The 138521-nt window shown below is 38.3% G+C and overlaps 36 protein-coding genes across 36 annotated transcripts; 17 read left to right on the forward strand and 19 right to left on the reverse strand.

Moving 5' to 3' along the window:
• Positions 1 to 8341: 8341 nt before the first annotated feature.
• GCK72_007626 (uncharacterized protein) lies at positions 8342 to 10654 on the reverse strand (the record flags this gene model as incomplete). Its single annotated transcript, XM_003107221.2, has 4 exons — positions 8342 to 8476; positions 9029 to 9230; positions 9275 to 9423; positions 10181 to 10654. 4 exons carry the CDS (start codon positions 10652 to 10654, stop codon positions 8342 to 8344), a joined length of 960 nt encoding a protein of 319 aa, XP_003107269.2.
• Positions 10655 to 11434: 780 nt separating this feature from the next.
• GCK72_007627 (uncharacterized protein) lies at positions 11435 to 12525 on the reverse strand (the record flags this gene model as incomplete). Its single annotated transcript, XM_003107127.2, has 3 exons — positions 11435 to 11629; positions 11677 to 12418; positions 12473 to 12525. The coding sequence occupies 3 exons, from the start codon at positions 12523 to 12525 to the stop codon at positions 11435 to 11437; spliced, it is 990 nt and encodes a 329-aa protein (XP_003107175.2).
• Positions 12526 to 14423: 1898 nt separating this feature from the next.
• GCK72_007628 (uncharacterized protein) lies at positions 14424 to 15050 on the reverse strand (the record flags this gene model as incomplete). Its single annotated transcript, XM_053726337.1, has 5 exons — positions 14424 to 14469; positions 14617 to 14717; positions 14765 to 14849; positions 14900 to 14972; positions 15017 to 15050. 5 exons carry the CDS (start codon positions 15048 to 15050, stop codon positions 14424 to 14426), a joined length of 339 nt encoding a protein of 112 aa, XP_053590531.1.
• Positions 15051 to 17387: 2337 nt separating this feature from the next.
• GCK72_007629 (uncharacterized protein) lies at positions 17388 to 19146 on the reverse strand (the record flags this gene model as incomplete). The annotated part of the gene is made up of 6 exons (XM_053726338.1): positions 17388 to 17594; positions 17645 to 17790; positions 17922 to 18004; positions 18509 to 18711; positions 18788 to 18945; positions 19011 to 19146. 6 exons carry the CDS (start codon positions 19144 to 19146, stop codon positions 17388 to 17390), a joined length of 933 nt encoding a protein of 310 aa, XP_053590532.1.
• Positions 19147 to 19969: 823 nt separating this feature from the next.
• Positions 19970 to 20528, forward strand: GCK72_007630 (uncharacterized protein; the record flags this gene model as incomplete). The annotated part of the gene is made up of 3 exons (XM_003107285.2): positions 19970 to 20033; positions 20097 to 20254; positions 20304 to 20528. The coding sequence occupies 3 exons, from the start codon at positions 19970 to 19972 to the stop codon at positions 20526 to 20528; spliced, it is 447 nt and encodes a 148-aa protein (XP_003107333.2).
• A 729-nt stretch (positions 20529 to 21257) lies between these two features.
• Positions 21258 to 21861, forward strand: GCK72_007631 (uncharacterized protein; the record flags this gene model as incomplete). The annotated part of the gene is made up of 3 exons (XM_003107268.2): positions 21258 to 21387; positions 21434 to 21585; positions 21637 to 21861. The coding sequence occupies 3 exons, from the start codon at positions 21258 to 21260 to the stop codon at positions 21859 to 21861; spliced, it is 507 nt and encodes a 168-aa protein (XP_003107316.2).
• A 1155-nt stretch (positions 21862 to 23016) lies between these two features.
• GCK72_007632 (uncharacterized protein) lies at positions 23017 to 24333 on the reverse strand (the record flags this gene model as incomplete). The annotated part of the gene is made up of 4 exons (XM_053726339.1): positions 23017 to 23137; positions 23336 to 23642; positions 23752 to 24227; positions 24278 to 24333. The coding sequence occupies 4 exons, from the start codon at positions 24331 to 24333 to the stop codon at positions 23017 to 23019; spliced, it is 960 nt and encodes a 319-aa protein (XP_053590533.1).
• Positions 24334 to 26244: 1911 nt separating this feature from the next.
• GCK72_007633 (uncharacterized protein) lies at positions 26245 to 26880 on the forward strand (the record flags this gene model as incomplete). The annotated part of the gene is made up of 1 exon (XM_053726340.1): positions 26245 to 26880. The coding sequence occupies one exon, from the start codon at positions 26245 to 26247 to the stop codon at positions 26878 to 26880; it is 636 nt and encodes a 211-aa protein (XP_053590534.1).
• Positions 26881 to 30139: 3259 nt separating this feature from the next.
• On the forward strand, positions 30140 to 34235 carry GCK72_007634 (uncharacterized protein; the record flags this gene model as incomplete). Its single annotated transcript, XM_053726341.1, has 8 exons — positions 30140 to 30271; positions 30576 to 30723; positions 30772 to 31001; positions 31643 to 31778; positions 31825 to 31892; positions 32035 to 32124; positions 32554 to 33058; positions 33979 to 34235. The coding sequence occupies 8 exons, from the start codon at positions 30140 to 30142 to the stop codon at positions 34233 to 34235; spliced, it is 1566 nt and encodes a 521-aa protein (XP_053590535.1).
• A 1121-nt stretch (positions 34236 to 35356) lies between these two features.
• GCK72_007635 (uncharacterized protein) lies at positions 35357 to 38697 on the forward strand (the record flags this gene model as incomplete). The annotated part of the gene is made up of 8 exons (XM_003107211.2): positions 35357 to 35420; positions 35474 to 35630; positions 35683 to 36214; positions 36262 to 36443; positions 37589 to 37674; positions 37725 to 37884; positions 37936 to 38467; positions 38515 to 38697. 8 exons carry the CDS (start codon positions 35357 to 35359, stop codon positions 38695 to 38697), a joined length of 1896 nt encoding a protein of 631 aa, XP_003107259.2.
• Positions 38698 to 40261: 1564 nt separating this feature from the next.
• On the forward strand, positions 40262 to 41881 carry GCK72_007636 (uncharacterized protein; the record flags this gene model as incomplete). Its single annotated transcript, XM_053726342.1, has 3 exons — positions 40262 to 40269; positions 40592 to 41018; positions 41699 to 41881. The coding sequence occupies 3 exons, from the start codon at positions 40262 to 40264 to the stop codon at positions 41879 to 41881; spliced, it is 618 nt and encodes a 205-aa protein (XP_053590536.1).
• A 1128-nt stretch (positions 41882 to 43009) lies between these two features.
• GCK72_007637 (uncharacterized protein) lies at positions 43010 to 44096 on the forward strand (the record flags this gene model as incomplete). The annotated part of the gene is made up of 4 exons (XM_053726343.1): positions 43010 to 43073; positions 43124 to 43283; positions 43335 to 43866; positions 43914 to 44096. The coding sequence occupies 4 exons, from the start codon at positions 43010 to 43012 to the stop codon at positions 44094 to 44096; spliced, it is 939 nt and encodes a 312-aa protein (XP_053590537.1).
• A 1564-nt stretch (positions 44097 to 45660) lies between these two features.
• GCK72_007638 (uncharacterized protein) lies at positions 45661 to 47280 on the forward strand (the record flags this gene model as incomplete). Its single annotated transcript, XM_053726344.1, has 3 exons — positions 45661 to 45668; positions 45991 to 46417; positions 47098 to 47280. The coding sequence occupies 3 exons, from the start codon at positions 45661 to 45663 to the stop codon at positions 47278 to 47280; spliced, it is 618 nt and encodes a 205-aa protein (XP_053590538.1).
• A 407-nt stretch (positions 47281 to 47687) lies between these two features.
• Positions 47688 to 52782, reverse strand: GCK72_007639 (uncharacterized protein; the record flags this gene model as incomplete). Its single annotated transcript, XM_003107276.2, has 8 exons — positions 47688 to 47860; positions 48457 to 48565; positions 49379 to 49645; positions 50186 to 50298; positions 52057 to 52143; positions 52208 to 52316; positions 52365 to 52631; positions 52681 to 52782. The coding sequence occupies 8 exons, from the start codon at positions 52780 to 52782 to the stop codon at positions 47688 to 47690; spliced, it is 1227 nt and encodes a 408-aa protein (XP_003107324.2).
• A 1037-nt stretch (positions 52783 to 53819) lies between these two features.
• On the forward strand, positions 53820 to 54276 carry GCK72_007640 (uncharacterized protein; the record flags this gene model as incomplete). Its single annotated transcript, XM_003107187.2, has 3 exons — positions 53820 to 53994; positions 54048 to 54136; positions 54184 to 54276. 3 exons carry the CDS (start codon positions 53820 to 53822, stop codon positions 54274 to 54276), a joined length of 357 nt encoding a protein of 118 aa, XP_003107235.2.
• Positions 54277 to 54593: 317 nt separating this feature from the next.
• On the reverse strand, positions 54594 to 55470 carry GCK72_007641 (uncharacterized protein; the record flags this gene model as incomplete). The annotated part of the gene is made up of 3 exons (XM_053726345.1): positions 54594 to 54768; positions 55190 to 55263; positions 55423 to 55470. 3 exons carry the CDS (start codon positions 55468 to 55470, stop codon positions 54594 to 54596), a joined length of 297 nt encoding a protein of 98 aa, XP_053590539.1.
• Positions 55471 to 57365: 1895 nt separating this feature from the next.
• GCK72_007642 (uncharacterized protein) lies at positions 57366 to 58231 on the reverse strand (the record flags this gene model as incomplete). The annotated part of the gene is made up of 5 exons (XM_003107263.2): positions 57366 to 57529; positions 57574 to 57667; positions 57761 to 57926; positions 57972 to 58045; positions 58184 to 58231. 5 exons carry the CDS (start codon positions 58229 to 58231, stop codon positions 57366 to 57368), a joined length of 546 nt encoding a protein of 181 aa, XP_003107311.2.
• Positions 58232 to 58865: 634 nt separating this feature from the next.
• On the reverse strand, positions 58866 to 59625 carry GCK72_007643 (uncharacterized protein; the record flags this gene model as incomplete). Its single annotated transcript, XM_003107296.2, has 2 exons — positions 58866 to 59514; positions 59561 to 59625. The coding sequence occupies 2 exons, from the start codon at positions 59623 to 59625 to the stop codon at positions 58866 to 58868; spliced, it is 714 nt and encodes a 237-aa protein (XP_003107344.2).
• Positions 59626 to 60219: 594 nt separating this feature from the next.
• On the reverse strand, positions 60220 to 66557 carry GCK72_007644 (uncharacterized protein; the record flags this gene model as incomplete). Its single annotated transcript, XM_003107189.2, has 10 exons — positions 60220 to 60308; positions 60536 to 61130; positions 61819 to 61949; positions 62001 to 62338; positions 63313 to 63863; positions 64178 to 64243; positions 64291 to 64444; positions 64498 to 64683; positions 64881 to 65116; positions 65799 to 66557. The coding sequence occupies 10 exons, from the start codon at positions 66555 to 66557 to the stop codon at positions 60220 to 60222; spliced, it is 3105 nt and encodes a 1034-aa protein (XP_003107237.2).
• Positions 66558 to 72370: 5813 nt separating this feature from the next.
• On the reverse strand, positions 72371 to 75267 carry GCK72_007645 (uncharacterized protein; the record flags this gene model as incomplete). The annotated part of the gene is made up of 6 exons (XM_053726346.1): positions 72371 to 72725; positions 73259 to 73375; positions 73435 to 73594; positions 73640 to 73723; positions 74788 to 75098; positions 75149 to 75267. 6 exons carry the CDS (start codon positions 75265 to 75267, stop codon positions 72371 to 72373), a joined length of 1146 nt encoding a protein of 381 aa, XP_053590540.1.
• Positions 75268 to 77748: 2481 nt separating this feature from the next.
• On the reverse strand, positions 77749 to 82570 carry GCK72_007646 (uncharacterized protein; the record flags this gene model as incomplete). The annotated part of the gene is made up of 10 exons (XM_053726347.1): positions 77749 to 78389; positions 79234 to 79768; positions 80397 to 80486; positions 80532 to 80602; positions 80647 to 80791; positions 80838 to 80915; positions 80959 to 81020; positions 82069 to 82204; positions 82273 to 82440; positions 82487 to 82570. 10 exons carry the CDS (start codon positions 82568 to 82570, stop codon positions 77749 to 77751), a joined length of 2010 nt encoding a protein of 669 aa, XP_053590541.1.
• Positions 82571 to 83338: 768 nt separating this feature from the next.
• On the reverse strand, positions 83339 to 84841 carry GCK72_007647 (uncharacterized protein; the record flags this gene model as incomplete). The annotated part of the gene is made up of 4 exons (XM_003107088.2): positions 83339 to 83470; positions 84209 to 84335; positions 84387 to 84736; positions 84785 to 84841. The coding sequence occupies 4 exons, from the start codon at positions 84839 to 84841 to the stop codon at positions 83339 to 83341; spliced, it is 666 nt and encodes a 221-aa protein (XP_003107136.2).
• A 3850-nt stretch (positions 84842 to 88691) lies between these two features.
• Positions 88692 to 89423, forward strand: GCK72_007648 (uncharacterized protein; the record flags this gene model as incomplete). Its single annotated transcript, XM_003107112.2, has 2 exons — positions 88692 to 89031; positions 89080 to 89423. 2 exons carry the CDS (start codon positions 88692 to 88694, stop codon positions 89421 to 89423), a joined length of 684 nt encoding a protein of 227 aa, XP_003107160.1.
• A 2833-nt stretch (positions 89424 to 92256) lies between these two features.
• Positions 92257 to 92757, forward strand: GCK72_007649 (uncharacterized protein; the record flags this gene model as incomplete). The annotated part of the gene is made up of 1 exon (XM_003107103.2): positions 92257 to 92757. The coding sequence occupies one exon, from the start codon at positions 92257 to 92259 to the stop codon at positions 92755 to 92757; it is 501 nt and encodes a 166-aa protein (XP_003107151.2).
• An 852-nt stretch (positions 92758 to 93609) lies between these two features.
• Positions 93610 to 94487, forward strand: GCK72_007650 (uncharacterized protein; the record flags this gene model as incomplete). Its single annotated transcript, XM_003107278.2, has 5 exons — positions 93610 to 93657; positions 93807 to 93880; positions 93928 to 94093; positions 94186 to 94279; positions 94324 to 94487. 5 exons carry the CDS (start codon positions 93610 to 93612, stop codon positions 94485 to 94487), a joined length of 546 nt encoding a protein of 181 aa, XP_003107326.2.
• A 2132-nt stretch (positions 94488 to 96619) lies between these two features.
• On the reverse strand, positions 96620 to 96841 carry GCK72_007651 (uncharacterized protein; the record flags this gene model as incomplete). Its single annotated transcript, XM_053726348.1, has 1 exon — positions 96620 to 96841. The coding sequence occupies one exon, from the start codon at positions 96839 to 96841 to the stop codon at positions 96620 to 96622; it is 222 nt and encodes a 73-aa protein (XP_053590542.1).
• A 55-nt stretch (positions 96842 to 96896) lies between these two features.
• Positions 96897 to 98529, reverse strand: GCK72_007652 (uncharacterized protein; the record flags this gene model as incomplete). Its single annotated transcript, XM_053726349.1, has 5 exons — positions 96897 to 97028; positions 97076 to 97164; positions 98112 to 98267; positions 98433 to 98467; positions 98513 to 98529. 5 exons carry the CDS (start codon positions 98527 to 98529, stop codon positions 96897 to 96899), a joined length of 429 nt encoding a protein of 142 aa, XP_053590543.1.
• A 1216-nt stretch (positions 98530 to 99745) lies between these two features.
• GCK72_007653 (uncharacterized protein) lies at positions 99746 to 101089 on the forward strand (the record flags this gene model as incomplete). The annotated part of the gene is made up of 4 exons (XM_003107209.2): positions 99746 to 99766; positions 99846 to 100127; positions 100771 to 100885; positions 100932 to 101089. 4 exons carry the CDS (start codon positions 99746 to 99748, stop codon positions 101087 to 101089), a joined length of 576 nt encoding a protein of 191 aa, XP_003107257.2.
• An 831-nt stretch (positions 101090 to 101920) lies between these two features.
• Positions 101921 to 103227, reverse strand: GCK72_007654 (uncharacterized protein; the record flags this gene model as incomplete). Its single annotated transcript, XM_053726350.1, has 5 exons — positions 101921 to 102052; positions 102100 to 102179; positions 102474 to 102621; positions 102681 to 103068; positions 103115 to 103227. 5 exons carry the CDS (start codon positions 103225 to 103227, stop codon positions 101921 to 101923), a joined length of 861 nt encoding a protein of 286 aa, XP_053590544.1.
• A 914-nt stretch (positions 103228 to 104141) lies between these two features.
• GCK72_007655 (uncharacterized protein) lies at positions 104142 to 105501 on the forward strand (the record flags this gene model as incomplete). Its single annotated transcript, XM_053726351.1, has 3 exons — positions 104142 to 104216; positions 104449 to 105320; positions 105366 to 105501. The coding sequence occupies 3 exons, from the start codon at positions 104142 to 104144 to the stop codon at positions 105499 to 105501; spliced, it is 1083 nt and encodes a 360-aa protein (XP_053590545.1).
• Positions 105502 to 112040: 6539 nt separating this feature from the next.
• GCK72_007656 (uncharacterized protein) lies at positions 112041 to 113168 on the reverse strand (the record flags this gene model as incomplete). The annotated part of the gene is made up of 5 exons (XM_053726352.1): positions 112041 to 112172; positions 112223 to 112374; positions 112418 to 112565; positions 112624 to 113011; positions 113059 to 113168. 5 exons carry the CDS (start codon positions 113166 to 113168, stop codon positions 112041 to 112043), a joined length of 930 nt encoding a protein of 309 aa, XP_053590546.1.
• A 378-nt stretch (positions 113169 to 113546) lies between these two features.
• GCK72_007657 (uncharacterized protein) lies at positions 113547 to 114393 on the forward strand (the record flags this gene model as incomplete). Its single annotated transcript, XM_053726353.1, has 3 exons — positions 113547 to 113584; positions 114000 to 114212; positions 114258 to 114393. 3 exons carry the CDS (start codon positions 113547 to 113549, stop codon positions 114391 to 114393), a joined length of 387 nt encoding a protein of 128 aa, XP_053590547.1.
• A 1242-nt stretch (positions 114394 to 115635) lies between these two features.
• Positions 115636 to 117693, reverse strand: GCK72_007658 (uncharacterized protein; the record flags this gene model as incomplete). Its single annotated transcript, XM_053726354.1, has 5 exons — positions 115636 to 115683; positions 115743 to 115883; positions 115927 to 116052; positions 116854 to 117213; positions 117259 to 117693. The coding sequence occupies 5 exons, from the start codon at positions 117691 to 117693 to the stop codon at positions 115636 to 115638; spliced, it is 1110 nt and encodes a 369-aa protein (XP_053590548.1).
• A 14189-nt stretch (positions 117694 to 131882) lies between these two features.
• Positions 131883 to 132467, forward strand: GCK72_007659 (uncharacterized protein; the record flags this gene model as incomplete). Its single annotated transcript, XM_053726355.1, has 2 exons — positions 131883 to 132286; positions 132332 to 132467. The coding sequence occupies 2 exons, from the start codon at positions 131883 to 131885 to the stop codon at positions 132465 to 132467; spliced, it is 540 nt and encodes a 179-aa protein (XP_053590549.1).
• A 3554-nt stretch (positions 132468 to 136021) lies between these two features.
• Positions 136022 to 137149, reverse strand: GCK72_007660 (uncharacterized protein; the record flags this gene model as incomplete). Its single annotated transcript, XM_053726356.1, has 5 exons — positions 136022 to 136153; positions 136204 to 136355; positions 136399 to 136546; positions 136605 to 136992; positions 137040 to 137149. The coding sequence occupies 5 exons, from the start codon at positions 137147 to 137149 to the stop codon at positions 136022 to 136024; spliced, it is 930 nt and encodes a 309-aa protein (XP_053590550.1).
• Positions 137150 to 137527: 378 nt separating this feature from the next.
• Positions 137528 to 138374, forward strand: GCK72_007661 (uncharacterized protein; the record flags this gene model as incomplete). The annotated part of the gene is made up of 3 exons (XM_053726357.1): positions 137528 to 137565; positions 137981 to 138193; positions 138239 to 138374. The coding sequence occupies 3 exons, from the start codon at positions 137528 to 137530 to the stop codon at positions 138372 to 138374; spliced, it is 387 nt and encodes a 128-aa protein (XP_053590551.1).
• Between the last annotated feature and the right edge of the window lie 147 nt (positions 138375 to 138521).

Raw genomic sequence — 138521 nt, forward strand, 5'->3', positions numbered from 1 at the left:
TATTTAAAATACAGATAAGTATCTTGAGACACAACAAAAAAATTGATAAAAGAGATAAGTTTCTTGAAATGTATGTTCACACTGTTTGAATAAGGCTCGGTCTTAGGAAAAAAGTAGATCACGAATCTTTGAGCAGCCAAAAAAAAACAGCAAGAGATGAAACACTTTGATTTGTTCATGAATAATGATCAAACTCAGAAAAAAAGATATTATGACTTCCCAGTCAAAGTCTGTGTTTAGTACTACACGTATTATGACTTCAATGATAACACAAACTATACAAATTGCTAAAGCGATGTAGAATATCAATAAGGAGTGAAAGATATAGTTGAGCAGTGGGTAAAGAGGTGTCTGGAAATCAAAAGGTAATGTTTGTTGATAATTTTTTGTTCAATCTCTATCTAGATACGCTACAAAAATTGCAGATTACTAACCTTCTCAACTCTTTCTTTATTCTTCCGAAACACACTTATATAAAACGGAAGTACCAAAGACTGCAGAAACAAACCGAAAATAAATATCTCAAATGAATCGTTTAAAATAGAGATATTATAAAACATAGTGAGCGTGTCGGAACTCATGTTAACAGCTTTCATGATACTGATAAAAAGACGATGATGATATTGATGATAGTACTGGGAAAAAGTTGTTTGGAAATAAAATTTTCAGGAAATTCGTCATTTTCTATTATAAGCTCTCTAGTTTTGCAAGCAGGTGAAATTCAAAATTCCAAGAACAGGTGGAAAAAAACATTTATAAAACACATAACTTCATCCAGTCATTCATTCAAAAATATTTTAGTCTAAAACTGATATTCATATAATGATCCCCTCTAATTGGACTAATCACTTCGATATATCAAATGCTGTATATTCGCTGCACTTAGTGGTTGAAAGGGTTGGATTCATGTTCCCCTTTCCTGTGTTATTAATTGTTTTTGGAATTTTCTCGATATTGTCATTTCCTATTTACTGTGTTATTCGCAATAAAAACATTGAGAAAGAGAAGGAGGTTTGTATGTGATATGAGGATGATGCATAAACGCTCATAAAAACTAAGGTTTTTTTTCGGTACCGAACCTATTTTGAAAAGTGTCTGGGTTCTAGTCGAATTGCTTTTAGCATGTTGAAATTTTTATTTAAAAAAAATATAGAATATGCCTTTATAACAATTTATGTCTAACCCATCAAATCTTCCAGTCTCCAATATATCCAATAGTGGATCATTTCTTTCTCTACTCTTGCCTGACATTTGCATATATAATTCTGCCGTTCCTATTTTGGTTTGTTGGTAACGCTACAGCCGTAGCACTCATTGTTATTGGTCTTGGTTTGCACTTTTTGATGGTCACAGTATCTCCAATTTTCAATATTCTTCTTATAATTTTAACTCTTCAAAGATTCGTATTGTATTACGTGGAAAACTCTGAAAAATATGCGAGCTTCAAAATCTTGCACTGGCGATTATTCTTTGGTGCATTGTACTTAATCTCTATTATTTTCAATTTTGGAATACGAGTGGCAAAATATCTTTTTTACAGAAGGGAACCTGTAAACGGTGAAACCACCTGGACGGATAACAAAATGATAAATTCTATAGATGACACATATATGAACATATCTTTTGCTTTAGAAGTTCTAGTTGTAATATCTGCAGTTTTATACATCCCAATGTTGCGTAGTATTCAAAAGTTGGCCCATCTTCCATCAGTTGCTCAATATGAACCACAAAAATATGTCAAATATCAAGCTCTACTGATATCGGTGATTAAAATGGTTAGTTACTCTGGCCGCTTCTTTATCATAATTTTTAAATTTTAGTGTGTGTTCCTACTTGCTTTCTATTCTGGTGAATTCCTTTCAAGAAATGCATTTCTTTTTCCTCAGAGAGAGTTGGTATGTCAAATGCGTACGAAACATTCCTCGAAATAGTTTTCCCAGATGTTTTTTTGCCTCAGCTTTTCAACTTTTTTCACGACTCCAATGATTATTCAAATGACTTATATATTTTGCAACAAGAAGAACGTCAAGATTATGTTATCTTATATATCAGTTGAGAACGTTGTTGGTAGACTGAAATTAATGTTCCGAAGGAGTAATAGTGTTCAACCTGTGGTATGACAAATAAACTACGCTAAATTTCATACTCAAGACATTTCCGGCATTCTTAAAACAGGTGAAACGCGAAAATGGCATTTCTATTTTTACACGAATTTCAGTTTCTTCCTTCAGCGCGTTGGAATCAGGTGTTGGCATTGTTTGAGACGTCAAATGAACTATTCAAGCAAATAATTTATTTGACCAAACATTATTTGAATATTTTCTCAAACAGCTAAACAATTTAAAATTATTTCAAACAGCTCTGAATAATCTTTTATCGTCAATGAGAGCAGTAAAACATTTTTTTTAACAGTAAAATAACTTCCAAACCACAGTGGAAATCAATGAAATCCCATTCTAGCTAAATTTTTTAAACACTACTGATAAGAAGACAATGATGATGGGAAAAGTTGTTCGGAAATAGAATTTCTTGACATTCGTCATTTTCTATTCTAAGTTTTCTAGTTTTGCAGACAGGTGAAATGTAAAATTTCAAGAACAGGTGATGAAAAATCATTTATAAAACATCTACTTTAATCCAGGAGTCTTCCGCCTTTCAGTCAAATTAGTCATGTCTAAAATGCTGACGTCGTGAGGATTCTGAATCCGTTTCTGATTTTTTCAAGACAAAAAAAGATCGCCTCAATCAATTTTTAGGACTGAAATCTCATAAACAACTTCTATCACAAATTCGTTCTGAAAAATTACTCGACAACTCGACACGTAACTCCATCTCGATGATTCTTTCCCTACACAGGTGAGTCGCGAACGACCCGTTACGGATGCACCGCAAGTCGCGCGCGGTCCGCATAGGAATCATATGTGGGTCAGTATGCGATCAGTAACGGATCGGTTCGCGAACGGTTTGAATGTAACGGCGAGCGCTTCCTCCCTTCAATTTTTGTTATCATTTACTACAAAACCCCCGTTTTTCCAGTCAAACCATACAAAATGCATATTTCATTTTGTTTATTCTGAAAAAGATAACATTTGATACATAAATACATAATTAATACATAAATAAATACATAAAAATCACAAAAAATGGGATAATTAGGTTCACAAAATTAAGTTCGAATCTGGGACGGAGACGGCGGATGACTTCTGATTTGACCGTTCTTGTACCCCTAAAATCGGAATATTGAGAGTACGGTACAATTTTGTAGCTCCTTTTACCGTATTGTTCCATTTGAACTCTGCACCATTTCCTTCGTTAACTGCCGAAATTCTGAAAAAATTTGATTAAAATATTATTTTGTATTGGTGATACTTACTTCCATTGTTAGTCGTTTATCCATTTTATGCAGCTGGCGGAGGCCCGAACGTCCATCTTTTCCTTCTGTCGCTATTAATCATTTGCTGAAAAGTAATAAATTTAGGATAATTCCATGGAAAGTCAAATGTATCGACGGCTTCCGATGCAATCCTCATGCGAGTAAAATTTTTTAAAGCAAGATTTTGAACGATCGCAAATGAAAAAAGCTCAAAATTAGAAAAAAAAACAAGAAAAATAAATAATTCAGCAAGAAAAAAATAGATGGAAGAGGGTGCAGTCTTTAGTCCCTCAGACCTCAGCCATCGGTAACGGATCCGTACGCGAATCCGTATTCCAACCGCGCGCGAGTCAATTGCTTTTCCACGCTAAAGTGCAGAGCCGTATTCTATCCGTTCGCGATTTTTGGAAACGGACCGTACGCGACTGACCAGTCGTGAAAATAGCCGTAACGGATCAGTTACGGACCAGAAACCTGGTCCATCCGCATACGGTTGAAGCGCACTTTACTTGTGTAGTAAACGAGCAACTGAAGGTTTCAATTTCAAATCGTCACAGGCAGGGATGTGCGGAAATAAAAATTTCGGAAATTTCGGAATTTCCGATTTCTGTTCCGCACAGCTTTAACGCTAGCTCTATTGTGTTCTCCTTGAATACATTTACCTATAATTTTTGCCAGAAAGTGGGTAGAGAGGACCACTCCTTTCTTGTTTTTTTTTGGGCTGTCACTTGATAAGTTTATCTCATTCAACAAATCATGGGAAATCGCAATTACTCCATAGATTTTTCTTATCTTTGACAAACGATATAAATTTCCATAATGGGTCTACGCTGGAGGTACCAAAGAAGAAAACAACTACGTTTTTGCTAGTGGTGAAACATAGACCATAATGAAATGTGGCAAAAAACTGAAACCACGAAACATTTGTTTTGTTGTGAAAAAGGTTGAGGGACAAATTTTTCCACCTAGGCCATTTCATGTACAAAACTTTACAGGGAGCTTCTGTAACTACCTGGAGTCCATCAGAATCAAAATTTCACTCTGAAAATACATTAGCCTCTATGCTTCTTTTAAATAATGTCGCAGACCACAGTTCACCGTGCAGTTTATTGTTTGATAAGAATATTTTGTACATGACATTTTTCTTTCCAGTTGAAAATACATTATAGGAGCAAACATCACAGGTGGAATTTGCAGAAACCTTGGAAAGCTTAATATATAGCTTCATATTATGAATTCAGTTTTTTCTGTGCCAAAAAGTTTGCCACGCCCACAGAACTACAACTTGCCTGTTTAAAAAAAATTCTAAAAATCTTCTAAAAATGCAAAGCCTGACAATGACAGATGAAGAAGAGTACTCTCTTGGGTCTTTATTTTGGATCTACCTTGGGTTTCCGCTAATAATCTTGTTCGTCATTTGCCCTGCCCTGATAATGTTTATTTTCACAATGCTATCCTTCTCATTTTATTATCTTCTATACCAAAAAAATCGATCGAAAGAAGAAGCATCCCCATTGTACCCTATACAACAACACTTTTTCCGATGGTCCAATATTTTATTTTCTTATTACACTTGGATATTATTAATTAGTCTTTTATGTTTAATTTATGAAACTTATCGCGAAAATCTCAAAATTTTGATCTTTTATTCTGTCGTCTTGGCGTATATTTTGTCTTCTGCTGTATCACCAGTCTTTAATATTCTATTGATATTTCTGGCGGTAAAAAGATTTTCTTTATTTTTTCTAGAAGATTCTGAGCGGTTTCTAAATCTGAAATCTAAATATTTATGGGTGCTCATCTATTTTCTCTACGCCTCATCGATTTTCTGTAGTTTTTATATCCGATTTCAAAAATTGTGTCTTATTATCAAAAATGGGAGTGAAGGTTATGTTCATGGTGTATCGTTTACTAATGACAAATCGTTAGATTTTATCGATAATTCGATAATGAATGTATTCTTGGTCTCGGAGGTTTTATCTGCTATTTCAGTTATAGCCTATATCCCAATGTTTATAAAAGTTCAGAAACTATCGTATCTGCCATCAGTTGCAGATTCTCAACCAGAAAAATATATCAAGTACCAAATCTTGTTTATTTTCGCTTCGAAAACTGTAAGACCACGGTTACTGTAGAACATTTATTGTAACGTGATCGTAACTCACCATTTTTCTAGTTGACAACTTTTTGATCCGCCCACTTTTGAGATATGCGCCATTAACGTTGGAAAATCGTAAGAATTAAAGAAAAACTGCCAAACTTAGTCATTTTTAACGAGAAAATATGATTTTTGCGTCAAAATGACCGGAAAATCCTATTTCTGGCGTTAAAAACTTTAAAAAACCTAATTTTCCATGGCGGAAACCACATTTTTAACTAAAACCAGTTTTGCCGAGAAGATTTTCATTTGGAGAATGCGTACCTGGGTTTGATCCCGCTCGGTCCAATTTTTGTAAATTTTTAACCTTTTCTGATTTTAGTCCATTTTATCTTGTAGATCTTAAAAAACGCTACATTATTGTAGTTGACAACTTTTTGATAGCCCCGCCCACTTTTGAGATATATGTCTTTAAACAAGCGACTTTTTTTTACTAATTCTGCAAATTTTTGAACTAAATTTGTCTTGGTAGTGGTCTTAAAAAAGCATCTGAAAGTTTTCGTTTGAAAAAATACCAATTTATTCTTTGGTTTGAACCAAATTTCCACATTTTCAGATAATTCTTCTTGTGTCTTTTGTGGGCTCTGAAACAGTGCACTATTATACCGGACTTTCCAAAAAAGAAGCGGTACCAGATTACAACTAAAAAATTCCTTCTAAAGTTTTTCCTTTTCAGATTTTTGTCGTCACCAACATTGCTACATTCCAGATGACACCTGTTATTATTCAAACAACTTATATATTTTGTAACAAGAAAAATGTGAGAGCTTTAATTTCTTACATTTCTATAAAAACCTTCTGGCTGCATTTGAAAAGGATTTTATGGAGAAAAACTCCGTCAATAAATGCTGTGGTGCCATTGGAGGCGAGCACGAGATATTGATTCCAGGGTTATTCAATATGTTCATTACATTATACTTGAAAAATTTTTTCTGGAAGTTTTAATACCAAAATGTTTTGACAGAGTTACGCCATGCTGTGTTTTTGAGACTAATTAAGTAATCTTGCGTTTTTTTGTAATTTTCTGAATATCAATTCTCCCAACTTATAATCTTTCCCCTGGTGTTAATTAAAAATCTCATCTCACTTTATCTTAATGTAACGTGTCATGCTCCTTCGTTTCAAAAAATTTTAAAAGATTAGATTTGACTTTTTGAATTTTTGAATCTTCCGAATGCAAATATTGCTTATGAATAAACACTGACTCAATTATTCATATCAATTAATTATCATACCTAATTATCATATAGATAGCAAAAGATCGTGCATATAAAGCGAAAGGAAACCAGATAGAGGGCATCATAGCAAAAATGAATTGGTTTTTCTTTCTCTTGTTTCTTATTTCTGCCATATTTCTCCAAGAAGGAGGCTGCTGCTTGAAGCTAAGAGCTCTCTCTCCTGAATGTACCTGTCCAGATTTTCAGCTTTATTGGTATTTACAGGCCAGGTATGCGTTTTGAGAGCTGAAAAAAGACTAGAAGTTAGAATTTTATAGCAATGAAACTTCTTTGGATGAATGACTGGAAGATAGATGTTTCAAGAATGTTTTTTCCACCTGCTCTCGAATATCACCTGTTTAGAATCTCACTTGTTAAAACTAGAGATCTAAACTAGAAAAATGACGAATTTCCAGAAATTTTATTTCCAAACAACTTTTTCCCAGTACTATCATCAATATCATCATCGTCTTCTTATCAAAAACGTAATTAAAATTAAAAATTATGTGGTTTTCTATCTCTTATCTATTTCCCCATTTTCCCTCCCCGCATGCACACATCCACTATATAAACGCTCCTAGTCGCGTGCACTGATAAGAGTTGAAAATGATGGCAAAATCAGTTTTAATTTCTCTTCTTCTCGCTTTATTTTCCGTACATTATGTTGCTGGACAGGCGACGTGTCCAACTGGATTCAAGTTGGTCAATTCGAAAAAATGTTTAAGAGTTTTCACGAATAAATTGAAGCGTATGGAGGTTGAGACGGATTGTAAGTATATTGGAGGAACATTGGTTTTGGTCCACCCAGTTTATTTTTCCGAAAATCTTGAGGAAAGTAGGAAAAGGGATGTTCGGGGAGGAAGACGAAAGATAGGGCCTGATGAGTTACGGTAGACAATACCGTAACTCAGAAAACGGTGGATGTCCGGATGCGTCGGACGATATGGTTGAGGTCGGTTGAGATCGACTAACTTTGAGATCCCGTCACGGTTTTCTGGCATACTGTAGAATTTTTATTGTAACGTATGTAGGTGTCTAGACCATACCTAGAGCTTTATTTTCACAGTTAGTAAATATTTGCTTGCTCCGCCCACTTTTAAGATATGCGCCTTTAAAGACGCTAGTTTCTCAGCCTTCACTTCAGAAAGCCATATTTAAAGGCGCTTATCTTAAAAGTGGGCGGAGCTATCAAAAAATAGTTAACAACAAAAATGGAGAGCTAGTTTTAATCTAAAATTTTTTGCAACATTTTTTTGACAAATGATTAATTTTTGAAACAAAATTTTTTCTGGAAAAAATTTCCATTGCAAATGGACTCGCCCAGTGGGATTTTAGTGTCGAGAGAGTGTGTTTGACTGAAAATTTAATGTCTTAGGTAGCTCAAAATGGCGTGATGTCACTAGATTCTTATCAGGCAAAATTGTTCAAGAACTTCAGCAACTTTGAATGATACGCTTTATTGTGACAACCGCTTTGATTTTTGGATATTTAAATTGAGAAATTGAGGTAAGACAGAGAAAAAATGAAAGAAATAATTCAAGAGATCATGGACAGGAACAGTGAGTATTGATTGTCGGAAGGCGTTGGATAGAATTAGGATGAGCTAGTTCCCTCTACTTCCTTTTCCTCCTTGATAGGAATAGGCTCGTAGTCGATTTCCTCGTCGAAAAACTGATCACGGTTGTTCTCGAGAAACTGTAAGAAACGATTGGCTCCGATGATGACGTGCTGAAAACAATAAATATTATTTTTACTAGGAAAGGCCATGGAGTCAGTTTGGAGATATGGGGCGTATACCATTGAAAAGCTGAGAAAACACTGATTCCAAATATATATTCAGTTTTTTTCCTCGAGGTCTGGTTTTCGAGAAAAATGAAGTCAAAGTTTGGTGAGATAGAGCATTATTACAATACTTGCAAATCGGGCCGACACCGGCCGGCGCGTAACTCGCTTCAAACTCAATATTATGAGCTGAAAAATATACCAAAATGTAGATCTCGACGAGGTCTATATCCGGCCCGTAGTGGGTCACAGACATAGAACTCGCCGAGATCTTCATTTTGGTATATTTTTCAGCGCATAATATTGAGTTTGAAGCGAGTTACGCGCCGGCCGGTGCCGGTACCGATTTGCAAGTATGATTTTTCCAAAAAATTTAGCAATTTTTTGCGATTTTTGTATGTTATAAAGTTAATAATTCTCTATTTTACCAAACTTTAATCTTGTTTTCTCGAATACCAGGCCTTGAGGTTTTCTCAGCTCCCACCACTCATTACTTACCGGTTTCATGTCTGGAACACATTTTTCTTCGATAATCGAAAACATCCGAAGGAAATGGACAATCCCGTAGTGTTTCGAGGCGTAGAACCCATTTTCGACCGGTTTCTTTCGGATCTCCTCGTATGACAGCCCGTTGTTCATTGCGTGATCCGCGTACAATTTGTAGAATTGATCTTTTTCTTCCGCACGGATCAGTTGGGAGCTGAAGAATAGTTTTTGAAATCTAATTAATTTATGTGTACATACTTATGGATCGCATTGAACAAGGCCAAGAGCCCTTGTGCCGAGTGAGCGAGGCTCAAATTGCTGAGTGAAACGCCGTTTTCGTTGTATTGGAGAATCTGGTTCTCCGTTTCTTCCATGCTATCGGCAGGAACTCCGAGGAACTCCATGTACTGAAAAAACAGATTTTTTGAGCCGGGTTACTGTAGTAGTAGGCAAAGTCGGAAAGCCCCGCTCCTCTCACTTGGTTTTAGACACAAAAGACGTCAGAAATCCTAATTTTCATGTTAAAATTGTTTCAAATCAATCAGAATTAGCTAAAAATCTCAATAGTGCACTCTAGGCTACTGTAGATGCACCATATCTTACGACAAAGTGCACAACTTCTCGAAAAACTCAGAAAACATGTTTCTAGACCTAAAAAATGTCAGAAAAATCATTTTATATGCGAAAAATCGCATAAAAACGCTAGAATATCAAAATTTTAGATCAGGTTACTGTAGATGCACCAAACCTTACGACAAAGTGTGCAATTTTTCGAAAAACTGAGAAAACATGTTTCTATACCTAAAAAATGGCAGAAAACTCATTTTTCATTGAAAAATGACTTTATTATGCTAAAATCTCAAAGTTTTAGATTACCTAATTAGGTGAGGGGACGTTTCGAAACCAGAAATTTGGAAACCGAGACATTTGGCAATTTTTTTGTTCAATTTCAAGAAATTCGCGAAAAATGTTTTATTTTTCACGTTTACTGTCAAAATGACACGGTTTCGAAACGTCTCAGTTTCCAAACGCCTAGTGCTAAACTGAGCCGCGCTGTGCGAGAAAGTGTGCGGCAAGTTGCCAAAAAAATCTTCTCAGGCTACAGTATCCTAACGAAACTCCAGCTTAGGATTCTGTAATTCAAATCCAAATATCTCCACTCACCGCCTTGACAATATCATTAACTGTCTGTCCGTTGGGCGGCAATCTAGCAATCAACTCCACCGGCTTCTCGTTTGCAACCATCTGATCAAAAATCACAATCGACAACATCTCTTTGGGCCATTCAATGGAAAAATGAGGTTTCTTCGCTTGCAATGCAGAGACGTCCGCATCCTCTTTGTTATCCTCCACAACTGGATCCGCTTTTCTCTTTCTCTTGTTTTTCTCCATGAGAGCAGGTCTCGACTCATCTGCGTTGACTCCCGGATGATTCAGCTTGAACTCTTCCATTGTGCCTTTGAACAACCGATCCGATCCAACCGGAATCTTCTCGTCACGATTTTTCGACCATCCCTCGTAGTGGACGAAGTAGTATTTGACTCCTCGGATCTCCTGGATCTTGGTGATTTTTGAGATGTAGGCGACGTTTTTATGCATGCACACGCACTTCTCACCGACGGTGAACTCGACGAACATTGTTTGGGATTTTCTGAAATGTTAATTTTTGGAGCGAAAATTAGAAATTAGCGAGAAGAGCTGTAGAGTGAGCGAGATAGAAAATGAAGAGAATCAATAGTCTCTACTTTGGGAAAAGAGAATATGTACGCAGACACCATGACGCACAAATACACATACACCTGCTCGGGGACAGTGGGCAGCTGGAGAAGAGAGGGGAACAATAGCTAAGGGGATTGACAATGTGAGAATTGACATCTGATATACGGTCATCGATAGTAAACAGAAAATGATGGCAGGTCTAGGAAGGGGATTTAACTTAAGGAAAAATGTTTGGGTCACATTTTTAAAACTTTCAAGTATTTTGTAGTTATGACATCGATTGCGCAGGGTCATATTTTGTCCATATGAATTCAATTTATTTTCCGGCAAAACCGGAAGTCTAGTTAAGCGCGTTTGCACACGACTTGGCAGGTTGCCAATTGAGTCGCCGCTCATCCAAATCGGTTGCTTATAACAATATTGAGTTATCTAAATTTTTCGAATGAAGCTCACTTTTCTTGGTTAAACCTCACACAAAAAAATCGAATTCATCTAAAACAAAAAATACGAATGTAGAGCCGACGCGAATCGGAACTGGGATAAATTAGAACTAATTCTAGCAAGCCTAAAACATTTCATTTATTGATACGCTAGAATAATATATATATATATATAATGTTATTGTTATTAATGTTATTAATGTTATTAAATGTAAGACAGAAAACTTTATTTTAAAAGTTAGTTGTCTTTAACACAACACTATGAACTGTGTTCCCAACTAAAATCCATGCATTTCAAATCAGGATGGTATGTTAAAGATAGTTTACTGGGAAAAACATGAACTGGTTTGCTGCCATCATCCGCCAATCCGATAGCTTCCATAAAACGAAATTTGTAGGGAAATTCTCCAAACCGGATTTCGGAACTAGCATTGATTTTTGAATTTTCCGTGGTCTGAAATTGTTCTGTAGGAAAATTTGTCAATTCCCGCTTTTGCAAACCTGTATGAAGCGTAATACATCTTCACAGTAGATCGTTTGCATGTGAACTTTCAGATCCGGAATATGAGTAAACATGCGGAATGGAGAGCATACGGCGAAGCGAACCACATGAAGTTTCTCCAGATTTTTACAATCTTTCAGTAAATCGAGATCCAAAACGAATTCGTTGTTATCTTCATCATAGTAAAAACTACTTTCTGTTTCTAATCGTCTGTAGACTTCCAGACTTTTTAATATTTTCAAATCCACATGACGAAGCAGCTGTATCAGTTGATCTCCTCCTTGTACCGAAATTATCAGAGACTTTACTTGAAGTAAACGATTCCTTGACTCCAAAGCATTGATCAAACTATCAAATAACATTTCGAAATTTTGCGCAACAAACCTCCCGTCGGTTTGTGGGGTAGGTTGACGGTTCTTATCTAAGTCCGTAAATGTCAGGACACGTAGCTCGTCCAGTAACGATTTTTGGTGCTTCAATGCTGGCCAAAGGGAATCATCAATATATAAATCGAATAAGTTGTTTTTGAATATTGCATACCGGGGACCCCATAGCCCCTTACATAATTCATTGTACTTTTTGTAAGAGAACTTGATATCTTCGGTTGATTGTGAGGGTGATGAAAGTAATCCAAAAATCATATCCTGTAGCACGTACATTTCGATCGATTTCAAGTTACTGTCGGGTTTTACACAGTCGATGTAGTCACGGAACGCGTGGCACACTTTTCGGAGCATTCGACTGAAAAATTCCAAGCTTACAATTAGATTATGTTTTTCAAAGCTCACAACTCACATTGACCCAAAATCAAGGTTTTTAAATATTTCCTTGGTGACTACATCAGGCATATCTAATAGGAAAGCATGTTCTTTTTTTAGTAGTCGTGAAGGAATGCAGCAAGAGAAAAAATTGTATAGAGACATTTGGGAATAACTTTGAAAATAAAAGACAACTGACCTTCAGATGACCTCTGTGATTAATATTGGAAGAATAGCACGTAACTAGGGAAGGTCACCGAGTCAGTGTGGAGTTATGGGTCGTGACCTATATTGTTGAGAAACTGAGAAAACGCTGATTTCAAATATATATTCAGTTTTTGCCCTCGAGGCCTGGTATTCTAGAAAAACGGGGTCAAAGTTTGGACCCCAGAAGTAACTTTACCGAAATGTGTAAAAAATGGGCAGCGTGGTACCACGGTGGTAGCACAGGTGGTCAAGGCACCGCCACTTTTTGGTTCAATTTCGGCCGGCCACCTAGTTTTTTTGGTGCTTTAAATTCTGTTTTTTCGGATCAAAAAGTGGTTTTTTTGAAAGTTCTGCTTAAATAGATATAAAAGAGAAATTTTAATTAAAAAAACCATGGGGACCGGCCGAAAATGAACCAAAAAGTGGTTGGGTGTTGACCACCTCTGCTACCACCTACACCACGCTGCCGATATTCTTGTCAGGGGTCTAAACTTTGAGCTCGTTTTTCTCGAATACCAGGCCTCGAGGGCAAAAATTGAGTATATATTCGGAATCAGCGTTTTCTCAGTTTTCCAATGATATATGTCACGTACCATAACTCCAAACTGATTCGGTGACCTTCCTTAGTAAGTCAATGGAGATTGAAAATGTACTCAAATTTTTTTCACCTCTTCCAATAGAAATGCATCTTTCCAGGGATAAGGAAACAATCAATTTTCTAGCTCAATTCATTTCATTTGGAATCGTAAATATCATACTTGTCAAAAATCGGGCCGGCCCGGCCCGGCGGCCCGGATTCAAAAATGGGTACCCATTTTTACCAATTTTTTTTTTGAAATTTTTCGAAAAAAAACAGTAAAAATGCTTAAATTATCATTCATATTCACATTTTGATTCAATTTTAAATGTTTATTCGAAAACTATACTTTTTTCAAAAAATTTCAAAAAATCTCCAAAAATTTCCAAAAAAAGTTCAAAAACACAAAATGTTTTGAAAAAATGTTTCAAAACGGGCCGAGCGGGCCGAGATTTTTCCTGATTTCGGCCCGGCCCGTGACAAGTATGGAAAATATGATAATAGCTTGTGAGAACTGCGCTCCACCGAAATACCTTTGATAAATGTCTCTTTTTGTCTGAGTCTCATAATTTCGCACACATTTTTTTTGGTTTTGGTAGAGCGCGGTTGTAAGAAGCGTGTCGTGCTAATAGGTTGTCTTCCCATCATCCATCGATTTATAGTAGTCGTCGCGAGCCCGGATTGATGTCCGTACATAGATTTACTAAAGTCAAGTCACATAGACGTCCTCAGGGTTGGGAAATTCCGGGCCGGGCCGGGCTGACAAAAAATTCTTCCGGCCCGGCCCGGATTCAAAAAAATTTGCATCATTTTTTCACAAATTTCTGCAAAATTTTTATTTTAAAAAAGTCAAAGTTCTCAAATTTTCTCGTACGCTAAGGCTTTTACCGATGTTCTAAAACACAGTCAAAAAATCCACTTTTTTGCAAAAAAAATCAAAAAAAAATTCAAGATCTTTTCAAAAAATTTCAACAGGAGCCGGGCCGGAATTCCCCAACCCTGGATGTCCTCGTCGGTTTAATTACCCTATAATAAGGTGTGTCTTACTCCTGACCTAAAGAATATTTAGCGTCGGTTATGTAAATTTTGTAACGTCTCCTTTCGGGGAGACACCATAAAAGTTGAAAATGATATTGGAAAATTAAAAAGAGAAAATAGAAATCTTCATTCAATTAACTTATATTAGTATCCCGCTGCACTTTGCTCATTTGCATCCAACAAAATCACAATAAACGGATTCAATATCATTTCTGAAAACATTCACTTCTATTAGCTCGCCACAGTTCCTACAACTGCGCTCCACCAAAATGCCCTTGTCTCTTTTTCTCTGAGTCTCTCAATTTCGTTTCATCGGTTTCGGTAGAGCGCGGTTGTAAGAAGCGTGCCAGATCACTAACACAATGCCAGACTCCCATTTTCCATCCTGTGTACAACTAAGAGTTGCTCCCGGCATCCAACTGTAGTATCCAATATCAACCGTATCGTTTGCAGTTTTTGCCTAAAATAAACAAATAAAAATAATTGAAATCCACGAATTCCACTCACATAAAGTTGTATAGAATCACAGATCATGTCAACCTTTTCGCATTTTGCAAGGAGATGTTTACATCCTTCCTGTGTCGTTATTACACTGAGCATAATTTTAAAAATTACCCCAATTTCGATAATTTGTGAACTCACATATGATCGGTAATAGGTTCTTGGCCATTTTCAATATTTTCTAGAATTTCTTGTGCGTTACACTGGTCACATTCTATAATAGTGCAGTGACGTTTTTTAGAAATGCTAACAACTTACGGGTTACAGGAAGAGTAGCCGTATCAGGAGTCATACTGTAGTAATAATTTAGATTTACTGGGATGTGACCTATATTTTTGAAAAGCTGAGAAAACGCTGATTCTAAATATATATTCAACCAGTCGGTTTACGTCGCCTGACGGCGACTAAACCTCCTTCCCTACACCACCCTTCTCAGTTTTACAGCGCCTGCGGCGCTTTTTAGCTGAGCAGTTCGTTCCGATAAAGCACAATTGTAAAATCTCTCCTTTTCAGACTCAAACTCTACAAACTTTCTCAATTACTTTTCTATCCTGATAGAATATGGAATTTAGAATGATCTGTTTTTGAATTTTCGAATTTGAACTTTCTTCCTATGTTTTCTTTATTTCAAAACAATCTTACAGAAGAACGTGAACTTGATAACTCTTCTCTCTTTCCTCCCCAAAAGGCGAGTGATCATACCGATATGAGCTCTTATTTTTTGACTGATCGGCAGAGATGCCGTCTCCCCTTCTCGTAATATGGCAGACTAAGACCATATGTTTTTACTAAAGTTCAAGAACTTGAAGCCTTTTCTATTCACATCTTCAAAAAATGAATTCAAAGTATTCTTCCTGAAGTTTTTGACTGATCGGCGGCGATGCCGCCTCCCTTCTCGGAATATAACAGACTAAGAGCAGTCCGTTCCGGCAGAGTACAATTGTAAAATCTCTCAATTACTTTTCTATCCTGATGCAATATGGAATATAGAATGAGCGGTTTTTGAACCTCCCTAAAAAGCGAGTAATAATTCAGATAACAATTTTTTTACTGATCGGTGGCGATGCCGCCTCCCTCCTCCCTCCTCGTATGGCGAAATAAAACTATAAGTTTTAACAAACCCATAGGGTCGTTGAAAACGTCATCGATCAGGCGTGATCTAATGCTAACCCCGAACCTTATGATACGTAACAGAGAAAAAAAGGGTTTCCCGGTTCCTCTCTCTTTTACATTTTATATTGTATGAAAATCTTCTTCTTTTGTAAATAGTTTTTATTGACTCTGAGCAGTCCGTTCCGTAACATAATCCCTATTTTTCTAATAGGAACTCACAAATGTTCTCAGTGATTTTTATCCTAAATTGACCGGAACTATTTTAAAAGACTCTTTCAAAAAGAACAGAAATTCTGTAACTTTGCTTTTTTTCGAACGGGAAGGGATAATTGAAATATCAATTTTCGATTTTGGACTGATCGGCGGCGATGTCGACTCCGTCCTCTAAATATGGCACATCATGATAATTTTTAACGAAATCTCATCCTAGCATTTACATTTTTGAAGGTAACCGTGCTACAACAAAGTTCCTTATTTACAAATCACCATCACTTCTTTAGTAGTATTCTTTTTTCGGGAGTTTTGCACTTTTTGATTATTATCATTCAAAACAGCAAATTCGAAACAATGGGAGTACAAATTTATAGAGAATTCTCAAGACACATGGAAAGTCAATTCCGTTGTTTTCAAAACAAAAAACCAAAAAAATTTCCGACCTGGAGGGAACGAACTCACCACCGTGTGCGTGGGAGTCATCTGTGTAGACCACTACACCATATACGCGCGGCTGCGGCACTCTCGAGAGTGCAGTTAAGAAACACCGAATCAGTAGTATTAGGTTGATAAGCTTTCTACCACCCTGTCGGGACACACCTTTTCTCAACGGTTTCTACTGTTGAAATCGACATCGTCTCCAGAAGACGTCAAATTTTATATTTTTGAAAAAAGAAGAGTTCGGGCATCATCTAAGCGCAATTTCCTATCTATCTATCTAGGTTTCATAGAAATCGGTCCACTACGGACGGAGTTATGATCAGCGACAAATAAACGGACAGACGGATCTGTTGAATATTATTAGTAAAGATTTTTGCCGTCGACGCCTGGTGTTCAAGAAAAATGAGGTCAAATTTCTAATATCTTCGTAACTTTCTGAAAACATTGCCCAATTTCGGAATTTTTGGACATCCAGATATTCGGATACACCGACAGGCAGATGTGCCCGAAGTTTTTGTATTTCGTGCAGCCTTAGGCTCCGAAGTGTCTAAAAGAAATGTTTTGTACAAAAACAAATCTGCCTTTTTTTCAAATCCGTCTAACTCTCTGAAAACTTTACCAATTTTTAAAATATTTATATAACTTTGAAGGTTTTACTGGGATTTTGTTAAATATAAACCACGTTTTAAGGTACTTGGAGGCAGAGTTCTCCAAGCTCAATTGTAAAAACTTCGTTTTTCTGGAATACCAGGTCTTGAAGGCAAAAATTGAATATATATTTGGAATCAGCGTTTTGCCAGCTTTCCAATGATATAGTTCATGTCCCATATCTCCAAAAAAAGGGCATCTTACAGATAATCTCTCACCATATAATCGAAGAGATCTTTGATTTCTTCCCATCTAATTCTCCATTTTCTCCTATGTACTTCATTTCGTCTTCCGTGAAATACCTAACTCCGACTGGGTACTTTGTCGCATACCAATCGTTATTTTCATAAGTTATTCCAAAATATGAAAACATATCCACAGAATTTCGCGATCCATATCCGTCCCGTGCTGAATCGATATTCTGAATGAATTATATTTAATTACCATTAATTACCGCAAAAGGAAACTCACAAGCCACTCGCCACTTTGAACAAAATCATCAGGAAAAATAATTTCAGACTCGCTGTAAGAACTTCTGATCCATGTCCAATCATGAGCACTGCATGTGATTGAGGTGACACAACCGTCATTCATGGTGTATGGGACGGTATCAATAGCTGAAAAGTTTATACTTTTATATCGAAGACGTTGCATCTATGCAGACGTGTACTACTGTCCCAAGAAATGGGTGTAACCGCCGCAAAGGGGCGGAGATTGCACTGAAAAATTATAAACTCATATTACCCACCCATTCTATCAAATTCATGGTCAAGAGGATCTACAATTTCACGAATATCCGGACTTGAGCATGGAGCTTTGCCAGGAGGTTTGCTGAAAATATAATTGTTTATCTCAGTGGGAAGGCTTTGGAGACGCGTCTTTCAAATTATCTATAAATTTGGTCATAGGTACTTCCGACCACGGGGAGTCCATTTCTGCAGTCAAAACCTGCTAAATATATCTGCGAGCCGAGTTATGAGCTCTCAAAGTTTTCAAACGGTTAAGCTTTTTCACAAATCACAATTTCACACTTTTTCACACAGTTTTTCAAATCGGCAAATAGTATTCGCAAAGATTTTCTCAATATTTTAGAGTGCGAGCACAGGCAAACCGCTGAGAAACACAAATGGAACCGCGCGGTGGCGTATATGCGGCCGATTCGGAATTCCATGTGAAAAAGCTTAAAGTTTGAGAGCTCATAACTCGGCTCGCAGAGACATGTAGCCGGTTTTTGATGGCAGAAATGGACTCCCCGAAGTCGAAAGTACCTTTGACCAAATTTATAGACCTTTTGAAAACCGCGTCTCCAAAGACTTTTTTTCAAACATTCCTCACCAACGAAATGAATGAATTTTTGCTTTCAACCCATTCAACTCCACTCCGTTTCCACTTCCTTTAAGTATCCCCTCAGTTGTGGTGTATAGAAATCCGAGTGGCGCTTTTGTCGCATACCATGTATTGTTCTCACAAATGATTCCAAAGTAATCAAAAAAATCCAGAGACGGTGCTGACTCATCTTTATCAGTTGAGGTGCGTAGCTGAAAGTGTTCATGACACGTGTCTTATAACCGCGCTCTACCGAAACCAAAGATAATACGATGTATCAAAACTCACTATTCCCATTCGGTCACAATCATCACGAAGATCACTTGGAGCATAAATTTCAGATTCATCAAAATAAAATGAGAGAGAAGTTTCATGATGACGACCACATGTCAGCTTTCTACGGCAGCCGCCCTCATCGATGATAGTTACGTTGTCTCTTTGTTCGACTATAACAAAAGTTTTATTAAACTTATTTGGGGGGGGGGGTTTAATATTGGTTCAGCTCGCATACCTGGCCTCTCAATATCAATAAGACTCTGAAAATCCGGACAGGTACATTTAAGACCAAGATCGCTGCTGCAAGAGCAGTCTCCTTCTTGGAAAAATATGGCAGAAATAAGAAGCAAAAGAAAGAAAAACCAGTTCATATTTGCTATGATGCCCTCTATATGGGTTCCCTTCGCTTTATATGCATGATATTCATATAATAATAAATTGATATGAATAATTGTGTGAATGTTTATTTACAAACAATATTTGCATCCGGGACATTTAAAAGTTCGAAAAGTCGAATGAGAGTAGAAGTAAGAGTGTGGTGTGTTTGATTTGACATAAGAAAAAACATTTACATTCAAAAAATCCTATTTCTTGATCCATAACTAGCCAATTCTTTGGAATAATCAAAAATTCTATATTTTCGGAAAAACACAAAAAAATTCTAAAATTTAGAACAAAAAGTTTTCGAGTTAAGCATTAGAAAGTGGGAGAGACACAGAGAATGGCTCTCTTCGACTTTGAGGCTTTATAACTCAAAAAGAGGCGGAGCTATCAAAAAGTTGTCAACTGCAAAAATGATTTACGTAAGCTGTTGTATATTTTTGTTGTTGACAACTTTTTGATAGCTCCGCCTTGTTTTGAGATATAAGCCTTTAAAGTGTAAAGAATGAATTTTTTTACTTGGTGATAGGCTTCAAAATAAAAAAAAGGCTGACTTTATGTGTTTCAACTTTTAGGCGCTTTTGATTGTTCTTCTGATTTCATTTCTGTTTTTTGAACTTTTGGTGTTTTTGAATGCAAATTCTTTCATTTTAACCAAAAACCATATCAATTTATTCTAATTAATTAGCATACAGATTAGGCAGATAGGTATATAAAAGGAGGAAGAGCTGATGCATTCTAACGGAAATAATGAAATATTTTCTGCTCCTTTCTATTATATTCTTTGTATTATACCAATCTGGAAATGGTTGTATGAAATTCAAGTTGGACACTACTTGTGAATGTCCGAATATCATTAGGTATCACAGGACACCAGGTGAGTATCAAATATTAATTTTTCTTCTAGATAACGATTAAAATATTAAATCGGTGTTTCCAGGTGAAACAGTCCCCATAATTAAAACAGGTCGTTGTAAGCTGGATATAACGTGTGCCACTCATACTATGACGTACTTCTATTTTTATCTCGGGAGAAATGGATCTGAAATCCCTCGTCCAGATGATATGATGATTGAAGATGGTTCAAATTACGTTGGAGTAAGTTACCACAATTTAATAACTGATTGTGAGAGTAATTCAATATTAGGCGGCACTCGGTGTTGAAAGAACTAATGAGACCATTGAAGCACCGCCAGGACCGCCAATCGATATTTTTTCGTATTTTGGAGTTTTATGTCATAATGGAGAATGGTATGTGTCAAAATATCCTACAGGAGTTGGTTATAGGAATAAAGACTCTGTTTACAACTACATTGGAACTAATGGTGAATTAGACGGAAAGAAAGCCAAGATTGAGGAGTTTGCGTGGTGAGAAGTGTTGAGCAATATGACTTGATGTCTAATATGAAATTTTATAGCAAGCCACTTGCATAATTGAATGGGAGCCTGAACATCAGCGTTTTTGATTAATTCAAATGTTAATACATGGTTGTTGATAAACATTTAATTTCAAAGACATTGTTTTGTTTTGTTTTTCGGTTGATGAATAAGCTTCTGCAATTTTTGAGCTTGCCGCTTGTCGTTTTAATTTCTCGGCACGGGAATTGTTTTCGTGTTTGGTAGACCTACTCAAGTACTTGTTATTAGAGTTTCAAAGTTTTACTTCTTGCTTTTTTCCCGCCGAGAATGCCGCTTTGATTTACACCCAACATTTTCCATTATAAGTTTTTGAAACAAAAGACTTTTATCGGACTAAAAGTGTTCATTTCGTAGAAGTGGATCTGTATCGTAGAAGTGGAACCACCCATAGGTTGTCAGGTACATTAAGGACGATACATGTAACTGTAGTTCGCAAATAGAAATCATAACATAATGCGATTTTACTAATTAGAAAATACCATCTCAACGAAAGATTATCATTTTTAGCGCTTTTGATTGTTCTTCTGATTTCATTTCTGTTTTTTTGAACTTTTGGTGTTTTTGAATGCAAATTCTTTCATTTTAACCAAAAACCATGTCAATTTATTCGAATTAATTAGCATGCAAAATAGGCAGATAGGTATATAAAAGAAGGAAGATCTAATGCATTCTAACGGAAACAATGAAATATTTTCTGCTCCTTTCTATTATTTTCTTTGTCCTATACCAATCTGGAAATGGTTGTATGAAATTCAAGTTGGATACTACCTGTGAATGTCCGGATATTCTTAAACATTATGATAAAATTAAAGGTAAGTACTGGATATCAATTTGCGTTTCTAATCAGGTATTTTTCAGAAGAAACAATCCCGGTCATTAAAAAAGGTGGATGCAAAATGAGTATTACATGTGCCACTCATACTAACACTAACTTCTTATTCCCACTCTATACAAATCGAGGCGAAATTCTTCGCCCAGATGATATGATGGAGAATTCAGCTTACGTTGGAGTAAGTATATTTATTTCAATAACTGATAGTGAGAAAAAAAAGTATTATTAGGTAGCAGATGCTGTACAATTCAGTGATGAGGCCTATGAAGCACCACCAGGACCTCCAATCGATATAATCTCGTATTTTGGAGTTTTATGTGATGGTGGGGTATGGTACGTGTCGAAATACCCAAATGGAATTGGCTATAACATGAAAAATTTAACTTTAAAGTATATTGGTACCAATGGTGAATTTGACGGAAAGAAAGCCAGGATTGCGCGATTTTCGTGGTAAGAAATAATGTGTGATATCATGTGGTTTAATTTTTAATTTTTCAGCAAACCACTTGCATAATTACGTGCTACTCTTGGAATTTTTCTCTAATTATTTAAACCAAAAGTTTACACATTATTGTTAATAAACATTTATTTACAAAGAGATTGTTTTGTTATACAGTAGCGAGCACAAGTGAGTATACCTCCATACTTTCATGTGTACCTCAGCTGAAACTAGTCCGTTTTGCATAAACTTTTTTTTCAAAGATGATAGCTGGAGTATCCAGTAAAATCGACATAAGTTTTTTGTTTGAGGTGATCATCTGATTTTTTTGATTATCGATTTTTCCTGATCTTGATTTCAAAATCCGAAAAAAAAACTTTTTGTTTTTGAACTGGGCCCTATGATTTTTTAAGTCGAAAATGTTGAGTAACGCTTATAAAAACAAAATATAATGTTAGAATGCTTCTGTGCTTCTTGATCATCGTGCTACAGCTCCAGAAGTCCAAAATGGTATACTTGGCTAAATCGTTATAACTCTTTGGAAAATGGTTCAAATTGGTTAAACATTGCGGAAAAAGATGCGTATTATGTTTATCAACAATGTGATATTTAAAAATGATAATTTTGAGAAATAATTTTTTCGAATTTTTTTCACTCGAAAAATTTTGGTTTACTGCTTTTTCCCAATTTTTCATGTTTTTGCACCACCAGGACCGACAATCGATATATTTTCGTATTTTGGAGTTTTATGTCATAATGGACAATGGTATGTGTCAAAATACCCAAAAGGAGTTGCCTATAAGACTAACGACTCTGTGTATAATTATATCGGAACTAATGGTGAATTAGATGGAAAGAAAGGCAGAATTGCGGGTTTTGGGTGGTGAGAAGTGTTGAGGAATACGACTCGAAATTTAATATTTTATTTTATAGCAAACCACTTGCATAATCGAACAAAGAATGTGTCGATAATCTTTTCTGGCAAAAAAGAGGATACATGGTTGTTAATAAAAGTTTATATTTAATAGTAATGTTTTGTTACATTTGAATCAAAATAAAAAAGAATATTGAAACTACGAAACTTCTTGTCCGAGAAAACTACACGGCCGCGTGGAAAAAGAAATGTGAGAGCGATTTTTAGAAAATATGTGAACACGGAAACTCGTCAGCCTACAATACTTTGATTGTGAAGGTATAAGTTTTGTTGATACGATCGGAAGGAGCTCTATCAAGAGTGAGCTCCAAGCACTTTCCCATCGGAATGATGATATAATCCAGAAATCCGATACTTCTGGAAAAAGTTATATATCTATACATATATGTTAACACGGCACGCTTCTTTCAACCGCGTTCCACCAAAATGCCATTGAAAACTGTCTCTTTTTCTCTGAATCTCTCAATTTCGCACACAATTTTCTTCGGTTTCAGTAGAGCGCGGTTGTAAGAAGCGTGCCGTGCTAATAGATGTGAATGAGAAGTTCTTGCTTACCTTTGAAGTGCTTCTGATCCTGCTACAATACGATTTTCAAGCAAATCACAGACCTCACGCATGATTCCTTCATTGATAATCATGTGGAGTGAGCTCCCTGCTTTACGGTCACTACTGACCCAATTTTCGACAAGTGTTACAGTATCCTCCGCGTTCAAAATTGGTTTATAGCTGTCAATTTGGATTTGATCATTATCCAAATGGAGTACGGTACCGAGCCAAGATATTTCGCTTGTCGAAGCATGAAACTTCAGTATCTTTGCGGTTTTTGTCAAGTCATGCTGGAAAACTGGATGATCCGGAGTAGCTATGAGATCTATTGATTCTAGGGATTTCGGATCCAGAATAGAAGAGATAGGTGCCAAATGAATCGGATCGTAAATCTTCAAGTGTCCGACATGTAATTTCAGGTTTACCGGTAAACGAATCACTCCATATCTCATAGAAACTACTACATAGCTTATCCACTTTGATAGATTCTTTTTTACCACCCAGAAACTTCTCCGCCACTGTTTTCAAACACTTTCGAATCAAGGTGTCCTCCAGATATTTCACATGTTTCGTGGAGAGCGTGAACTTGACGTATTTCTTGCTGCACTCCAGTTGTTCTAAGGAGAACGGCATGTCGACGCGTATTTCGCGAGGAAAATTTAAAATGAGATCTCCTGGAGAAATCGCACGGATTTCCACGTCGTACATCTCATTCAAATCCCACATTATTTCAGTATGATCTATCTTCGTGTGAGGATCTTCAAGACAATATACTGTACAAAAATAATATTTCGTCTGGTTTAATGTGATCGAGTTCTCCGAAAACTCCAGATGATTGATTCTCAATGGGAAAAGGGATTCTGTGACTTGAAGAGATGGGCAGCGACGGCGAAGATTAGTTCTGTTATTTTAGAAAACTTTATATTTTATGAAAAAAAACTAGGAACTTACCGAGATCCAATTGACATGTACTGAATTACATGTTTGAGACTTTCGTATTGGAGCATTTTGATTGACAATATTTTTGAAGGTACTGAAAGAAATTTTGATAAAGAAAATTGGCATCAGAGTTGTGTAAAAGTCGGAAATTGGAATTTCAAGACGGAAGTTGAAAGGAAATTTGAAAATGGCTAGAACACTGAACACAGAAGCAAGGCTGTCAAAAAAAACCATTGGGCAATTTTATATCTAAGTTCCCAGACGGTATTATTGAGGACCAGAGGAGGATTACTCGATGCTCAAAAATTGTCGGAATTCCGTTTTGTTTTTTTTGAAAGACATTGATTGAAAGAGGTTTTGAGTGAGTCTCGGCCACAACCCGAGACAGTAGAATGTCGGATGAATGCACCGGGTGCTAACCGCTGTGAATACGCCAGAAGGCAATTTGTGGGAAAAAAACCATGACAGTGTCACCATATGCCAGATAAGAAAGATGGATGACTACACTGTGTCGTCCGTCTGCAGAACGCTAATTGGTCTGGCAGATTCCTAGCAGTCTATTTGTTCAGACTTCTTGTAAGAGGACTCTTGGGAGAAGGGGTCCCTCACAGTACCTTCATCCACCATTATCGATTCCACAGTCGTCATTTCATACACTTCTATTCTTTTATTCTATTGCTGTCATCATCATGCTGTCTGGACTAACATTATTGAGTAAAAAAGTTGTTCTCAAATACATAAAAGCTGATAAAAGGTAAGTTTAAACTAGTAAACATTTTAGATAACACGATTCTTGAATTCTATTTTTTTGGTGCAAGGTTTAACCAAAAAGCAAGAAAAATGGAAGAACAGTGAGCAAAAACTTGACTCCCTATTGTTCGTCCATGGTATAAACACGCGATTTGGCTGAGCGGCAACTCGACCTGCTAAGTGGTGTGCAAACGCGCTTCACTAGACTTCCGGTTTCGCGGGAAAATATTTTGAATTCGTATTGACTAAATATGACCCTGCGCTATCGATGTCATACTACAAAATACTTGAAAGTTTTAAAAATGGGACCAAAGGAAAAAAAAGGGCGGAGTTTCAACTGCAACAACTTTTTCAGTGATTTAATTGTTTTATTCCAATCGTATTTGAAATTAAACTTTTTTCCTTTAGGCTTAAAGATCTTGACTTGAGGCTCAAGGCTCAAAGCTTAAGCCTTTGAAGCTTCAGGCTTAAGAAATCAGGCTTAAGAATTTAGGCTTTACAATTAGTATTTAGGCTCAAGGGTTTAAACTCTATTTTTTACAATTAGCCGTGAAATATTAGGCTTCATGTTTTTTTTCTCGCAAAAATGGAATCTCGTCTGATCTGTGCCTTACAAGGGAAGTCTTTGGAGACGTCACTTTCAAACGGCCAATAAATTTGGTCCTAGGTATTTTCGACCACGGGGCTTCCATTTCTGCAGTCAAAACCTGATAAATGTCCCTGCGAACCGAGTTATAAGCTTTCCAACTTTTCAATGATTAAGCCTGTTCACATGGAATTCCAAATCGCCCGCATGGACGCCACCCAGCAGTTTACCTGTGCTTGTACGTTGCAAAAATGAAAATAACTTGCGAATACTACTTGTTGATTTGGAATTCCATGTGAAACAGCTTCTCCATTTGAAAAGTTTGAGAGCGGCTCTCATAGCCATTTAGCAGGTTTTGATGGCAGAAATGGACTCCCCGTGGTCGAAAATACCCGGGAGCAGATTAATAGGTTGTTTGAAAGAGCCGTCTCCAAAGACTTCCCTTGTTAGCATTTTCTACTAACCCAAGGTCTCCCAAAATTGTTTTTTTGTCACCCCAAACATCTCAATTTTCTTATTTTTTCCCAGGTACTACCTCTCCTCCCAGTGTCCATTGTTCCACAGGATTGAACATTCAACCCCCTTATACCTCGCCTCGCTGGAATTTCATGATTGGGGTTTCATCGTCGACGGTTTTTCCTACATGCTGGCTAAAGTCGACTCAAACCACGTGATTATCATTTTCAATGACCGCCACTCGAGACGATTGCCACATGGTATAACTTTACAACAGGCACTCAAAAAGTTGAAGGATAATTTGATTGGTGGAAGGAAAATTAATGTGGAAAGAATGATATTTCGGTTGGAAAAAGAATGGAATCAAATAATTTTATTTCCCAATGGTTTCCAAAGTTTCCGACCTAAAACATTAGATGCTGGAAATGTGAATCTCAACCAACTGATTTCGACAATAGATGTTTCAAGTCTCCCGCTCAGAGAGCTCAAAGTTAACATTGCAAAGAGCCCACTAATCGATAATTACCACCAATTAACTGAAAAGCTCATAATTACGGATCGAGACATTACTGGTGCAAGATTTGCTCCGGTTTCCAATCTACTTAATCATCCAGAATTGAAGAATGTGGTGTTGGAGAACACTTGTTTATCGGAAGAGAACTTTTGGGGTCTTGCCCAGGACTGGATTAGAGATAATCGAGTGATTGGGAGCAGTTTGGAGACTTGTGTTGGGAAGTGGAGAACACCATTTGGCTACGTGATGTTTACTCGAATGAATTTCGGTGGGACAATTGGATATTTTAAGGAGAAGAATGGATTGTGAGTTTTTTTGTTACAGAAAAAGTTATACATATCACTATCAATTTTACATTGATTGACAAAATCTTGCTCTCTAATTTTGTAGTTGAAAGTTTTTTGATGGCTATTACTATGTAATTCAGATTCGGGGTGTTCGGTGTTTGCACACAATCGGTGCTACAGTAATCCAAAAACACAGAATGATAGATAGAGACGTAGAAAAATGGGAATACGGGTAGTTTTTGATGGGAATTCAAATTTGATATTAGTTATGCTGTAATTTGACATTACTTGCGACTTTCAACCTAAAAATATGATTTTTTTTGATTTTTCCAAAAAATTTTTGTTGGAAAACCCTAATTTTTGACAGAAAAATTTAATTTCCATATGTAATTTAGATTCCCCACCCTCTTTTACTCCTATATAGCCGGTTTTCACTCAATTTTCGAATTCTGTGCATTTTGTCGTCGGAGTGTTCGGTATTTGCACACAATGGGCGCTACAGTAACCCAAAAACGCAGAATGAGAGATAAAGACGCAGAAAAATGGGGGGTACGGGTAGTTTTTGACGGGGAAACTTGAAATTGGTAAAAAAAATGTTGGAAGTTTTAAGAAAACGTGAAATTGAGCAAAAAATTGTTGTCCAAGAGGACTACACGGCCGCGCGAAAAACTCTTCCAACAAAGCTCCCTTTGAATGGGAATTGTGGCGCTTACAGCGATTTTTAGCTCAATAATAAAGGTTTCTTAGAATCTAAAAAATATGACTTCAGTCGTTCTCTAAACAAAAAAAAATGTTTTTTTTCAGAATCCGTGAAGACATTGGTACTTGTAATTTTCTACCTCTTGACAATTCCTCTCAATTAGTCATTCATGGATACAAAAACCATAAAAAAGGCACGACTCATATTAAAATGGAAGTTGTCCCGGCGGATAGTCCAATATATCTTCTGAACCTTGAGAATCTTAGTCTTCTTCTTCGGAACCTTTTCACGTTTGATAGTGAGGACTTTTATTTCAAATGGATGTTCTTTTTGGAGAATCTTCGAATACACGAAAGGCAATTGGCGAGCTCTAATACTTTTGTGGGAAATATTTTTGTGAATGTGCTTACTATTATTACTTTAGGCGGGTTATTTTGGCTCTTTGTATATTTGTTCCTGTAATGTGTACATATTAGCTCAGTACTGTTCTAACCATTGCGCTCCACCGAAACGCCCTTTTCGCACACAATTTTTTTCGGTTTCGGTAGAGCGCGGTTGTAAGAAGAGAGAGGTGCTAATACTTGCTCAATTGTCATTAATGTGGTGTTGAACGATTGTTAATTTTTCTTATTTCTCAAAATTTGCAATTCATTTAATTTGCGAATAAATCCAATTTATTAGAAACTGTTTTACTAACACATGGTCATATTTAGTCCAAACAAATTTAAATTATTTCCCCGCGAAACCGGAAGTCTAGTGAAGCGCGTTAGCACACGTCTTGGCAGGTTGAGTCGCCCCTCAGCCAAATCGCGTATTTATAACGTGGGAGAACAATAGGGAGTTAAATTATTTCGAATAAAGATCAATTTTCTTCCATTTTTCTCGCTTTTTTGGGAAATTTTGAAATTTACAAGCTTTTTCGATGTTGAACCGATTATCTTTGTTTTTCTGAGAATATAAGAAAGCCAGAATTTGGAAATTTTTAATTTGAAACTCCAAAATCAAAGTTTTCTAATATTTCTTGGGGCCAAAGAGCTCTATAATCCTGATGGTAATTTCAGACAACGAGACTTGAATAAATTTAATACAAATCATCGATCGGCTTCTTCTACTGCTCTTATCAACATCTTTCTTTTCGATGAGCAATTTCAACCACGAAGATGTTCTTCTCCTACTGTCACAAAGCTCACGTAATTAATTATTTTGGAATATCTTTTTTTAATAACAAGATCGGCAACTTTGCCGATTCTGGAAATCCTTTTCTTCCCTGTTTAGTTCACGTGTTTTTTATATTTTTCCTTCAATTCCTTTGTTTTTCACAGAGTTGGCAAAGCTGCCAATTCCGTGCTTTTGATATTCGAATAAAGTTCACGTATTTATTTTATCAATGGTGTTATGTTTTACAAAATACAACTTTTATGTTACGCGAAACAGGAAAAACTCATAGTTGTTATTTTACTGGAATTCCCCACAAGAAATATCATCATTTGCTCTGATTGCAACTTTTTCTGTTCAAAAATATTGAATTTCACAGGGATAATCCAATATTTGCGAAAAGCAAATTTTCCTGTGAAAAGTCACAGAAATTTTAAAGTTTTCCGTATTTTGTTATGCGAAATTAAAAATTTCCAAACTCTGGCTTTCTTATATCACACATATGTGCACATTTACTTGAATTTTTATTGTACGTGACAAATCTCAATGTTTTCATTTCATCTTGTTTTTGTTGTTGCTTGTCATTTATTGTTTTACAATAATAAATCTGTCATTTTGTTTTGTAACACGTGAAATTCTCTGAACGCTCACAAAACCCTGAAAACCTCCCTTATAAAAGGATTTCTTGTAGAAGATGTCGCTGGCCTAGGATCCGCAACTCGGCCATCACACTGTCCAGCCAATTACAGTGACAAACTACACTGACAATTTTACACTGCCCAAAATTTCTATTTTCGGAATCTTTTTTTTATAATTTAAGATTGTGATATTTCAGACAATTCTAAAAAAATTTTCATCATCGGAGCAATCGCTCTGAATTTCCGTTCTCCTTGACTCAAAGAGAGCCTAGGTGGAAGATTTTTTCAGCGCGGTCGTGTAGTCCTCTCGGACAAGATTTCTGTTCAATTCCTCGTTTTTTCGTAAAAATTCCTTGTTTTGTGGGCGGGCAAAAAATTCAAATAGATGCTTCATGTCTGCAAACTTCCAGGTAGCACGTTTATTTCATAGTTGTCAAGTCCCGGGCAAATTGGCGCGAAAGTCAAAATTTCAAATTTTTTAAAATTTTTTTGAAATTTTTTGAAAAACCTTGCCGGGCCGTCCCGGACCTTCACAACTATGGTTTATTTTGTCGAACGCGACGCGACCGCAGTGCGTCCCCAGAATCTCTCACAAATGCGATACATCAATCGATAACCGGAAGGTTTCTCCCTGCGTCTCTCTATTTCTCATACTCTCTCTCTCTCTCTCTCTCTCTCTCTACAGACACCATCTGCTCGACCAAACAGCGTGAGAAGACATAATTGATTTTCCTTCCCCTAATTATTCTCACTTCTGAATTTATATATCTTTCGTGTTTGAGGATAAAATGGAATCGACTCTTTCTGAAGCCTACGACAAAGAGAACCAGATTATCGACAAGAATTATTTGAGATGTAATATTTGTGGAGATGTCGCCAATGGTGTGCACTATGGAGTACCGGCGTGCGAGGGATGCAAGGTAATTTTCAGATTTTTCAAGTTTTTTTTCGCTGAAAAACCCTATTTTTTGATAGAAAAATCTAGTTTCCATATGTCATTCAGATTCCCCACCCCTTTTTACCCCTGTCTAGCCGATTTTCACTTAATTTTCGAATTCTGTGCATTTTGTCGTCGGGGTGTTGGGTGTTTGCACACAATCGGCACTACAGTAACCCAGAAAACACAAAATGAGAGATAGAGACGCAGAAAAATGGGGACAGGGATAGTTTTTGATGGGGAATTCGAAATTAAGATTGGTTTTGTTGTACACTAACAATTTTCAGAAATTCTTCAGCCGTATGCATAACAAACAGGAATACGAATTTCTATGTAGAAAAGGAAACAACTGCTTCAAAAACGGAATTGACAGGGAATCACGCAACAGTTGTCAAAGTTGTAGATTGGCAAAGTGTCGACAGGCAGGAATGAGATGTGAGTGTTCTTAACATGCAGCAAATTTTGAAATTTCTGAAATTTCAGATAATTGGAGACACGGGGCTTCTAAAACTCATGCTAAACAGAAGGGCTCTCCCGACAACATATCTATCACTTCACCTTCTGTAACTCTTGAATCAAATGAATCAAATGAATCAACCTCGAAATGCCAGACAACTGCGGAAAGTGAACATCCACGTTGTGAAGTTTGTGGCGCCTACTGTGATGAGCGATATAGTACTAATAGAGTACCGGCGTACTGCGAAGCGTGTAAGGTCAGTTTTGTTTTGGACCATCGAAAAAAAATACACATTTTTCAAAAAATTTTACCGAAAAAACCAAAAAATTCGAAAAAAAAGGTCAAGAAAACTGCCTGAAAAATAAGTTTTTCGGAGGCGAAAATCCTGAATTTGTAAGGACAGACCCTAAAACCCGTTTTTGAGTGCAAATTTAGCAAAAAATTCAAAAAGAATACGATTTGAAGTCATCTTTTTAAATGCGAATTCCTGCAATTCCCGTTCTCCTGGCTCAAAGAGAGCTTTGGTGGAAGAGTTTTTCAATACGGCCGTGTAGTCCTCTCGGACAAAATTTTTGCTCGATTCCTCGTTTTCCCACGCTTTCCAACTTTATATCACGAAAAGTAGTTTCAAAAAATCTTGTCCAAGAGGACTACACGACCGCACGGATTTTAGAAAGTGATGAAATAATTGACACTGCTAAAATGCTGACGTCGTGAGGATTCTGAATCTGATCTGTTTTCAGATATTCTGTAGCATCAAATGTGAGCAATTTAGCGATAGCGATAGGGATAAGGATAGGGATACAGCTCCTCTGGAGTCGGGAGAACGGAAATTGAAACGATTTTTGACTTTTTTAAAAATTCGAAATTTTTTTTAAACAAATTAGTTTTTTTCAGACTGTCTATTCTTCGCATATTAAAGAAATAAAGATGTTTCAATGTGAAAAGGATGGGAAATGTGTTATCAACAAGTGGACACGTGACAAATGTCAATCTTGTAGAATGGGCAAATGTTTGGAGGCTGGAATGAACTGTAAGTTTTTGTCAAAAACCGTATATTCAAAACAATTACTTTTCAGACGGAATCCGAAAAGTTTTGAAACGAATAATCTGCTCTGAAAGTTCTTCGTCAATTGAAAATAAACAGGTATGTATCTGGAAATCGCGCTCTACCGAAATGCTCTTGTCTCTTTTTCTCTGAGTCTCTCACACACAATTTTTGTTGGTTTCGGTAGAGCGCAGTTTTAAGAACTGTGCCGAGCTAATAGGTATAAATAACTAATTTTCAGGTAGCTAAGGACATTTTCAGTGGATATAAAAATAGCCTTACATATCATCTCAAAGATTTCCAGAACGCTTCTGCGGCTGATTTTCATTTGGTAAGTTTTGAAAATAGACGGATAAATTTTCCAGCAAGAACCACTTATTCCGGTTTGTTGAAATCAAAAATTATCGATTTTCGAAACTTTTCGAAAATCAGGAATCTCAATTTCTACTGTAACTCGTTCAGTTTTAGTGAAAAAACTAAAAAGTTCCAATATTTTTGAATCAAGGCGTTAAGACGGTTCGAATGAGTATAATCATGACAAGGCTTGGAGCAAATTGGGTCCCGCCACGAAAACTACAGTAACCCAGTTTAAACGTAACCGTCTTGACGAGCTGATTCCAAAAATTAAAAAAATTCAGGTTTTCACCAAAACTGAACGAGTTATAGTAGGAAAATTGACATTTTCTACTAATTTTTAGTTTAAACTAACCGAAATAAGTGGTTTTCGATTCCAAGCTGAATAATTATCAGCTCATTCCAGACCCGCCACACCAATTACCTGATTGACCTACTCAACGCTTGGCAGGTGTATGCACCAGTTGTAGACTATGAAGCCAAGCAAACCCTTCAGTTTGTCCGTAACCTGCCTCATTTCAATCTGTTTGGCATGAACGACAAGATTATCCTATTCAAGAAAAATTGTTTCCTGATGTTTCTATTGAGACATGTTCTTAGTTTCTCAAAGAATGGACTTCAGCTCCCAATTTTGATTCCTTATGATACTTTGGCAGCAGTTTATGGGAGATTGATCACTGAAATTATCTCGTTGGCAGAAAATATCAAGAGAATGGAATTGAAAATTCAAGAAATCGCAGTTTTCACTGCTCTCGTTTTCTTCCAGCCCGACGGTTCGACTGAAATTAAAGATAAAGAAAGACTGGAGGTGGTATGCGAATACTATAAATTGCTACTTGACCAAGAAATGAGTGAACGGTCTAAAAAGCTTGAAAAATTGGTGGATTTAATGCCGACATTGCAAAAAATGAGTAAGTTTTGGACCAACAGTGGAAAATGTCCAAAAGGGTGTCGTACTTAGTAAATTTTTTATGGGTCATACAAATTAAAGGAAGAGCTCCATTTTTGTAGTTGACAACTTTTTTGTACGGACACTCCTTATAGCCATTTTAAGACGATTTGCAGAAGCCGGTCGATTTGAGAGAGAAATGACTTCGTCGATGTGTAACTTACTAGGGAGGGCTCGTACAAAAAAGTTGTCAACTACAAAAATTGAGATCTAGATTCGGCCGACATTATGCTGTAAAAATAATCAAAATTAAACCATTTTTGATACCAAAAAAAGCTCTTTGAAGTTGAAACTAAATATTCAAAAAATAAAATTTTGGTTGAATTTAACGGGAGTCCTAATAATGTCAGAAATGGTCAACATTTTAATTTTCTATATTTTTCTCATAGTCTTGATTAGGGCACCAATTCTAAATTATTCGTTTTTACCAGAAGCTCCAAAAATCGAAAATTTTGGTTAATTTTGAGAGCCCGTCACGCTACTCCTCATAGCCATATTGATAATTTTTTTATCAGTATGTACTTCAAATCTAGACCTTCATTTTTGTTGTTGATTACTTTTTGTCAGCTCCGCCCACTTTTGAGATATGCGTCATTAAAGACGCAAGCTTCTCTGCGCCTCACTAGTAGCAGGCTATCTTTAAAGGCGCATATCTCAAAAGTGGGCGGAGCTATCAAAAAGTTGTCAACTATAAAAATGAAGCTCTACTTTTGATCTGTATGATCCATTAAAAATGTACTAGGTGAGACAATCAGGGATACCGTAACACCGTCTTGGACATTTTCAACTGAAAAAGCCAATTTTTATATGTTACAGCACGGTACTGTACCTGGTTACTGTATCTGCTTTATTTTATGGCTACCAATGAATTTTGAATTTCAGACAAAGACCACAACAAAGTCGTCAATTCCTTGAGAATGTATTCTCAATTCATCAACTATCCTCCTCTTTTCTGCGAGATTTTTGATATCCAAAAACAAAAACCAGTGGAGCAGAATATTCCTGAGAACCAATCTGAACTGGAACTCGATTATGTTGAAATTGAAAATACAGAATATGAACTGATGAATGATGAGAATGAAGAAATCCGACTGGACGAGTACTTGGAAGATAATATCGAGTTACAGGATGTTTGCTAATTCCCGATCTTTTTATATTGATAATTTGAAAAAAATTATTTTTGTAAATGATTGATAAAGTTATGCATACTTCAAATTATAATCACGAGGTCTGAGGGTGATGCTCCACTAGACTTTGGAGGGAAATTCAAATTTAAAAAAAATTTTAATTTGGTATGTCGTTGTGAGCCGATTTCTGTCAGCTTTCCCGCATTTTTGGCCAGTTTTTTTATTTTAAAAGTGACTCTTTCTGATAGCTAGTGACGTCGTGATGCTCAGTCAAACTCGGTAGCTCATAACTAATAAAAGAATAGTCCCAAGGTGCAAATTTTTTATCGTGCCGTAAATCAAGTATAGCGCTTCATTTTCGTAGTTGATAACTTTTTTGTACAAACGCTCTCTAGCGAGTTACATTCTATTTAAGTTGTTCGTTTCCACAGAATTTGAATTGGCGGCGAGAGAGTAGAGAGAGTGCGAGAGAAAAATTGCTTGCGCGGAGCCTGTTTTTTTTTCCATTTTGGGTACTTTTTTGGGGAAATTTTCTTTTTTCAGTATGTTTTTAATGAAAAGATAAAATTAGAATTCAAACTCGCGCCTTTTTAAACCATGGCCGAACTACGCGGCCGAGTTTCCGACAATCGTGTAGTCCTCGTGGACGACTGTATTTATTTTTATTTTTCACATTTTTCAGAAATTATCAGCAAAAAAGGGCAATTCTGAATTAATTTTTGTAGAAAAATCAACTAGTGAAATTAGAAATTATCGATTTTATTTAAAACATGTATAAAAATTATTATTTTGCAGCAATTTGTTCAATTTTTCTTAATTTTATACTCAAAACACACTGTCCCGACCCTGATTATGGTTCAATACTTTAATTTTTCATATTTCTAAAGGCCCGGCTTCAAAAAAAGATAAAAATTAGACTTTTTGCGAAAAATTGCCAAAAAAGTTGCCAATAAATCGAAAAATCGCAAAAAAATTTTTAGGTTAATTTATATCTCAATTTCCGTCATTTTTTAATTTATTGTATTCGTCGTTGTTTTTTCCCAGTTCTCTCAAATTTCTCTAATAATTATATATTTATACCTCCAATAACAATAATTTGTGAAATTTTCAGCAATAGCTCGACTCCTACACAAATGGCCGATCCAACTAAACGACACGAATGCAATATTTGTCACAAAAAGTTCGAACGGAACGCAAGTACAATTTCAGAATAGTTTTGAGAAAATTTAATATTGACTGTTTTTTTCCAGCTCTCAAAATTCATAAAGTTGTTCACACTGGAGAAAAGCCGTTCGAATGTGACGTCTGTGGCTCAAGATTCAGTCAAAATGCAAATTTAAACACACATCTTCGAACGATTCATGCCTCTCAAACACCGAAAAGCAGTCACAACACGCCAAAAAATTTGTAAGATTCATACTTTTTATTCTGTATATTTACAACCGAATTGTTTTTTCAGGGGTCGCCAAGCCAGAAAGTCGACGAAAGCTGTTCTGGATGAGAGTCGGACTGCTTCAACACCAAAAACGAAGAAAAATCGTTCGAAAACAACGCCAAAGAGATCTCGGCAAGAAGAAGAGGATTTGGAAGCGATGGATGATGACAACGACCAGTCCGAGCAACAACGAGAAATCGATTCGGAATCGGTGATCTCTTCGAATCGAGATACTGGAAATCACGGAAATGGCGATGAAGTGATCGATCTATTTGAATCGAATGAAGATAAAACTGAAGAAAAGCCGCGTCTGATGCTCGCTGCGCAGTCCAAAAGCAGTAAAATCAATACTCCTCTGATTAAATCGACGCCTTTCCCCATCAAAATCGAGCAAAAAGTTCCAGCCGTTCAAGAAGTCGGTAATTTGATGCCTCTTATGGACCTGTCGACATCTGCATTCCCTCCATCAGCATCACAACAGCGAATTCTCGACATGGATATGGAGTCAGAAATTGGAAATGTTTCGAATATTTCACCGATCAATACACCTCAATTTGTGAGATTTTCATTGTATTTATCATCTTAGAAAATCAATTATTTCAGAGTTTCGATGAAGACATTCGTCAGATTGCCCATCAATTGTCTCGAGTTGCCACCGCCCGTCCGGAATGTCATGATGCTCTGCGAGAAGTGATGTTTGGAACGATTCTTGCATTCGGAAATGGAGGATTCAATGACAATGTTGGAGAGTTCTTCCGAATGATGGGCGAACGACACGCAAATAAGTGATTGTTACAGATTATTGTCCAGATTGTTTTCACTTCGTTCATACCATCAATCAATCTCAAGAAATTTCTCTTTATTGTTTTGTTTTTGATTCTTTTTAATAAATGTTTCAAATAAACCCGGTTATTTTACGATTCACCAGAAGTTTCCCACATTTCTCATATAAACGCGTGTCAAAAAATAAGCAAAATCTGTTGATAAAGTTCTTGGTGGCGCCTAAAAATTCGAAATTTCTGTAATGTTTTTAAAGTTTTGTTCATAGATTTTCCTTTTTTTCTTTACTTTTTCAATTGAACACAGGGTCTAGGGTTGAGTAGTGAAATCGTATGCGCTCCACTAGACATTGGCGGCAAATTCAAATTTTAATTTTTGCAATTCGCTGTTTCACTGTGGCATTTTGATACGCAGCTTAATCGACCACTTTTTGAGCCGATTTATGCCAGTTTTCCCGCATTTTTGGCCAGTTTTTCGACTGCCTCGCATATTTTCAAGATCAATTCTATTAAATAAAGTAATAAAATTTTTAAATATAAAATTTATTTTGAATTTCGCGCTAAAATTTCAGCTGATTTCAGCGGAGCGCGTTTATTTTCACTACTCATCCTGAGACCCTGTGATTGAATGCCCATTAATAAACATCAAATTTAAACTCGCGCCTTTTTGAACCGTGGCCGAAACTACGCGGCCGAGATTCCGACAATCGTGTAGTCCTCGTGGACGATTGCATTTATTTTTCACATTTTTCTGAAATAATTTGCGCGATTCCCGCTACTTAGAATAGGACAATTACCAGTTAATTGTTGTTCCAGCATTGACTAATAAAGTTAGAAAATATCGATTTTTATGAAAAATGTGTAAAATTATTATTTCGCAGCAAATTTCGCAAAAAATAAGAGCTTGCCGAAGACTGTCTTTCTGTAGAAATTGATTAATTTTTCTTGATTTCATTCTCAAAACTCCCTGTCCAGGCTTCGATTTCGTTTCAATATTTTAGTTTTTCGAATCAACAACCGAAATTTTCCTTTTCTGTTGAAAAATGCTCGTATATATCCCGATTTCCGTCAATTTTTGCTCATTGATATCTCTTCTTCGTTGTTTTTTCCCAGTTTTCTCATATTTTTTGAAAAATTTGTGAAATTTTCAGCAATAGCTCAACTTCTTCCCAAATGACCAATCCATCTAAACAACTCGAGTGCGACGTTTGTCACAAAACATTCGTCCACTATTCCGGTACAATTTTAGAATAGCTTTGAGAAAATATAACATTGACATTTTTCCAGTTCTCAAACGTCATGAAGTAGTTCACACTGGAGAAAAGCCGTTCGAATGTGACGTCTGTGGCTCCAGATTCAGTCAAAATTCAAGTTTAAACACACATCTGAGGAAACATGAAAACACTTCTCACAAATCGAAAAGCACTCGCAACACGCCAACAAATTTGTATGCTTCGTATTTTTATCCTGTATATTTACAACATAATTATTTTTTTAGGCGTCGCAAGACCAGAAAGTCGGCGAAAGCTGTTAAGAATAAGAATCGGACTGCTTCAACACCAAAAACGAAGAAAAATCGTTCGAAAACAACGCCAAAGAGATCTCGGCAAGAAGAAGAGGATTTGGAAGCGATGGATGATGACAACGACCAGTCCGAGCAACAACGAGAAATCGATTCGGAATCGGTGATCTCTTCGAATCGAGATACTGGAAATCACGGAAATGGCGATGAAGTGATCGATCTATTTGAATCGAATGAAGATAAAACTGAAGAAAAGCCGCGTCTGATGCTCGCTGCGCAGTCCAAAAGCAGTAAAATCAATACTCCGCTTATAAAATCGACACCTTTTCCCATCAAAATCGAGCAAAAAGTTCCAATCGTTCAAGCAGTCGGTGATTTGATGCCTCTTATGGACCTGTCGACATCTGCATTCCCTCCATCAGCATCACAACAGCGAATTCCCGACATGGATATGGAGTCAGAAATTGGAAATGTTTCGAATAGTTCACCGATCAATACACCTCAATTTGTGAGATTTTCATTGTATTTATCATCTTAGAAAATCAATTATTTCAGAGTTTCGATGAAGACATTCGTCAGATTGCCCATCAATTGTCTCGTGTTGCCACCGCCCGTCCGGAATGTCATGATGCTCTGCGAGAAGTGATGTTCGGAACGATTCTTGCATTCGGAAATGGAGGATTCAATGACAATGTTGGAGAGTTCTTCAAGAAATTAAGCGACCGATATAATAATTGACTGTTTTAATTTTAATTTTATGTTTTCTTATTGTTAAACGAATAAAAAAGCGAATTTTAGTGTCATTATCAAATTTAAACTCGCGCGTTTTTTTCAACCATGACCGAACTACACGGCCGAGTTTCCGGCAATCGTGTAGTCCTCGTGGACGACTGTATTTATTTTTATTTTTCGCATTTTTCAGAAAAAATCAGCGAAAATTGGACAATTCTCAATTAATTTTTGTTGAAAAATCAACTAGTAAAATTAGAAATTATCGATTTTATTTAAAACATGTATGAAAATTTTTATTTTGCAGCAATTTGTTAAATTTTTCTTAATTTTATGCACAAAACACACTGTCCCGGCTCTGATTATGTTTCAATACTTTATATTTTCATATTTCTAAAGGCCCGGCTTCAAAAAAGAGCAAAAAATTCGACATTTTTGCAAAAAAATTCGACATTTTTGCGAAAAAAAATCAAAAAATCGCACAAAAATCGCAAAAAAAAAATTTTAAGGTAATTTATATCTCAATTTTCCTCATTTTTTGCTTCATTGATAGTTCTTCTTCGTTATTTCTCTCCAATTTTTCCAAAAAATTATGAATTTATACCTTCAATTTGAAAAAAAAACCAATTTTCGTAATTTTCAGCAAAAATGGCCGATCCAGAAAAACAATTCGAGTGCAATATTTGTCACAAGTCATTCCCTTCCCTCTACGGTACTATTTTAGAATAATTTTAGAATAAAAATGTTTTTTTTTTCAATTTTCAGCTCTCAACAGTCATAAAGTAATTCACACAGGAGAAAGACCATTCGTTTGTGATATCTGTGGCTCCAATTTCAGTTTCAGCTCTAATTTGAGCAGACATCGATTGATTCATTTTGAAAAAACACCGAAAACACCGAAAAGTAGTCACAACACGCCAAAGAATTTGTAAGATTCGCTGTTTTTAATCTGAAATTTTCTGCGTCTCTCGCCTCGCCGCACTCTCTCGCCTCCCCTACTCAAAATTGAAAGCGGGCGCGGAAAAAGCTAATTTCGCCCGTTCTGAAAAGTGCAAAAACCAGTTTTCTGGTTGTTCACGGTCTATGTGAAGCTTCATACCGTTTTTTTGTTGTCAAAATCATTGAAAATTTGTGAAATTTTCATAAAAGTCACCGTCAGATCCCAGGTTTCCTCTATTTTGTTTCTGAAAATTTGCTTTACAACGCGTCAAAGGGACGCTAGATTTGACAAATCTGGTTTCTGGTCCAAAAATAGTCAAAAGTCGATTCCGAATTAAAAAAAAAACGTCAAAGGCAAAATTTCGCTCCAGAGCGCGTCAAAAGTACGCCAGATCCGACAAATTGTGATTCTTGTTCAAAAGTCGCTCCAGAATCTATTTTCGTGAAAAACGCGTCAACGGCACCCCAGCCACTTGAAAATTTGTTAAAAATCGTCAATTTCAAGTAGAAATGCCACTTTTCACGAAATTTCGCTCCAGAGCGCGTCAAAGGCACGCCCTGGGATTAGTTGAAACTGGTATTTTTCAAAGTAAAAAACGTCTTTTTCTATAGTGTTTCACTGCTAAATGCATCAATGCACCAGTAAGCGATTTCAGCTGTTTTGGTTGACAAAATGCTGTTTTTAAAGATTTTTTCTAAAAAACGCGTCAACGGCACCCCAGACACTTGAAAATTTGTTGAAATTGACAAATTGTGATTCTGGACGACAAAAAACAGTGAAAAATATGAGATATGAGAACAAAAACAAACGATTTTGAAAAAAAATTCCACTGAAAATTTTTTCTTTTCCTTTCAATCGGCGCCACCTCTAGCCGATTTCGGGTGGAAAATGAGAATTACAGACGGAAAATCACATAATTTTTCCCGCCGCCCAGCAATTTCACTTGAATGTCATCCTTTTCAGGGGTCGCAGAAAATCGGCGGGAGCCGTTTCGACACCAAAACCAAGGAAAAAACGATCGAAGGCAGCGCCGTCAAAGAGATCTCAGCAGGAAGAAGAGGATTTGGAAGCGATGGATGATGACAACGACTTGGAGTATCCATCAGGAATCAATTCAGAAAAAACTGAAAATCCCGGAGACATAGATCAAGATGAAACTGAAGAAAAGCCGCTTCTGATACTTGCCCCGCCCCCAAAAAAGAGTAAAATCAATACTCCAACGATCAAAACTGAAAATCCAATCGTTCATGATTTGATGCCTTTTCTGGATCTCTCGACATTATTCCCAGTTTCATCAGCTTCACAAGAAAGAGTTTTCGATATGGAATCGTCTAATTCTCAAATCGGAAATGTCTCAAGTAGTTCATCGAATACGAATAAACCACAATTTGTGAGATTTTCACTGTATTTATCACCATGATGTCAGGGCGCGATTGACGTCTGATTTTCAGCCAATTTTGGACATTTTCCACCTAAAAAACTATTTAAAAACCACGATTTTCAGTCAAATTGACCTAATTTCAGACTATTTTGAAAAATGTCGGAAATTAGCTCAATTCGACTGAAAATCGTAATTTCTTATCGATTTTAGATGAAAAATGTCTGAAATTGAAAATCGATAAAAAACTACGATTTCCAGACCAATTACGCCTATTTATAGATAATTTGCACCCAAAAATTCGATAAAAAACCACGATTTTCAGCTACATTCAACCAATTTCATACATTTTCGCTAGCGTGCCTCAGACGCGCCCCCAGGGACTTCCCATTATCCAAAGTTTTTATGTGATTCGATTGTGCGTCAGAGGCGCGCCAGATAAATCAAAAACAGCTAAAAAGCGTCAAAGGCGTGCCAGAGCCTGTCCTAAAAATCGATAAGAAACCACTGTTTTCAGCCAATTTTGGACATTTTCCACCTAAACATCAATTAAAAACCATGATTTTCAGCCAAAATCAATCAATTTCAAAAAAATTTTACCAAAAAATCGGTGAGAAATCACGATTTTATGCCAAATTCAGCCAATTTTTAAATAATTTCCGTTTGAAAATCCTTACAATCAATAATTCCAGAGTTTCGATGAAGATATCCGTCAGATTGCCCATCAATTGTCTCGTGTTGCCACCGCCCGTCCGGAATGTCATGATGCTCTGCGAGAAGTGATGTTTGGAACGATTCTTGCATTCGGAAATGGAGGATTCAATGGAAATATTGGAGAGTTCTTCAAGAAATTAAGCGATCGATACAGTAATTGATTGATCGTTATTTTAATTTTATCTTGTTATTATTTGCACATTCTGTTCCATTCTGTTGTTACTAAAAATTTTGTCAATTTTAATTTAAAACTGAAAAAAAACGAATTTCAGTGACATTCTTCTCTCCGAAAATTGCAGTTTTGAGGCAAAAAATCATCAATTTTGTCTCAAAAATGGCAAAATGCGATGTAATTTTCTGTAATGTTTTTAAAGTTTTGTTCATAGATTTTCCTTTTTTTCTTTACTTTTTCAATTGAACACAGGGTCTAGGGTTGAGTAGTGAAATCGTATGCGCTCCACTAGACATTGGCGGCAAATTCAAATTTTAATTTTTGCAATTCGCTGTTTCACTGTGGCATTTTGATACGCAGCTTAATCGACCACTTTTTGAGCCGATTTATGCCAGTTTTCCCGCATTTTTGGCCAGTTTTTCGACTGCCTCGCATATTTTCAAGATCAATTCTATTAAATAAAGTAATAAAATTTTTAAATATAAAATTTATTTTGAATTTCGCGCTAAAATTTCAGCTGATTTCAGCGGAGCGCGTTTATTTTCACTACTCATCCTGAGACCCTGTGATTGAATGCCCATTAATAAACATCAAATTTAAACTCGCGCCTTTTTGAACCGTGGCCGAACTACGCGGCCGAGATTCCGACAATCGTGTAGTCCTCGTGGACGATTGCATTTATTTTTCACATTTTTCTGAAATAATTTGCGCGATTCCCGCTACTTAGAATAGGACAATTACCAGTTAATTGTTGTTCCAGCATTGACTAATAAAGTTAGAAAATATCGATTTTTATGAAAAATGTGTAAAATTATTATTTCGCAGCAAATTTCGCAAAAAATAAGAGCTTGCCGAAGACTGTCTTTCTGTAGAAATTGATTAATTTTTCTTGATTTCATTCTCAAAACTCCCTGTCCAGGCTTCGATTTCGTTTCAATATTTTAGTTTTTCGAATCAACAACCGAAATTTTCCTTTTCTGTTGAAAAATGCTCGTATATATCCCGATTTCCGTCAATTTTTGCTCATTGATATCTCTTCTTCGTTGTTTTTTCCCAGTTTTCTCATATTTTTTGAAAAATTTGTGAAATTTTCAGCAATAGCTCAACTTCTTCCCAAATGACCAATCCATCTAAACAACTCGAGTGCGACGTTTGTCACAAAACATTCGTCCACTATTCCGGTACAATTTTAGAATAGCTTTGAGAAAATATAACATTGACATTTTTCCAGTTCTCAAACGTCATGAAGTAGTTCACACTGGAGAAAAGCCGTTCGAATGTGACGTCTGTGGCTCCAGATTCAGTCAAAATTCAAGTTTAAACACACATCTGAGGAAACATGAAAACACTTCTCACAAATCGAAAAGCACTCGCAACACGCCAACAAATTTGTATGCTTCGTATTTTTATCCTGTATATTTACAACATAATTATTTTTTTAGGCGTCGCAAGACCAGAAAGTCGGCGAAAGCTGTTAAGAATAAGAATCGGACTGCTTCAACACCAAAAACGAAGAAAAATCGTTCGAAAACAACGCCAAAGAGATCTCGGCAAGAAGAAGAGGATTTGGAAGCGATGGATGATGACAACGACCAGTCCGAGCAACAACGAGAAATCGATTCGGAATCGGTGATCTCTTCGAATCGAGATACTGGAAATCACGGAAATGGCGATGAAGTGATCGATCTATTTGAATCGAATGAAGATAAAACTGAAGAAAAGCCGCGTCTGATGCTCGCTGCGCAGTCCAAAAGCAGTAAAATCAATACTCCGCTTATAAAATCGACACCTTTTCCCATCAAAATCGAGCAAAAAGTTCCAATCGTTCAAGCAGTCGGTGATTTGATGCCTCTTATGGACCTGTCGACATCTGCATTCCCTCCATCAGCATCACAACAGCGAATTCCCGACATGGATATGGAGTCAGAAATTGGAAATGTTTCGAATAGTTCACCGATCAATACACCTCAATTTGTGAGATTTTCATTGTATTTATCATCTTAGAAAATCAATTATTTCAGAGTTTCGATGAAGACATTCGTCAGATTGCCCATCAATTGTCTCGTGTTGCCACCGCCCGTCCGGAATGTCATGATGCTCTGCGTGAAGTGATGTTCGGAACGATTCTTGCATTCGGAAATGGAGGATTCAATGACAATGTTGGAGAGTTCTTCAAGAAATTAAGCGACCGATATAATAATTGACTGTTTTAATTTTAATTTTATGTTTTCTTATTGTTAAACGAATAAAAAAGCGAATTTTAGTGTCATTATCAAATTTAAACTCGCGCGTTTTTTTCAACCATGACCGAACTACACGGCCGAGTTTCCGGCAATCGTGTAGTCCTCGTGGACGACTGTATTTATTTTTATTTTTCGCATTTTTCAGAAAAAATCAGCGAAAATTGGACAATTCTCAATTAATTTTTGTTGAAAAATCAACTAGTAAAATTAGAAATTATCGATTTTATTTAAAACATGTATGAAAATTTTTATTTTGCAGCAATTTGTTAAATTTTTCTTAATTTTATGCACAAAACACACTGTCCCGGCTCTGATTATGTTTCAATACTTTATATTTTCATATTTCTAAAGGCCCGGCTTCAAAAAAGAGCAAAAAATTCGACATTTTTGCAAAAAAATTCGACATTTTTGCGAAAAAAAATCAAAAAATCGCACAAAAATCGCAAAAAAAAAATTTTAAGGTAATTTATATCTCAATTTTCCTCATTTTTTGCTTCATTGATAGTTCTTCTTCGTTATTTCTCTCCAATTTTTCCAAAAAATTATGAATTTATACCTTCAATTTGAAAAAAAAACCAATTTTCGTAATTTTCAGCAAAAATGGCCGATCCAGAAAAACAATTCGAGTGCAATATTTGTCACAAGTCATTCCCTTCCCTCTACGGTACTATTTTAGAATAATTTTAGAATAAAAATGTTTTTTTTTTCAATTTTCAGCTCTCAACAGTCATAAAGTAATTCACACAGGAGAAAGACCATTCGTTTGTGATATCTGTGGCTCCAATTTCAGTTTCAGCTCTAATTTGAGCAGACATCGATTGATTCATTTTGAAAAAACACCGAAAACACCGAAAAGTAGTCACAACACGCCAAAGAATTTGTAAGATTCGCTGTTTTTAATCTGAAATTTTCTGCGTCTCTCGCCTCGCCGCACTCTCTCGCCTCCCCTACTCAAAATTGAAAGCGGGCGCGGAAAAAGCTAATTTCGCCCGTTCTGAAAAGTGCAAAAACCAGTTTTCTGGTTGTTCACGGTCTATGTGAAGCTTCATACCGTTTTTTTGTTGTCAAAATCATTGAAAATTTGTGAAATTTTCATAAAAGTCACCGTCAGATCCCAGGTTTCCTCTATTTTGTTTCTGAAAATTTGCTTTAGAACGCGTCAAAGGGACGCTAGATTTGACAAATCTGGTTTCTGGTCCAAAAATAGTCAAAAGTCGATTCCGAATTAAAAAAAAAACGTCAAAGGCAAAATTTCGCTCCAGAGCGCGTCAAAAGTACGCCAGATCCGACAAATTGTGATTCTTGTTCAAAAGTCGCTCCAGAATCTATTTTCGTGAAAAACGCGTCAACGGCACCCCAGCCACTTGAAAATTTGTTAAAAATCGTCAATTTCAAGTAGAAATGCCACTTTTCACGAAATTTCGCTCCAGAGCGCGTCAAAGGCACGCCCTGGTATTAGTTGAAACTGGTATTTTTCAAAGTAAAAAACGTCTTTTTCTATAGTGTTTCACTGCTAAATGCATCAATGCACCAGTAAGCGATTTCAGCTGTTTTGGTTGACAAAATGCTGTTTTTAAAGATTTTTTCTAAAAAACGCGTCAACGGCACCCCAGACACTTGAAAATTTGTTGAAATTGACAAATTGTGATTCTGGACGACAAAAAACAGTGAAAAATATGAGATATGAGAACAAAAACAAACGATTTTGAAAAAAAATTCCACTGAAAATTTTTTCTTTTCCTTTCAATCGGCGCCACCTCTAGCCGATTTCGGGTGGAAAATGAGAATTACAGACGGAAAATCACATAATTTTTCCCGCCGCCCAGCAATTTCACTTGAATGTCATCCTTTTCAGGGGTCGCAGAAAATCGGCGGGAGCCGTTTCGACACCAAAACCAAGGAAAAAACGATCGAAGGCAGCGCCGTCAAAGAGATCTCAGCAGGAAGAAGAGGATTTGGAAGCGATGGATGATAACAACGACTTGGAGTATCCATCAGGAATCAATTCAGAAAAAACTGAAAATCCCGGAGACATAGATCAAGATGAAACTGAAGAAAAGCCGCTTCTGATACTTGCCCCGCCCCCAAAAAAGAGTAAAATCAATACTCCAACGATCAAAACTGAAAATCCAATCGTTCATGATTTGATGCCTTTTCTGGATCTCTCGACATTATTCCCAGTTTCATCAGCTTCACAAGAAAGAGTTTTCGATATGGAATCGTCTAATTCTCAAATCGGAAATGTCTCAAGTAGTTCATCGAATACGAATAAACCACAATTTGTGAGATTTTCACTGTATTTATCACCATGATGTCAGGGCGCGATTGACGTCTGATTTTCAGCCAATTTTGGACATTTTCCACCTAAAAAACTATTTAAAAACCACGATTTTCAGTCAAATTGACCTAATTTCAGACTATTTTGAAAAATGTCGGAAATTAGCTCAATTCGACTGAAAATCGTAATTTCTTATCGATTTTAGATGAAAAATGTCTGAAATTGAAAATCGATAAAAAACTACGATTTCCAGACCAATTACGCCTATTTATAGATAATTTGCACCCAAAAATTCGATAAAAAACCACGATTTTCAGCTACATTCAACCAATTTCATACATTTTCGCTAGCGTGCCTCAGACGCGCCCCCAGGGACTTCCCATTATCCAAAGTTTTTATGTGATTCGATTGTGCGTCAGAGGCGCGCCAGATAAATCAAAAACAGCTAAAAAGCGTCAAAGGCGTGCCAGAGCCTGTCCTAAAAATCGATAAGAAACCACTGTTTTCAGCCAATTTTGGACATTTTCCACCTAAACATCAATTAAAAACCATGATTTTCAGCCAAAATCAATCAATTTCAAAAAAATTTTACCAAAAAATCGGTGAGAAATCACGATTTTATGCCAAATTCAGCCAATTTTTAAATAATTTCCGTTTGAAAATCCTTACAATCAATAATTCCAGAGTTTCGATGAAGATATCCGTCAGATTGCCCATCAATTGTCTCGTGTTGCCACCGCCCGTCCGGATGCTCATGATGCTCTGCGAGAAGTGATGTTTGGAACGATTCTTGCATTCGGAAATGGAGGATTCAATGGAAATATTGGAGAGTTCTTCAAGAAATTAAGCGATCGATACAGTAATTGATTGATCGTTATTTTAATTTTATCTTGTTATTATTTGCACATTCTGTTCCATTCTGTTGTTACTAAAAATTTTGTCAATTTTAATTTAAAACTGAAAAAAAAACGAATTTCAGTGACATTCTTCTCTCCGAAAATTGCAGTTTTGAGGCAAAAAATCATCAATTTTGTCTCAAAAATGGCAAAATGCGATGAAAGTTCAGTTATTCATGCTGAACTCATCCAAAAACATCGAATTTCAGCTGTTTTCACAAATTGTATCATTTTCAGCACGAAAAATTGCGTTTTTTCAGTCAAAAATCGATGGAAACAGCTGAAATTATGAGTATTAATACAAAAATAATCGCAAATTGAACAAGAAAAAGACATAAATACATGAAAATATTAAAATAAGCATCAAATTAATAGAAATTATTGATTTTTGTCGGTCAGTGGACCTTTTCTGTACAAAAATGATATCATTCTGAATTGGAGACTTCCGATGAAAATCTTATTGTTATTATCTTCCGAAAGTGTCGCGAAGTCTCTGATAGTCTTGTCGTGAATTGAGGAGCGCCAGTGGATCTTGTTTTTAGGCAAAGCGGCTGAAAACGTAAAAATTGAGAACTCTATAAACACGGCACGGGTCTTGCAACCGCGCTCTACCGAAATCGAAGAAAATAGTGTGCGAAATTGAGAGACTCAGAGAAAAAGAGACATTTCTCAAGGGGATTTCGGTAGAGCGCAGTTGTAACAACTGCAACGCACCCATGACCTCCACAACATCAATTTTTCCGTGTTTTCAGTAAAAAAATGTTTAAAAACGCGATTTTCACTTAAAAATTGCTGGAAAATAGAGTTTTTGCTATTGAAATGTCGAAAAATGCCCTCAAAATGACGTTTTTCAAGCAAAACTAGTTTTTTTCGACTAAAAATTGCTCAAAATGCTCCGAAAATGGTTTTTCATCGACCAAAATGAAGGAAAACGCCAAAAATTGCAATTTTTGGTCTGAAACTTGTATTTTTCAGCTCAAATATAATGCAAATTCTAGTTTTTTGACTGAAAATTGCATAAAATTGACGAAAATTTTCAAAAAATAAGGCTTTTTCAGTCAAAAATCGCTGGAAAATAGTCAAAGTTATCACTGAAACAACGGGAAAATTGAGGCTCATGAAATGCCACGGAGCCAAATTTCCTCACTGAAATAGATATCGAAGGCGTGTTTATTCTTTTCAACGAATTCCGCAGCATTGATGGAATGGAACACTTTTCCCCAGTTCCTCATGTTGTACCAGATGACGACTACTGGCTGAAATTAATTCGTTTCAACTTATATGGAACGTGACCTATATCATTGAAAAGTAGAGAATACGCCGATTCCAAATATATATTCACTTTTGTCCTCGACGTCTGGTATTTGAGAAAAAAACAAGATCAAAGTTCTGTAAAGTGACAAATTATTACCTTATTGCCTTTTTCTAGCCCAAATTGCAAAAAAAATTCAAAAAAACACCACTCTGAAAAAAGTGGCTAAAAATCGCTTATTTTACATATAATTCCAGTTTTTGGATTTAAAAACGCGTCAAAGGTGCGCCAGACAACCAATTTCTCTTTAAAAACGAGTGAAAATAAGTTTAAAAATCCAAAAGTCCGAGAAAAAGTCTGCTGTCTGGCGCACCTTTGACGCGTTTTTAAAATCAAAAACTGAAAATTGATGAAAAATATCCTATTTTTTCCCACAATTTGATATGAGAATGGTGAACTTTCGAATATTTTGTGCAATTTGGGCTAGAAAAAAGGCAACAATTGCAATAGAGCTTTGACCTCGTTTTTTCTCAAATACCAGGCCTCGAGGGCAAAAACTGAGTATATATTTGGAATTGACGTTTTTCCAGCTTTCCAATGATATAGGACACGTCCCATATCTCCACACCGACTCCATGACCTTCACTATTAGCTCTGCACAGTCCTTACAACTGCGCTCCACCGAAATTCCCTTGAAAAATGTCTCTTTTTCTCTGAGTCTCTCATTTTGACACACTATTTTTTCGTTTTCGGTAGAGCGCGGTTGTAAGAAGCGTGACGTGCTAATAGTTAGAAGAGCGCCCAAGTGATGACTCACTTTTCTGGGACAAGCAAGTTTCTGAACAAGCTCATTCTCGTTTTGAATCACTTGGAGAATCGGTCGATTCGCATCGATAATCCATAGTTTATCTTCACATTTTTCTACTAATAAAGGAAATCGATAATAGTTTGCTTCTCGACTAATTTCTTTCAATTCTCTCTCCGATTCCGGAAGATCGATGAGTCCGTCAGTGTGAATATAGTTTAGAATAAATTGGAATTGGGTCGGCGATCGATCGAAGAATATTGGATATCCGTCATTCTGCTGTAAATTTCAAGTATTCCCGGGTACTTGGCGCCAAAATTCAAATTTCGATTTTTTCGAATTTTTTTTTGCAAAAATCATCAAAAATTGTCCCATTTTCGATGAAAAATTGAAATTTTTGAAGCCAGGCCTTTCCGGGCCTTGACAAGTATGAAAATTGACTGAATTTGGCTGAAAATCGTCGTTTTTATCGATTTTTCGGTGGAAAATGTTTAAAATTGGCTGAATTTGGCTGAACATCATGGATTTTAATTGATTTTGACATTTTCTACCTAAAAATCGTCAAAAAAACACGATTTTCAGCCAATTCTAAACATTTTCCACCGAAAAATCGATAAAAACTACGATTTTCAGCCAAATTCAGCAAAATTTTATTCGTCTCGGCATATTAGCTCAGCATAGCTCTTACAACAGCGCTCCACCGAAATTCCCTTTAGAAATGTCCCTTTTTCTCTGATCCTATCAATTTCGCACACTATTTTCTTCGGTTTCGGTAGAGCGCGGTTGTAAGAAGTGTGCCGAGCTTATACAAGAAACCACCTTTTGTGTCTCAGCGGCGAGTCGACTTCCCGACGCTTTCTCCATTAATGTGATCTTATCTGTACGGAAAATAGTGCCGCCGATATCGAATTCCACTTTTGGCATCTTGAAAACTGGAAATTTATTCATAGAATTATGTAAAACCAAAAATAAAGGCAAAAACCGATAACTTTTCGCAAAAGCTTCGCGTTTTTCGTCCTTTGATAAGAAGTAAACCAATTAATACTTGTTAACAAAGAGAAAACTCTACAAATTCTAGTTTTTAATCGAAAAATCGTCAAGAATCGATCCCAATTGGCGCCATACTTCTGGAAAATGAGTGCAAAAATGAAATTAATTCTTTGTCCACGAGGACTACACGGCTGTCGGGAACTCGACCCCACAGTTCGGCCAGGGTCTCAAAAGCGCGGGAATTTGAATTTTCCATCGGACCTCGCGGATTCCGAGTAAACACAGGGTCTCGGGATGAGTAGTGAAAATAAACGCGCTCCGCTGAAATCAGCTAAAATTTTAGCGCGAAATTCAAAATAATATTTTTATTTTAAAACTTTATTTCTTTATTTAATAGAATTGATCTTGAAAATATGCGAGGCAGTCGAAAAACTGGCCAAAAATGCGGAAAAACAGACATAAATCGGCTCAAAAAGTGATCGATTAAGCTGCGTATCAAAGTGCCACAGTGAAACAGCGAATTGAAAAAATTAAAATTTGAATTTACCGCCAATGTCTAGTGGAGCGCATACGATTTCACTACTCACACCTAGACCCTGTGAGTAAAACGTGAACAAAGAACGTCAGTCATGTGTTAAACTTCCATAATATTCTTCAAAGAACAGTGAAAAAAATGTACAAAAATAAAGCTACATAAAAATGATCAATTTACAGAAGAAAACCATTGATTTTCAGAAGGATGAGTATGATAGTACATGAAATTAGCGACTATAAAGAGAAATAATTTTTTTTTAATTGTTACTCGAAAACATCAATAAATGGAATACACAGTCCTTCAAAGTGATAATCCGCGACGGAGCGAGATTGCGACGATCGCTGGCGCGATTCTCGTTTTTCAGCTTAAAACCCAATTTTTCACCGATTTCTCGAAATTTCAGCGTTTTCGCTGGTTCAAAAGAAGTAACAAATGTTCTGCGGACAAAAATACATCGTTTGAGTGTAACCTTCTCTCACATTGTCGAAAAATAAAAAAGTTGAAAGACTTTAAAGAAAATCAACTGAAAAGACCATTTTTTGCCACTTTCAGAAGGAATACGAAAAAATTGAGTGATTTCATTTGTTCTCGTTTAGTAACATTTATGAAGATGACTGTTGCGAACATTTTAAGCCTAAATACGTGTTATAATATTCAGAACTGGAATTATTGAATCAATTTTTAAGTTCAACTTTTTTCCAAAAATTCTGTTTTTTGTTAATTTTTTGGTCTAGAAGTACTTGAAAGGCTTCAAAAGAGCATAACAGCAACTGGAAAGACTTAATTAGCAGGAGAAATGCACTTTTTATTGAAAATTTGAGAGTTTTTTGTTTCTCCAAAAAAAAATAAAACTGACTTTTTGGCGTTGAAAAGCTGTATATCATGGTTTGATGGGCACATATTCACTTCTACACCTTTTTTTTCGACTAATTCACTCGTTTTATTATAGAACTCGGTAATTTTGCTCGCAAGCTCAATTAATTGAATTTCGGGTTACTGTAGAATTTAAAGGGAGGCGACGCAAAACTTTAAAAAACGGGAAGCGCGCCAGCTATGTCTGTTGTGCGCATTATCACTTTGAAGGACTGTGGAATATAACAATTAAATTTTTCGGCAAGGAAACGGGTGATTCGTTTTTCGAGAAATTTAATGAAAGTTTTGTTACATCGGGCGTGGGAAATGGTGGCGAATTTCGTCAGAGTGTTGTCGTGAATGGAGAAACGGAAATAGGTCGCGTCGTGGGCCAATGGCACTGAAAATTTGAATATTTTGAGATAGAAAAAGAATTTTGACAAGAATTTCGACAAGAAACTCACTGAAATGAATATCAAAAACTGATTTATATTGATTGACGAGAGTTAGAGCATCAGTGGAGTGGAATACTTCTCCCCAGTGTTTCGAATTGAACCGAATGACGATCATTGGCTGAAATTCAGAATTTGGAGCTTGAAAATAATAAAAAATCGGTCTGACCCTTCCGAGACAGGCGATTTTCTGATTCAGCTCTTTCTCACTATTGATAACTGACAGCTTTGGTTTATTTGCCTCGATAATCGACAATTTTTCATCACATTTTTCGACTAAATAATACAATTCGTAGAACTTTGCATCGTTTTTAATTTCTTCCAACTCCTCCTCTGAATCGGGAAGATCTATATCGCTCCCATAGCGAATGAAGCTTAAAATGAGTTCGAAATGTTTTGGAGAGCGATCGGCGAACACGAGATAAGCGGCATTCATCTGAAAAAACAATATAATTTTAAATTCAGCAAAAGAATCGTAAAAATACATTTTCAGCCACACGTGCGAGTAGACTTCCTTGCGCTTTTACAGTCAATGTCATTCTCGCGGTTCTGAAGATGGTGCCGCCGATATCCAATTGCACTGTCATCGCTTGCTGAAAATTCAGTCTTAAATTTTGGCGATAATTTTCTAGTTTATTTTATGCTGAATGATTAAAAGCGCACTTTTCACAATTCTCGAACAAAAAAACACAAAAAATCAACCGGAAAAGTAACATTTTTGTTTTCAAAAATCTGAAAGAATTTAAGCATTCCTGCTCGTAAAATTAAATGCATTGTACGCAACTCTAATTGCCACGTCACAAATGCGTACTTTGCATTTTATTTGACGTCCAAAGAGTATGGTAGTTTGCCAAGTCATGCTGAAATTTTGTGCCGTTATTTCCGGGATTTTCAGCTGATTTTATCGATTTTTCAATCGAAATTTTGTTATTTTAATAAATTTTTATCAATTTGTCAGCGATTATTTACTAATTTCATGTGAAAAGTGCCAAAATAGACATGAAACCGTCAATTTTTGCTATTTTTCTTTTTTGTTTCAAAAAATACAAAAATTGTTCAATTTTCAGGTAAAAATTAAAACAACAAATGAGGAAGTCACCGCTGGAAACTGGAGATTCGCAAATAGATGACAATTCTTGGATTCTAGAATTCTGAATTAATTCTTATGCTGAAAATTCTTAGTTTCAAAAAAAAATCCCGATCTCGCCATACCGGATTATCATCAAATTCAGCCCATGTGATCAAAATTCGATGGAATGTGAAAATAATAGTGTAATGTGATTTTCCGGTTAGTTTTTATGCGTAAAAATTCAAAAATTTTCCAATTTTTCAGACAAAAAAGGTGCTGGAGTTATCGATCGATCGCCGCAATGTGATTTTAGTGATGAAAATTTGACGGCACGATCGCGAGAATTAAAATCTGAAATTTATTGAAATCGATGACTGACAAGTTCAAATTATACCAGCAGAGCAGACCTGCATCTAGCAAGTCTGAAGTGTTTTTAGGGTAGATCAAACAATAATCAATCTTTGGATCTTTGTGATCTACATACTGGCGGCAGAAGAGTAAATCATCTCTACTTTTCCCGATTTTCTTCTCATTCACTCCCCATCTTTCCCCAAAATGACTGTATTCCGAGCTGCTCACTCGTTAAAAAAAGCAGTTCACTATTCTCTTTTACTCCCAAAAACCCCTCTCCTGACCACCCGCCGACACGCTATTGCATACACAGATGGATCGTGTTTTAACCCTGGCAGGAGGAACGCAAAAGCTGGATTTGGTGTTTTTTGGTACGATGGTGAGTGGCGTGACTAGAATTTTAATAATTTAAAAATAATTATTCTTCTTCAGGTTGCGAGTACAATTGTTGTGGAAAAGTGACTGGAATACAAGATAATAACCGCGCGGAGCTTTGTGCAGCTTGTAGAGCTATTAGAATGGTAAAATTTTCAATTCATTTCGATAATTAAATGATTATATTTTACAGGCGTACAACCTCAAGGAAACCGAGATCACAATCAAAACTGATTCGCCATTTGTGATATATGCACTGGAAACGCCGAAAGATGGCCGGGGGTAAGTTTCTTTATCCATTTTTTCTCATTATCGATAAATGAGGAGGCACACAAGTTGGCTCAAAGTGGAGCAAATCTTTGTGGAGAGGAAGAACTTGAAATTTCGACGCCCGACTCATCATTGATCAATCAGAACGTCACGGGATCATCAAAATCGATCAATAATAACAGAGAAATTTAGATACCTTGTTGTGTTTTAGTGTATTTTTCACCTGTTCCCACTCTCTATTTGTACGTTTTCCGATTCTCAGCCGGGCATTAGATGCCTCGCTGAAATTATTGCTTTCCTCATTATTTTCTCAGAAAAATGTTATTCAAAGTTTCATTTTGAATCCAGCGATTTCTTAGTCTCGCTTTCCTGTCCACCGTAGATCACTTCATAAGGTTCCTCTCCATTGTAATCTGGTTTGACTTTGCTCATCCTCCAGAAAATATAAATAACGACTGAAGAAGCAAGAAGATGAAGTGGAATAGTCAGGTGTGGATTACATAGGTGTCTGAAATTAATTCTTTAATAAAAATGGCTTCTAGAACCAAATTCACAATAAGTCCCCAAACTCACATTTTAGAGTTCTGTGAATGAATTCAGCATTTTGTTTATAGGTAATAATCCATGGGTTGAGCACATATACCGCAGTGAATACGGTAATTGCACACTGAAATTAAACATGCAATTCAAAATAATCAAAACTGTGAAAATCCTCACACAGCCTCTAACAAGATTAATGCTATAGCTTTTTGAATCAGCTGCAGCTAATAACAGGACGTAAAAGAAAAATTGAAGAAATATAAAAGAAAAATAAATAAATATAAAAAGGGCTTCTATTTTGTCCCATTCGTATTCTCTGATCCATCCAATACCAAGCAACAATCTGAAATCAAGTGGTCATCAATTAAAATGCTAGAAATAAATCATACATCTCAAAACCAAATGTAAGATCCTGGGTTACAATTGTAGCCGCAATAAATAGAGCCAATCCTCCGAGCAATCTCTGAAAATTGAATAACTGACAGAACTATTAACACCACAGTGTTCTTTCAACAACGCTCTACTGAAGCTCAAAGAAATAAGCTGGGAAATTAAGAGATTCAGAGAAAAAGAGAATGGGCATTTCGGTGGAGCGCGGTTGTAAGAACTGCCGAGCTGATACCTCATTTTCGATTCCAAATGATTTTTTGTAGTAAGCTTTATGCGACATATTGAAAACGTGGCTTTGAGAAAAAGAAATACCGAACGGGTTAGCGGAAAAATCGAAAAAGGAAAATTGACCTGTACGGAAATGGGAAGGTCACGGAGAAAAATAATTGAAAACATTTTTCGATTATTGCCGTCTATTCTAAAAATCGCTTCAATTCCTGTCCTCCTGACTCAAAATGAGCTTTGGTGGAAGAGTTTTTCCACGCGGTCGTGCAGTGTGAGTCTCCCGGGAAACATTTCCCGGGAAATGCTGTTTCGGGAAATTTCCCGGGAAATTTTTACCGAAAATTTCCCGGTAAAGTTCCGGGAAGCTCCCGAATTTCCCGGGAAATTTTCGGGAAGTTCGGGAAATCCGGGATTTTTTCGGGAAATTACTGAGAACTACTTTGGGTACCAACCTGACAAACGGGGTTCGATCTCAACTATCTTTTTCTGAAATTTTATCATCAGAATATATTTTTAAATAGGAATTGAATGAATGCAAGGCTGTGGCCGGCCGCGAGAAGAAAAAAATGAAAAAGCCGCGGCTTTTTTTCAAAGTTGCAAAACTTTGTCGTTTTTGAAAAAAGTTTTGCTGGTTTTTTGTTTTCTGGTACCAATCTGACAACCGGGGTTCGATCCCCACTCGTGCCAAAACTTTTTTGTTTTTTGTTTTTGACATTTTGGTACCAATCTGACAACCGGGGTTCGATCCCCACTCGTGCCAAAACTTTTTTGTTTTTTGTTTTTGACATTTTGGTACCAATCTGACAACCGGGGTTCGATCCCCACTCGTGCCAAAACTTTTTTGTTTTTTGTTTTTGACATTTTGGTACCAATCTGACAATCATGGTTCGACCCCACTGGTGTCAAAGCTATTTTTCGTTTCATTTTTGGTTTTTGGTAAAAATCTGAAGACCAAAGTTGCTTTTTCGGAGAACGACTGTTCTGAAAATAGACACTTTTAATCTAAAAATGTTTTTTTTTGTTCTGAAATGGTTTCAGAATGGTACCAAAAATCAAGAAATGAAATGAAAAAAGGTTTGACACCGGAGGGGTCGAACCCTGGTGATCAGATTGTTACCAAACAGTCAAAAACAAAAAACAAAAAAGTTTTGGCACGAGTGGGGATCGAACCCCGGTTGTTAGATTGGTACCAAAAAGTCAAAAACAAAAAACAAAAACGTTTTGGCACGAGTGGGGATCGAACCCCGGTTGTTAGATTGGTACCAAAAAGTCAAAAACAAAAAACAAAAAAGTTTTGGCACGAGTGGGGGTCGAACCCTGGTTGTCAGATTGGTACCAAAATGTCAAAAACAAAAAACAAAAACGTTTTGGCACGAGTGGGGATCGAACCCCGGTTGTTAGATTGGTACCAAAAAGTCAAAAACAAAAAACAAAAAAGTTTTGGCACGAGTGGGGGTCGAACCCTGGTTGTCAGATTGGTACATAAGTGAAATTTCCCGGGAATTTCCCGGGAAGTTTACTTCCCGGAACTATAAATTTCGGGAAATTTCCCGGGAAATTTTTACCGAAAATTTCCCGGTAATTTCCCGGGAAGTAACCGGGAAATTTCCCGGGAATTTCCCGGGAAGCTATCGGGAAATTTTTTACCGAAAATTTCCCGGGAAATTCTCGGGAAATTTCCCGGGAAACTTCCCGGGAAATTTCCCGAATCGTCCCGGGAGCCTCACACTGCGGTCGTGTAGTCCTCTCGGACAAGATTTCTGTTCAATTCCTCGTTTTCCAAGAATTTCAGCAAGAACCTTGTCCGAGAGGACTACACGGCAGCTCGTAAAAAAAGCTTATTTTGAGTCAGGAGAACGCGATTTTTAGGATATTCGTCAATAATAAAAGTTTCTAAGAATTGTCTGCAATCCTCATTTCAAAAATTGTTCATTTAATCAATTAAATCAATTAAAATGTCTCCATCAATTTCTTGTTAGCATCTTCCTCTTCTTGTTTAACCATTGTATTGTCGTAAAGATGTTGAATTCTAGCTGCTTTCAGAAGAATACAACAAGCAAATATTGAGTTGAGCAAGAAGATGGGGAATGAGATGGATTGAATCATTAAGGTGTCTGGAAAATGGAATTGAATTACAATTATTTTTGTGAAAACTCACATTTCATTACCATCTGAGCAAGCTCCGCCTCTTTTTTAATTGAATCAATTAACGGGTTGTAAAGATAAAACGCAGTGAATATTGTGAGTGATCCCTGAAATAGAAATCGCGCTCTACCGAAACCGATTGAGACTCAGAAAAAAAGAGACAAAGGGCATTTCGGTAGAGCGCAGTTGTAATAACTCACAATCGACCAAACTAAGTTTTTGTACTTCTGTGGTGGAACGATACTACCAGTTAACATCAGAATAGCAATCACGAATTGCAAAACGAAAAATCCCAACAAATGAAAGAAAACCAAGTAGTCACTACTCTTTTCAATCGGTGGGACACCGAAATTCAGCGCTGACGTGCTGAAATTTAAAATTTTAAAATTTCAGAGCAAACTAGATTCTTACAGCTCGACAACGAGAGAAATTGTGGGAATGATTATAATGAGCAATCCGATTGAATAGAACTTCTCAAACCATGTCTGGAAATTTGAGTGCATTGAATATTCAATAGTTCTTACAACTGCGCTCCACCGAACTACCCTTGAGAAATGTCTCTTTTTCTCTGCGTCTCTCAATTTCGCTCACAATTCGGTAGAGCGCTATTGTAAAGAACTAACCTCATTTTTGATTCCAAACGTTTTTTGATGAATCGCTTTGGATGACATTTCGAGATATTTGAATCAGGGAATGGTAGAATGCGGCACGTGGAATCGAAAAGGAGAACACGCGAATTTAAAAAAATGTTGAAAATGAGGACGGGGTTAAATTTTGTGGCATACAGTAATATTTGCATTCGTAGGGTCATAGAAAGTCCATGTGGAGCATCTGCGCTACATTCAAACAATGTATCCAAAATGATTTTCTATGTTTTGAAAATTTGTATTTTTCCTTTTTGATGAATTCGATATTTTTGTGCGAAGTTTAACTGAAAATACGAGAAAAGTGAGCTTCAATCGAAAAAATCAACTCCCTATCGACCGTCCACGTTATAAGCACGCGATTTGGCTGAGCGGCGACTCTGGTGTGCAAACGCGCTTCACTAGACTTCCAGTTTCGCGGGAAAATAATTTGAATTCATGTGGGCAAAAATGACCCTATGCTCTGGGAAAATGCTGCCCGTCTTGTTCATTTATTTATTTATTTAAAGACGATTAAAGAATCGTGAAAAAAGAAATCAAATACAAGAGAGTATAGTTCAGAATTCTTACAGTATCATGAATACATGAATACAGTATCAAAACAATGAATTTAAAATAGAGGAATTTACAATTTATAGATTAAATCTGTTTGCAGAGTTATTTAGTCAAATTGAATAGCAAATTCTCTATCTGCGATGCTGGTGTCAACGACGTGCTCGGCTTGTTGAACAGCTGGATGGTCTTGTATCTCATCATTCATATAACATTCAATCTTTTTCAGTGGATAACTGGATTCGGCGATAAGAGGAAGATAGAGATATAGATAGTCATCTCCGATGAGCTCTTTAGCACGGCACTTGAAATTGAGTTTGAGTTTTGGTGCTTTCGGCGGCTTCTCTCTTAAAAAACTGTATCTAGGAGAGAACTCATTATGGATTTTGACTTCTTGTCTCATATTGATTGCCAGCTTCTCCACACGAATCATCTTTCTTCCTCCAACTAAATAGTTCACAAGCTCTTCGAAGCCTTTCTCACTGCTTCGAATAGTCGAGAGGAGATTACTGTACTCCCTCTCTTCATGCTTGAAACACAATTTGAGTGATGTTTCTTGTGGAATATGTTTCCAAAGTGGGGCATCAGATCGTCTCAAACTAAAATACCCTCTCGGACGTTCCTCGGCGTCCTCAAGGAATGCATATCTCACTTTGTTGAGGATAATGCAGTGCTCCTCGACACTCATATTATTCAAGTGGAGTGGAATACTTTTCTCGAATCGCTGGACACTGGGACAACGGGATACTAGGTAGATTCTGAAAAAATCGATGGCTGAAATCTTGACGGGCTGGGCAAACTTACCTTTTATTGGCCTCGAGATGCTCAAGAACGGTTCTCAGACTGGGATAGGACAAATAGCAAGGCATTGTGGAGGGCGTTGGGAGGAAGAGTGAATGAATGATGAGCCTACTCGACGAAGATTATTTTTGCGCGCGCGTTTTCTGGACAGATTGTGTACGCTCTCCTCTCACGCTGCCATTTCACACGTTCACTTCTCTTATAGCGTTCTGACAGACAGGAATATTGACTCTGTACAGATGTGTGAAAACAGAGAAATGTTTATACACAAGACAATCGAAATCACAGGTCCATACGAATTCAAATTATTTTTGCCGCGAAATCAGAAGTCTAGTGAAGCGCGTTTGCACACGACTTGGCAGGTTGCCAATTGAGTCGCCGCTCAGCCAAACCGCGTGCTGATTTGTTTGCAGAATAAAATATTGAATAAATTCAAATGAATTCATTGAAAAACGATATTGTCACATACACAATACAAGAATAGGTAAATAGTTTTAGTAATTATAATGAGGATTATTAATTATGAGGATGATAATTATGAGGATTTGTTTAAAGTGTGTTAGACTTAATTGCTATAGAGGAACTTTTGATTCCAATAATTTAATAACCGGGTCGGGTTAATTAAGTAAGGTGGGGTATTAAATGAAAATAATTGGTTTGCTTTATCTGAAACAAGTATTTGCAGTTGAAAGGTTCATTGAAGTGAGATCAAAGTCGAGCACGATCGATTCTTGACTTGAAGGTGTTGATTCTGAAAATAGAGAAAAAGTTGAACGTTTTATTCGTTTGGAAATACATACCTGGAGATCATCGGAGCCACTGTATTAAACTATTCGTCTTGCTTCTTAGCTTCCTCTAGCTTTCTCTTCTCTCTTATCTCTAACTGAAAAAACTGTTTTGCAGCCTTCAAATAAGCTCGATTCCTTGTTGCCACCATAATTTTCTGCCTTTTTTCCGCTTTTTCTCGACATTTTTCACCTTCTTTTCTCGCCTGTGAAGCTAGACGCTTTTCAATAGCATTTTTTCTTTTTCTTTCCAAGTCTTCTTCCTTCCATTCTTTCTCCTTCTGCTCTAGCTCCAACTTGCTCTCCGGTGTATTGGCCTTCACCAGTTCCATTCGGATATCAACTCTTTTATTAGAACGCAGTCTTGCCAGCCTTCTTTCTTCTTCGGACAGGTTGAACTCGCGAATACTTAGTTTATCGAATTTCAACATTTTCAAAGATCGATCAAGTTGAGCATCTCGCTCCATCAGATACTTCCAGTGAGCATGGAACGCTGACTTCTGCCGCTCAATCATTGCCATCTCGAAAAGGTAGTCTTTCCGACACTGTGAAAACGACTCATACTTCTTCACTTCCATGCCAACTTCTCGTTTTAATTTGCCTCTTTCCTGCTCCAGATTGAATCGTCCTGACAGCTTTTTCCCAGACAGCATTTCCATCGCCAAGTATGGAGGCTCTGGCAGACGGATGGAGCTTGTAGCTGGGAGGTTCTCTATTTTTTCGATGCGTTGGGTGTAGCATTGCTGGGCGAATTGAGCCGAACTGATTTGGATTGTAGTTTCCCTTAGCTGAAATAATAATAAAAGGGGTGTTGACTGGAAAAAAACTAAATTTCGCGATAGCCCATCCGCCGGTGGCTGACAACCCGCTCAAAGTTCGGTCTGGAGACGAAGGCGGCTCTCTACCGTTCTGTAGCCATTAAAAATGTTATACTACGGTAGTCGCAACGAGACCCACACCTCGCCACCTAAGCCGAACTTCGAGCGAGCGTTCAGTCACCGGCGAATGGGTAGTAACTATACTTGCAAACCGGGCCGACGCGTAACTCGCTTCAAACTGAGTTTTATGAGCTGAAAATATACCAAAATGTAGATCTCGATGAGGTCTATGTCCGTGACCCACTACGGGCCGGATTGCTATTCGTTAATGTGCCGCGGGCCGGGAAAAAGTGTCAAAAATCGCGAATATGGCCAAAACAGCCATTCTAGCCCGGCCCGCGACCTATTATCAAATAGCGATCCGGCCCGTAGTGGGACACAGACATAGAACTCGCTGAGATCTACATTTTGGTATATTTATCACCTCATAATATTGAGTTTGAAGAGAGTTAAAAGCCGGCCCGCGTCGGCCCGTTTTGGCCTGGTTTGCAAGTATAGTAATAACTCCATCTCGACCCGGGATCCTTAAAGAATCAAGACTCACAAGACTACTCCAAGACACACATCTTTCATTTATAACCTATAAACAAAAACTCACTTCTTCTTCAACAATCAAGGCAATAACATCTTTCAGAGTTTCAAAAGCAGCGTCAACCTCACGCTGCTTCCATATCTTGTTGTATACTTCTGGAAGGTTGTGTCTGGCATACGTACCGTTCCGAATTGCACCTAAATCAAAATAGGGAGTTGTTCATAACTGATATTTGCTTTGGCACTTACTCTTGGTATTGGCAACTGCTTTTTTTCCGTTTGGAAAGTTGCCTTCATGACAATGAATCAATTCCACATAAACGTGATTTGTCTTCTGAAGTTGCCTGTAGCGACCCAAATGTTTCATCATTCTTCTCTTCATCTTTCTCCGTTTTGTTTTTGCACTAGGATGATCAACAAAATCAATTTTTTGTCCATGGATGAGTGACAATCCATTAACATAGTAATCCGTATAGTTGATGTCAAGAAGGAATGATTCAGCGGATTGCGATCGTTTCAGTTTGGGACGACGGAGCTCGTTGGAGATGTCTTCGCTACTCAAATATCCTTCGTATTCCGATTCGATGCTGTAAAACATTATGCTTTCAATAAAAAATACATACTTGCAAACCGGCCGAACCGGCCGACACGGGCCGGCGCGTAACTCGCGTCAAACTCAATATTATTAGCTGAAAAATATACCAAAATGTAGATCTCGGCGAGTTCTATGTCCGTGACTACGGGCCGATGGCTATTCGTTAATGTGCCGCGGGCCGGGCTAGAATGGCTTTTTTTGGCCATTTTCGCGTTTTTGGCACTTTTTCCCGGCCCGCGGCCCATTAACGAATAGCCATTTAGCCCGTAGTAGGTCACGGACATAGAACTCGTCGAGATATACATTTTGGTATATTTTTCAGCTCATAATATTGAGTTTGACGCGAGTAACGAGCCGGCCCGTTTCGGCCCGGTTTGCAAGTATGAAAAAATATAAAAAGTATAAACTTTTTGGAGATAAAAAATAACTTTACAAGGGAACCTCATGGGGTCGCAAGTTTGGAATCGTTCCATATTGCTACCAGGTATTAAAGACAACTTGATGAGTCAAATCCCAAATTTTTGTTTTTGTGCTCGTCACTTGCTTTGACAAGAGAATGGCTTCCAAAGCTACGGCTGATTCAAAGACGGGTTTTTTGGGAATATGCCTAATCAAGTTCTCCTTAGTAGCAATTTGAAACGATTCCAAACTTGAGACCCCCCTGAGGTTCCCTAATAGCGGAACCGTGCCGCACTATTGCCAATGTGGAATAAGCAACTTAGGCTCCTACCATAGTTGTCCGAAATCCGGATTCCGGTTTCCGAAATTCCGGAATTCCGGGTTTTTTTGACATTCCGGTTTCGGATTCTGGATTCCGGTTTCGGATTCTGGATTCCGGTTCCTGATTCCAGTTCCGGATTCCGTAAATCAAAAAATGTCATTCCGTACAACTATGGCTCCTATAAAACATAATTGACAACAGTCGATAACATAAAGTACAAAATTAAAATAAGAAATTAAACTCACTCTGAAGCAATGTAAGCTGTCTCAAAATCATGAGTCTGGTTGGCATTGCTTACAAGTGTTTTTGGTTTTCTTCCTGGTTTTTTTCTTTTCTTTACCACCTCTTGCTGCTCCACTGGATCCTTTTCCACTGGAACAGAAACAACAGCCTTCCGTGATTTCAGCATTTGCATTCGAGTCAAGCGAGTCCTCCTCTCTCTCACTGCCTTCTTCGCTTTAGGCTTTTGGGGGTGTACTGATTTCTGCGGTGTATCAGAAATTATTCGAGTGGTGTTTGCTTCTTCAACAGACAAAAGTGGTCGAACATGAATCATTTCAGAAGAAACATCAAGCTCAAAATCGTCGAGATGAATCAAAAACTCATTGGACTTGTCTGGAGTATTGAGAATGAACACCTTTCCTGCCTTAGTCAAAACTCCGGACCCCATAGCATTTGTTTTGAAGACTTGATGACGCTCCAAATTGTAAGACCAGATGGGTCTTGCAACTTTTGTTCCTCCACAAATGATCATGAAAGCAGAAAGATAATCTTCGTTTGTTGTTCCTCGTCCATACTGAAAAATGTAAAGTTTCAATAAGAATTTAAATTAGTTTCCCGTAAAACCCGGAAGTCTAGTGAAGCGCGTTTGCACACCACTTGGTATGTTGCCAATTGAGTCGCCGCTCAGCTAAATCGCGTGCTTATAACGTGAACAAACGATAGGGAGTTACATTTTTCGAATGTATTTCATTAAAAAGGGTTTCATTAAATTCAAAGTACAATACAAATTTTCACACACAAAAAAATGTTGGGATAAACTTTTTGAAATTTTACTGAAGCACAGATGTTCCCTGTGAAACGATTTACACTTAATCAAAAATAACTCACATCATAAAACTCCTGCTTGCCAACACTAGTCATGTAATACTTTTGATCCATTTCTCGTTCGGCCATCTGAAAACAATCGAACATGAGCAAAAAAATCATACAACAGTTCTTACCGAGCACATAATCTCTCCTAAAGTAATCGGTTTCAGAAAAGATGGATTCTGAGAAAGCGAATCGAACACTGGCCGATTTGCCCGAATAATCTCAGCCAGGTTTAGATTATAGGCTGTTACTCTGTCGAACGCCATTTTCAATCGAGTTTCCCAGCTGGAAAATTCATAAATACATTAATCATTTAAATTTTTGAGTAATTAGCTTACCTTTTATATTTGACGAACAATGGGAAGTGCTGGTGACTGAACATGTCAACCAAGTATCTCTTGGCCTTCCCATTCGTCCAAACAATAAAAAATCCATGTAAATGTTTACCAATTTTGTGGAAATTCCATAACTCGGTCGAAGTGATTGTTCCAGATTTGAAGCCTTTCGGTGGGGTGATCTTCCGACTGAAAACAAAACAATGAATAATTAAAGAATCAGAGAAAGGGGCGTGCCCGGCGTGCCCCTCGGTATTTTCACTTTTCTGCATTTGAATATAAATTTTGAAATTTTGAGCTGCGTATCTTTCAGGTGACTATAAAACAATACTGTATACTATCTACGGTCTTCTAGCAGCTATATGAATATAAAATCACAAACTTACAACGTAAGATTCAAATACTCCATTTGAGCTTCTTTGAAACGTTCCGCCAGATAGTACTTCTTGCTTTTTCGAGTAGTAGCAGAATTAGGAAAGTAGCCACATCTCAGTGTTGGCGGCGTGAAACAATAAGGAATATCCGACGAACGAGTGATTCGGAACGAGATTGACGATTTGACAAGGAAGAACTCTCTTGCGAAGTATGAGGAGTCGAGAATGATGTCGTTCGTTGTTCTTCTCTGAAAATAAAGAAATATTATTATCTGTATAATGAAAAAAAGTTTCGACAGGGATTTTCAAAACGCAAGTGCGGCAGGGAATCGAGGGCGGAGCTTAAACTGCAAGCGGCGCGGATGAAATTTCAGCTGATTTTCAGCTTGTTTTGATAAATTTAGAACGAGTTCAACTTTAAAATTCATGTTTCTGACGTTTTTTGGAACTAGAAACATGTTTTCTCGGAATTTTGAATAATTGTGCATTTTGTCGTGACAACTGAGCAAACATGTTTCAAGACGTCAAAAAACGTCAGAAAACCAGATTTTCACGTTGAAATCGTTTCAAATCTATCAAAATATGCTGAAAATCTCAAAATTCCATTCTAGGGCTACTGTAGATGCACCATATCCCACGACAAAATGCACAAATATTCAAACTTTTGAGAAAACATGTTTCTAGTCCCAAAAAACGTCCGAAACCTGAATTTTAAAGTTGAACTCGTTTTAAATTTATCAAAACAAGCTGAAAATTGACAGTAAGTTCATCTGCGCCGCTTGCAGTTTAAGCGCCCAAAACTCGTTGCTTTTTTCCGCTTTCCGCCAGAGAAACGAATTTAAACAAATATAATCATTTTAGGAGCTTTTTTCAACAAAAGAAAGCCAGAATCGTCTTTTAAAAATTTCATTTAAAAAATGTAAAACTTACTCTCATCAGACGAGCTATCAGTTCTTTATAAATTTTGTGAATCGGCGACGGTTGATTGTCCAAGAAAGTTCCATGATTCCGAAACAACAATTTATCATCGGAAATCTTGAAAACACGGCCCATCGGTTCCTTGAAGAACCCCTTCGGACGCTTATTCGTTCGGTATTTCTTCGGACAGAACCACCAAGAACCTTGAAATTTTATTCGTTTCTGCTTGCTAGAATGTTTCTTCATTGTCCGTCCGAAGTGTAACATCTTCACTGTCTGGTCATACTCAACAGCTGTAGCTAACATGTGATCGTAGAATCTGGTTGACTTCTGCATGTACTTCCTGGATTCTTCTAGATAACTGTCAATAGTTTCCGCCAGTGATTTCTCCGACACGTCTTCGATTTTGGTGTTCTCGCCTTCCAAATGAAACTGTCTGATTTTATGACTTGCGATTTGACGAGTCACGCGTGACCGTTTCGAGTGAAACTCCTTAAGTTCCGCGGTACTCAATCCTTTCATTCGATAAATCACTGGTCGTGGGAGATCTTGAACTTCTTCAACAAATCGCTTCATTCTCTGACGGCGATGGGTGAACTCCATCGTTTTCTTTGGGGGAAGCTTTCGACGAGTCTGTTTCCGGAAAACAGTCTTTTCTGCTTTTTCAGTTGTTTGTGGGACTCTCTTGATTGATGAAAGTGTCATTTCTATTATATCGACGTCTTCATTATCAACTCGAACATTTTTCGTTGGTTTTTTATTGCTTTCCATTGCTTACTGCAAAAAATGATGGAAATGGATGATAGATGATAACAAAATAAGAAAAAGGGCTTCAAAGGCTTTAGTGGAAGAGTATTTCCGCTTGGTCGTGTAGTCCTCTCGGACAACACTTTAGCTTTTCATTAAATGTTCGTAGGTTTTTTTCTATTTTTTCGATGTAAATGTTGGAAAAATAGAAATAGTCCGAGAGGACTACACAGCCGAGCAGAAAAACTCTTCCACCTTGGCTCTTTTTGAGTCAGGAGAACGGGAATTGAAGCGATATTTAGCATATGCGTTGAAAGAACTTGAAAAATGTCAGAACATCTTTGCTAATAATAAAAATAGCTTTGAAAAAAGACAAATTTAAGAGACAATGTCTCGCTCAAGCCACCAGGCCATGTTACACATAAACCAAAGGGTTCCGTTTCAGCTGATCTTTTGATATGTTACTACCCCAGGAATTCTAAGATTTTTATACCATACCAGATTAGGCTCCGCCCCCTTTGAACTACCTAAACGATCGATTAAAGTTGAAAAATGAAAATTTTTCTTTCGAAAGATAGTATCAAAATCTCTTCAGAAATGAATTGCCAGCCTCATTTTGTGCATTTTACAAGATAACTACCTTTTTCTAGCTCGCCTGCATCACATAGAAAAAATCACTTTTTTGAAAAAATTGACAATTTTTTCATGTTTTTTGGATTTTTCGGCTGGTCGAAGTACTGTGGTCCGAAGTAAATTTATGATGGTAAGATACGTATTTGTGTTGACTATCTGAAAATATAAAGACTTTCCCCAGATTCCACTGTCAAGGTGAGTTATGATCAAAAAAATGACAAAATTTGATGCATTTCGACGTACCCCCCTCCATGGTAAAAAATGGCTGGGTGACGAAAATTAAAAATATCTCTGATTTGAGTTATTCAAAATTAGAATAGTGCTTACACAACTTTTCAGACAATTCTAACTATGTTTCAGTGAGTTACAGACACCTCCTCCATTTTTTCGAATCAAAAAGTTTGAGCTCTCGTAACTTTCCTAATTCTGACTTAAAATCTTAGAAACATCTGGAAAACAGTGGAATATACTTCAAAACGCAAATAAATAGATAAATGTCAAGTTTTGTCGTTTTGTTCAACTTTCGTTTCATATCATATAAGATAGCTTCATGTGTCTACGATAGGGAGGTATTCTAGGGCATGAAATGCCAGCATTCTTTTTTGTAATCAACTTTTAACTATTCACTTGTGTTTTCAAAGTATATTTCATTGTTTTCCAAAAGTTTCTAAGATTTTAAGTCAGAATTAGGAAAGTTACAAGAGCTCAAACTTTTTGATTCGAAAAAATGGAGGAGGTGTCTGTAACTCACTGAAACATAGTTAGAATTGTCTGAAAAGTTGTGTAAGCACTATTCTAATTTTGAATAACTCAAATCAGAGATATTTTTAATTTTCGTCACCCAGCCATTTTTTACCATGGAGGGGGGTACGTCGAAATGCATCAAATTTTGTCATTTTTTTTGATCATAACTCACCTTGACAGTGGAATCTGGGGAAAGTCTTTATATTTTCAGATAGTCAACACAAATACGTATCTTACCATCATAAATTTACTTCGGACCACAGTACTTCGACCAGCCGAAAAATCCAAAAAACATGAAAAAATTGAAAATTTTTTCAAAAAAGTGATTTTTCTATATGATGCAGGCGAGCTAGAAAAAAGTAGTTATCTTGTAAAATGCACAAAATGAGGCTGGCAATTCATTTCTGAAGAGATTTTGATACTATCTTTCGAAAGAAAAATTTTCATTTTTCAACTTCAATCGATCGTTTAGGTAGTTCAAAGGGGCGGAGCCTAATCTGGTATGGTATAAAATTCTTAGAATTCCTGGGGTAGTAACATATCAAAAGATCAGCTGAAACGGAACCCTTTGGTTTATGTGTAACATGGCCTGTAGGCCTATGCTCGAGCCAGTCAGAGATTGTTTTTTTTTTGCTAATAATAAAAATAGCTTTGAAAAAAGACAAATTTAAATCAGTAAAACCCATTGGTCTATATTTTTAGAAATTTTATACTCTACGCCAGTCGATATACACGGAAAGAGACCGGCTTCTCAGTTATAGAAAAAGTTCCGAGGAATGTTGAATGAACAAGTTTTGTTCCGCGGACATCACCCTTTTTTCAAAAGTTTTCGTATCGACAGAGATGAATTGATAAGGAAGTCGAGAGGTATGCATTATTTTTATTCTCCCATCGACTCGTTCTTGATAATTCCTATTTCTAATCCTAAACAGGTGTTCTACTGTATTAAAGTTATTTTATGAAGAACTGTCTATAAAAAACGGCTTCATCTATCGAAAGTTCGCAAATTTCCTATTTCTCATTAAACTAGCACAAATGGAAAGGCATCAACAAAAATCACAGTGCTAGAATTTAATCATGAACGCATAAAAAGAACTGACAGTGAAGCACTGAATGGAAAGAAAAAAATGGAAAGAGGAAATCGCATACCAGCTCGGCGAAGTTCTTACAACTGCGCTCCACCGAAATCTAAAAAATAGGTTGCAATTTCTAGGTTCACTGATTATCCATATAATAAATCAAATTTGACATAGAGCGAAAAAATTAATGTATGTAACAGTAAAAAGGAAGTTGGAAGAAAAACAGTTGAATGCATTGAGCTACTATAAAAAAATTTAGTTCCGGCGGCAGGGAGTTGTGGGCGGAGCTCAAACTGCAAGCGGCGCGGATGAAATTCTATCTAATTTCTAGACGAGCAAACACGAATTTCAAGATAAATTCGTGTTTAAATGATTAAGAATGAGAAATATGGAAATATTCAGCAAAAAAACATAAAATACGAGTTTTATCTTGAAATTCAATGTTGCTCTTTGAAAAGGCAGCTTGAATTTCATCCTTGCAGTTCAACCTCCGCCCATAATTCCCTGCCGCACTTGCGTTTCAGCCCGCAATTTGTTTTTTTTTGATAATCTTTGGTCAAACTTTTTTTTTGCACAGTACAATTTATTTTTATTTTTTGCACTGAAAATGCGGTATTTTCAGACTTTTAGACGTCGGAATGGATGAAAAAAATCTCATCCAGCAGAATTGTAGAAAATGAAATTCTCCATCGAATGAGCCAAAAAAAGTGAATGTATTGGTGAGAGATTGCCTTTTTTGATACAGAAAAACCTATTTTTTAAAAATGAGTACATTTTCTCATTTTTCTGAAATTCGGTTTTTCCAGACTTGTCACAGGCCGGGCCGGGCCGAAATCCGGAAAAATCTCGGCCCGCTCGGCTCGTTTTGAAACATTTTGAGTTTTTGATTTTTTTTTGGAAATTTTTTGAAATTTTCTGAAAAATGTGAATATGTATGATAATTTAAGCATTTTTACTCTATTTTTTTTTGAAAAATTTCAAATAAAATTTGGTAAAAACGGGTTCCCATTTTTGAATCCGGGCCGACCGGGCCGGGCCGGGCCAAGAGTAATTTCGGCCCGGCCCGATTTTTGATAAGTTTGGGTTTTTCTGTATCAAAAACGGGCAGAGGAAATGAGAACCGAATAAAAAAATTTAGATTCGTAAGAAAATGGGAAGGAAAGAAACATGCGTTGTGCTCCGCTCCACCTCACCCCCCGGAAAAAGTCTCAGTCGACTGACTTTTCTTCTATCTCTCGCACCACTGAACCAGAGGGCAGGGGACGGGGGTCGTCACAGTTGAGATACGAAATAGAGAAGGAGGGAGAGAGCTCATTACTCACTCTGTGGCACTTTGAAAGAAGAGAAAAGAAGAAAAGGGCAACATATGTGAGGGTGGTCAAAGAAAAAAAGAAGATTTTTGCAAAAAAAGAAAAAAGATTCTTGGAATACTTCAATAGGGGAATGAACTATTTATTTAAAAAAAATTAAAGACCCCCTATTCAATAAAAAATCGAGTATGCTTTTACATAAATCGAAAACCGACAGGTCTATAATATCACTACTGTCTCTGCGTCTCTCTTCTAAATGTGTACTATTTTCTTATCAGTACGTTTTTCTTACGGAGTACGGAGAGCACATAAATGGTGGGAACATAGATAAGGGAATGGGAGAACTGAATTTTCGAGGGGGAATGTCTTTTTCATGGAAAAAATGTCACCCAGCTTTTTAAGTATGCATGACGATATCAAAATTCAATCTTGAAGACTACACATAAAAACAATAAACCATTACACGGTCTCCCACACTGCGAAAAAGAACTGCAAGAAAAGTGAAGCAGATTTTTTCATGATTCATTTATTTTTGAACCTAAAATCTAGTATTTTCAGGTTTTCAAACGTCGCAATAGAAGAAAAAAAGTCCCATCCAAAACTGTAGAAAATAAATTCTCTATTTTATGAGCCAGAAAACGTGAATTTGGTCAGAAATGGACTTTTTTGATAAGAAACCCCGATTTTCAGAAAAATTAGTTTATCTTTTTAGACAGATACAGTTTTCGAACAGAAATTGCACAGTGTGTACGTGAAAAAGCACTGAAACTGTTTCATTTTAGAAAAATAAATATTGGATGAAATGGCTGAAAATCTCTATTTTTTGAAAATCTGTTTTTCGGTATCAAAAAAGTTATCTTTCGATCAAATTTCACGTTTTTCATCTCATTCGATAGAGAATTTTATTTTCCACAATTCTGATGGATGGGACCTTTTTCATCCATTGCAACGTCTGAAAATCTAAAAATACTGGATTTTCAGTGAAAAAAATTAAAGAATTGAATTAAAAAGTAAAAAAATCGGCTTCACGTTTTTTGCAGTTTTTTCGGGGTGTGGGAGACCGTGCATCCAGAAAGTGAAAATCAATTTTTGGAAAAATTTAGCAAAGAAGTTTATTAAAATTAAAGACTATAAAAAGAATCACAATGTGTACCATCGCTGAAAGCTCACTATCATAAACCTAGTTTTGAAAATGTAATGGTGAGAACTACAATAAAAAGAAAGAAAAAGAAACGTATTGAGAGACCCACGAACACCCGATGAAGAAGGAAAAATTAGAAAAAGTGAGGAAATGAACAGTCCGTTGGGGAGGGGGGGCGGAGGGGACACCCCGGCAGTGCACATGATAAAAAGGTCACTTACAATGATAGGAGAGAGTACATAAAATGGAGAGAAGGTGAGGTTTGGTGGGACGTCGGAGTGAGACCTTTCTAATGAATTTGCATAAACACGGTCGCGAAAAAGCGTTCCGTCGCACAACGGTTAGCACGGTGCCAAGGGGATGGAAAGCAGACTTGCAAAATATCGGCCCGGCCCGGTCGGCCCGGAGTCAAAAAATGAGCACAATTTTTTCACAAAATTTTTCGAAACTTTTGAAAATTTTCATCAAAAATAGTCAAAAATCCTATGTACACTTTAGTTTTATCGATATGTAAAAACATAGTCGAAAATTCGACTTTTTTGCGAAAAAATCAAAAAAATTTCAAAAAAATTCAAATTTTCAAATTTTTGTACTGTGACCCGGGCCGACCGGGCCGGGCCGGTGAAAATTCTCAAATCGGCCCGGCCCGGCCCGTTGCAAGTATGATGGAAAGGGTCGGAAATGCTCTTGGCACGGTGTCAAAGTCCTACCGTAATCCTTAGATTCTTGTTTATCAGTAGAACGATTATAGACCCCGTGATGTTGTGCAGTAATTAACTCATAATATTGTACCTAAACTGAAATTCGGAAAAAAAACCAATAAATTTTATTGGTATATCGATCTAAAATCAGAGATCAATGTAAAAGGTGGAATAAAGTATGGTGCGTCATGAAAAGGGTAACAAGACCAACTTCTTGAAAAGAAAGAAATTATAAATTTAGGTAAGAAGACGTTGGCATCATTAGTCTCGTGTCCTCATTTTCTTTCTCGATTCTATCATCAGTGAACACATAATCTGGATCACCTAAGGCGCTTTGTGCGATTTCCGGCATATAACGATGGTAGCTGATTTGGAAGTCGTGAACCGGGGTGTTAGGGATGTCATCTTCAATTGAAGTGACCACCAAATTTTGATCCATTTGAGAAGACTGAATTTGGAAATTGGTATGAACGGGGAAGTCGTCGTCAACTGAAGCGCCCGCAAAATCATCAGAAGAATTCTTATCACGTCTTATACCTTGGACGTGTTCTGGTATTCCAGATGCCTCCCGTCGCTTACCAAATCTGGAAATAGTTTATTTGCATACTTCTAACCGGGCTGAAACGGGCCGGCTCGGAACTCGCTTCAAACTCAATATTTTGAGCTGAAAAATATACCAAAATGTAGATCTCGGCGAGTTCTATGTCTGTGACCTACTACGGGCCGGATGGCTATTCGTTAATATTTCGCGAGCCGGGAAAAAGTGCCAAAAAACGGGAAAATGGCCAAAAAAGCCATTCTAGCCCGGCCCGCGGCACATAACCGAATAGCCAACCGGCCCGTAGTAGGTCACAGACATAGAACTCGCCGAGATCAACATTTCGGTATATTTTTCAGCTAATAATTTTGAGTTTGACGCGAGTAACGCGCCGGCCCGTGTCGGCCCGTTTCGGCCCGTTTTGCAAGTATGTTTATTAGCTCCGCAAAGTTGTTACATCTGCACTCCACCAAAATGCCCTTGTCTCTTTTTCTCTGAGTCTCTTGATTTCGCTTCATCGGTTTCGGTAGAGCACGGTTGTTAGACGCGTGCCGTCCTTATAAGTTCCAGAAAACTCACATCTTTGCCAACTCGTCCTCGTTGTTTTTGACGTTGGCAGATAGAGCGGATCTCGATCGTTTCATTGCTCTTTCTAGCTGATTTTCCTTCATGTTATGCACACTTCTGATGTGATCTCTGATCCGGTTTTTATGTCTGAACAGGTATTAGTTTGCTTGTAGAAATTCTGTGCTCACCGAACATATTTTCCACAAATCGAGCATTCGAAGAACATTGCCTTGTCGTTATGAATCAATTTATGACTACACAAATTCGATTGGTGATTGAACTTCTCACCGCAAACTTCACATTCGAATTGTCCCTCATTTGAATGAAGACGTTTGTGTACGTTCAAAGCTGAAAAGACTGTGATAAAATTATTATAATTAATTAATTAATTACCCTGTGCACGAGGGAATGTTTTATGACAAACGCCACATTCGAAACGTCTCTCTCCTTTGTGAAGAAGTTTGTGTTGTTTCAATTCTGAAAAAAAAATTGGGCAAGGATTTTCAAAACAAAATCTGAAATTTCGTGAGGCTGGAACCCGAATGCGGAAGATATTTGTGGGCGGAGCTTAAACTGCAAGCGTTGAAATTCCAGTTGATTTTCAGCTTGTTTTGATAAATTTAGAACGAGTTCAACTTTAAAATTCAGGTTTCGGACGTTTTTATGCCTAGAAATGCTTTTATCTCGGAATTTTGAATAATTGTGCATTTTGTCGGGAGATATGGTGCATCTACAGTAGCCCTAAAATGGAATTTTAAGATTTTCAGCATATTTTGATAGATTTGAAACGATTTCGACGTGAAAATCTGGTTTTCTGACGTTTTTGGGGTCCAGAAACATGTTTGCTCAGTTTTTTCAAAAGTTATGCATGTTGTCGTTATGACACAGTAACTTGATATAATTTTAGAGCATTTACGGCATTTTAGCAATCGTTTTAATGTCAGAATCTACTTTTTCAAGGTTTTTTATGCCTAGAAATGTGTTCTTCTCAGAATTTGGAAGAAAAGTGCATTTTGTCGTGAGATATGGTGCATCTACAGTAGCCTAAAGTGGAATTTTGAAATTTTCAGCTTATTTTGAAAAATATAGAGCAATTTTATCTTTAAAATGCGGATTTCTGACGTTTTTTGTGCCTAGAAATGTGTTCTTCTCAGAATTTGGAAGAAAAGTGCATTTTGTCGTGAGATATGGTGCATCTACAGTAGTCAAGAGTGGAAGTTTGAGATTTTCAGCTTGATAATCAATTAATACACGAGTTCATCTTGAAATTCAATGTTGCTCGTTTAAAAGTTAGATGGAATTTCAACGCTTGCAGTTTAAGCCGGCGAAAATTTTTTGATAATCCTTGTCGGAGTTTTATTTTTTTCAGTATTTTCTAAAATCGTGTTAATTTAACTCACCGGAACGACTCACGAAATTTTTGTGGCAAACATGACATTCCCATGTTTTTTGTATTGAATGGACAACAGATGCGTGTTCTTTCAACACTGAAATAAAAAAAACACATTGAGAAGAACACAAAAAATTATTATTAAACTTACTGTAAGCCCACTTGAACTGTTTGTCGCATATTTTGCACTTGAATGTTTTTGATGACGTCACAGCGATGACGTCATTTTCTTTCTCAATACCTCCCTCAGTGGACATGTGACCGGGATCGATTTTCTCATTATTGCCAAGATCGGGATTACCAGATTGAGCAATTTCCGGCATATAAAGATGGTAGTCCATTTCGTTGATATGGAAATCGTGAATTTGGATGTCATCTTCCACCGTACTTGCAGAATCATCCATACCAGAAGAATCCTTATCACATCTCACATTTTGGACGTGTTCCAGTGTCTTACCAACTCTGAATACGATTTAAGTTTTTAAGACCAAACTTTTTTCAAGAAAACTCACATTTTGTGCTTGTTGTCTTTAACGTTGGCGGATGGAGCCATTTCCGGCATATACAGATGGTAGTCCCATTCGTTGATTTGGAAATCGTGAATTGGGATGTTAGGGATGTCATCCTCCATTTTACATTCACAAAGGCTGCAAAAAATACAGTAGCCACGGAAAAAAACGGTGGTAAGACACGTGCAGGCAAGAGAGAGGAATAGAAAAAATCGTACTTGCAAACCGGGTCAAAACGGGCCGACACGGGCCGGCCCGTAACTCGGTTCAAACTGAGTTTTATGAGCTGAAATATATAGCAAAATGTAGATCTCGACGAGTTCTATGTCCTTGACCAACTACGGGCCGGATGGCGATTCGTTAATGCGCCGCGGGCCGGGAAAAAGTGCCAAAAAACGCAAAAATGGCCAAAAAAGTCATTCTAGCCCGGCCCGCGGCATATTAACGAATAGCCATCCCGTAGTAGGTCAAGTACATAGAACTCATCGAGATCAACATTTTGATATATTTTTCAGCCCATAATATTGAGTTTAACGCAAGTTACGCGCCGGCCCGTGTCCGCCCGTTTCGGCCCGGTTTGCAAGTATGGAAAAAATCTCTACAAAAATGATTCACAAATCGAATAAAAAACACCTCGAGCAGATTTGAACAGACTAAGAGGGATGGCTATGCAGTAACATGACGAAGGAACGACAAGAAAGGGGGGGGGTGTCATTGTTTGCTCATGTCGGCGCCGCGCTCCTTCCATAAGGCAATAAATGGGAGGGAGCGGGGGGAAATAATACTTCAAAAGGTTAATCACCTCATTTTATTGCAGTCAAAGCCAGCGGCCGACGGAATGGGAATATCTCATGAGAACAAATGTGGAGTCCACACAGATTGAGACTTACTTGTGATGTTGACGGAAATTAAGAACAAGGATAGTCATAACGTCATCTTGGTTAAGCTACTCACAATTAACTATGTAGCTACGAAGAGTTGAAAAATATCTTTGTTTTAATGCAACGCTTTATTGCTGCTTTGTTCTTCTAACAAGAGTAGTTTTTTTTTCGAATGCACCAGGAGCCAAATTGTTGAGTCGTTTGAAAAAGTCTCTGGGACTAGAAAAATAGGGGGAAATGAGGGAACAAGGAGATTTTATCACTTAGGAAAGCTAAACTCCGACGAGGAATTTGAGAAAGAGAGATGGGAGACTCTCTCTCTCTCTCTCTCTCTCTCTTTACTTGAATGTCCTTGATACAAGAAGTCCCCCCCCCCCCCCCCCCCTTTCACATATGTATCTAACTTTCATCACTTGTTAGACTAGACACAGTTCATTATGAAAAATGATCTCACCGCACAAATGTTCTTACAACAGAAGTCTTTGGAGACGCGGCTTTCTAACGATCTATAAATTTGGTCATAGGTATTTTCGACTACGGGGAGTCCATTTCTGCTATCAAAACCGGCTAAATGTCTCTGCGAGCCAAGTTATGAGATCTCAAAAGGAATTCCAAATCTGCAAATAATATACGCGAAGATGTTCATATTTTTTCCAATGTGCGAGCACAGGTAAACCGCGTGGTGGCGTATATGCGGCAGAGTTGTCCGGAATCCGGATTCCGGATTCCGAAATTCCGGAATTCCGGGGTTTTTTTTTGACATTCCGGTTCCGGTTCCAGATTCCGGAAAATGAAAATTTTCATTCCGGTTCCGGATTCCGGATTCCGGTTTTTGAGTTTAATTTTTCCGGAATCCAAAAGTTGAAATTTTACTTTTTTTTGAGTTTAAAAAGCAACTATATCACTAATTTTTCGGTTTTGATCCTAAAAAGTAGTTTCAAACTTTATTTATCATTAAAATCGGTCATTTTGTTAAATACATATCATTATTCTCTCCTTTAATTTGCCTTCTACGGTTATCTCTTCCCCCTTGCCAACTTGTCTGCCTACCCTCCTTTTTATATTTATTCTCATTCCCCGTTTCCTATGTATCATGTCATCCCTATTTTCTACTCGAAACTGTCTCGTGAGGGATCGTTTCTAGTCTTTTGTATCTTTTTGGTTTCCTTTTAGTCACAATAAATTAAATTAAATTAAATTAAAAACACTCGAAAAAATGACTTGGCCTTGCAAATTTATCGAATCATTCCGAATTCCGGATTCCGAAATTCCGAAATTCCGGGTTATTTCGTCATTCCGGTTCCGGATTCCGGATTCCTGATTTCGAAAATTTGATTCCGTAAAACTCTGATATGCGGCCGATTCGGAATTCCATGCGAAAAAAGCTCAACCATTTGAAAAGTTTGAGAGCTCATAACTCGGCTGGCAGAGACATTTAGCTGGTTTTGATGACAGAAATGGACTCCCCGTTTTCAAAAGTATCTATGACCAAATTTATAGATTGTTTGAAAGCCGCGTCTCCAAAGACTTTCCTAGTAAGCATTACTTTCTATGAAAAAGAGAAAATCGTTTTTTGGGTGCAATACTTCATAGTTTCTTTTTCTTTCAATTGATGGGCACATAAAGTACCTTGAAAACAGAAACACAGTCCAATAAAGTAAAATTTCTTTATCAGGCCTTGAATAATACTAAATTGATAAAAAGTGCAGGATCACAATCTGATTATAAGATATTTTCCGGAGTTGCGCCTCTAGTCTCCATTCCTTCATCTTCGCCTAACGAAAATTCGTTGACAATTCCAGAATACCATACTCCGGGATCCAGTTCCAAATACTTCGAGTAGTCCATTTCATCGAAATGAGGTATCAAATCGTCACAAATATAGTCAAGAGTCATCTCTTCTTCAATTTGATCAATTGACTCCATATTTGTTTCCGTAACTTGTTGTTGGCTTGCCGCAGGGTTACTTAACTTGATAACTTCTGGCTGGTCACTGAAATCACTGGAGTCGTCCGGTACCTTCAATTCAGCAGCTTTCTTTATGTTCTTGGAATTGGCAGAACGATATAAATGCTGGTAGGAGATTCTAGCTTGATTCGGCTTATTTCCCCTTTTGTTCGATTTGAGCTTCACAACATTTTGTACCAGTGAATTTACAACTTTTTCAGGTTGTATAAGAGAAGCTCGTGGGGTAATAGGTGATTCGGTCACATCATGGCACACATCCCTAGGAATTTCCGAGTTTAGATTGTCGTCCTTAGCTCCTTGTTTCAAAATATCGTACACTTCACACAGAAATGGAGGTAAATTCATAAACTTGGAATTAGTTTGTAAGAAGGAAATCGTCTCATTGTGGATTTTATCTGAAATATTGATACAGCATAGGTAACTCGCTTCAAACTGAATATTATGAGCTGAAAAATATACCAAAATGTTAATCTCGGCGAGTTCTATGTCACTAACATACTAAAGGGCGGATGACGGATTGTACATGTGCCGAGGGCCGTGTAAAGTGACGAAAAAACGAAAATTAACCCAAACTACAGTGACCAAGATACACTGACAAACAGGATTGAGCGGAGTGCGGTGTAACTTGGTCACTGTAGTTTGGTCACTGTGCTTCAATCGACTATGGGCCAGAGTTGTGCGGAAGTGATTTTTTCTTATCCGGAAGTCGGAAGTCGGAATCCGGGAATGAAAAAACGCCCGGAAGTCGGAAGTGGGAGATTTTTTTTGCAATTATTCTAAATTCCAAGAGAAAATTCATAAAACTCGCTAAAATCATTGGAAAATTGGTTTTTGGCTGGCGAAAAGCCTATTTTCTGTCCTATTTGACCATTTTTTCATATATTTCTGCGAAGTGTATTTTTCATAAATTTCACAGTGTTGGAATGACGGAAGTCGGAAGTGAAACTCCTTATCCGGAAGTCGGAAGTCGGAAGTGGAAAAAATGCCCGGAAGTCGGAAGCCAGAAGTCGGAATTCCGGGCAACTCTACTAGGGGCCGGGCTAGAATGCCTTTGTTGGTCATTTTTGCGATTCTTGACTTTGTTTTCCGGCTCGCGGCACATTAACAAATCTAGTAGTAGGTCAGTGACATAGAACTCGTCGAGATCTACATTTTGATACATTTTTCAGAAAATAACATTGCGTTTTAAGGGAGCTAGCCCGTTTTGGCCCCATAATTTATAAATATATTAAAACTTACTAAGATCATAAAGTTTTAAGGTCATTGTCGCAAGATCGGAAATTATTTTTTGTGTGTTTTCTCGTTCCGCCATTAGTTGGTAGAGCAATGTTCTGTAATAGTCACGAACTCCCTTCAGTGTGGAGTCACCAATGAATATTTGCCAGTCTTGAGAACCTCTTGTAATCGGACGAAGGAAAATGAATGCGGTGAATAGTGAGAGTTCCTGATGGTTCAACTGCATCGATTTAAAATCTGAGGAAACCAAAATAATTTCATTCATTAGATCCCCATAGACCGTTTTCATTGTCCTGAATGGAATGTGTCGTTTCGATGGAAGCATGAATCCATCCGAACTGAACTTGGTGATGTTTCTGAGTATAAACATCAAGAAACTGCTCCGTTTGAACAGAATAGCCTTATCGCTTATTTCGAAAGAGTCGATTGATGGCAAGCGGTTGACAAAGAGTCCAGTCTGATGATTCTCGAAATCTATTATTGGAGCATAGACTTGCCACGCATTGATTCGATTAATCAATGGGTCTTTGAAGCGGGTCTGAAAATCGAAATTATATTGGCATTCGAGAAACTGAAATAAAAACCATACTTGCAAACCGGGCCGGCGCGTAACTCGATTCAAACTCATTATTATGAGCTGAAAAATATACCAAAATGTAGATCTCGACGAGCTCTATGTCACTGACCTATTACTTGATTTGTGAATGTGTCGCGAGTACGGAAACGAAGTCAAGAATCGCGGCATTCTAGCCCGGCCCATAGTCGATTGAAACACAGTGACCAAGTTACACCGCACTCCGCTCAATCCCGTTTGTCAGTGTAACTTGGTTACTGTAGTTTGGGTTAATAAACCGTAGGCCTAATACAGGCCCGATGGCTATTCACTAATGTGCCGCGGGCCGGTAAAAAGAGCCAAAAAAAAGCAAAAATGGCCAAAAAAGCAATTCTAGCCCGTCCCGCGGCACATTAATGAATAGCCGTCCGGCCCGCATTAGGTCACGGACATCGAGCTCGTCGAGATCTACATTTTGGTATATGTTTCAGCTCATAATATTGAGTTTGAAGCGAGTTACGCGCCGGCCCGGTTTGCAAGTATGATAAAAACAGGGATTTTTCAATTTTTTTGCTGCGGACCTTACTCTTCATGCCCCTTATAAAAAACCTACCAAATCAAAGTTACTTTTTGCCAAATTTTCGATATCTTCCTTCTTGTAAGTACAACTTAATTCAAAACTTTGGACTATTTCGTTGATAGCCTGTAAATGGAAAGGATTACTGTAGTACAATTAAGAAACACATACCTTATCGTACTTTGGTGCTAAGTCAGCTTCGATTTTCAAATTGAATACTTTCAGGTTACCTTGTCGTTTAACTGAAAAACTAATGTTTCATTTAAACTTAAAAATGCACGCGTACCAAATGAATTTGTGTTCATTCCCACTTCTAGACACTTTCTCATTCGGCACTTTGGACATTTTGCAAACTTCAGTCGTAAATCACATTTTCCTTCCTTATTACAAGATAAATGTACATCTGTCCCATTATGTCTACGGAAGAACATCTGAAAATCCTTTGTTAGAAATTTTCAGATAAACTATTTAGTATACCCTGCAGCTACCGCACGATAACACTCCATAGCCGATTCCTACGGGAACATCTCCACAGACTTTACAAGTTTTATGAATCTGAAAAAGAAGAGAAATGAGAATATTTGTGTTTGTAACTAACCTGAGCCAAAACCAATGCATTTTTCTTACAAGTCGAATTATTCCTTATATTTTTCAGGTTATCTGAAACATGAAAATTTTAATAAAATCCTTTATAAAAGTTTTATTGCAAATTCCGTATACTTTAGACAACTCTAAGAAAAATTTACTATTGACGCATATGCTAAAAATCGCTTCAATTCAGGTTCCCCTGACTCAAAATACGCCTAGATGGAAGAGTTCTTCCACGACCTGCAAATCAACATTTTGTTGTAATCCCCCGAAAAACTTCGTTAAGTTCGGCATGTTTTATTCACTATTTCAGCCAATTTTCAGCGATTTTTACTGGTAGCTTCACGAGAAAACACGTTTCGCAAAAGTTGGTCACTGTAACTTTTGTCAGTGTAAATTACATGGCCGTCCTCTTGAGCCTAGATGGAAGAGTTTTTCAACACGGCCATGTAGTCCTCTCGGACAAGATTTTTTTGGAATTCCTCGTTTTTTAAACAATTATATCAAGAAAAATAGACCAAACTACGGACATTTGTTGAAAGAAGTAGGAAACGAGAAATTGTAAAAAAAAATTTCCGAGAGGACTACACTAGAGTTGCATGGAATTCCGACTTCCGGGCATTTTTTCCAGTCCGACTTCCGACTTCCGTTTTGAAAATTTTACTTCCGACTTCCGACTTCCGGATAAGGAGTTTTACTTCCGACTTTCGTCATTCCATAACGGTGGAATTTCGGAAAAGTAAGTTTTGCAGAAATATATGGAAAAATGGTCTAAAAGGACAGAAAATAGGCTGTTCTTCAGCCGAAAACTAATTTTACACTGGTTTTCGGCAATTTTATGATCTTTTCTCTTGGAGTTTTTGAATATTTGCGTAAAAATCCAATTCCGACTTCTGCCTTCCGACTTTCGGGCGTTTTTTTCATTTCCGGCTTCCGACTTCCGACTTCCGGATCAGGAATTTTACTTCCGACTTCCGCCTTTCGGATTAGGAATTTTACTTCCGACTTCCAACTTCCGCTTTAGAACAAATCACTTCCGCACAACTCTGATATGCGTCAATATCAAAAGTTGCTTAGAATTTCTTGAAATATCATAATTTGAAATAAAAAATTTGCTTACAGCTCATCCCCATCCGCAGACACTTCTCCATTCTGCATTTTCCGCACTTGTTACTTGTAAACTTATCGATCACACAATTGTTATTCTTACGGCATTTCAACTCCTTTTTTCGGTGTAAGTAATGACTGAAGAACGCCTGAAAAGTTATAAAACTAATATATATTTTTTTTTAAATTAAAAAAAATCAATAAAAAATCAACTCACCCTACAATTATCGCACGAAAGTACTCCGTAATTAACTCCCCTGGCATAGCCTCCACAAATTTTACAGACTGTTTGAGATTCCAGAGTTTGAGGATCCAGTAAATCGAGAAGGACAGCTCCATGAGAAATATTTTTCAAACAGTCTGGAAGTGAAGAGGTATCTGTCACCTGAAAATTGGATGCTATAATTTTTCAGGTATTTACTAATACATACCGTATTAAGGTTCTCATTTGGGCCGATATTCTCTGAATCATTGACAGAATTTGAGAACAGTGAGGGAGAAGAGTCTGAAGACATGTAGAGTAATAGCGAATTGATTTTTAATAAACAGATCTTGGGAGTCGATGACGGTAGACCTGAAGAGATAGAAGATTCCCATAGCCCTGCGCGTTGCGGTCGCGTCGCGGTTGTCTACACATGTGTATAGTGCTTTCTCACACCCATACAGGGATTCCCTACAATACATCTGTCACTCACACGAATTTTCTCCTTCTGTTCTCTTTTTCACATTTGAAAGGGGGAATTAAGGGCTTAGGTCATTACCAAAATCACAGGGTCATAGAAAGTCCATATGAAGCATCTGCGCTTCAAAAAAAATCAGCGTGAAATTAGCGCGCACTTTAAAAATGTATCCGAACAATTTTTGTGAGTTGAACATTTTTATTTTTCCTTTTTTAATGAATTCGATATTTTTTGTGCGAGTTTAACCGCAATAATCTCTAACTCCATATTGTTCGTCCACATTTATATTCAATTTTTGCCCTTGAGACCTGGTATTCGAGAAAAACCAAAGTTTGGACCTTTGGCAAGTCATTACCTCCCTGACGTGTGAAAAACGCCGGCAGCGTTGTGTAGAAGGTAGTGAGTTAGTAAACTTGTTACTTATGTCGTGTTAATTGGAATGAAAACCATTTTTTTTGAATGTAGAGTACCAGTCCAGAAGTTTTATGACTCAAAAGGTAGACGGGTATCATCTCACTGGAATTCGCTAACTTCTTATATTCAAACTTGACAGAAAACAGTGAATGAAATCTTTTTATAAAAAATAGTATACAATAACTCGGATCATTGATTTGCCGGTGTTGAAGAATGAGAATACCGTGGTGACGTCGAAGAAGATTTCGGTGGAAGTGGATTTTGTGGATCAAGTGAATGAAGAGATTGATGAACGTTATTGCTCAAACTTGGCACAGGAAACTGAAAAATAATATAAGTTTTGTTTTATAATGCCTATATATTTTTTAGGGGCGATGATACTTCAGAAATTTCTTTTTAAAAAACGTTTATCATTGACGCATATGCAAAAAATCGCTTCGATTCCCGTCTTCCTGACTCAAAGGGAGCCTAGGTAGAAGAGTTTTTCAACACGGCCGTGTAATCCTCTCGGGCAAGATTTTTTTGGAGTTTCTCGTTTTTTAAAACAATTATTTCAGCCAATTTTGAGCAATTTTTACTTGTAGCTTCACGAGAAAACACGTTTCGCAAAAGTTGGTAACTGTAACTTCTGTCAGTGTAACTTTTGTCAGTGTAACATTTGTCACTGTAACTTTTGTCACTGTAACTTTTGTCAGTGTAACTTTTGTCAGTGTAAATTACATGGCCGTCCTCTTGAGCCTAGGTCGAATAGTTTTTCAGCGCGCCCGTGTAATCCTCTCGGACAAGATTTCTGTTCAATTCCTCGTTTTCTTAGTTTTTCTCGTCATACATTGAAAAAACACGATATAAGTATTGGAAAAAGTGAGAAAACGAGGAATTGAGGAAAAATCTTGTCCGTGAGGACTACACGGCCGCGCGGGAAAACTCTGCCACCTAGGCTCCTTTTGAGTCACGAGAACGCGATTTTCAGCATATGTATATATAAAAAAAAGTTTCTGAGAATTTTCTGAAGTATTGAAATCTTAAAATCTGCAATAAAAATATGACATTGGGTCTCACCTCCAAAGAATTTGCCAATAACCATGTTGCTTGTCTCGAAAGTCCCTTCGCCATTCTGCCTGCACATTGCCATGGAGATGGCTGCTCATTGGTTCGCACCATTTCTTGAAGTAAGTGAATGTAGTTTCTGTAATAAAAAAAGATTTAAATTTGATAAAAGGGATCAGGAAGAACTCACATTGCCATCCTCAATACATCAACTCTTGCCATATTTTTGGGTTGAAATGGAATATGCTCTTTTAACTTGTCCATAGCTTTGTCTAGCTCGCGGACTCGAATCCGTTCTTTTTCGTTTCTCTCGGCTCGAGGATCTCGGGGTTTTGGGATTTCGTTTGGTGGTTTGTCGCTCAACAGTGAAGAAAGCAAATTTTCCATTGATTTTTGCTTTTTTTCAGCAACATTTTCATCTTCCGCGGGTAGTTTGCCTAGAAAAGATTCGACTAGTGCCAACGAGTCGGAATTGTTGGGACCAGCTTCATATTCCTCCACAACAGGAAGCTTACTGTAGTGCTGCTTGGCGAGGAGAATCTGAAATTTTGAAATTTTATTTTAATATTCAAAAGTTGACGACCTCACCTGTAGAACAGTGTTCAGAATATTCGTTTGATCTTCGGTTACTACAACCTCCGACATAGTGCTAATAGTAATAGGACACTGACAAGAAATAAGAAGAGAAAACAGGTGCAAGATGAGGGAGAGATAACGATCTGACCTAGATAGAGCAGGTGGACTGAATCTCATGGGAGTGTTCTCTCACGACGAGATAGTGAGTGGCTTTGAGAGGTGCAGAGATAGTCCTTTATTCCCGGTCAGGTGGTCACACTTGCAGGTGCACCTGTTATATTTTTTCAACGTTTTTTTTTGAAATAGCGGAAGGCGGAAGGCGGAAGGCGGAAGGCGGAAGGAAAAAAATGGTTATCCGAAATCGGGCGGTAGGAAGCAACTGAACCAAAATTCAAAATTACCAAGGACACCCTACTTATTAGTTTGGAAAAAAGTATACCAATTCCTCAACTTTCGGGTTTTTTTTCAATTTATATAAGAAAAAAAAGAACAAATGAGGAACTGAACAGAAATCTTGTTCAAGAGAACTACACGGGCGCGCTGAAAACCTCTTCAACCTAGGCTCAAGAGGACGGCCATGTAATTTACACTGACAAAAGTTACACTGACAAATGTTACACTGACAAAAGTTACACTGACAAAAGTTACAGTGACCAACTTTTGCGAAACGTGTTTTCTTAAGAAACTACTAGTAAAAATCGCTGAAAATTAGCTGAAATAGTGAATAAAACATGCCGAACTTAACGAAGTTTTTCGGGGGGTTACAACAAAATGTTGATTTGCAGGTCACCTAATTACCACTTGCATTATCCGTTCCCTTATCGGAAGGTACATTTTCTCCATATTAAGATATGTTTTATTATTAAACGTTTTCTGTACTGAATATAATTGCTCAGTTTACAATAAATCGAAAAAAAAAATTGAATTTGAAAAAAAAATTGATTCAAAACCATCACAATAAATGACGAGTTTAATTGAAAATAGGCAAACAGAAGAATTTGAAACAAGTTGATTTACTTGAAGAAGATAGACTTCTCAAGCAGAGCCTTGTAAGTTGATTTATCGAGAAAGTCTTCTTCTTCTTCTTCAATACTTGAACCACCCAACACAGCTCGGACATCAGCACCTGACTTGACACTATCGATGCAGTGCTTCTGGAAGAAAAAAGAAAATGAAAAAAAAACCGATTAGCAAAATAAGTACCTTGAGCTTTTCCAATCGAAATTTGATAGCGATTTTCAATTTGTTTCTCAACGAATCAGCGGATTCTCTTATGAGAAACTCTTCACAGACGCGAGTTGCATTTTTGACATCGTACATGTCAGTCAAGGCGAGCACACCTTGCACGTTGCTATTTGTCAATGCTGGTTCGTGGTACAAAACTTCCAAAAAGTGTTGAAAATCCCCTGCATCGATGTCGCTCAGTGTCATTTCAGATAGACTTGACTCTTTGAAATTTCCAAAAAAGAGAGAATTGAAGTAAGGAGATTGGGAAGCCAAGATCTGAAAAACATGTTCATCATATTCTTGTTCAGCATGTTTTTTTGTCTATTCCAGCCAATTTTCAGCGATTTTTACTAGTAGCTTCACGAGAACCGTTTAGAGTTTAACGAAAGTTGGCCACTGTAACTTTTGTCACTGTAACTTTTGTCAGTGTAAATAACATGGCGTCCTTCTGAGAATAGGTGGAAGAGTTTTTCAGCGCGACAGTGTAGTCCTCTCGGACAAGATTTTTTTTTGCGATATAAATTGAAAAAACACGAGTTGAGGATTGAGAAAAAAATTTTGTCCGAGAACTACACTGTCGCGTGGTAAAACTCTTCCAGCTAGACTAGGAGAACGTAATTTACACTGACGAAGGTTACACTGACAAAGGTTACACTGACAAAAGTTACACTGACAAAAGTTACACTGACAAAAGTTACACTGACAAAAGTTACAGTAACCAACTTTTGCGAAACGTGTTTTCTCGTAAAACTACAAGTAAAAGCCGCTGAAAATTGACTGAGATAGTAAATAAAACATGCTGAACAAGAATAAGTAAAATTACCAATTTAGAAACGAAAAATTTTTGTTCTTCTACAACCAATGCAACATCCGACAGATTCTTGTTCGACTCATCGAAATTTCGCAGTTTCTTCGCCTCGATTCCGGTAATTTCATTAATTGTTACATGAGCCTCAATAATCAAACGATCATTCCATAATATTGCTTCCAAGTGGTTCCATGAAATTAATTGAAGATATCCAGAACCCGTATAATGAGTGTGACTTCCAAAATTGAATTCGTTCACATCTGATGTCATTTCTTCACCGGTTGGTTTTATAATTTTGAATTTGACTCCACCATTTATTCTCCATTCTCCAAGTTCTTTATGTCTCAAACAATAAACGTGGACTGCGAGTAACCCATTGTTCTTGAAATATCCCATCTGCCTATAAGCCAATTGTTCATTATAGTAGGACTCACGATGAGGACATAGGTACCAATGCATCCGCGCTCTATTGACAAAAAATGGTACTTTTTTGTCCTAAAACGTAAACACTAAAGCTTATGTGCATACTATACCGGCTATATAAATTCGAATGTTTACCGTGACGCAAAAATGTACCATTCTTGTCAATAGAGCATGGCTGCGTTGGTAGCCTCATTGTGAGAACTGAAGTTATATTTTTATTTCAGCCTATGATATTTCAGAAAATGTTGAAAGACTTTCATCACTGGATTATATGGAAACAATCGCTCTTGAAACAGTGAGAAATCCAGAAACTGAACAGAGGACTACACGGCTGGGTTGACAAACTTTTTCACCTAGGCCCAGGAAAGTGGCCATGTAATTTACACTGACAAAAGTTACACTGACAAAAGTTACATTGACAAATTTTACAGTGACAAAAGTTACAGTGACCAACTTTCGCTACACTAACTCTAAACGTGTTTTCTCGTGAAGATACCAGTAAAAATCGCAGAAAATTGGCTGAAATAGTAAATAAAACATGCTGAACAAGAATATGCATTAAAAAAACGTATGCGTCAATAATAAAAGTTATTTAGAGTTGTCTGAAGTATCATAATCCGAAGTTTTAAGAAAACATGAGTTGTGAATACCACTTACCATGGAACATTGAAATGATCGACTGTTGGACTGAAAACACGTTCTTGCTCCTTCAATCCGGAGACGTTTTCGATGACGTGAGTGAGCACGAATTCCACTGACATTTTATGTCAGAAAACTAAACGATATTGAAAGTGAATAAAGAAAAAATGGAGGGACAAAAGAGGAGGACCCTAAAATGACGACCAGAGAGAAATAGGATCAATACACTTGGAAAGACAACATTCCCAGGGTCCAAGACATGGTGTTAATTGGTTTCCCGACAAATCACACAGTCACTCCCTCTTTCTTCACATTCACCCCGTTATACGATTGTCACGTCATCATTTGTTCATTGTTTAGTGCTCATTGTTTCCCTCTGTTCACATCAGGGTTGACGTTAGCAGGGGTCCCGCCTTCCGCCATTTTGGCCTTCCGTCATTTCGGCCTTCTGCCTTAAACCTTAAGCCTTAAGCCTTAAGCCTTAAGCCTTAAGCCTTAAGCCTTAAGCCTTAAGCCTTAAGCCTTAAGCCTTAAGCCTTAAGCCTTAAGCCTTAAACCTTTATCCTTAAGCCTTAAGCCTTGAGCCTTAAGCCTTGAGCTTTCAGCTTTCAGCTTTGAGTCTTGAGTCTTGAGTCTTGAGTCTTGAGTCTTGAGTCTTGAGTCTTGAGTCTTGAGTCTTGAGTCTTGAGTCTTGAGTCTTCCGTCTTCCGTCTTCCGCCTTCCGCCTTCCGCCTTCCGCTTCCCCCACTTTTTTCCTTCCGCTTTCCGCATTTCTGTCTTTCCGCAACCGGATTCCGCAGTTATATCATTACAGAACTCATCATGCCTTTCCGTCCAGTGGACCAATTAAAATGTCCAGAATTAAAAGGAGACTTCAAATGCGGCGATTGTGACAAATCCTTCTGTCACGCAGCTTCCATGCGTCGCCATCGTGCAAACTTTCATGGAGACAGTCAGAAGTGTCTCCTGTGCAACTCAGCAATAAGCAGCGACGTTCGTCGTCACATGTTCACAGAGCATAATATTGATAAGACTTATACATGTACTTGCTGTAAATGGTCGTTCCGAACTAAGAAGGAACTTATGTCTCACAACAAGTCAATGAGTAATGGAGGTGTTCCTGGAGAGGCGGTGGCTATTGCAATCAACACTAAGAAAACAGGTAAGGTGAATTGTTAAAGATCACTGAAACAGAATTAACATTGTTCAGATAAAAACACTATTTCTGATAGTGAGAAACCGGCTTCGGAAGACGACGAACTTGCCTCATTCTTAGTTGATCTAATAACCTGTCAAAAATCTGACTTGACTCAACAGCCGTCGTTCGATAGTATTCTGGCAACATTTATGAAGGAAGTTGCGGAAACAGGTAGTAGTGCTCCACAGATGCCACGAGAAGGATCAGAATCTGGAATTGAAGTTTCTCCTCCAACTACAACTGAGACATCTCCATCTACTTCGGCCATCAACTTGGCTCAGAAGACACAACGGAGCCACAAACGTCGTTCACTCAGTGACATCTGCTCAGCGTTGGTTTTGAAAAAGTGTAAATGATTTATCACTTGGTATACAGGAACTTCGGCTCTATTCCAGTTTTGATGTCCTTTAAAAACTAGAACGTCCCAAAAAACACTTAAACGTCCCTTAAAATGTTTAGACGTCCCTTGAACCCTTTCAGGTGTTGAAGGGACGTCTAAATGTTTTTGAGCATATTTGAAACCCCAAAGGACTTTTAAATGTTTTAAAAGTCGTCCTAGACTTTTTTGGGACGTTCGAGTTTTCAAAGAACATCTAAACTGGAATAGAGCCGGAATTTCCTTTCTCTACATCTTCCTCTGTTTCTTCTACTGTATCTGACTTATTTTCTGTCAATAAGAAATCAATAAATAATTGTCTCATTATACATATGGTCTCTTTAAACAAAAATGGGAAGTACTCGTAACCTTTTTGTCTTTTCGAACACATTGTCAGATTGTCAGATGAGTATGAATAGAGCAGGTGCACCGAACCCTGGGAATTTTCTCCCACGATGAGATAGTGAATGGTTTTGAGAGGTGCAGAGGGTCACCTGGTTGTGTGTGTAGGTTCTGTCACATTCACCTAATTACCACTTACACTATCCGTCCTCTTTGAAGAATATTGATTCAAAACCATCACAATGACAATGTATGATGAGTAAGGGGTCAGAAAACAATCAGATAAGATCTACAAGTGTAGCCTACATATTATTGGTATAAAAATCAATTGTTCTTGTTATTATTGAAAAATACAAGATGACCTCAGAGATAACAGCAGTATACGGTTTGCCAGAAAAAGTAGGTCAAACCAGAGTTTATGGTTAGTTGGCCTAGTTAGTTAGATGTGTATGTAGTTCATTCATTCGTCAGATTTCTCAGTTAGCCACCTTTTTTTTTGCTCTGTACCTCTATTTTTTATTAGAGAATCGCGGCTACACAGGGTCATATTGTCGTCCATATAAATTCCAATTATGCGAAACCGGAAGTCTAGGAACGCGCACGACTTGACAGGCTGCCAATTGAGTCGCCGCTCAGCCGTATTGCATGCTTATAACGCAGGCGAACGATAGGGAGTTACATATTTTCTCGCTTTTCTCGGTTAATCCTTGCACAAAAATATAGAATTCATCAAACACAAAAAAATGTTGCATAAATTTTTTGAATTCCGCGCCAATTTTACGCAAATTTTCTTGGAGCTCAGTTGCTTCATATGGACTTTCTATGACCCTGTGCTAGCCTGAACCCAGATAACATTATAGATCTTTGCCTCTCCGAATTCCGCTTTTCGCCTTCCGCCTAGAGAATATCAGCTTGAAAAATTTGTTCGACTACTCGAATTTATTAATTTCTAGAGTCTTTTTACAACAAAATACAAAATCGACCTATAAAAACAATTTTTATTCCGTTTTCCGCCTTCCGCCATTTCAAAAACCGCATTCCGCTCCACTCTGATTGTTAAGGAAGTCATTGTTATTCAGCTATCATACCCAGGTTATCCAGATAAAATAGAATACTAAATTTTCTAAATTTTTCGAAAATTTTCAAACTACAAATGCTACCGTAATCTCATTATTTTTGTGCCGGGCACCTGAAACCTAGATATTCAAAATCAGCACGTCGAGAACTTTCAGAAAAAAATAATCATGCCTATATTCGGTGCAAATTGGGTCCACAGTAACCCGAGTTTAAAGGCGCATGCCACCATTGGGACCTAAACTAATGTCATGATTATACTCATCCGGAGCGTCTTGACGAGCTGAATCCGAATATCTAAGTTTCATTGAGTTTGAAGCAAGGCAGTTTTAGTGACTTTTTGAATTTTCAAAATGTTTCGAAATTCTGCAACTTCTTTATTTTCTAATTAGTTCCAATAATTTCTGGATCGAAATCACCAGAATTTTTCAAATTTGTCCGGGAAAATAAAAGAATGCCTAGATTCCAAAAATATACAGTAGTACACAGTCTCCCAGCCTCGGAAAAAGAACTGCAATGAAATTTTTGATCTACCCTCATGAAACGAACAATTTGAGAAATTTGCAGGTCTATAACTGTATTACTTTAATTTTTAGCGTGAAGCTCAAGGTCGAAAGTGAGAAAATTACAGTTTTAGAATTATTATTACGCTAAAAATTAAAGTAGTAATGTTTTAGACCTACAATTTTCTCAAAAATTTCGTTTCATAAGGGTAGATCAAAATTTTCTTGCGGTTGTTTTTGGGAGGCTAGGAGACCGTGTAGTATACGGTTTCCCTACCTAGTCAGACTAATATTCATCTCCGTTAACCATCTATTCCTTTTTTAATTTTAATATAACTCATTCCTCTTCTTTCTTTATTCTGTAATGGGGTTATTTAGGTTATGTAAAATTGTATTTTTTGCATGTTTTTCTCTCATTTTTCTACACTTTTTCTACACTTTTTCACAGTTTTCCGTCATCAGCAGTGAACATCAAAAGAATGCCGCCTGCCTCGAGATATCCAAGTTGATTTTTGATGTTCACTGCTGAAACGATGACGGAACACTACTGTAGAAAAACGGTGAAAAAAGTGTAGAAAACGGGAAAAATTCATAGTTGTCAAGGCCCGGCTTCAAAAAATTACCCTTATTTTTTTCGAATTTTTTTCAATTTTTCATCGAAAATGTGACCATTTTTTACTATTTTTCAGAATTTCTTCTAATTCTGAATGATAGTCGAAAATTTGACTTTTTAGCGAAAAAAAATTTGAAAATTTGACTTTCGCGCCAATTCACACGGACCTTGACAACTATGGTAAAATATGTATTAAAATACAATTTTACATGACCTGAATAACCCCCATAACTCTTCGTTCTCTAACTCTATGTATTCGTTTCAGAATTTGTTCAATCATCATGAATAACCAATCGCTGCAACAACAAAATGAAAATGTCAACACCCCCTTGAGTCCGGAATTTCTGAACGGGTTCATTCGTGGAGCAGAGATGATGAGGAATTATCTGCAGACGGTGTCGTCCCTGATGCCTCCACAGCGTCAGGTGGCTCCATTAGTCCCAACGACAGGATTACCGTATTCTATGGCATCTGCAACTTCTCAAGCACCGCCCATCACCAACTTGAATTCTGCTGATCAATCGAAAATCACCCGATCAATCGATAATCGGGATGAGAAAAAATTGTTGTCAAGCCCCAAGGAAATGGACTCCAGCTCTCCTCGGACAACAAAACTGAAGTCGTGCTCTCACTGCAAAGTCACCGAATCGTGTTGCTGGAGAAAAGTTCGATCGGACGCTGGAATGATGTGTAATGCGTGTTTTATCTACGAACGGAAGTATAAGAAGAGTCGACCATTGAGCGCTATCAAGAAACATAATGCAATGACGGAGCATAATTGAAATTAATTGAAATTCACTTTATTTTATTAATAAATTTGATTTAATATTTAATAACATCCAGAAAAATGAAATATTGGGAAAAATTCAAATAATTTTCCCGCGAAGTCTAGTGAAGCGCGTTTGCACACGACTTGGCAGGCTGAGTCGCCGCTCAGCCAAATTGCGTGTTTATAATGGACCTATTCTGGGATAGCAAAAAATAGTTTTTTGCTATTCAGAAAGTAGCAAAAAAAGCAAAAAACTCCTGGTTTGGAGGTATTTTTTGCTTGACCTTTTCTAGGCCAGCCGGCGGATTTCTAGGCCATGTGTAGATTTACGGAAGAATTTTTTGTGATTTTTCAGCATCCATGTATGTACTTTATCGCTACTTTTGAACTTAATTTGTAATTTTATTCATTTATTTCATGCTTTGTAATTGTTTAATTATTTTTTCTGGACTTTGCTGAAAAAATCACAAAAATTCTCTCGTAAATCTACACAAGGCCTAGAAATCCGCCGGCTGGCCTAGAAAAGGTCAAGCAAAAAGTACCTCCAAACCAGGAGTTTTTTGCTTTTTTTTGCTAATTTCTGAATAGTAAAAAAATAAGCAAAAAACTATTCATAAAAAAATGGAAAAATAAAAATTTCAATTCACTAAAAACATTTTTAGATAAATTTTTTAAATTTCGGGCAAATTTTACTCAAATTTTTGAATCGCTTCATATGGACTTTCTATGACCATGTGAATACAAATATTACTGTATGCCACGAAATTTAACCCCGCCCTCATTTCTCAACATTTTTTTGTTCGCGTGTTCTCCTTTTCGATTCCACGTGCTGCATTCTACCATTCCCTGATTCAAATATCACGAAATGTCATCCAAAGCGATTCATCAAAAAACGTTTGGAATTAAAAATGAGGTTAGTTCTTTACAATCGCGCTCTACCGAAACCAAATAAAATTGTGTGCGAAATTGAGAGACGCAGAGAAAAAGAGACATTACTCAAGGGCATTTCGGTGGAGCGCAGTTGTAAGAACTATTGAATATTCAATACACTCAAATTTCCAGACATGGTTCGAGAAGTTCTATTCAATCGGATTGCTCATTATAATCATTCCCACAATTTCTCTCGTTGTCGAGCTGTAAGAATCTGGAAATCTAGAAATATAAATACATATAAAAATTTCAGCACGTCGGCTCTGAATTTCGGTGTCCCACCGATTGAAAAGTGTAGTGACTACTTGGTTTTCTTTCATTTGTTGGGATTTTTCGTTTTGCAATTCATGATTGCTATTCTGATGTTAACTGGTAGTATCGTTCCACCACAGAAGTACAAAAACTTAGTTTGGTCGATTGTGAGTTATTACAACTGCGCTCTACCGAAATTCCCATGTCTCTTTTTCTCTGAGTCTCAATCGGTTTCGGTAGAGCGCGATTTCTATTTCAGGGATCACTCACAATATTCACTGCGTTTTATCTTTACAACCCGTCAATTGATTCAATTAAAAAAGAGGCGGAGCTTGCTCAGCTGGTAATGAAATGTGAGTTTTCACAAAAATAATTGTAATTCAATTCCATTTTCCAGACACCTTAATGATTCAATCCATTTCATTGCCCATCTTCTTGCTCAACTCAATATTTGCCTGTTTTATTCTTCTGAAAGCAGCTAGAATTCAATATCTTCACGACAATACAATGGTTAAACAAGAAGAGGAAGATGCCAACAAGAAGTTGATGGAGACATTTTAATTAGTCTAATTAATTGATTGAATGAACAATTTAAATGAGGATTATGTTATTTCAGACAATTCTAAGAAACTTTTATTACGCTGAAAATCACTTCAATTCCCGTTCTCCTGACTCAGAAGGAGCTTTCGTGGAAGAATTTTTCCGCGCACCAGTGTAGTCCTCTCGGACAAGATTTTCGCTGAAATTCTTGTTTTATCACTTTTCCAGCATTTATATCGCGAAAAATAGAAAAAATTCACGAAAGTTTGTTGGAAACAGTGGGAAAACGAGGGATTGAGCATAAATCTTATCCGAGAGGACTACACGACCGCGTGGAAAAACTCTTCCACCAAAGCGCATTTCGAGTCAGGAGGACAGGAATTGAAGCGATTTTTAGAATATGCGTCAATAAGAAACGTTTCTTAGAAGATAAACCAATTATGCCTTTAGATCTTCGCAAAACAAATAATGAAAAATTCAACCAATCTTTTCAATATTTTTCTCCGTGACCTTCCCATTTCCCTACAGCTCAGTTTTCCGTTTTCAATTTTTCCACTAAACCGTTCGTCATTCCTTTTTCTCAGAGGGTCAAATACCCAATATGCCGCATAAAGCATACTACAAAAAATCATTTGGAATCGAAAATAAGGTGAAGAAACTGATAAAAATCGAGTTCTATCAGATATTAAATTTTCAGAAATGGATCAACAACTTGGCTAATTTTATTTTGGTTACTATTTTAGTCCAGTATCTTACATTTGGCGTTGAGATGTAGGATTTATTTCTAGCATTTTAATATTATCACAGATCTATTCTCACAACCGCGCTCTACCGAAATCGAAAAAAATTGTGTGCGAAATTGAGAGACTCAGAGAAAAAGAGACACTTTTCAAGGGCATTTCGGTGGAGCGCGGTTGTAAGGATTGTGGTGAGCTAACAGATGCCCACTTAATTCAAGGTTGTTGGTTGGTATTGGATGGGTCAAAACATATAACGGAGACAAAACAGAAGCACGTATCACAGGTCTTTACACCTCCAAAATCCTGGGGAGCTTTGTGACGTCGATCTGTCAACAAGGCGTACTATGCGTGCATTGGCGCTTTAGCGGTGTCTCTGCGTCTCTCGTTTTTACTCAGTGTTTCTCGTATTTCACCATTTGATTTTTTTGAATTTTTGCCTTTATAATGAAATTTATTGCGTTTTTTCTATTTTATTAACTTAAAATTTAAAAAAAAACTCTTCAATAGTTTTTTAAATATTTAATTTTCCAGATATTTCCCGTCAGAGATATTGCAACAAGCGGTTAGTTGGAGAATTTCGGAAAATACTTCGCCGCCGAATATTCTTTCAGGTTATTTCAACAACGAACGGCATGCAGGAAGAAACAACTACGTTTTTTGTTCACAATTGGAAAAAAGAAGAATTCATTTACTCGGATTTATCTCTTTCTCTTGATTTATCGTATTTTCTCTCGAAATCCAGTGTTTTCTCATTTCCCTTGAACGTCTATTTCGATAAATTTATCATTTTTTCCGAATATAATCATTTTTACAATTTTAGACGAAAATATGATTTTCGAATAATGAAAATGTCAAATTTACGGTATGCAGCAGGTATGTGCCCGGGTGGCGTTGAGCGCCTCGCATTTTCAGCCGAAATTTGAAAATGCGACGAGAAAGAGTGTGCGAAATGAAGAGACGCAGACACACTCTCTCGATTTTACACACTCTCTCTCGTCGCATTTTCGCCCACTTTGAATTCTTTCAGCGCCCAAAGCGCCTCCATAGGCACATCCCTGGTATGCAGTGCATACTATGCACGCCTCGCGCGCCAACGGCATTTCTGACGCACGAAACGCAGCTCCTCTCTGGCGCATTAGAGGCGTAGGGTGTATTTGTGATTTCAGACACCTACATAATCCACACCTTGGCTATTCCACTTCATTTGTTCGCTTCTTCACTCGTTATTTATATTTTCTGGAGGATGAGCAAAGTCAAACCAGATTACAATGGAGAGGAACCTTATGAAGTTATCTACGATGGACAGGACAGTGAGACTAAGAAATTGCTGGATTCAAAATGAAACTTTGAATCAATTTCCTAATGTGAAAATCTGAGAAAATAATGAGGAAAGCAATAATTTCAGCGAGACATCTAACGTCTGGCAGAGAATTGGTACAAATCGGTAAATGTATTGTTCGGTTTCGGTGATCCATTGACTTTCTGATAGAGCCATCTATACATATTAGGCATCAAAATTTGATTTTCTCCCCCAAGATTCGCTCCTATTTCAGCCAAATTTTGTGCCTGCTCATTTTCGAATTTGTTTGCTTGTCCGATGACATATCTACGAGTCACATTGATTTTTTTCTCCATCGAGTCGATGAATTCCAAGAATTCGCTACAGCGAGTGTTGAGGAATTTTCTGAAATTAAATATCAATTGATAATGAATCACAAGACAAAGTGACTCGCCGTCGCCATTCTTTCGGCATTTTGTATGAAGTTATCACAAATTTACAATCAGTTTTGATTGTAATTCCCGGTTTGTTGAGAAGGTAAGCCTGTAAAATATAAAATTGTAATTATCAAAATTAATTAAAAATTTTACCATCAAGATCGCTGTAGAAACCGCACAAAGCTCGGCGCGGTGGCTGTCTTGTTTTCCAGTCATGTTTCCACAAAAGTTGTACGCGCAACCTGAAGAAGAATAATCATTTTCGAATAATTCACACACTACGAAAAGGAACTGCAAATACGCGAAGCCTTTTTTCCCGTTTCTATTCGATTATTTCATTTTATGCATTCAAAATGCAGTATTTTCAGGCTTTCAGACGTCGTTATGGATGAAAAATAGGTCCCTTTCATTAGAATTAAAGAAAAAAATCTTTATCGAATGAGCCAGAAAGGGATTTTTGGTCGGAGATTGACTTTTTTACAAAAAAAAAAATTAATTTTCAAAAAATATGATTTTCAGCAATTTCAGCCACTAATTCTTTTGTTAACTTCAGAGCGTCCTCGATTACATTTTCTGTAATTTTTGTCCAAAAATGTTTTCCGCCAAAAAACTTATAATAACTTTTTCCGAAAATCCATTTTTCTGTATCAAAAAAGACAATTTCTGACCAAAATTACCGTTTTTCGCATACTTGCAACGGGCCGGGCCGGGTCACAGTACAAAAATTTGAAAATTTGAATTTTTTTGATTTTTTCACAAAAAAGTCGAATTTTCGACTATGTTTTTACATATCGATAAAACTCAAGTGTGCATAGGATTTTCGACTATTTTTGATGAAAATTTCAAAAAATTTCGAAAAATTTTGTGAAAAAATTGTGCTCATTTTTTGACTCCGGGCCGACAGGGCCGGGAAGGGCCGGCAACTTTCTCTACCGGCCCGGCCCGACCCGGCCGATATTTTGCAAGTATGGTTTTTCGGCTCATAAAATAGATAATTTTATTTTCTACAATTCTGACGGATGAGACTTTTTTCATCTACGGCGCCGTCTGAAAACCTGAAAATACTATATTTTCAGTGCAAAAAACAAAAGAATTGAATTACAACGTGAAAAAAGTTTTTTTCGCAGTGTGGGAGACCAGTGAGTGATAGTGAGTGATTAAAATATTTAGATCTAGTCGCGCCACTCACCAGGATACCAAAAAACACCGAATCCGGCTTTTGCGTTCCTCCTTCCTTCGTTCAAACACCATCCATCTGTGTATGCAACAGCGCGTCCGCCGGTGTAATTGAGAGATTTTTGGATTGAACGAGTATGGTGAACTGCTTGTTTTAACGAGTGAGCAGCTTGAATCAAAGTAATTTTGGAGAAAGATTAGAAGAATTCTAGAATGAGAAGAAAATCGAGGAAATGGGAGATTCGCTACTTTTCTGCCGACAGTACGTAGATCACAAAGAACCAATTTTCGAAAATGATTGATTATCGTTTGACCTACGCTACAGACTTGATACTTCGGTATGACGAGACACGCGGAGTCGGGATTTTTCTGAAACTACGAATTTTTATAATAATAATTTATTTTGAATTTTACAATCTAGGGATTGTCATCTATTTGCGAATCTCCAGTTTTCAGCGGTGACTTCTCGTTTGTTTTTTGATTTTTACCTGAAAATTGAACGATTTTTCAAAAGAAAAATAAAAACAGCAAAACATGACGGTTTTATGTATAATTTTAGCACTTTTCCCAAGAAATTAGTAATGAATTGGTTACAAATTGATAATAATTTATTACAATAACAAAAATTCGATCGAAAAACCAATAAAATCGGCTGAAAATTCTGGAAATAACGACACAAAATTTCAGCATGACGTGGCGAGCTACCGTACTCTTTGCGCGGCAAATAAAATGCAAAGTACGCATTTGTAACGTGGCAATTAGAACTGCGTACAATGTATTTAATTTTACGAGCAAGAATATTTGAATTTCTTTAGCTTTTTCAGCGAAATTGTTAGTTTTCCGGTTTATTTTTTGTGCAAAAGGTATGAAAAAATGAGCGTAAAACAGAATAAAATCATTCAGCAGAAAATAATCGACAAAATGTGATTCCACCCAAAATGTCTAACTTTTTTGTTATTTACGATCATTTTTTATATTTTTCCACAAAAACCATCCTGAAAAGTAACAATTTCGCTTCAAAAAAGCTAAAAGAAGTTTTAATTTTCCGGCTCGTCAAATTAAATGCATTGTACGCAGTTCTAATTACACGTCACAACTGCGTACTTTGCATTTTATTTGACGCGCAAAGAGTACGGTAGCTCTCCACGTCATGCTGAAATTTTGTCCCGTTTTTCATGTTTTTAACCTAATTTTTAGCTGATTTTATTGATTTTTCAAACGGAATTCTATATTAATACATTGTTTATCGATTTGTCACTAATTCGTTACTTATTTCGTGTGAAAAGTGTCAAAATAGACTTAAAATTAAATTTCTTCGAGTTTTGCTCTTTTCCACTATCGCCAAGCTTTAATTCCGCTTAAAATTTCTGATTTTCTTGTTGTTTAAACTGAAAATGTGTAGTTTTAATGAAAATTCGCTTAAGTTTCCAGGTAAACATCAAAACAAACGAAAAAATCACTTCTAACAACCGGAAGAGCAAAAATGTACGAACGTTTTGAGGAATCGAAATAGGCGTTGAGGTATTATTGGACATATTATATTTTCATATAATAAATGACTATTCTCCCAGGACGTTGAATGTTGGCGGCACTATTTTTCACACCACAAAGTTCACGCTGACAAAATTCGGTGGAACACTGCAAAAGATGGTAGAATATGAAATTAGGGTTAGTTTTTTGTAAAATGCCGACTACTTGAGCAATCGATGTGTCTTAAATCTCAATAAAAGTATTTTTCGTTTTTCAGACAGTATCTGATGAAAACGGAGACCATTTCATCGATCGATCGCCGAAAAATTTTGAATCGATTCTGAATTTTCTGCGTGATGGGGACATTGATCTTCCAGATTCTGTGAAGGAAGTGAAGGAAATTCGAACAGAAGCACGTTACTATGAATTGACAAATCTTTTAGAGTTGTGTGATGAGTTCATCGATGAAAAGTTGGCGCCTGGAACAAGAGATCAAAGAAATCTCAAATTCATCAAAAACGATGATGAGTATTTGCAGATTGTTACGGAACCAGTGAAGGTGAGCATCTGTGATGTGCGGAAAGGAAATAGGAAATTCCTAAATTTCCGACTTTTTTCGGATCTGTTTTCCGTCGGAAAATTCCCGAGAAAGTTTTCCGGGAAAACTTTTTTCCATACTTGCAAACCGGGCCGAAACGAGCCGACACGGCCGGCGAGTAACTCGCATCAAACTCAATATTATGAGCTCAAAAATATACCAAAATGTAGATCTCAGCGAGTTCTACGTCCGTGACCTACCACGGGCCGGGCTAGAATAGTTTTTCTGGCCATTTTCGCGTTTTTGGCACTTTTTCCCGGCCCGCGGCACATTAATGAATAGCCATCCGGCCGTTAGTAGGTCACGGACATAGAACTCGCTGAGATCTACATTTTGATATATTTTTGAGCTCATAATATTGCGTTTGATTTGGAAGAATGCTTTTTTCCGAAATTCCATACATTTTCATGATGATAAAATAAATAATTTGTGCGGAATGGAAAGAAATTGCTGCAAAACCAACGTGAACGGTTCCAAATTCAGTTTTTATAGCATATTGATTTTGACTTTAAAAAAATTGAAAAAAACCGAGTTTCCGAAATCTTTATTTCCGCACATCCATGGTGAGCATCATTTGAAAAATCCGTTACCATGATATTTTCAGCCCGTCTTTGTCTTCCACTATGCACCAGTCGAACATAGAAAGTTTACGTATCCGTACAACTTGAATATTCAAGACTTCCTCGAGAAATATAAAAATCAATTCGACATTTATTTCAGTAAGTCGGTTTTCAGCCACCTTTGTCATTAAAAACTGATTTTTAGGAGCTCAAAGGGTCGAAAACAACAAGAAAGTATTCTGGAAATGGTCCATTCATCACTACAATAAATATCTCGAAGGGCAGGACGGATACAAGTATGGAGTGAAGGAGGAAATCGATGAGGACATTGAGAAAATCTTAAACAATGCGCCGTTCCCATAATTTCGTCTGATCAAGTTCATTTTCAATCAAACAATTCTGATACTTTGTTATTTTTTACTGTGCATTTCACCTTTTCTTCTCTTTTTGTTCATTCAATTTCTCTGTAACATCTTCTATCAAATTTCATTGATTCTCAGTCAGAAGCTAGATGTTCTACTAAAATTATTGCTCACTTCTCATTTGTTATTTGCAAAATTGATTTTGATTTAAAAAAAACTAAATTTACAACTTTATCAGGGGCTATCAGTAGTATAAGTTTTCGTTCATTTTTCGTAAGGAAAATACAAACGAAAAACCTATCCATCTGGAAACGAGACCCCACAAATCGGGGAGAAACGTGGTGCGGGAAACACGAATCGGGGAGAAACAAATCGGGGAAATACCATTCGGGGAAATACAATTCGGGGAGAAAGGGGGGGAGTCACGAAAAAACTGTGCGGCAGTTGCAAATAAATTTGCTCATGGTAATTTTTCCTCTTAAAACTACTGTAAAAATTTGTTTTGCAACTGCCGCACAGTTTTTTCGTGACTCCGCCTCTTTCTCCCCGAATTGTATTTCCCCGAATGGTATTTCCCCGATTTGTTTCTCCCGGATTCGTGTTTCCCGCACCACGTTTCTCCCCGATTTGTGGGGTCTCCTGGAAACTCGGATTTGAATTAGGAAACCCAGTGGGATATCGATTTTTGGATCTATTCGGTTTGGGTGGGATTTACAAGTTTATTTGTTTAACATTATCATAAGATTAACATTAGGCTACAGATTTTGAATTATTATGATAGCAAATAATCATATCAAAATGGATTTTTTTAAACTTGAGAACAATAAACAAGCTATTCTGGCAATGAAAACATTTTTTCGAAAAGACTGTTTGTAATTGACGAATCGAATTCCGGCTCACTACCGGATGCTCCCAAAACGGCACGGATGTCAGCTTTAGATTTGAGGCTCTCAATGCAATGCTTCTGAAATGTTCTTATAGTATAATTCATGCAGAAAATAGGATGAATACCTTGAGATCCTCCAACTGAAACTTCATTGAGATTGCTAGTTTGTTTCTCAACGAATCTTTAGATTTTCCAATAAGGAATTCTTCACAGAGTCGTGTAGCATTTTTCGCGTCATATTATGAATTCATTTTTATCTGTGCATGGGAAGACTGCGCCGCACTCGCGCGGCGGCCACGCCCATTTCTTGCGGCAGTGTTCAAAAATGGAACGCAGCGTTAAAATGGGAGTGGGCGTGGCCGCCGCGCGAGTGCGGCGCGGTCCTCCCATGCACAGATAAAAATGAATTCATAATACATATCAGCCAACACAAGGACTCCTTTGACGTTACTATCTGAAAAGAAACCAATGTTGAGTGTGACTTCGATAATAAACATACTTGTCAAAGTTGGTTCCAAATAGAGAAGTTCCAGAAAATATTGGAAGTCTTCTGCGTTGACACCGTCTAATTTTATTTCTGATTTCTTTGATTCTTCGAATTCTCCAAAAAACATAGACTTGAAGTAAGACGATTGAGCAGCGAGGAACTGAAAATTAGAATTCGAAATTTGAAAATAGAACAGTTAGCTTTTTTCAAAACACTCACCGCTTTTAAAACGTAAAACTTTACGTCTTCGACAATCAGAATTACATCAGAAAGAATCTTCGTCGTCTCATCGAAATGTCGAATCTTCGAGATCTCTATCCCAGTGATTTGTTCGATCACAACATGTACCTGTACAATCAAACGATCGTTGATTGCATATTCTTTTTCCATCGTCTCCCACTGCACGAATTGGTTAAATCCCCAATTAGAAAATTGACTTGAAGAATCATAATTGCAATTACTCGCGATTTTCTTCAAACTTCTTCCAGTTGCTGATATCAGTTCAACAGTAACTACAGTGTTTATCGCCCACTCTCCAAAATCTTTTGGTTTTTCACAGAAAACATATAAACTGAAAAAGCCGCCGGCTCGAACACAACCTATTCTCCTGTAAACACATTTCAATTCGTTAAAAAATATGCCAAACAACTTACCAAGGAACATTGAAATGGTCGACGACGGGGCTATAAAAACGTTCGTTCTCTTTCAATGTGGAGATGTTCTCAAAAACATGAGTAAGAAGAAACTCTTTGACAGCAGTAGACATTCTATTACCTAAAATTTAAATCAATGAGGGATGCTAGAATACGATATGGTGAACTTAAAACGAGCAAAATTAGATGGTGATAATAAGGAAATAACGCTGAATTGGTAATAGAACTGCTCAGAGAGGCAGATAAATAGATAACAATGATGGACGAGGTTGGCTGAATGGCACGCCACCAGTAATGGCATACACAACAAGTGAGAATGGAATGAATGAGGGACTACAGAGATTTGACCAGCGAATTGTGTAGGACAGATGGACCAAATCGGGCGTGAGACTCTGGGAAACTCCGCCCACAACAAGACTGCGTCATTCGTCGGTGACTGACCGCTCGCTCAAAGTTCGGCCCTGGGAAGATGTGTGGGTCTCGTTGCAACTCCCTTACTTTTAAAACTTTTCTGGGTAAAGTACGGTAGAGAGACGACGTGAATTGAAGTTTCGCAATGAACCTCGTCCCGAACTTTGAGCGGGCGGCAAAGCTGTCAGTAAAAAAGTGAGGCAATTTTATACCGGAGTTTTCAGCGATCTTGTAGAGGACCAGAAGGTTAGTCAAAGAGCAAAAATTTGGTCCGCTGCCTCGGCCGACCATACAACAGCCTGGTCGAGCGGTCAGCCATCAAAGAATACAGAAAGGCAGATAAATAAATAAAGGGATGGAAGAGGTTGGTTGAATGGCACATTACCAGTAAGGACATACACAAGAAGTGAGTAGAGAATCAATGAACGACTAAGGAGATTTGACCAGCGAGTATCTGGGAAACTCCGCCCCAAACGAGGCATCGTCGGAGCGATTCTCCTCAGACGTCATTCATTGTCCTCTCGCCCTCCTCGTCAGTTAGTCACACTACCCATCCCAATTCTCTCCTCGTCATCTGTGTCTTGCTCTCACTCTTCTATCATTCATTTCTACGTCGATGTCGTCGAAAAGACCTCTCTCCTATCCCAACTGGCAATGCGTCATCAAGTACATAAATTCAAACACGCACGAGGTGAGTTGCATCCACTATTTTATGTTACATAACACACATACCTACATATTCCAGAATCCTGATCTCTCAACATTGTCCCGAACTTCGGCAACTGGAAAAATCGATACCTCTGAAAGTACGCTCATTCGATTTCCGCTGCCAACAGAGGATCTTTCTTAACGATAGTGTTTACCGAGTTGGCATAATCACTCAGTATCAGGATGAAAATTATATGATCACTGATGACATTCAGTATTATAATAATAATGGTGGAGAGACCCATGATGTTGATAAATATGGATTCCCGGTAGCTCCTTGGTATTTTCGAACTTATAATGATGATGATCTCCAAAAGCGGAAAAAGGAGATTCAGAAAAGAATTAAAACGCTCAAGAAAAAATTGCCTGACTCAGCTGACGTTTTGGAACATGCCGTGAAAAATCTGAAGCATCTAAACGATATTATATTTCGCCGTGATCTTCAATCGAAAAATCTCGAACCACCGTTTACCCACTATCTCCAACTCTCTATTACTTCAAATAGTCTGTTTGCAAAAGATCCCATCACTTCTGAAACTAATGGTACAACACGAACGGAACGACTAGTCTACGAACAGCCGTTGGAGAATGCTCAAAAGTATCTGATTGACAAGTTATTCGGAGGAAGGTCTCAGATAATTATTGGTCATATGAGCTTTGATTCTGAAGATCATCATTTTCCCATGGGTTCTCTGCTGCGTGTTCAGAATTTAACCATTGGATCTAGGTCGTTTGTTCGTTATCGAGATAAAGTGGAAAGCGTACTGGACTACAAAGATTACCCATTGGAAACGCTCTCTTTGAGTGGAGAGGAACTAAATCATCCAATAGTCGAAACTGCTCCGAAGCTACTATTCACCGGACTACCTTCCGACTTTCCTGTAATCCGTCATCGGAACGTCCAGTTCTCTGGCTATTTTGACATCACAACTTCAGTTCAGCAATTAGTGCAACATATGCTGAGTGTCAAGACAAGCATCGGAGTGTGCTATGCATTCTTTTCTTGGCTCGATCTTAAGAAAACGGCATTAATTGAACAGATCAAGGAAGCTCATGAAGAACGAGTGAAACTCGTTGTGAATACAAAGTAAGACAGTTCTTGTTTTGAAACATCCACGTTTTTTATTTTCAGAAACGATACATTCTCAAATTGTGTTGTTCTCCAAATGACAGAAACATCAGATCTATTTGTCTACTGGACAAACGGGACAATCAAAATTGAAGTGTTGCCATCCGGAAGTCCAGTACCAATTGAGCATGACGAATAATGTCTCCAATGTTCCCAATCATGGTATCTTGCGACACGCATCCACGTGGCCCCAGGATTTTCAATGTTCTCAAGTCTTCGTTTTATTTCATCTTCTCATCTATTCATCTAAGTGTTTATGATTCAAAACATGCCTCACTTTTACTGTAATCAAATGAAAGTTAAATAAACAAATTCTTTATTCCTTATTCTAATCAACATTAAAAGTTAGCGATCGGAGTGTCACAGGCCAATTTCTGACCTGTCTCTTCTCTCTTTTCCTCGGGTTCTATCTCTCGATTAAGAAGATTTATTATCATCTGCCCCGCGGGAGTGTGAACAACCTCGGGCAGACACACCCATCTCTCCTTTACATTCGGCATTAGATATACACTCACTGGTGGAAGATGGTGACCACAAGTCACTCTCTTTCCTATACCGGTCAATAAAGATTGCAATCTACAACGAATGTAACTAAAACAGACTGAAATATAGAATACGGAGCAGGCGCAAGCTCGTATTTTACATGGAAGTCCCACCTCGAGTAGGGTGATAAAGTTGGCGCCTATTATTCAACTTTATCATCTGCGAACTCTTGGTGCTCGCAGGATTCAAATTACTCCTCACATCAGTGCTAACCGCTACACCCACTGGAACCACCCCTATTTGAACCCACCCACCCCATTTCTACTATTCATGCTATAACTTCGATTATCTTCTTCCTACTAATGGAATAGTTCTGTCTGTGTGTCCGACGCTCCTCCCTGAATAACTTTTTTCTCTCTGAACCGTTTCAAAAGATGTTTGGGGGTATACCCATGAACCTCCGAGCGCTTCAATTTTTTCGACCCCGGGTACCAGATTACTGTAGGATTACTGTAGCTACCGTAACACAAAAAATGAGAAAGGGTTCCAAACAGAACGAGGGGAGACCAGACTAGGGTGGTAACATTCTTGACCCCTCAGCATGACACCCAAAAAAAAATTGGGCCGGTTACTGTAGGATTACGGTAGTTACAGAGTTTTGAACATTTACAGTCGAACCTGAATATCTTGAAAGGTTCAGATCCCCACTGCTCTAATACGTTGATAAATTTGTTAACTCTATAGTCCCGTACTTTCTATCAAGACACTTTGCAGATTTTCCACTGCCATACCCCTAAAGGGGTACTGTAGCTACCGTAACCCAAAAATCGGGAAAGCAGGTGCAAACTGAATATACGGAGCCAATACTTTGGCCGTGACACCTTTGGCAACTTAAAACAATACTCCGAAAAATTTGAGCCAGATTGGCTGCAACATCCAGAAATTTCCAAAAGTTTCCAGAATGTTCCAGAAACTTCTAGAAACTTCCAGTAACATCTGGAAACTTTCAGAAAGTTTCAGAAGTTTTAGTTTATAATTCAAATTTTCTGGAATCTTCTAGAAACTTCTAGAAAACTTTTGAATTTCGGCGGGAATTCAAATATTCTGGAATCTTCTAGAAACTTCTAGAAACCTTTTGAATTTCGGCGGGAATTCAAATATTCCAGAACCTTCTAGAAACTTCTAGAAACCTTTTGAATTTCGGCGGGAATTCAAATATTCCAGAACCTTCTAGAAACTTCTAGAAAACTTTTGAATTTCGGCGGGAATTCAAATATTCTGGAATCTTCTAGAAACTTCTAGAAAACTTTTGAATTTCGGCGGGAATTCAAATATTCTGGAGTCTTCTAGAAACTTCTAGAAACCTTTTGAATTTCGGCGGGAATTCAAATATTCCAGAACCTTCTAGAAACTTCTAGAAACCTTTTGAATTTCGGCGGGAATTCAAATATTCTGGAGTCTTCTAGAAACTTCTAGAAAACTTTTGAATTTCGGCGGGAATTCAAATATTCCAGAACCTTCTAGAAACTTCTAGAAAACTTTTGAATTTCGGCGGGAATTCAAATATTCCAGAACCTTCTAGAAACTTCTAGAAACCTTTTGAATTTCGGCGGGAATTCAAATATTCTGGAGTATTCTAGAAACTTCTAGAAAACTTTTGAATTTCGGCGGGAATTCAAATATTCTGGAGTCTTCTAGAAACTTCTAGAAACCTTTTGAATTTCGGCGGGAATTCAAATATTCCAGAACCTTCTAGAAACTTCTAGAAACCTTTTGAATTTCGGCGGGAATTCAAATATTCTGGAGTCTTCTAGAAACTTCTAGAAAACTTTTGAATTTCGGCGGGAATTCAAATATTCCAGAACCTTCTAGAAACTTCTAGAAAACTTTTGAATTTCGGCGGGAATTCAAATATTCCAGAACCTTCTAGAAACTTCTAGAAACCTTTTGAATTTCGGCGGGAATTCAAATATTCTGGAGTATTCTAGAAACTTCTAGAAAACTTTTGAATTTCGGCGGGAATTCAAATATTCCAGAACCTTCTAGAAACTTCTAGAAAACTTTTGAATTTCGGCGGGAATTCAAATATTCCAGAACCTTCTAGAAACTTCTAGAAAACTTTTGATTTTCGGCGGGAATTCAAATATTCCAGAACCTTCTAGAAATTTTTAGAAAACTTTTGAATTTCGGCGGGAATTCAAATATTCTGGAATCTTCTAGAAACTTCTAGAAACCTTTTGAATTTCGGCGGGAATTCAAATATTCTGGAATCTTCTAGAAACTTCTAGAAAACTTTTGAATTTCGGCGGGAATTCAAATATTCTGGAACCTTCTAGAAACTTCTAGAAAACTTTTGATTTTCGGCGGGAATTCGAATATTCCAGAACCTTCTAGAAACTTCTAGAAAACTTTTGAATTTCGGCGGGAATTCAAATATTCCAGAACCTTCTAGAAACTTCTAGAAACCTTTTGAATTTCGGCGGGAATTCAAATATTCTGAGTTTTGCCGATAGTTCGAACGTTCTGGAAGTTTCCAGAAACTCCCAGAAAAACTTTTATATTTCGGCGGGCTTTCGAAAATTTTTTGTGACGTCTCAATGTTTTTGGGGACGCTCAAACAATTGAAAGGATGTCTAAGTGTTTCAAGCGATATATTTTTTTGAAGAACATCTAAACTGGAATAGAAAAGACTTCAATCGAAAAACAAAATATAGAGAAGCAACCAACAAAGCTGATTAGAAGGGCAACCCTTTCGTAGAAGTGTCCATGAAAAGATGTCTCAAAATCGTCTCACTTTTGAGTTTCCAGCAGCGTCTTTTCGATTTTTCATCTTTCATCAAACATGTCAACGAGATGTTTCTAGACGCTTTAGTTTTGGTGCTTTGACAACGAGTAAGTAGAGGGAATCCAAAGTTTTCTCTGAGAACCCCGGAATGTCGAGATTAATTCTTTTGAAGTTCTGAGGTGTGACGGCCAAATTTTCAAAAAACTGTCATACGGCCGACCGAGGAAGGCCGCGGCCTCGGGTCAGCTTTGCCTCCAACAACTAAAAAAACAGCGGCCGGGTGAGCTGCTGTGAAACTGACTGAAGTTTTGTGTTAGAGCCGGAATCAAGAATACATAAAGTGAAAAGGTAAGAAATCTTTTGTACCGCACCTTATGCTGAACGACAAAGCAGTGCAATTAGTCAAAACAAACAGTAAAGTTATAAGAACATTGCATTATTTCATTCATCTCAAAAGCTTTTTTGTATTTAGAAGGAGTTTTCCAGCAGTTTCTACTTACAAACTTCAAGTCATCCAAGTCCAGCGAAAATCGCGGCGTAGCCGCGAATTTCCTGCTGGTATTACTCTAATATTCATCGTCGTCAGTCTCAGTACAATGCAGTTGCGATGTTCTCGATTTCAATCGATCGCGGATTTTGATTTTGGATTGTTTTGGCTTCAATCAAAGGAAAAGGATTGGCCATTTATGTGAAAAGCTGTCAAGGAATCTTCAATGCCGGAAAAAAGGAAAGTCAATATAATTATAAATTGTTTTAATACCATTTTGAAAATTTCCCACCCCTAGAGGATACAGAAGTTCCCTAGAGTGAGTGTAGGTTAATGAGCGGATGAGCACATGCGCGGAAGCGCATGGTTATTAAGTAATTAAGTGTTCAAAAATTTCAACAGCAAAAATGAGTCTGATTTGAATAGAACCAATAATTGAGAAGATTGTTCCCCAAATGTTAATTGAATTGTATGACACAGCTTAAAATTTTATTATTTTAGAATGTTTGATTTTCTTCTTGTAGATATTCGCCTCAAAACATTATAGTTTATTATTGTTTGTCTCCGCACTTCCTAACGCCGCCAGTTTGACGAAACTTCGGTCACTAGATAAGATTAGGGCAATAAGACGCTATGAGAATCTGATTTTTGTATTTGAGACCCTGATGACGATTGTTTATTTTTGTGTATTTTATGTTGTTTTATAGTTTGTTTCACTGTTTTAGGCTCTCTTGAACTGTTTTACCCCAAGTTTCCAACCACTTTAAAAAATTCAAGTTGGTTGACGCTTCGGGACGAAGCAGCTCTCGAGAGGAGGGGAGAGCCTTAGGGAAACCCTGCGGAAAAGTGGTTTTCTACTTGATCTCTTTCATAGAGTTTCGAGGACGAAACCATCTTTCCAAAGAGGGGAGGATGTCACAGGCCAATTTCTGACCTGTCTCTTCTCTCTTTTCCTCGGGTTCTATCTCTCGATTAAGAAGATTTATTATCATCTGCCCCGCGGGAGTGTAAACAACCTCGGGCAGACACACCCATCTCTCCTTTACATTCGGCATTAGATATACACTCACTGGTGGAAGATGGTGACCACAAGTCACTCTCTTTCCTATACCGGTCAATAAAGATTGCAATCTACAACGAATGTAACTAAAACAGACTGAAATATAGAATACGGAGCAGGCGCAAGCTCGTATTTTACAGGAGACTAACCGCCTCCTCAATGAGAATTCAAAGCATACTGTTATAGGTTAGATATTTTGCCCATATCTTTCCCATAAGATATAGAAAACATGATTAAGGATCGATCCATGTTTATTGGGTAAGCGGAGAGAGGTCCAGATGGACCGACCTCTCTCCGGCCAGACAGGGTTGGGAAATTCCGGGCTGGCCCGGCCCGGCCCGTCAGCCCGGCCCGTCAGCCCGGCCCGGCCCGGCCCGGATTCAAAAAATGTGCTCATTTTTTTTCGAAATTTTTATTAAAAAATGATCAAAATGCTCCAAAATTCTCGTACACTTCAGTTTTTTATCGATATTCCAAAACATTTTTTGCAAAAAAAACTGAAAATTTTTTCAAAAAATTTCAAATTTCTACAGGAGCCGGGCCGACCGGGCCGAACGGGCCGGGCCGGGGCGGGCCGGGCCGGGGCGGGCCGGGCCGGGGCGGGCCGGGCCGGGGCGGGCCGGGCCGGGGCGGGCCGGGCCGGGCTGGGCCGGGCCGAGGAAAATTTCTCAGTCGGCCCGGCCCGGCCCGGAATTTCCCAACCCTGCGGCCAGATGTTAAGTCTTACTGATGAAATAGAATAGAATACTCGTGGGTGTGGCTTCGCGTGCCTTTTCCTCCCTCGTCCCTCTCACTCATGTGACCACCCGCAAGACGGAAGAGCCACAAGAGTGACGGAGACTCGGGCGATAGAATAAGAAAGGGACCAACGACCAGAAGAGGTCGAATGGCCTTTCACATCCTACCCCTTTCAGAAAGCAGCGAGGTCCTCCGAGCTTATATACACATATATACATATATGCGTATATATATAATTAGAGCCCGAGTACATCACAACTTCCCAAAAGATTTGCAAAAATTATGTCGCAACTCGACGCCACAATACCAAAGAAAGTGTATGCGTAGGGACAGCTATGAACGTTGGCGTTGTTATTAATTTCTTTCTCTTGGGGCTTCATGGGCAGGTTATTGAAACTTTTGAGAGTATGCGAGAATTATGTGAGGATAAGCAATGAGTTGTGGCGTGAACTAGCATGGCCTAGCCTAGTTAACGTCTAACCCTAAGGTCACACGTGGCAAGAAGATTTGCCTATATAAGACGTAGAGAACTCTAGTTGTTGATTCTCACCATGTAAATAAATGGTTTATTTACTCCCTTCTCCCGTCACCAAAGGACATAACACAATGTAATGAAAGAACACAATCAGTGACCACTTGTTGAACAATTTTATCTCGGAAATCTCCTCGATATGGAAGCAGTTGGAAAATGAATTGGAGCGTTAGTCGTTTCCTGATGAAGCAACTGAGGCTATGGAAGGTAGACGACGAGAATTTCTACTTCGATGTCATCGATACATTCTCGAGTTGTGTTGTCCTCCAAATGACAGAATCATCAGATCAGATCTATTTGTCTACTGGGCAAACGGGAAATCAAAATTCAAGTGTTGTCATCTATTTCAAACAGTAGACATTACATCAATGCGGATATTTGGTGCCTAACTTCTCCTAAAGAGTAGTACTCTAACCAATAAAAATTATATACATAATTCACATAAACTCAAAGACTACAATCACCTTATCAAATCAAGTTTATTTGTTTAACATTTTCATAAGATTAACACAAGTCAACAAATTTGCAAGAAAACAGTGTCAGATTTTAAATTATTCAGAACGAAACACATGAATAAGTTAGCATTAAACTAACTATTCTGGCAATGAAAACGTCTTCTCGAGAAGATAGTTTGTAATTGACGAATCGAATTTCGGCTCACCATCGGATGATCCCAGAACGGCACGGATGTCAGCTTTAGATTTGAGGCTCTCGACGCAATGCTTCTGAAAATTCTTGTATTTCTTGTACATCATGCAGAAAATAAAATGACTACCTTGAGATCGTCTAACTGAAACTTCATTGAGATTGCTAGTTTGTTTCTCAACGAATCTTTTGATTTTCCAATAAGAAATTCTTCACAGAGACGTGTTGCATTTCTGGCTTCGTACATATCAGCCAACACTAGGACTCCCTCGACGTTACTGTCTGAAAAGAAACCATTGTTGAGTGAATTCCATCATAAACATACTTGTCAAAGTTGGTTCCAAATAGAGAAGTTCTAGAAAATAATGAAAGTCCTCTGCGTTGACACCAACCAATGTAATTTCAGATTTTTTTGATTCTTGAAACTCTCCGTAAAACATAGAATTGAAGTAAGAAGATTGAACTGCGAGGATCTGAAAAGAAATTGAAAATTTTGAAAATAGAACACCTAGCTTTCTTCAAAAAACTTACCATTTTTGAAACATAGAACTTTTTGTCTTCGACAATCAGAGTCACGTCTGAGAGAATCTTCCTCGACTCATCAAAATGCCGAATCTTTGGGGTCTCAATTCCAGTGATCTTTTCAATCACAACATGTGCCTGTACAACCAAACGGTCATTCATTGCATATTCTTTTTCCATCGTTTCCCACTGCACGAATTGGCTAAATCCCCAAGAAGAAAATTGTCTTGAAGTACCATAATTACAATCTTTCCCAGTTTTCTTAAAACTTTTTCCAGTTGCTGATATCAATTCAAAGGTGATTCCAGTGTTTATCGCCCACTCTCCAAAATCTTTTGGTCTATCACAGAAAACATAAAAACTGAAAAAGCCGCCGGCTCGAACACAACCTATTCTCCTGTAAACACAACTTAATTAGTTGAGAAAAAATGCCAAACAACTTACCAAGGAACATTGAAATGGTCGATGGGGCCAAAGAAACGTTCGTTCTCTTTCAATGTGGAGATGTTCTCCATGACATAAGTGAGTACAAACTCTTTGACAGCAGTCGACATTCTATGTCGCCTAAAATGAAAACGTTTGAGATATGCTAGAATACGGCACGGTGATCTTAAAACAAGCAAAATGAGATGGTGAAAAAAGGGAAGTACCCTCGGAATGAAAATGAATGGAATGTCTTCTAAGATGTAAAGGTAGGATAATGAGACATTGCGTGCATAAGACTTTGTGTGTTCTCTTAGGATTGAACTGCTCAGAAAGGAAGATAAATACAGAAAAGCGATGGAAGAGGTTGGTTAAATGGAAAGGGGGGCATACAAAAGATGTGAGAAGAGAATGAATGAAGGGCTACGCAGATTGTGTAGGACAGATGGACGAAATCGATCGCGAGTACCTGGGAAACTCCGCCCACAACGAGACAGCGTCATTTGTCGATGACTGACCGCTCGCTCAAAGTTCCGCCCCTGGGAAGGTGAGTGGGCCTCGTTGCGACTATCGTATTTTTCTATCATTTTGTGGGTAAAGTACGTCAGAGAGCCGCCGTAATTCAGAATTCCGCAACGAAACCCTCACTTTGTTCCCGAGATGAGTTTTGAGCGGGCGGCAGGACTGTCAAAAAGGCCGTGGGGCAGTTTTATATCGGAGTTCCCTGCCATAGAACATTTTCGCTTTTTCAAACGGTCTTGTAGAAAACCAGAAGATTAGTCGAAGTGCAAAAATTTGGTCCGCTGCCTCGGCAGCCTTGTCGAGCGGTCAGCCATCAACGAATACAGAAAGGCAGATAAATAAAAAAAGGATGGAAGAGGTTGGTTGAATGGCACATTACCAGTGAGGGCATAAACAAAAAGTGAGAACAGAATCAATGAATGACTACGGAGATTATGTAGGACAGATGGTCCAAATCGGCCGCGAGAATCTGGGAAACTCCGCCCACAACGAGGCAGCTTCGGAGAGATTCTCCTCAGACGTTATTCATTGTCCTCTCGCCCTCCTCGTCACACTACCCATCCCAATTCTCTCCTCGTCATCTGTGTCTTGCTCTCACTCTTCTATCATTCATTTCTACTTCGAGAGAAAGTGAAACTCGTTGTGAAAACAAGGTAAGACAGTTCTTGTTTTGAAACATCCACATTTTTTATTTTCAGAAACGATACATTCTCAAATTGTGTTGTTCTCCAAATAACAGAAACATCTGATCTATTTGTCTACTGGACAAACGGGACAATCAAAATTGAAGTGTTGCCATCCGGAAGTCCAGTACCAATTGAGCATGACGAATAATGTCTACAATCATGTTTTATGTAAATATGATACAAAACAATCTTTTTTACTTTTTGTATAATTTCTGCATCATAAAGATAATGTCGTGGTTGGCTGGTTAAATTAAATAAACTTTTTTGTTTACTTCCGTTGAAACAAACGTTCATTTTTCAACACTGCCACAAGAAATGAACGTGGCCGCCGCAAGGAGCGGGGCAACCCAACCCAAACCAAACTAACCCAAGCTCCCCCTACAATCTACTTCCTATGTACAGTTATAACGAAAAAGACAATGAGCAAGAGCTGAGAGAAAATGCTTTAGGAGTTTTAGAACAATGAGAAAAATTGAGAGATTCGTATAAAAATGGAAAAGTTGTGGCACTGAAACTCAAAAAGAAAGTTATCGGTGAGGTCAGTTTTTTTCGCATCCATGTTACGCTTGCACTGCGGAATAAGCTCTTCATAACACACTTTCAAGAGGATGTCGATTTTTCGGTTATCAACTTTATATGCGCATAATTCGAAATGTGTGGTCAACGGAATAAAACCTGAACCAATGCCGTTGACAGGGAAAACCAGTCTTTAATATTTCAATTCTTGACTTAACCGGGTCATAAAATTTCCAGGTTTGAAAAACATGATGAAGAAAATAAAGGTAAAGTTTATTTCTTTAACATTATTTTGAGATAAACCAACAAATTTAAAAAAAAAACTTTCAGATTTTGAATTATACTGATTGTGAATGAAACACAAGAATGAAATAGCAAAAAGTTTCAAAATGTTTTTTTAGAACTTCAAAGCAAACAAGTAAATGAGACAAACATAACAATATAATGAAGAAAACTTTCGCCAAACCGGATACAATAAAGTAGTTTAGTTTTGACCAAAACATTCGGAACAGATGACATAAAAATAAGAGTTAGTTTTTGGTGGGAAAAATGCCGGAGATTTTCGGAAAAATGAAGATGATGAGTTGATTATTGAATGGATTAACCTAAGAATATATTTGAAGAAAGAAAAAAAATCTGAGAACTAGAATCGGTTAGCTGCCCTGGACAGGGTTCTATGAAAGTTTTGTCGAGAGGACCCGAAAATTAATTCCAAGATGATTAATGAAGCGTTTGATCTGATTGTTTAAAAGCACTGAAGATCGTATTCTTGAGGATACAATTGTTTAAAAAAGGCTTTTTGGAAATTATTCAATTACCGGTGTCGTGGAAGAAATACAAAGAGAGTTACACGAATTGGGAGAAGAATTAAAATTCACTCGAAGTGTGGTTTCATTTTGTCGAGCTTGTTCTTGTTAAGTCCCTGAAAATTGAATTATTCAAAGAATTTTAATTATAAGGAGAGATGACCTACTTATGAACTTTAGTGTGTCTTCTTCGTTCATCACTTCTAGCGAACTTGCGGCCACAGATGTCACACGAGAATGGTTTCTCTCCAGTGTGAGTTCTCACATGAGTTGTGAGATGATCGGATCGAGAGAAAGTACGCATGCAGATTCGACACTGAAAACAACACTTGACATTGAGTTGTGCGATTTTGACAAACCTGGAATGGTTTTTGTCCGGTGTGAATTCTGATGTGTCTTGCGAGCTCATCGCTTCTCGAAAACCGTCTGTCACATCCGTCACGTGGGCACGTGTAGGGTTTGTCCTGGAGTGGCATCTTGTTAGCCTGAAATTTGTTATTTATTTTGTTGGATCCGATGAATAGATGTATATTTATTTGCCTTCATTTTCCCACATCCGATGTTCTTCAGCTCTTCTGAGTCAGGCGTGAAGTCATACGGTCCGAAGTCGTTCTCAGCAACTTCTAAATAAATAAATAAATAATTTCATTATTTTAAAGTCATTTAGAAATCATTTTGAATGAAGCCTTACCAGAGTTATAACTGTAGCCGTAATCATCCATTGGCTCAGATTTTGGTTCTAAATAAATAAACATATTATTTCATTATTTTAAAGGTGGACTAAGGTCAACTCAGATATTTTCATAGAATAATGTATGAGTACCTGTGAGTTCATTTTCATATCGAAAGAATTTTAAAAATCGGTCTGAAACCCGCTGAAAGCTATTGCCGATGAGTTTGGGCATTTCAGTGACCTAGAAATTCTCGACTTATATTGATTTTTTTCGGAATTTGTCTCTATTTTCGCTCATTTTTGTGCTTTTTTTAAAAATGAATTTGGTAGAAAAAGACAAAAATTGATAGGAACACTACAAAAATGGTAGAAAAAAACGACGAAAACCTGAAAAATCAATATTTTCTATGTGAAATTTCTAGAATATTCCACGGTCACTGAAACACCCAAACTGTTTCGCCGCTCGTCCTCAGCGGGTTTCAGACCGAATTTAAAAATGTTTTCGATATGAAAATGAACTCACAGGTACACATGCATTATTCTATGAAAATATCAGAGTTGACCTTAGTACACCTTTAAAGTCATTTTGAAATCATTTCGAATAAAGCCTTACCAGAGTTATAACTGTTGCCGTAATCATCCATTGGCTCAGATTTTGGTTCAAAGTGTGCCAAGCTGCTGCTGTCTCTAAAATTAATACAAAATTCAAATCAAATCCCCTAATTCCAATAACTGACGAGAATGAAGTATGAGACGAGTAGCTTGAGTTCATATATGGATCCTCTGGAATTGAAAAGATTGATGAATGCTCCAAAGATCTCAAACTGCTCGATGCATTGGTTCGTGTCACTCTTGGAATAGTTGTGGACGGTTGCTCGTTTTGGAGTGTGGATCCGACGTGGGATGGCTCACTGGTCTTTCTAGGCAGCATTGAAACATGTAGCACGTTTGTGTACCGCCGTGCTGGTGGGAGCTGAAAACTATATTTTTGAAAATGACACTTGTGTAAAGCGGTTACCTTAATAGAATCTAAAGATTCTTGTTTGAAAACGGGTGGTTTTTCTTCCACCTGCAGCTCGGGTAATCCTGTTGAACTCCCCTTGTCCGTAAGTGTTTGTAACAAATGTTCCACCATTGGAGAAAATTGAAACATTGAAGCTGAGAAGCCAGGTGAATCTACACTAATTAATTTCACCCCTTCAGGTTTTGGTTTTCTATGGCCATTCGTCATTCTAGGTATACCAAAACTATTATTATTAGGTGTCGCCAAATCTTTTGTTTTAGCCAAATCCACATTCGAGCTGCATGGCTGTTCACTACAGTAATCCGGCTTCCTTTCCGAGGATGTGGAGGTTGTGCGCATTTCACAATGATTGAAGAGTGGCTCATGTTTTCCAAAAAATGTTTGATCGGTTTGTGGTCCGTTCACTTTGGGCGTTCCGTCTATACTCATAGGTGTATGTCGGGGGGAATTATTTACTGTAGCCGTCTGAAAAATGTGATATACATATTATATTAGAATAAGTTCTTTGATTTGATCCAAAATTAAAAGTACTAACTTTTAACATATCATTCATAGAGGGCGTTTTTAAACAAGCATTGTCAGCAAACTTCAATATATGTTTATTTAATGACGGCGGTGGCCTTAGCGAATTTGAATGAGAACGCCTATTCAGCTTAGAAGGAGGTTCGTGTAGAGACATCCTTTATTCTGAAAACGGATAGTGTTATTTCGATTTAAAAAAAACAAAAAATAGGAAAGAGAGAAGTATACATTCAAACGCACAATTTAGAGAATTACGAACAAAAGTTTTCGAATTATGGGTGGAGCTCGAAAATTGCTATGGAAGGTACTCCTGACAATTTTAGATTCTTTTTTGGATTTTTTGAAATGTTGAAATTCTGAAGCCGGAATCGAAACCCAGAAAACAGCATAAACTGGTAAAAGTATAAAAGTAAAGAACTTAAGAAAGGTGGTAACATGTAAATGTTTTTAGAAAAGTTAGAAGAAAGAAGAAAAATAGGAAACAGCTGGGGGAACGGAAGAAAAAATCAAGGTTCTTGTAGCTTCTATTTGGTGAAAGAATGATCGAATGAAAACTGTCTCCCTCATGCCCTGGTGAGCGTGGCGAGAAGGAGAGTGGTGAGAGACATTGGGCTAGAGAAGCGGAAAGTTGTGGAAGGTGTTAAGAGACGTCCTTGGTATTAGGAATAGGGGTGAAATAGTGTTGGCTGTTGAGAGTCATGAGTGAATGTGTCATACAGCGGAGGAGAGAGAGGGTGCCCTTGGGCCCGTCTCTTCTCCCGCCGGATGACTTGGTTGACAGAAAAGAAAGGAGAGTATTCAGATCTGATAGTGAGTACAGGACCAGCGGATTGTATAGGACAAGTAAGAAAAAAAAAAGTAAGAAAAGAGTGAATGAAGGACAACGGAGATTATGTTGGACAGATGGACCAAATCGACAGCGAATACCTGGGAAGCTCCGCCCACAACGAGGCAGCGTCATTCGCCGGTGACTGACCGCTCGCTCTATGTTTCGCCCTGGGAAGAAGTGTGGGTCTCGTTGCGATTACCGTACTTTTCTATCATTTTGCGGGTAAAAAACGTTAGAGAGCTGCCGTAAATCGCGATTCCGCAACGAACGAGACCCACACCTTGTTAGCGGGCTGATCTTCGAGCGAGCAGCAAGGCTATGGGGCAATTTTATATCGGAGTTTTTACATCCCAGCCATGGAACATTTCCGTTTTTCAGGCGACCTTGTAGAGGACCAGAAGATTATTCGAAGAGCAAAAATTTTAGTCCGCGGCCTCGGCCGACCATACAACAGCCTTATCGAGCGAAAGGCAGATGAATAAAGTAAAGGGATGGAAGAGGTTGGTTGAATGGCACACACCACCAGTGAGAGCATACACAGTAAGTGAGAAGAGAATCAATAAAGGACTATGGAGATGTAATGTGACAGATAGTCCAAATCGGCCGCAAGTACCTGGGAAACTCCGCCCAACTTTGAGCGGGCGGCAAAGCTGTCAGTAAAAAAGTGAGGCAATTTTATACCGGAGTTTTCAGCGATCTTGTAGAGGACCAGAAGGTTAGTCAAAGAGCAAAAATTTGGTCCGCTGCCTCGGCCGACCATACAACAGCCTGGTCGAGCGGTCAGCCATCAAAGAATACAGAAAGGCAGATAAATAAATAAAGGGATGGAAGAGGTTGGTTGAATGGCACATTACCAGTAAGGACATACACAAGAAGTGAGTAGAGAATCAATGAACGACTAAGGAGATTTGACCAGCGAGTATCTGGGAAACTCCGCCCCAAACGAGGCATCGTCGGAGCGATTCTCCTCAGACGTCATTCATTGTCCTCTCGCCCTCCTCGTCAGTTAGTCACACTACCCATCCCAATTCTCTCCTCGTCATCTGTGTCTTGCTCTCACTCTTCTATCATTCATTTCTACGTCGATGTCGTCGAAAAGACCTCTCTCCTATCCCAACTGGCAATGCGTCATCAAGTACATAAATTCAAACACGCACGAGGTGAGTTGCATCCACTATTTTATGTTACATAACACACATACCTACATATTCCAGAATCCTGATCTCTCAACATTGTCCCGAACTTCGGCAACTGGAAAAATCGATACCTCTGAAAGTACGCTCATTCGATTTCCGCTGCCAACAGAGGATCTTTCTTAACGATAGTGTTTACCGAGTTGGCATAATCACTCAGTATCAGGATGAAAATTATATGATCACTGATGACATTCAGTATTATAATGTCACATGGTACTTTGAACATTCTCTCATTTTGAGGGGCGTTCCCTTTACTCTGTGTCTCTCTCCCTTTCTCCCGCGCGGGGTTGTCGACACCCGAGGGGGAGTAGTAGCGTAGTGCTAGGTCCCAAGACACACCAACCGTCTTGCGGTCTATTATTTAATCTTTAATTATCTCTTTTATAGTTTTACATGTTTATTCTCATTAAGCCCCTTTAGTATTAGTCTCCCTCTTTAAGTTAACTTTATCTTTCTTATTCTTTAGTCTCCTCTAATAAATATTTATGTAATCGAGACCGTGTTCGTAAGTGTTGGATTTAAGTAAGTGGAAGGATAAGGTCCAAGTTCACACCATGGACGTCAACCTTATTAAATGGAGGTCCCACACCGAACTCTAGTATGATCCAGTTTCACTGAGAGAGTCATGAGTGCTACGTTTTCCCACTTTCCTTCACTAGAACTCTTCCTTGTAAACGGAAGATAGGTCCTAGCACCATCTACTCAGTTGCACTGCGAGGTTTTTAGTGTCACCTTGGACGGTCTCATCGTGTTTTGGTTAACCGAATTTCAGAGGTTCGCGCACCAATTTAGGTTGTGAGAAGTTGCTAGCTCACGTCCACACTTTAGGACCCCCTGTTATCTCATTTCAACTCATTTAGCAGGGTAATTCCAAGGGTTTGGAGTTCAATTCTGTGCATGTTATCTCCGCGCATCATAATCTTTTCTTGGCGACCTAGATCCTATCCCTAATCTCTTATGTATCCCTCTTATCGCAAATCCATTTCAAATTCATCGCGATTTTGATTAAGTTTTAATAATAATAATAACAAACGACACCGGTGGGGGAACGGAAGTAACGTCTCTCTTTACTCAATTCGTTGGTTTCCAGGCCACGAATACCGGAAAGGCTATTTGGACAAGCGGGCTGAGAACCGTCTTTTTGGTCCTAATATATATATTTTTTTCTCCTTAAGGTTGGTTAGCGTGAGTCAAGGCATATTTAGACTCGGCCAAAGTCTATCAGTGTAAAGGCATCCTGAGATACCGAGAGGGTCCAGGAGAAGCGCATTTAGTGAAAAGCCGTCGTATAATTAGCCAAGAAAGATTTCGACTCGTAGCTAAAGTTCTCTGGAAAAGACTAGCTATTACGCAAAATTTATTTTTCGATGCCCCAACAAAATTCAATTTTTAAATTTAGAGTCGAGACATGGAGTCGTAAACCATGTTTGTCCGTCTGGCCACGGAAAGTCGTGACAGATGCATTCACAGACACTCATCTGGTGCACAAAGTGCCAGGAAGTGAACTGACACAAGCCAGTACGATAGATTGTTTACACTGGATGGCATCTCCAGAATCTATCAGAAACCTTAATGCGAACAGTGCGCCATCTGGTAAACAAAGTCATTAAGCGTGCGGAACCGATAAGAGTGCGTTCACCCATATGTCCTATGCGGTAAACAATATGCCTATCTCTCCATCGCATCGGATTACTACGCTCGCAACATTAGTGACAGCTGCACCGGGTGGCACCGCGGGCGAATGCGGTAAACAATTCGGAATATGCATATGCATCTGCCGTAAACAATCGAGAGATTGAGAGACCACGCCCACAGAATAATAAGATAGTAAGAAGGGTTTATTCATTCATTCATTCATTGAAGCACCCTATCAGAGTTGTCGTCATTTTCCTCTGCTCTTCGTTCGTCAAATTCTTTTTCTCAGTTTTGAATTTTTCCTTCGATTGCTTTGGGATTTGCCACAGCTTCTGTTGTGACCTCCTACTGTTCTTATTCATTCTTCTCATCCCTCGCTCTTCCATCCTTTCATCCTTCTCATCGCTCTTCACCTTACCTTCGCTTACCGTAATATCAATCTTCTTTCATCAACAACCTGGAAGACAAGCCGAAGAGAGACAAACCCGTCTTACCTGAATCGAGCATCCGCACGAGAAGTCAGACGAGAAAGGCCAAGGAAGAGGAATTATCAACGTTAGCAGCATCAACAACTGCATCAACATCTGCATCAACATCTGCATCGACATCTGCATCAACATCTGCAACAACAACTGCATCTGGAAAAGTCAAGAAGCCGCCTACGAAGTCCAAGAAGTCCAAGAAGTCGACAGGAAACAAAGAAGTCAAAGTCGAAGAACCTCCAGTTGAAGAACCTCCAGTTGAAAAAACCACAGCTGAAGAAACTCTTATCGCTCCAAAGGAAAACTCACCGTCCAATACAAAAGGATTCTTCACGACCCTTCTGAACTACACTCCATTCGGAAAATTGAAAGCAGAAGAAGCTGGAAAGCAGGAGACAACTGAGAACCAAGGAATCCCAACAACACCTCCGGGAAAATCTGTAAGAGTTAATCCGTTTGATATCGATTTATCTGATTCCGAATTATTTGGCTCTATATTCTCATCAACTCCGATCTCAAGCCCTTCTTCTCAACTCACTCCTCCATTCTCTGCTCTTCTATCTCCAATTTCCTCATCACCACTGTCATCTCCATTTGTCTCTGCCAATTCATCGCCAAATCCTTCTCCTCCTGAATCTGAATCAGGATCAGAAACACTCACTGTTCGACATTTCCAACTGAATTCGTCAAGCGCTTCATCGTCAAAGATGAGTCTCAATGGAGAGCAAAACGAGCAGAAACCAGTGTTAAGTGACTCGGAGTTTGATGACAACGACCAATGTGCGATGGATGGTCCAAGATTGAGGGTGAACTCCAAGAAGATCTGGAAGGATACGGCTGACATCATCCGACTATTGGAGAAGAGCACCAAAAAGTTTAAGGATGGAAGAGCAGCTGACCTCGTCGTATGGCTCAACGACGTGGGAAAGCTGCTCCGCCTGATCAACGTCTCTGCCAAAACGGGCATTCCGCTGATGCCGTTCTTCCTGGAAAATCCCGCAAGGGAGAGGTTCAACACACTGAAGGAAGACGAACTCACTTCATGGAAAACGATGTCCGACGCGTTCGTGAAACTGCACGAATGTGAAGCTGACAAGGAGGTCGCTCTTCAAGAAATGGCTACGCTGGTCCAAGGAAAACTGTCAATCCGAGAGTTCGCCGAGAAGATCAAGAGGGTGGGCTCGTACGCCTACGACGATCTCGAGACCGTATCTCGGGAACGTCTGATGGCGTCCCAGTTCCTGAACGGCGTCCACAGGAACATCCGGACCGAAATCCGACGCCTACCCACCGTGCCGAGGACACTGCGAGACATGACTCTTCAAGCCGAGAAGATCAGTAGGCTGCTGAAGATTGAAGCTGAAGAGGAGGAAGGAGACGCCATGATTGCTGCCGTCCAGTTTTACCACCAGAAGCAGCAAGGTGGATTCAATCCAAATCAGAATCAAGGATTCAATGGAAATCCGAATCAAGGATTCAACAGCCACCAGAATCAAGGATTCAATGGACCGAATCGTGGAAATAGTCGTGGCAGAGGTGGAAATCGTGGAAGATTCGGACGCAGAGGAAACGGCAACGGATTTCAAGGATTCCAAGGATTCTCCGGATTCCAAGGAAATGGATTCCAACAGCAGCAGTTCCAGCCTCAGCAGTTCCAAAACCAGCAGTACCAGCAACATCAGTTCCATCCACAGCAGCAGTTCCAGCAGCAGCAGCAGCAACAGCCAACCGGATTCCCTCAAATCACAAATGGTACAACTCATGGAAATCGTGGAAATCAAGGTAACCAACCTAGAGCTAACGTAAATAGCATCAGCAATTTCCTTATGGGATTGATGATGGTGTTTGCGTTGTTCCATGGAGCAGCTGCATCGTCGTCACACCAAATCTGTGGATTTGGCGTTAATGGAAACACTTTCATTCCTCCACCCATCATCCCTTGCATCTTCAACAACGAGCTTCAACTACGACGTCACCAAGTGAATGTCTTCGTCGCTCGATCGGAAGTCAACCAGCTGGAAGCCGTCAAATGCTTCAAGACGGAGATCGAGGCAAAAACTTTCGGAATTTTGTCTATTTACCATCGGACAGTTGCGGAAGTCGGGAAGCAGTTGGAAGTGCCAGAAGAAGAATGCCGGAGAGCTGCATCTGAAAAGAAATTCGATGGAGGAAAATTGGAAGAAATTTCACCAGGAATGTGGCGGTCGAACTCACTGAATGCGGAAATCAACAACAAAACTCTCTGGTTTGGCTCCTATGTGAACCACGTGATGGAATTCACCCTCCAGACGGGACACGTAGGAACTTTGGACGGATCCACCATCGTTTCGGATCTTGGATCGATGGAAACGTGCAGCTGGGAGTCGGGAAGCTGTAGGACCGGACAAGCCACGATTGTTTGGATGCCACAATCACCGAGAAGAGAGTGCCCATTCCGATCCGCCTACTCGACCGAGGCCATTCTGGACCTCAATCACGTAGCCCTTGAAGAGACTGGAGTTTTCTCCAGGATTGACAAGGACTTACGGAAGTTGAACCAGATAAAAGACGACTGCTACTTGAACGAAGCCCTTCTGACGGATGATGGACTCCTCATTGAGTTCCCGGACCACTTTCACCGACGGCCGAAACATCAGTTCCTGCGGGACGAGCCGTTCTGGATTCGGAAGAGGAGAGAGGTAGCTGGAATCAAAGGAGCTGGTGGAGAATGGATTCAATTTGAGATTGGCCAGAACTTTTCCACCCCAATCGTCTGGAAAGTTCTGGGAGTGCGCCGTCTTGAGGAAGTTCCGAAGCTGACAAATCCCATCGACAATGCGAACATTTTGAAGGAATTCAAAATGTACAATGTCACGAACCAGCTGCTGACCACTCGAACGAAGTTCTACCCGGAAGATCGGAAACATCCACAGGGAGAAATGGTGATCGCGCTGAAAGCAATCCGGATTGCTCAATACGCTTGGAGAGAAAGAAGACGACTTACCCAGCTGAAGAGAGAGTTGACCAGAGAAGAACGGACAATGCTTGGATTGATCGACAGCAAGGATGCCTTCATGTTCGACCCACTGTTGGAAAGAGAATTTGGACCAAGTGCAGCTGATTTTCTTCATTTGGATCCCAAGTATGTCGCTCCACGATTCGATGAAGCCAAGCTGAAAAGTCAACCGGACATCAGACCACTCGATGAAGCTTCATGGTCACCTCCAATTGCTCCAACACGTCCAGCCACAACAACAACTACCACCATCCGATCAACGACAACGGACATGACGACAACGACGACAACGACTACGATGCCGCCACCGAACGTCAAGCCGCCTTCACATCAAAACTCCATGGACAGATCGTCCATTTCGAAGAAATCGATTCAAGAGAGTTTCGTCGACACTTGCAAGGACCAATTTGCGACTGCATCATTATTCGAAACATTGCTTTCAATTGATCCGACAGCCGCCGTGAGACATTTGCTGAAAAGAAAGGATGTGTCAGCAAAGAGAGTTGGAGATACTTTGATGGTTTCAAAATGCCGTACAGTGACACCTTCGACAATCCATTGGGATAGGAAGGTAAATGATACCTGTTACGATTTGATTCCTGTTATCGTTGATGGAGATTTATGGTTTCAATTACCTGGTTCGGACGATCTCGTCGGAAAAGCAGTTGTCATCCCATGCAATGAAAGACCACCAGGAATTCGTTTGGAGAACAACAGATGGATCGGAGCTGAAAATCGTGAAGTGAACCCTCAACAATTGAATCGACCAAACAAAATTACCCAAGATCAATTTCTCCTGGATGCACCAAAGACGTTCTACACAACGATGGACGAAGAAACTGGTGTTTCGACAGGAGCTGATAAGGAGAAGGAGCGCCGAGCTTCGAGATATCAACGTGATCTGGAAAATAGTTTGATTCAAGGAGGATATTTGAGTGATGGATTGGAATTTATCAAGAATACAACTTCAAAAGTCCACAAATCTGCGAAGGAAATCTACAAGTCTACAGTCACTTCAATTGGAAAAGGATTGGAGAAAGTTTTCTTTTCCGTCGTTCAACTACTCATGTGGATTGCTGCACCTGTCATCGTTATTCTACTATTCATTTGCTTCATCTACTTGTATTTCAAGTTCCGAGCATTCAGAAGAGCTGCAAAACTTACGAAGAGAGCAACTCGAGAGACAGCGAATGCTGCGATTGGATTAGCTACTCAAGCTACTCAAGCTTTGGCCAGAATCAACAACGTGCATATGGATCAACGAGCCCACTATGAGCCAGTGGTTGCCGCAGATGACTATCCTGTAATCAAGATCAATGCTGTGGTAAACAAATGCCGATTCAAAATTGCCAAATTACCTCATATCGATGTGAATATGGAAGGAAAAATCCTCGAAGCACTAGTCGACAGCGGAGCTGCAGTGAGTTATATGCCACTTTCATCTGTAAGGACAAAAATCAACTCAACCACTGTACCACCTGCTCAAGCCGCTAACGGATCTTCAATTCCTTTCTTGGGAACGACTCAAGCTACCATCAAGATTGGAGATTTCTACATACCTCATACATTTTTGGTTTCTCGTGATGGAGATTGTCCAGCACCACTTCTTCTTGGAACGGATTTCGTCAACGAAATCAACAAAAATCACGACTTCAGTATCAACGTCCACAAAGGATACGTCAAGATTGGAGCCTGTGAGATCCAATTGAACGCCGTCACCGTCGAAGAGAAAATCGAAGTTTTCCCTCAAAAGGAAACTATCATCGAGCCACAATCAGAAGCTGTTATCCCTGCAATTATTCCGAATTACACCGAGGATATGGGAACTGAGCTCTACATGGAAGATACTCAAGAAGACAGTGATGACGTATATGCCGTAGGAAGAGTGCTTGTCAGAGTCGGACCGAAAGGAAAAACTATGGTTCAAGTTTTCAACCCTTCATCTACCAGTGTTCGTCTCAAGAAAAACAAACCTATTGCCATCGGATCGAAGATTGGTCAAGTGAAAACGATGAATGAAGTCAGAGGATCACCGGAAGCAGACTGGGAATCGAAACTGCCAAAACTTCCACAGGAGACGCCTAAAAATTTTCGGATATCAGATTGGGTCGACCTTTCGAAATCGAAACTCACCGAAAATCAAAAGGAAGTTCTGAGAGTGATCATCGACGCGCATGCTGAAGCATTCGTTGGTCCAGACGGTGTATTAGGAGAGTACACCGGTCCAATCAAACACCGAATCGATTTGGAAGAAGGATGCACAATTCCCCAGACGAAGATCTATCGAATTCCGCTGGAAAAACGAGAAGAAATTGGAAAGCAAATCAGATTAATGCTGGAACAGAGGATCATCAGACCCTCAAATTCTCCATTTCTCGCCCCTATCGTTTTGGTTCGAAAATCGGATGGTATAACATGGCGTTTTACAGTGGATTTTCGAGGACTCAATGCAGTTACGAAGCCTGTGCAGTCAGTTATACCGAATATTCAAGAAATATTGGACTTGTGTGGTGGACAAGAACTATATACCAGTTTGGATTTTCAATCGGGATTTCACCAAATTTTGGTAGAGCCAGAACATTGTCAAAGGACTGCTTTTGCTTGTTTCCTGGGAGCATTCGAATATCTACGGATGCCAATGGGACTCAAAGGATCGCCTGGCACATTTCAAAGATGTATGAACTTACTTATCGAGCAAGTCAGAGCCCGGATTTTCGTCTACATCGATGACGTCATCATCACATCCGGAAGTGTCGAAGAGCATCTACAGGACATCGATGAAGTTTTGGGAAAGATCGAACAAATCGGTATGAAGTTGAAAGCTGAAAAATCGAAGTTTGCTATGAGTGAGATTTCATTTCTCGGATTTCTTGTTTCAAAGGATGGAATCAAACCGGATCCAGCCAAGACAAAAGCTGTCACCGACTTTCCAAGACCGAAAACTGTGAAAGATGTTCGTGCTTTCATTGGAATGGCCTCATTTTATCGACGTTTTGTGAACAACTTCTCAAAGATTGCTGCTCCAATTATCGAACTCACCAAGAAAGATGAAAAGTTTGAATGGACTTCTGAGCGTCAACAAGCATTTCAACAACTCAAGGATGCTTTGACTACCGAACCAATTTTGGTAGCTCCTCGTCTTGGAAAACCATTTGTCATCGAAGTTGATGCTTCTGGAAAAGGAGTTGGAGCTGTATTGTATCAACAACAAGGTGATGATGAGAAAGATTTGAGAGTTGTTGCCTACGCTAGCCGTGTCTACAATCGATTCGAGAAGAACTACCCTGCTATCGAATTGGAAGCTCTGGGATTAGTGTTCGCTGCCAAGACTTTTCGCCCGTATATTGATGGTGCTCATACCACTATCATAACGGACCATTCACCATTGAAGTCTTTGATGTACCGAAAGGAGTTAGCTGGACGTCTTGGAAAATATCAACTCACCATCCAGGACATGAATATCAACATCCAGTATCGACCAGGCAAGCAGAACATCGTTTGTGATACTCTTTCGAGATATCATCCAGAGAAGAAAGAAGACACCGAATCAACGCCAGACAAGCAGAACACCAAAAAGAAAGGAGAGATTGCCACCGTAGATGTACCACCTGCAATCAATGCCTTAACCAGTAATCACAACATCGATTTTGCCAAAGTTCGAGAGGAACAATCCAAGGATGAGAGGATCTTGGATATGGCAAACAATTTGAAGAAATTCACCATTCATGACGACGTTGTATTCCTTAGAACACCAGGAAAAGAATGGATTATTCTTCTTCCACCCAAATCGCAATATGGAAAAGAACTCACCAAGATGATTCACGAATCTCTCTTCGAGAGTGCCCATCTAGGATTCGAGAAAACACTGCAACGTGTCAATCAATTGCCACATGGAAGGGAATGCATCAATCCATTCAGAAAGTCGTCGAAAGATGCGCCGTCTGCCAGCAAAACAAGGACTCTGCAAAACTGAGAATAAGAGCCAAGCTGGGAAGATTCGAAAAGACGACATCGCCATTCGAAAGAGTACATTCGGATTATATTGGTCCGCTACCGGAAACAACTCAACGGAATCGATATATTGCTGTATTTGTTGATGCGTTCAGCAAATTTATCATTGCGGAACCAGTTCAAGATCAAACTGCCGAAGTACTATGTTCAGTCTTCAAGGACCGAGTGGTTGCAAGATTTGGAACACCGAAATTATTGGTTACGGATCAAGGAACGAACTACACTTCACACGTTTTTCGTGATTTACTGAAATCGCTGAAAGTGGAGCACAAGATGAGTACACCTTACCATCATGAAGCCAATGGACAAGTCGAACGTGCCAACCAGACGATTGAAGTGATGATCCGCCAAATCGAAGACAAAGACGAATGGGATAAGGAATTGCAAACGCTTGTCCACGCGTACAACAATGCGATCAATACGACCACCGGAGTGAGTCCACACGTCGTAATGCACGGACAGGAGGCAAGGTCACCACTACGGAACGCCCTTCCACCGAAGGACCACGCGGAAAATGTGAATGACCATGTGCAAACATTGAAGGAGACCCACGAAGTTCTACAAAAAGAGTGTCACGCAAATATTGAGAAGAAAACACGCAAGCAAGAGGAAATTCATGACAACAAGAATAACCTGAATGACGTGGAAATCAAGATTGGTGATAAAGTTTGGATTAGAGAAGCTCGATACAACAAGATCGGAAAACAGTTTCTGGGACCATATCTGGTTACAGATGTTCAAGATCCAAACGTCACAGTTCAACACTCAGGACCGAATACGAGATCGAAGACCGAGAAGACACGGACAGTGCACAAGAATCGATGCAAAGTGTACAAATCGGAAGAGAAAGAAGTCCCACAACACCGGAGGACCCCGCAGAAGAATGATGGTCCGTCTGTTTACAATCGCTTATCTTCGGGTCAAATCTATCGTATGTTATCGGGTCATTTCATCATCTACCCTCCAATTATGTCTGTTTACTGCAACATCAACCAAGGGAAAAAAAAACAACGTGTATTACAAAAGAAGAACAACAACAACAACAAAAAACAACAAGAAAAGAAGAACAAAAAGCTCAGCAGAGACTGTCATCCATCAGCTGATCCTGACGGCGAGTCAAGAAAAGACAGAGAAGAAGAAGGAGGACGAGAACGACGAAGCCGAAGCCGACAACGAGGAAGATGGTCCAGGCTGAAAATGTTGAGTTATTTTATTTGAAAATCTCTTTCATTTACCTCCGGAGCTGCTGGCGACAGTGGTCACGGCAGGAGCCGAGACAGTCGTGTTGACGAGGGGGGACGCCGGCCGCAGTTTCGGCCACCTGCTCACAAATCTCTCCGACCCATCCATCATCGCAAACACACTGGAATGACTCCAACATCTGCATGCAGAAGCCATGGAAGGAACAAGCAGCGTCACACAGGAAAGCAGCGACACGAGACATGATTTCGCTGAAAATTCACAATTTTGATTGAGAATTCGCTGCGAAACATGGAATTGGACATGAAAATCGTTGAAGAAAGAAGGAAATTCGAAGGAAAACGAGGAAAAAAGGATGGAAAATGGAAGAAAATCGAATGAAAATGAATGTTTCTCGTAACCTGTGGTACGGTAAGCTTGGGAATTGCTCAGCTTAAAAGCGAGGGAACATTTCGATGGCGCCGCGCCTACCGTAATCCAAATTTAAAAGTTTTTCGGTTCATTTTGGAGCGTTTGTGGTGGATGTTGCGGGGCAGAGCTGGAAGAGGATGGATTTTCGTTGGCAATCTCGTGGATTGTGGAGGATTCAATCGTGGATCAATGGCCATCTGCGAGTTCGAGTCATTGGCCAACTGCGTGTCTACTCGAGTTCAATCGTGTTCTTCATGCTTCTTCAATTTGGACAGTCGTGGTTCCCTGGTGTAGCGGCATTGTTGTTTATGTTGTATTAATTGTATTGTATTTATTATTGTAATTTTTATTGTATTTGAATTGTATTATATTTTATAATATTTCCCATTATTTCATCCCTTAGTCATTTAGGAATTTACCTGTAAATATCAGTTTAACTGTAGGTTCCCCAATATTATGTATAAGTCTCCGAGGACGTCGATGCTCTTCCGGAAGGAGGGGGGATGTCACATGGTACTTTGAACATTCTCTCATTTTGAGGGGCGTTCCCTTTACTCTGTGTCTCTCTCCCTTTCTCCCGCGCGGGGTTGTCGACACCCGAGGGGGAGTAGTAGCGTAGTGCTAGGTCCCAAGACACACCAACCGTCTTGCGGTCTATATTTAATCTTTAATTATCTCTTTTATAGTTTTACATGTTTATTCTCATTAAGCCCCTTAGTATTAGTCTCCCTCTTTAAGTTAACTTTATCTTTCTTATTCTTTAGTCTCCTCTAATAAATATTTATGTAATCGAGACCGTGTTCGTAAGTGTTGGATTTAAGTAAGTGGAAGGATAAGGTCCAAGTTCACACCATGGACGTCAACCTTATTAAAATAATAATAATGGTGGAGAGACCCATGATGTTGATAAATATGGATTCCCGGTAGCTCCTTGGTATTTTCGAACTTATAATGATGATGATCTCCAAAAGCGGAAAAAGGAGATTCAGAAAAGAATTAAAACGCTCAAGAAAAAATTGCCTGACTCAGCTGACGTTTTGGAACATGCCGTGAAAAATCTGAAGCATCTAAACGATATTATATTTCGCCGTGATCTTCAATCGAAAAATCTCGAACCACCGTTTACCCACTATCTCCAACTCTCTATTACTTCAAATAGTCTGTTTGCAAAAGATCCCATCACTTCTGAAACTAATGGTACAACACGAACGGAACGACTAGTCTACGAACAGCCGTTGGAGAATGCTCAAAAGTATCTGATTGACAAGTTATTCGGAGGAAGGTCTCAGATAATTATTGGTCATATGAGCTTTGATTCTGAAGATCATCATTTTCCCATGGGTTCTCTGCTGCGTGTTCAGAATTTAACCATTGGATCTAGGTCGTTTGTTCGTTATCGAGATAAAGTGGAAAGCGTACTGGACTACAAAGATTACCCATTGGAAACGCTCTCTTTGAGTGGAGAGGAACTAAATCATCCAATAGTCGAAACTGCTCCGAAGCTACTATTCACCGGACTACCTTCCGACTTTCCTGTAATCCGTCATCGGAACGTCCAGTTCTCTGGCTATTTTGACATCACAACTTCAGTTCAGCAATTAGTGCAACATATGCTGAGTGTCAAGACAAGCATCGGAGTGTGCTATGCATTCTTTTCTTGGCTCGATCTTAAGAAAACGGCATTAATTGAACAGATCAAGGAAGCTCATGAAGAACGAGTGAAACTCGTTGTGAATACAAAGTAAGACAGTTCTTGTTTTGAAACATCCACGTTTTTTATTTTCAGAAACGATACATTCTCAAATTGTGTTGTTCTCCAAATGACAGAAACATCAGATCTATTTGTCTACTGGACAAACGGGACAATCAAAATTGAAGTGTTGCCATCCGGAAGTCCAGTACCAATTGAGCATGACGAATAATGTCTCCAATGTTCCCAATCATGGTATCTTGCGACACGCATCCACGTGGCCCCAGGATTTTCAATGTTCTCAAGTCTTCGTTTTATTTCATCTTCTCATCTATTCATCTAAGTGTTTATGATTCAAAACATGCCTCACTTTTACTGTAATCAAATGAAAGTTAAATAAACAAATTCTTTATTCCTTATTCTAATCAACATTAAAAGTTAGCGATCGGAGTGTCACAGGCCAATTTCTGACCTGTCTCTTCTCTCTTTTCCTCGGGTTCTATCTCTCGATTAAGAAGATTTATTATCATCTGCCCCGCGGGAGTGTGAACAACCTCGGGCAGACACACCCATCTCTCCTTTACATTCGGCATTAGATATACACTCACTGGTGGAAGATGGTGACCACAAGTCACTCTCTTTCCTATACCGGTCAATAAAGATTGCAATCTACAACGAATGTAACTAAAACAGACTGAAATATAGAATACGGAGCAGGCGCAAGCTCGTATTTTACATGGAAGTCCCACCTCGAGTAGGGTGATAAAGTTGGCGCCTATTATTCAACTTTATCATCTGCGAACTCTTGGTGCTCGCAGGATTCAAATTACTCCTCACATCAGTGCTAACCGCTACACCCACTGGAACCACCCCTATTTGAACCCACCCACCCCATTTCTACTATTCATGCTATAACTTCGATTATATTACTCTAATATTCATCGTCGTCAGTCTCAGTACAATGCAGTTGCGATGTTCTCGATTTCAATCGATCGCGGATTTTGATTTTGGATTGTTTTGGCTTCAATCAAAGGAAAAGGATTGGCCATTTATGTGAAAAGCTGTCAAGGAATCTTCAATGCCGGAAAAAAGGAAAGTCAATATAATTATAAATTGTTTTAATACCATTTTGAAAATTTCCCACCCCTAGAGGATACAGAAGTTCCCTAGAGTGAGTGTAGGTTAATGAGCGGATGAGCACATGCGCGGAAGCGCATGGTTATTAAGTAATTAAGTGTTCAAAAATTTCAACAGCAAAAATGAGTCTGATTTGAATAGAACCAATAATTGAGAAGATTGTTCCCCAAATGTTAATTGAATTGTATGACACAGCTTAAAATTTATTATTTTAGAATGTTTGATTTTCTTCTTGTAGATATTTGCCTCAAAACATTATAGTTATTATTGTTTGTCTCCGCACTTCCTAACGCCGCCAGTTTGACGAAACTTCGGTCACTAGATAAGATTAGGGCAATAAGACGCTATGAGAATCTGATTTTTGTATTTGAGACCCTGATGACGATTGTTTATTTTTGTGTATTTTATGTTGTTTTATAGTTTGTTTCACTGTTTTAGGCTCTCTTGAACTGTTTTACCCCAAGTTTCCAACCACTTTAAAAAATTCAAGTTGGTTGACGCTTCGGGACGAAGCAGCTCTCGAGAGGAGGGGAGAGCCTTAGGGAAACCCTGCGGAAAAGTGGTTTTCTACTTGATCTCTTTCATAGAGTTTCGAGGACGAAACCATCTTTCCAAAGAGGGGAGGATGTCACAGGCCAATTTCTGACCTGTCTCTTCTCTCTTTTCCTCGGGTTCTATCTCTCGATTAAGAAGATTTATTATCATCTGCCCCGCGGGAGTGTAAACACCTCGGGCAGACACACCCATCTCTCCTTTACATTCGGCATTAGATATACACTCACTGGTGGAAGATGGTGACCACAAGTCACTCTCTTTCCTATACCGGTCAATAAAGATTGCAATCTACAACGAATGTAACTAAACAGACTGAAATATAGAATACGGAGCAGGCGCAAGCTCGTATTTTACAGGAGACTAACCGCCTCCTCAATGAGAATTCAAGCATACTGTTATAGGTTAGATATTTTGCCCATATCTTTCCCATAAGATATAGAAAACATGATTAAGGATCGATCCATGTTTATTGGGTAAGCGGAGAGAGGTCCAGATGGACCGACCTCTCTCCGGCCAGACAGGGTTGGGAAATTCCGGGCTGGCCCGGCCCGGCCCGTCAGCCCGGCCCGTCAGCCCGGCCCGGCCCGGCCCGGATTCAAAAAATGTGCTCATTTTTTTTCGAAATTTTTATTAAAAAATGATCAAAATGCTCCAAAATTCTCGTACACTTCAGTTTTTTATCGATATTCCAAAACATTTTTTGCAAAAAAAACTGAAAATTTTTTCAAAAAATTTCAAATTTCTACAGGAGCCGGGCCGACCGGGCCGAACGGGCCGGGCCGGGGCGGGCCGGGCCGGGGCGGGCCGGGCCGGGGCGGGCCGGGCCGGGGCGGGCCGGGCCGGGGCGGGCCGGGCCGGGGCGGGCCGGGCCGGGCTGGGCCGGGCCGAGGAAAATTTCTCAGTCGGCCCGGCCCGGCCCGGAATTTCCCAACCCTGCGGCCAGATGTTAAGTCTTACTGATGAAATAGAATAGAATACTCGTGGGTGTGGCTTCGCGTGCCTTTTCCTCCCTCGTCCCTCTCACTCATGTGACCACCCGCAAGACGGAAGAGCCACAAGAGTGACGGAGACTCGGGCGATAGAATAAGAAAGGGACCAACGACCAGAAGAGGTCGAATGGCCTTTCACATCCTACCCCTTTCAGAAAGCAGCGAGGTCCTCCGAGCTTATATACACATATATACATATATGCGTATATATATAATTAGAGCCCGAGTACATCACAACTTCCCAAAAGATTTGCAAAAATTATGTCGCAACTCGACGCCACAATACCAAAGAAAGTGTATGCGTAGGGACAGCTATGAACGTTGGCGTTGTTATTAATTTCTTTCTCTTGGGGCTTCATGGGCAGGTTATTGAAACTTTTGAGAGTATGCGAGAATTATGTGAGGATAAGCAATGAGTTGTGGCGTGAACTAGCATGGCCTAGCCTAGTTAACGTCTAACCCTAAGGTCACACGTGGCAAGAAGATTTGCCTATATAAGACGTAGAGAACTCTAGTTGTTGATTCTCACCATGTAAATAAATGGTTTATTTACTCCCTTCTCCCGTCACCAAAGGACATAACACAATGTAATGAAAGAACACAATCAGTGACCACTTGTTGAACAATTTTATCTCGGAAATCTCCTCGATATGGAAGCAGTTGGAAAATGAATTGGAGCGTTAGTCGTTTCCTGATGAAGCAACTGAGGCTATGGAAGGTAGACGACGAGAATTTCTACTTCGATGTCATCGATACATTCTCGAGTTGTGTTGTCCTCCAAATGACAGAATCATCAGATCAGATCTATTTGTCTACTGGGCAAACGGGGAAATCAAAATTCAAGTGTTGTCATCTATTTCAAACAGTAGACATTACATCAATGCGGATATTTGGTGCCTAACTTCTCCTAAAGAGTAGTACTCTAACCAATAAAAATTATATACATAATTCACATAAACTCAAAGACTACAATCACCTTATCAAATCAAGTTTATTTGTTTAACATTTTCATAAGATTAACACAAGTCAACAAATTTGCAAGAAAACAGTGTCAGATTTTAAATTATTCAGAACGAAACACATGAATAAGTTAGCATTAAACTAACTATTCTGGCAATGAAAACGTCTTCTCGAGAAGATAGTTTGTAATTGACGAATCGAATTTCGGCTCACCATCGGATGATCCCAGAACGGCACGGATGTCAGCTTTAGATTTGAGGCTCTCGACGCAATGCTTCTGAAAATTCTTGTATTTCTTGTACATCATGCAGAAAATAAAATGACTACCTTGAGATCGTCTAACTGAAACTTCATTGAGATTGCTAGTTTGTTTCTCAACGAATCTTTTGATTTTCCAATAAGAAATTCTTCACAGAGACGTGTTGCATTTCTGGCTTCGTACATATCAGCCAACACTAGGACTCCCTCGACGTTACTGTCTGAAAAGAAACCATTGTTGAGTGAATTCCATCATAAACATACTTGTCAAAGTTGGTTCCAAATAGAGAAGTTCTAGAAAATAATGAAAGTCCTCTGCGTTGACACCAACCAATGTAATTTCAGATTTTTTTGATTCTTGAAACTCTCCGTAAAACATAGAATTGAAGTAAGAAGATTGAACTGCGAGGATCTGAAAAGAAATTGAAAATTTTGAAAATAGAACACCTAGCTTTCTTCAAAAAACTTACCATTTTTGAAACATAGAACTTTTTGTCTTCGACAATCAGAGTCACGTCTGAGAGAATCTTCCTCGACTCATCAAAATGCCGAATCTTTGGGGTCTCAATTCCAGTGATCTTTTCAATCACAACATGTGCCTGTACAACCAAACGGTCATTCATTGCATATTCTTTTTCCATCGTTTCCCACTGCACGAATTGGCTAAATCCCCAAGAAGAAAATTGTCTTGAAGTACCATAATTACAATCTTTCCCAGTTTTCTTAAAACTTTTTCCAGTTGCTGATATCAATTCAAAGGTGATTCCAGTGTTTATCGCCCACTCTCCAAAATCTTTTGGTCTATCACAGAAAACATAAAAACTGAAAAAGCCGCCGGCTCGAACACAACCTATTCTCCTGTAAACACAACTTAATTAGTTGAGAAAAAATGCCAAACAACTTACCAAGGAACATTGAAATGGTCGATGGGGCCAAAGAAACGTTCGTTCTCTTTCAATGTGGAGATGTTCTCCATGACATAAGTGAGTACAAACTCTTTGACAGCAGTCGACATTCTATGTCGCCTAAAATGAAAACGTTTGAGATATGCTAGAATACGGCACGGTGATCTTAAAACAAGCAAAATGAGATGGTGAAAAAAGGGAAGTACCCTCGGAATGAAAATGAATGGAATGTCTTCTAAGATGTAAAGGTAGGATAATGAGACATTGCGTGCATAAGACTTTGTGTGTTCTCTTAGGATTGAACTGCTCAGAAAGGAAGATAAATACAGAAAAGCGATGGAAGAGGTTGGTTAAATGGAAAGGGGGGCATACAAAAGATGTGAGAAGAGAATGAATGAAGGGCTACGCAGATTGTGTAGGACAGATGGACGAAATCGATCGCGAGTACCTGGGAAACTCCGCCCACAACGAGACAGCGTCATTTGTCGATGACTGACCGCTCGCTCAAAGTTCCGCCCCTGGGAAGGTGAGTGGGCCTCGTTGCGACTATCGTATTTTTCTATCATTTTGTGGGTAAAGTACGTCAGAGAGCCGCCGTAATTCAGAATTCCGCAACGAAACCCTCACTTTGTTCCCGAGATGAGTTTTGAGCGGGCGGCAGGACTGTCAAAAAGGCCGTGGGGCAGTTTTATATCGGAGTTCCCTGCCATAGAACATTTTCGCTTTTTCAAACGGTCTTGTAGAAAACCAGAAGATTAGTCGAAGTGCAAAAATTTGGTCCGCTGCCTCGGCAGCCTTGTCGAGCGGTCAGCCATCAACGAATACAGAAAGGCAGATAAATAAAAAAAGGATGGAAGAGGTTGGTTGAATGGCACATTACCAGTGAGGGCATAAACAAAAAGTGAGAACAGAATCAATGAATGACTACGGAGATTATGTAGGACAGATGGTCCAAATCGGCCGCGAGAATCTGGGAAACTCCGCCCACAACGAGGCAGCTTCGGAGAGATTCTCCTCAGACGTTATTCATTGTCCTCTCGCCCTCCTCGTCACACTACCCATCCCAATTCTCTCCTCGTCATCTGTGTCTTGCTCTCACTCTTCTATCATTCATTTCTACTTCGAGAGAAAGTGAAACTCGTTGTGAAAACAAGGTAAGACAGTTCTTGTTTTGAAACATCCACATTTTTTATTTTCAGAAACGATACATTCTCAAATTGTGTTGTTCTCCAAATAACAGAAACATCTGATCTATTTGTCTACTGGACAAACGGGACAATCAAAATTGAAGTGTTGCCATCCGGAAGTCCAGTACCAATTGAGCATGACGAATAATGTCTACAATCATGTTTTATGTAAATATGATACAAAACAATCTTTTTTACTTTTTGTATAATTTCTGCATCATAAAGATAATGTCGTGGTTGGCTGGTTAAATTAAATAAACTTTTTTGTTTACTTCCGTTGAAACAAACGTTCATT

The sequence above is a fragment of the Caenorhabditis remanei genome, chromosome II, assembly GCF_010183535.1.
Source record: "Caenorhabditis remanei strain PX506 chromosome II, whole genome shotgun sequence".
NCBI classification, from domain to species: Eukaryota; Metazoa; Nematoda; class Chromadorea; order Rhabditida; family Rhabditidae; genus Caenorhabditis; species Caenorhabditis remanei.